Source organism: Brachyhypopomus gauderio, chromosome 5 (genome assembly GCF_052324685.1).
Source record: "Brachyhypopomus gauderio isolate BG-103 chromosome 5, BGAUD_0.2, whole genome shotgun sequence".
Lineage (NCBI taxonomy): Eukaryota > Metazoa > Chordata > Actinopteri > Gymnotiformes > Hypopomidae > Brachyhypopomus > Brachyhypopomus gauderio.
In genome coordinates, this window is record NC_135215.1 from 32193081 (window position 1) to 32337259 (window position 144179).

Genomic DNA, 144179 nt, shown 5'->3' on the forward strand with positions numbered 1-144179 from the left:
CGCAGCCAGGCTTCCAGTCTGTCCCGTCAGACAGGTGTCCAGCCTGTCCCACCACACAGGTTTGTATTCCAGTCTTTTCCAGGGGCTGTGCAGCCAGGTTTCCAGTCTGTCCCGGCAGACAGGATTCCAGTTTGTCCCGCCTGACAGATGTCCAGTCTGTCCTGGGGGGCTGCGCAGCCAGGCTTCCAGTCTGTCCCGTCAGACAGGTGTCCAGCCTGTCCCACCACACAGGTTTGTATTCCAGTCTTTTCCAGGGGCTGTGCAGCCAGGTTTCCAGTCTGTCCCGGATTCCAGTTTGTAACATGTAGAAATACTTAATTTGTGGTGGAGGTTGGGAGCTCGATCAAAGCGCTGCCATTTTCCAGGTCTTCACCACGTGACTCCCAGCTGCTTGAACTTAAGTGCGGACTAAAACGGGAAAAGCTTCGAAACGTTTCGAAACTACGTGACGTAAAGAAACCCATTTTTGGAACAATCACATGACTTTCACCTTTTGATACAGACTTCGAAACAGTGTTTCGGAACACCGTGATTCAAATGAATCGATTCAGTTTGATATTGCGTTTCGAGTTTGACATCACTACCAGTCATCCTCAGCCTCTGCCTCCTACTGCTTCTGTCCCATCGTCACAGTTCTACAGAAAAATAACAAAGTGCGTGTGTTTGTAAGCTGACAAACCTTGAAGTAACTGTGTAGACCAGGGGTCGGCAACCTATGGCACACGTGCACGCGGAGGCATAATCAGTGGCACGTGACACGCTGGACCAGCATCAGCAAAAAAATATTAACAATAAAAAATCTCAGACAGAGAGCACGATCCTCCAATCGAAGTCGCTCCTCAACGCTCTGCTCAGCTGAGGCGTTTATACTTGGCGATCAATCGTGATATAATACTTAATTTGTGTCCATTTACACCCCCCCCCCCCCCGCTCAACAATTTAAACTTAAAGTTGGCACTCCATGTCTCAAAGGGTGCCGACCCCTGGTGTAGACTGTCAGTCAAGGTAGAGCTCAGGTTAACAGAGAGGTGATTGAAGTCCTCCACTCTGGTGCTTTGGGACTTAAAGGTATGACTGCCAAAAGGCAGAGGTTGGGCCATTCCAGTGCAACACACACATATGTGCCCACACATGCACCTACACACATATACATCTACACACCCATCTACACACATATATACACCCACATACAATCTCCCTCAAATACTAAACCATTCCAATAGTACAACAATCAAACAACAACAGACATCTCAGGACAGAAGATAAGCTGGTCTGAGTCCGAAACCAAGCGCCCCAAGCCCACTCCAGATACCCCCCCAACAGCCACCACTCTTATCTCCACCACCAAGGCACTCCTCTCTCAAAGGGAGGCCAGGGTTTTTTCTTCTCCATCTGAGTCAATGGATTCTACATAGTTCATACTATCACCCCCCCCCCCCCCGTCTACCTGGAGATGGCTGCATGTACATAACAATGGATGGCCTAATGGGATGCAAATGTCCCCAGCACTGCCCCCTGCAGGAGGCCAGGTAGAAAAAGTGTGGAATTAAAGTGCTGGTAGTGTTAAATTAGAGCAGCGTTTCTCAAAGTGTGGGGCGCAAAGTGTGGGTATTGCAGATGGGGCGCAAGCAATTGGAAGAAATGAACAGTGTGAACCAGGGCTAGATTCGGCCCTTTAGTGAATTTTTACCGGCCCCCCCCCGGTCAACAAATTACGTTCGGTCAACAAATCACGTTCAACACCCACCCACCCTGAACAAACCTCACGAAAGACCAGATAACCTGCAGAAAAACTCTCTTCCAGAGCAAGGTAGATATCTGCTTTTTTCTCACAGTGAAATATCGAACTTTGTAGTATCGAAATTTGTAGTAAATGAGAGCAGAGAAGGACTGGTAGGGAGAGGACAGGACTTCAGGCCACTGGTGAGGGGAGAGATGGAGAGATCAAAAAGAACAGAGAGGCTGAGTGAGACTGAGGAAGAGAGGTTGAGACAGACAAATAGATATGAGAAAGCCCCGTATCATCGATCTATGATGCATTTTCATGAAAAAAACGCATGTATGTGTTGTTTGCAGGAATGTGTTTCCACACAGCTCAATGCTGTGGTGTCTCATTTGGGTGTCCGCAAGGACAGTGGTGAGTAGTCTGACATTTTTCACACCCATGCAGTAGAAACCATAAAATAACTACTAATCGCTTGCTATCCCTACAGGGCACTACATCAGCCATGTAGCAGAGGATGGAGAAAGCTGGCTGTAATTCAATGATTCAGAAGTTGCAAGAACAAATGAGGCAGCCATCCTTAAGTGTGCGGCAACAACAGCCCACTTGCTCTTCTACATGCAAAGGTAGCAGCTCACCTTCTCTTAATAGACTCTTAATAGAAACACATTCCATAAGCTTATATATGTAGGTAGGAAATTAGCCTTTACCCTGCCCTAGGCCTTATAATCAAAATGTTACTGGGCACAATTAGAATCTTCCTTCCTAAATTACCGCTCACACTTGCGTGCCTGCATAAGATCTTTAACCCAGTAAAATAAATAGTTTTTCTCCACACTCTCATTAATCGTCAGTAGTTGGAACAGCATAGAGAAATAACCGACAGTACTGAGAAATAACCAACATTTACTCTTTATTTGCATATTTCAGGAGTGAACCTGAAGCTCTGATGTGACGTTGCTGACGTGATGATGTAGGACCAGATGCATCAGATGACGCTTCTTGTGTCCATTCACCATTAAGGACTTGTTAAACTTCACCTGTTACTTCAGGATTTTTTATAGAGGAGCTTTCTCCTACATGCATCATGTCACGCTCAGGCAAAATCAAGCGAAATAACTACTAATACCCTTTGTTTTGCATTGAGAGCCATTGTTAGCACACTACTTCTGGGCACTGAAGAGGGATGTTACTGGGACCAAATATAGGCAAAAATACACTGTACACTTTAGCAATACATTTTTACACATTTCAAATGTAATAATATCCTCATTCATGAATGAGTAAATAAAGTTCATGTAAAATGTACACCCTTGAAAACCATATTTAATAGAATAATTCTAATTCAAATTTAGCATAAAATGCATTATAAAATCAGGCTATTTAGGAATGAAAGTTCAAATATACAAGTGTAGTAGCACATAGGACATCTATTTACTAGGACTCATAAAATGTCCAGTGATGCCTAAAATGTAATCATTTTTGGGGGGGTACAAATGCAACTGTTTTTTTTTTTTACTTTTTTTGAGGGGAGTGGTTGGGGTGGCACGTCCCTTACACCTCCCGTGCTTCCTACGCCAATCTAAAATACAATATTAGCCCTTACATTAATTACTTCAAAGTGATTTAAGGCTTAGTGGACGTAATGTTTGGATATTAATTTAGAATCGCGCATTCATATACCTCTTCTTGACACTAGAGGGCAGTGTTCGACCGTGAGTCCTTATGGTCACTGTTCCTTATTTATTCAACACGTGTTTCAGCATGTTTCAATTAGAAAAATGCGCAGAGAAAATATTATTTGTGTTACAACGCTAAAGTCTGTATCATATTGCAGCCAGTGTTAATCTAGTTCTTAGTGGAATAAGTAGAATATATCTCACTACATGGCCCTGGGAACCGAGTGTGTCCCAGCGTGCCCTAGTAGAACTGAATCTCTTTGCTACCATTTCAGTTTGAAACATAATTAACCACGGAGACTGTGAGAAACTGATCACAGACTGGAACTTTCTTATTAAGTTAACCAGTATAAGATTTCATTTGGAAGCATTTAACAGACATCATGCAGCTTAGAAATAAAAAACCCACCAGAGGTGAGTGATTTGTAGTTTGTATGTCCCACATGTGAAGCATCTGTGCATTCACTACTGAATGTTGAATTGAATAAGATCAACTTATTATGTTTTATGTATGAAAGGGGAGATGGAATGAGAGAAAGGGAGTGTAATAGCCTTAACTGTTTCATTATAGATTGTCCTCTGTTTGCTTTGGCCATGCTACTATAAAACTACCATGCCTGTAAAGTGATAGCGCTGTAGTGCTGATGTAGAGCGAAGTGTGGTGCAGAGGTACCAAAGCACAGAAAGTGGTGGACGCAGGTCATATAATGTCCACGACCCCTGTGACACCAGTGCGTGGACCAGTAACCAAAGCAACACCAGGGTAAGATCTGGAATATTTGCTCTCACTGTGTAAAGTGCACCTGTCTTGTGGTTCCTCGACCGACAGTAGAGTTACAACATTCAGATTTTCCTTCCTTTGTTGATTCTAAGAATAGTCATTATGATTGTGACTGAATGAAGGCTTTTAATAAGAGGAGTGTCATAAACTTTCTTGTAGGTCAACCTGTAAAAATGAACAACTCTCAGTGCCGTTTGCCTTACGCTGTTGAATTTCAGCTTATAGGTAATGTGAATGGGAGTGAGCACATCATAAAGAAGAGAGCGGAGAACGTGGTGGTGGTGTTGGGTGGTGTTGGGTGGTGTTGGGTGGTGTTGGGTGGTGTTGGGGGGGGTTGGGTGGTGTTGGGGGGGGTTGGGTGGTGTTGGGTGGTGTTGGGGGGGGTTGGGTGGTGTTGGGGGGGTTGGGTGGTGTTGGGGGGGGGTTGGGTGGTGTTGGGGGGGTTGGGTGGTGTTGGGTGGTGTTGGGTGGTGTTGGGGGGTGTTGGGTGGTGTTGGGTGGTGTTGGGTGGTGTTGGGGGGGGTTGGAGGGAGGCACATGAGACAGCAACAGACTGAAAGCCATGAGAAACGGCTGGAGTGTATAGCCATTATCAGCCTTTCTGTACGACTCTTGCCAACTTCCTCCCCTTGTCATTTTGACAGACAGGGTTAGGCATGGGGAGGGGTGGTGGGGGTGGTAGTCTTTTTATCACTCCATTCTCCCTATCTCTTGATCCTCTCCTCTTTAGTCTTCAGGAAGTGAAGATGCACTATGCTTTTGTGTGGAGCACTGCTATGAACACGGGCAAATGGCTTTGATACAGATGTTTGTACTAGGCCTGGACTTTCATGTGAGACTTGATTAATATTTTTATCTATCTTTTTGTTTAATCAAAAAGACATAAATATGCCATATTTGTTCACAAATGGCTTAAACATTCATATAAACATTCATATAATGCTTAAGTGCACTTCCCGATGCTGTTTAAGAGATTACTATAAAAACATGCATCTGATCATTCAACATTTATAGACAGAAACAGTGAAATTCAAGGTGACTACACATTTAATTATTTACAGTGTATTTGAAACCCTTTTGAGTCCCAAACTTAATGAAATTAATTACAGTTCATTTACAAGCAACATAATGATTTGTGCACAGCTACCTGTAATTTGCATCTACCTGTAATTAATTGTGCAGCTATCTGTAATTGATTAAATAATAATATTCGGTTCTCACATTTGTGTTTTCCTACATAGATAGCATTGTAGAAAAAACGGAAGACATAAAAGCATCTTGATGGAAGTAATTATTGTGCTACACAGCAAAAACATTGCTCATACTTAGCCAGCTATACCAAGCTAAACTTCTAAACTTGACTCAAGCTGTTTAAACATTCAGTGACCCATATACAGCTTTGTAGCTATGTATTAGGCCCACTACAAGCTCTTATGGTCGGCCTCTGGGTCCTGAATGTTTGTCTATTAGCTAAATGCTAACTAGAAGACCCTCCTACTCATATCATCTTAAACTTTGGCCAGTACATTTCAAATGATTAATTTAGGTAGGAAGGCTGAAAGCCTTCTACAAATTGAAGTTTTCCTTTTACATTGATTTTCTGTCTTCCTTCTACACTTCACTGGCCGTAGAAACCATCATGTCACCATAAAAGGATAAGCCATCAGCTTTTAGAAAGCATGCTCTTGGTTTCTTCTGTCCTTTTGTTCAGGTACTGACAAGACATGGCCTTGAGTTAAGCCCTTGGGAATCTGAGTTCAGTTGGAGTTCAGCTGCAACATTTGATTGGTGGATAATCTTTCTCATTAGGTTTAGTGAATCATTAATGAGACTTAACCACCACTAGTGGTGCTTTTTGGGACAGGAGGTAGTGTATGAATATCTACCCTTCATTGAAGTTGCCCTTCACCTTGATCTGAGATCAGCTTTGCCATTTCGTAATGTGAAGATTAAAACCAGGCAAGTAGACTTTAGACCAAGCTGGAAGTTGAGGGGGCCTGCCAGGTCTGTTTGTTTACCAGATTGGTAATCTAGAGTTTCTTGGTACTAATCCACAAATAATCAGGCTCTGATAGTTTTTACTTTTTAATAAAATGAATACAAATCCTCTTATTTAGTTACTTGTTACATAAACAGAACAGGGAGAATAGTTAAGTTGTATGAGATTTGTTGTTTATGGGAAAGCACATTATATCTGTGGAGTTTGATCAAGAAGCTCACTCTTACCTCACTCTAACCTCAGTTCAGCTTCATGGTGAGATTCATTCAGATTTAAAGGAGTAAAGAGAGAAAGGAAAGATCAAGTCATGATGGTTCTAAGCTTCCATTGTCTACGTGTCTGACCTTAACACTGGGATGAGCAATTGTGATTCTTCAGAGCAATTATAATGAAACCTTTGAGGATCTTCTTACTTACTGTAATGGGACTATTTCTGTTTCTTGGGAGCTGATTTACACACCGAGAGGCAGAGGAGCGTGTGCCGAAGAGTACTGCGTTTTCTGCAAGTGTGAAAAAGAGATGTGTCTAATCCACATATCAAACACTACACTCTCAAGAACACACACATACAGCATGAACACATTCAAACAAAAAAAAAATCCTTTGTTGTGTCACTAGACAAGCCATCTCACTTTCATGACTGCATTATATATTTTTCTTGTTTTTTTTGTTCTGTTTCCTTTTAATTATCTTCCCCATTGTTGAGTTTGGTCTGAAAGTGTCACAAGAAGAGTGGCAGCTTATTTCCAGCTAAATAAATAACCCAACAGGCAGAGCATTAGGTGCATTTAGCTTATCTGCAAGCTTTCTGAATGACTTCAAAGCACAATATGAAACTGGTTAAATGACAAGCGTGAGGAGACAGCTATTTCAAAGGTCCAGGCCATCTGGTCTTGAACATTCTCCCGTAAACCAGTGTGGGCTTGTACTGTAAAAGGACAGAGCTATTCAGGTGTTGTACATTGTATACTGTATATACCTTCACATCCATACATCACTGACTTTAAATCATCAATGAAAGGTTCCAGATTTCATTTGTGTTTAAAACACACAAAATAAAATATGTGCTACTTCACTGTATGCATTTCATTAACTTGCAAAAATCTGAGTTTGAATATAGAAATATAACTTAATCTATGCTAAATGTATTGTCATCAACAGAGGCCTCGTATTTGACTTATTACTCCTTTGTTCTCCTGTGGCAATGGAAGAGTAAACTGTAGCCATTAATCTTGATGCTTCATGACATCCTTACATGGCCACGTCGTCCTTTGATGTTATATACAGCTACAAGATAGTCTTAAATTTAAATGTATTTACGCAATTTAGTACTCAGTGATGTTGATACTGACTTTCGCTGTCCAGGGAAACACCAGCCGTTATCACACCTTCCCCCTTTAGAACATCCTCAGACCTCAGTGTCAGCAGTCAGAAGAAATGGCACCATTCCTCAGACTAAATGACCTCGGGTCTGCATGAGAGCAATGCTGTGTCTCAACTCTCGTTCATCTGAAATCGGAGTCGGAAAGCTCTTGAAAAGTTGTCAGGCGACACGTTTCCTTATTGTGTAAATAGTGTCTTAAATTTTAAAATGGGGAGTACAGATATAGGTATTCTCTGCCAACCGTTGAAACCTATCTTCATGTGTTTGTGTCTACATATACGTGTATGCTTTGCACTTCTGATATATTGGCTTAACTTCGCAGGTTGAAGCCAACTATTGAGAGGCTTATTGCCTTCATGCTTTGCCGGCGAATATTTAAATTTACAGTTATCATCAGAGTGCGCTTTTGAACATAGCTGTTTATCTGTGGCATTTGGTGAAATTACATCGTTCCATCGTTCATAATTAGTACAAAAAAATTAGGATAAGAAAACCAATAATGTTATCACTTGAGGCACATTGTGGAATGTAAAGTTAGACAAGCCCAAATTAAATTCAAAAGTCACATTAAAAAAGTCCTCTCATCATGTATTACTCTAAAATGAACACTGAAGCTCTCTTAGAGTAATAATGTGCATTACCTAGACTTACTGCTCTGACTACTTGGGTCCAGATCTCATCCTCTAGATAACTGTATAAGATCAATAACACTTTATGCCCTTTACCTACATAAAAAAACTTAATGTTTTAAACTTAAGGTGATTTAAACAATGTTACCTTGTCATTTGGTTTGGAATACCATAATTCCCTCATGTTTCACGGGTGCATGTATTATACAGATACCTAATTTTAGAACGGGCTAACTGTTTTAATTTAAAATCTGAATTCTATTTTCTTTTCAGCAGTGGGGAAAATGGAGGGAAAAGCAGAAGGCTGAAGGAAGGGCCGAGACCGGGTCACGTGTGCGGGTCGCACTGAACCCTCCAGAGATGCACTCGGCACCATTCATCAACTACCACCGCCGTCTGAGCTGGGTTGGTCGTGGAAGGTTGTCTCCATCCCTCACTTGGAACAGAAGACCATGAAGTAAGGTCTGTTTGCCTCTTCTTCATCTTTAAATGGTTAAAACACTTCTGATTTGGACTGCTTATCTTAAACATATTGCAGTGTACACCGTGTGTAAGGCTTTGTCAAGTATTCCAGTGATGGGTATTCCCAGGCAAGATGTCCTATAGTGGGAATGTTAACTTGTGGTTCTGGTTCTGGTTCTGGCTGAGCCTCGTTTCGATCTTCTCTTCAATCTCCTCTCTATGCTGACGATGGCACTGCTGAAGTGAAAAGCATTATGACTAATAATTTAGGTGAAATATGACACACGTAATGTATAATGTTATATGACACACGTAATGGCATGTGGGAAATTTAAACTGTTAAATGTTTTTTTGAAGCTGAGTCTTGTTGCATTCCTAATGAATGGTACATCCAGACTCATGTACCTCCTGTGCATAATATATATGTTTTTATAATGTGTATAACTCAATTCCTCTCATACATCAAGCTTAATTCAGAAGCTGTATGTAATTTAAATAACATTTAATCAAACGTATAGTTTAATGTGTGCTATTTTGCATGGCAGGGATAGTTTACATGAGCCAAATTAGTACAGCATCATTTCATGAATTTGTTAGAGGTTGTGTGAGAAACATCATAAGAATGTTTGACACATTTTCCAAACATCACCTTGTAGGCAGGTAAAGTTGTTAGACAGCAAACATTGTTACAGCACAGGAAGCACCAGTGCTTGTTGTAGTGGGCTCTCCACGAAAATACCTGAAGGGAAACTTCAACAGAGGAGATATGTGGACAGGCTTTCCCTCACCCATTAAAATGTCTCCCAAAGCCCACACAGACGTGAAGAGGAAGACCAGATATTTTTTTTTATCAATGCACAGATAAAGGCTTATCTCCTACAGATGCCTTCCTATCCCTCTGGCATTAGTGTTCTGGCCCTGTTTCTCACTGGTTCCAGTGGGAATGTTGCGACGGTATCGGTGTGGTGTGGTGGCGGCCGGCTGAGGATCTTAGTTTGCCGTCTGTCGCCTAGCCATCTCTTACCAATAAGACAAACGAGCGGTCAGGATCAGCAGTGCAGATCTCAGAAGCAAACAATGAGGATAGGCCACCTGGGCCCTTATTCATGGCCCGAGTGATACCTGAGAGTGCTTCCATTTGGAAAAGGAAGCATGTAAAACACCTCATAAACTTTTATTAAGCCTTGTCAGTTGTCTGTGAATGCACAAAAGCACTCACCCCTCATTTTACTATTTTAAGAACAATAAAACCTATGTCTAATTTAGGAAGTCACAATGTTAAAAGGTCTAAAAAGGTAATTTTCTTGTGTCTGTGTGTGTGTGTGTATGTGTATGTGTGTGTGTGTGTGTGTGTGTGTGTGTGTGTGTGTGTGTGTGTGTGTGTGTGTGTGTGTGTGCGTGGCCAAGTATGCGTGTGTTTATTTGCTGAAAGGTGTCATTTTCAGTGACGTCTCCTAATCTGTCAAGGGACGACTAGAGATGAAACTACACTTTGTTCTCTGTGTGCTGGCCAGCCAACAACAGATCACACAATCAGGTCTACACACATTCCTTCATCTCAGGCTAACCTACATGTGCATATGAATATTTACATGTTTAGTTTTCATATTGTTGTTGCACATGCAAGACTATTTTGTGAACTCTCTTCAGACAAAGATTTTTATAACCAACCTATGCTTATGTGTATATATCACAATGTCAGATGTATTATTAAAATATTGACATATATTGACATATTTTAATGTGTATTATTTAAATATTTTAACGTACAAACCTGAGCTGAATAGATCTTTTTAATGCGATGCGATGAGTCTTAATGCACATTTATGAGTTCTGCCTCAGAGGTAGAGGTCAGGAGAGGTAAGCTTTGAATCCTGGCACTCTGCTGCTTTGTACCGCCTCTGTACATCCTCTCTTTTTAGTACATTTTTAAAATCATTCAGAAAATCATTTGTGTGGCCTAGATCACTGTTTGACAATAAGACCACACATGGAATTTGACTGTTCCACTGAGTCTAAACCCTCACTCCACTCACCACTGAGTCTTAACTAAACCCTCACTCCACTCACCACTGAGTCTTAACTAAACCCTCACTCAACTCACCACTGAGTCTTAACTAAATCCTCACTCCACTCACCACTGTGTCTTAACTAAACCCTCACTCCACTCACCACTGAGTCTTAACTAAACCCTCATTCCACTCACCACTGAGTCTTAACTAAACCCTCACTCCACTCACCACTGTGTCTTAACTAAACCCTCACTCCACTCACCACTGAGTCTTAACTAAACCCTCACTCCACTCACCACTGAGTCTTAACTAAACCCTCACTCCACTCACCACTGAGTCTTAACTAAACCCTCACTCCACTCACCACTGAGTCTTAACTAAATCCTCACTCCACTCACCACTGTGTCTTAACTAAACCCTCACTCCACTCACCACTGAGTCTTAACTAAATCCTCACTCCACTCACCACTGAGTCTTAACTAAACCCTCACTCCACTCACCACTGAGTCTTAACTAAACCCTCACTCCACTCACCACTGAGTCTTAACTAAACCCTCACTCCACTCACCACTGAGTCTTAACTAAATCCTCACTCCACTCACCACTGTGTCTTAACTAAACCCTCACTCCACTCACCACTGTGTCTTAACTAAACCCTCACTCCACTCACCACTGAGTCTTAACTAAACCCTCACTCCACTCACCACTGTGTCTTAACTAAACCCTCACTCCACTCACCACTGAGTCTTAACTAAATCCTCACTCCACTCACCACTGAGTCTTAACTAAACCCTCACTCCACTCACCACTGAGTCTTAACTAAACCCTCACTCCACTCACCACTGAGTCTTAACTAAACCCTCACTCCACTCACCACTGAGTCTTAACTAAACCCTCACTCCACTCACCACTGAGTCTTAACTAAATCCTCACTCCACTCACCACTGAGTCTTAACTAAACCCTCACTCCACTCACCACTGAGTCTTAACTAAACCCTCACTCCACTCACCACTGAGTCTTAACTAAACCCTCACTCCACTCACCACTGAGTCTTAACTAAACCCTCACTCCACTCTCTAGATCTCTCTAGATCTCAACATTCCTCTCATCAGCAGAACCTCATATGGGTGCTCTTGAAATACTTTTTTTTAAACATATTTTAAGATGGAATAAATTAGGTCCTCTAAACTTACCTAATATGCTCTAGACTGATCGGGGATGCTCATTTATCACTGCATGTTTCTTTTGTCCTATTTTTAGATTTTAACTATTGCAGGGAATTCCTCTTATCTAAATCCAATAATTATATTGTACAGGATGTGAAAACAGCGCCCACCTCTTTCTTGTTCTTTGTAATTCTTCCCCTTTGAATGATAACACGTAACATATGCTTCAGATTGCTTCTGTATATCTGTCATGTCAAAACCCATAACAATAATCATGCAGATCTTGCCAAAAATAGTATAATTCTTCATTCACAGTTCGGCGGATATTCACTTCATGTGTTTTCCTCAACGTGGATACATTTTTTTTACTGCTAAATATTTTTTGTCAACTGTCAACTCCATGAGCTGCATAAACAAACTGTCCAAGCTGGGACCGTTTATTTACAGTTTAAACGAAGCCAACATCAGTCAATTATCTTTTTGGATGGTTCTTTTTAGATTAGCTTGATAAAAGCAACCTTGTCATTCTGAGGTATGTTATTTTTCCCAGTACACTGCTGAGACCAGACCACGGACAAAACTCCTGGCCAACCTAATGTGGACGCTGGCTCCCCTGTCCTTAGCCCAGAGTTAATGAAGCGCTGGTGCAGATAAGTGGCCTAACCCTAAAATGTGGTACTTACACATTCTGGGAAGAGTGAATTCAGTTTGCAGAGCTTAACAAAGGCCCTAAGGCCCTCTGTGAAAGGACTCCCACCACATTTGATGTCCAATTAGTACCTTGCCATAATCCCCCAGTCCTTTCAGTGTAAAAGTGAAGAATGAATGCACCCAGGGAAGGCGGGGGAGGGGGTGGGGGTTGGCTCCACTGCTCTCCTGACCATGTTAGAAAAGACCCATCTCTGGAGAATCTCCGGAAAGTACCTCATACAGCGCCTGTACAAAAAACCTCAACTGCTGTGAATATCCAGTTATTGGCTATTTCCTTTTCTGTTTCAGTTTGATCGAAACCTGACCGAGACTCATAAACCAAACAGGCCTCTTTTCCAAGTGGTAGTGAATTATATATCCTCTTCTACTCTTCCAGAACAAAAAAAATAAATAGTGAGTTGACATGCGCTCTTTAAAGCTTTAACACACACACACACACACACACACACACACACACACACACACACACACACACACACACACACACACACACACACACATACACAAATCCCCTAAGCAAACATGTGCAGTTCCTGCCATCCTCTGTATGACAAACTGGGCATTGACAAGAAGACTAGAATGGATAATTTATTTCTGAATCCCGCTGGTGCTGGTTCTGAGCCTTCCCAGCTATATATAGTGCTCTTACTGGGAGTGCTCTTGAAGAGAGTGAATGGGTCCACTTTTCCCCATGCAAGGTGGACGGGCCCTGGCTGTGTGACCCTCAAATGGCATCCAGACTGTGTACCTTCAGGAAGGTTTACGTTCAGGGTTTCAGTATCGTAAATTAAGCAAATGAAGACATTAGTGGAGATAATTGGTGTAGAGGGGAGACATGCACACCCTAGAGCAGAGAGAAGTCCAGACGTGACCACATGTATGAGACATCTTGGCCATGGGGTGGAGAAGTTAACTTGTGTGTGTGTGTGTGTGTGTGTGTGTGTGTGTGTGTGTGTGTGTGTGTGTGTGTGTGTGTGTGTGTGTGTGTGTTTTGTTTTAAAAGGAATGCAAACACTACCAATGTAAATAAATAAACAAATTTAAAAAAAAAAACCTTTGAAAGAGACACTCCACATTTTTTAAGGAACATCTTTGCTAGCCATTCTGTATCCTGGTGTGTAACAGGCTAAACACTGTTGAGTTCAGGGAGCATTGCATCATTTTGGTTTTCCATGTTCCAGTGCACATACAATTCAATAGAAAATGTATCATGGACTCCTCAAAAGGAAGGTTTGCTGACATACATACATACACTTTATCTGGAATGTGTGTAGTGCAGAGAGTGCACTAACAATGCAATGGCAGATGAAGCTTAATTGAGCACATCAGCTGTTGTCCGAGGTGCTGGGAGACATTATAGGAGAGTTGCTAGCTAGGAACCTCAGCAAAATGTGCATGTTTGACCCACAGTCTCTGATTCCATGAATCATCAGTGTTGGGAACGTTACTTTAAAAAAGTAATTAGTTATAGTTACTCACTACTTGTACAAAAAAGTAACTGAGTTAGTAACTGAATTACTCTATAATAAAAGTAACTCGTTACCAGGGAAAGTAACTATTTGCATTACAGTTACAAAAAAGCTATATGCCAATGAATAAGGATTTTTTGAAAAAGCAGTTTTCACAGTCAGTTGAAATGAGTAGATCAGAAAGGTGTTTAACTTTTGATATTTATTGCATATCCACAGACCAGTGCAGGATAAAATACTTTAAAATCCCAAATCTTGCAAAATGCAAAAGTAAACTGTTACACTATATAAAGTGCATTTACATCTATCAAAATAAATTCTCTCAACCTGAGACAACTGGTTTGTTCACAACAGAAGTAAACTTAACAATAAAACCTCTATTCTTAATTAAATAAACCAAATACCCAGTCTGGTAGACATTCAGGAACTTCATTTTCTTAAATAATGTTTATATAGCCACCTTGAAAAAGCAAATTTTTTTTCGGCTTGCTCCTGACTCGCCATTTCTGTCTCTTCTCCATTTGTGTCACGTGTCACTGGCGTGCATCAGCGCGCGTGTAAAAACACTGGATCTGATTGGCTACCATAACGCTGTCTTAGCCAATCGCTTGCTGACTTGTTAAGTTAAACAGGTATTACACCGAGAACTGTGACCTATCGAGATCTGTTACCCCCCACTAGCCTGGGCAGCGGTCTGCTCGGATTACTGTTAGTATATCGATATATAGTAACGCACCGCTTTTAATGACCAGTAACGTTAATGGCGTTGTAACGACAGGAAAAGTAATTAATTATATTATCCCGTTACTGACAAAATGACGCTGTTACCTAGCGCTGTTATTTTTAACGCCGTTATTCACAACACTGTGAATCATGAATACCGTTCCAAAGAATTCAGTATGGGCAAACCCCGCATTCTGTGTCACATCACGAGCAGATTATGTAACATTCAGCTGACCCACCACCCCTGCTGTAGCCCTGATGGCTCTGTCACTGTGAGCAGCCTTGAAACAACAGCACAGCCAGCACCCCACCAGCCCCAACACCCCCATCATCCAGACCAACCCCCAACACCCCCAACAGTCCCCACCACCCACAACAGCCCCCAACCTTTCAGCCATCTCCAAAAGTGAAGACGTGAAGCACAACAGTAGTCCGTGACAGCCAACTTCCTCCGGCACACACTCCCAGCCGCACACACACAAACTCCCAGCCGCACACACACTCAATCCCAGCCGCACACACACTCTTCCACGGCACCCTCAGCCCCTTCCAGCCTCTCGTGGCCCCTCTCCTCTCTGACATCATCGGGTGGCTGTAGCCATGGGAAGGCGAGCATGTGAGCTTCCCCAAGTCATTAAGGGCAGGCTTGAAAAGACTGTCACCAGGCAGGAGATAAGCCTGCAAGCGTTGGTGTAATAAGGCCCGAATAAAGCCTCCACTGTGGGCAGCCCCCCCTGGACACTGAGCCCCGGATTAGAGACAGAAGAGGAGGAAGTCAATGGACCTCCACAAAAATATTAACTGAGGGGAACGGGGTGGGGGAGGGTGGCAGGGTGAATGGCTAACTTATCAGCATCCTGAGATGGGCCGGTGAACCCTGTGGGCTCAGGTGGTCATACAGATATGGCAGGAGTGAAGGTGCTGCACAGGGACGTGGTTCTGCCGGGGACGAGGGGCTATTGTGGCTTTAAGAGACGTTCTAAGAGACGCACACGGTCCGACCTCTGGCTTTCAGCACCTGAAACCTGAGCCGAATGGATAAGTGAGATCTCCAACCCTGTGAGTGGGGACCCTCAAGTCTGCTTAACTCAAGGGGAAAAATCCCTGATTCTGTCATAAAGTTGGCCGATCTGATACACAAGGGGTGCTTGTCAGTCACAGAATGAGAAAAATGTTATACGCGCGCGCGCGCGCGCGTGTGTGTGTGTGTGTGTGTGTGTGTGTGTCTTAAAGGCAGTTAGACTAGTATTTTTTCCTTCCTGTGGGTTATTATAGATAAGATCATGGCCAACGGTTGCAGCTGGGCTAGGAAGTCAGGGTGGGGGTGGAGTGCAGTCTTCACAAAGTCTTTCCTCAGGGACAGGATATAGTGCTGGACTGCTTCATTAAATCTGTCCAATAAAACAGGATTAGGGGTCATTTGGGAAATTCTGACCCACACTGACTGCTCAACCACAAAGTTCAACACTCATCCTATACTAATTATACAGAAAGGTTACAGTAATTACATCAGACAGCTGATGAAGGACCTCTGTCTTAAATGTCCCGTTTCTCTGGAAACGTTGTGTCCTTCGCTACAGTTATTCATATCTCTGCCTGTAAACGTTTTGAATTCAGCATGAGCAAACTGGAACCTGTGTTGGGTTTCATCTCAGGGTGTCTTTACATGTGTTTGGCGGAAACGCATTTCACAGTATAACAAAAGAAACAGGTACCTCTTCATAATCATTGTGAGATTAGTGTAGCTCCTCTTAGACGTAGCATCTCAGCAGCTCAGCAGTTTATTGGTTTAAACTGGTTTATTTTTGCTAAGACACAAAGAGTGGGCCTTATAGCACAATTTTTGAAACAACTAACCCATGTAGCCTATCTATTGACCTGGTGCGCTAAACCTTAAGCACATTCTCTGCCTTACACTCATTTTGAAATTCTAAAACACACTTTTTGCAAAACATTTAATACAGTTGTTCATATAAGACACAAAATTCAAAACTGAAAACCTTTTAGAAAACACTGCCACGCAACTGCTACACTCACCTACCAAAATTCATACCCAGCTCTCACATGTTACAACACTTCTAGCTAATTTTTACAAATCTTTAGACATCAAAACCTAATTCCTATAGAGAGGCCACAAGTTGCAAATCTTTCCACATCAGTGGAGTCTAATACTGCATAGAGATGATGATGAAGACTACGAGAATGAGGAAGAGGATGAGCAACCATAATGGATGAGATCAGAGAGACTCTGGTTGACCAAGTGGTCAAGCTCATGCTTTGGGTTTTCTGGAGGCAAAGGGTCCAACCTTATCTGTGCTGCTACACTGTAGCATCATCCAGACAATTCAAAATGAGAATAGATAAGTAGACCTATCCTCTATACATACTACATCATGTACTAGACTACCCCTTGCTGGGGGTACGATGGCGGCTAGTCACCTCAGAACAGAAAGAGACCATCGTCAATATGGTCAGAGCAAACAACTACAACAGCACATCATTACTGACAACGTCATCAGCAACATCCATTCAGTGAGTCTATCTGGACTGGGCCAGTGACAGTGTGAAACAACTGCGCTATGAATTCGCTATGAATCAACCCACTCTTGGTCCCTATACAGTAACACTGTGCACATCATCACCTTCTTCAACACAGCACAACATAACTCGTTCTCCATCACCAGGGGGATGAACCAGAACAGTCCAGGTTTGTTTTTGTTTGGGATAACATAATTTTGCACCGGGCTGCTCAAGTACAAACTGGTTCACTACTGTTGTGCTTCACCTCCACCAAACTCTCCATTGCTGTTGAGTTCTTTGGCATGGAGGTGGTCGCCAACCTCACCAGTATAAATACATTCAGCAGGTGATGGAGGAAGCTTGAGGTTATTTAGTCTTTTTGTTTTCTTTTTTTTTTTGTTTTTTTTGTCCATGAGTTTACAGTATATACAGCATATGTTGCTGTAGTGTTCATGCAAAACCAAAACAAAAGAAAACACCCTTCCCCTTGTAATTGTGGTTTACTTTATAATGCAAATGTACTGAATATGCAGAAATAACCTCAATATTTGTGAATATTCATATATATGTGAGACCTCTGACAGACCTTCACAGCAGACTACAAACTAAACACTCAAACACATGGTAAAAGTGTTTTCAGTGTGTAGTAACATAAGAAAGTGTGTAGCATTTAGATGCAAAAATATGCTTTTGGCAAGAGTTGCAAGAGTTTTGGTTGAAGTGTGTGCTTTATCCAAAAGTGTGAGATGTTTTGCCTGTTGTGTGTGTAGCATTGGATGCTGTGTGTTAAGTTTCGACAAAAGAAGCATATTTTCAGAAATTGAGTCTTAGCCTCTGCACTGTAATGTGTGAGTACTACAATTTATAAAGTAATTAGAAAATAAATACAACAAAACAAACCAATTATTTTAGACCGGTAAACACAAAACCAGCACGAGTGATCTGATTCAGCCTTCATTATATTCATATAATGTCTACATTATATTCAGAGATAGCTTTAGGTAGGCTCGCTTGTGAAGCTTACATTATGAAAATTTCACTTTGTGTTTAACACAGAATAGCCTTGATACTGTTGTGGAGCAGTTACTGTGTGTGTGTGTGTGTGTGTGTGTGTGTGTGTGTGTGTGTGTGTGTGTGTGTGTGTGTGTGTGTGTGTGTGTGTGTGTGTGTGAGTGTGTGTGTGTGTGTGTGTCGGTGTGTGAGTGTGTATGCCGGTGTGTGTGTGTGTGTGTGTGTATGTATGTCGGTGTGTGTGTGTGTGAGTATGTATGTCGGTGTGTGAGTGTGTGTGTCGGTGTGTGTGTCGGTGTGTGTGTGTATGTATGTCTGTGTGTGTGCCTATAAGTATACGTAAGTGCTCTGAATCGTAGGAGGATCTATATTTCGGAGCCGCATCACTGAAAGGTCAAGCAGCCCCACAGCACCTGCAGAAGAAAATGTCTGCCGCCATCTCTGATCAACACTGCTGGCTTTTAGTTCAGGAAAGAGCTGCTGGTGGAGGAATACTCCAGTAATTAGGTCACTGCTCCGCTCACACTATCTGAATCAATTTCCCATCGCCTCTTTACTCCAGCATGGCTGCCCATAACAAGAGCCACATTGAGAACTGACATCTGGGGATATAATTTAAAACAGGCACAAAAAAAGCCTTCTCAGGTGGGCCTGAGACACGTGCATGTGCCGCACTGTGAGAGCCAAAGGCACGGTGCTCCAGTCACAAGCCCCCGTTCCTCCACCCTGTATCCTCATCACGCCCCCCCCCCCCCCCCCCCCCCCCCCCACTCCTCTCCTCGCTCAGAAACCATCTGTGCTGATACAGTCAGCCTTTCCTGGGGTGTCAAGCATGGCTACTATTTGTGGTGATATAGTGGTGATGTGTTACTCTGACCAGTCCTGTTGAAGCTCTCCTGTTTAAGGCGACCATCTTTGGATGCCCGTCTGTGTGCGCCTCTCTGTCAAATGTTTTTTCTACAGCTCACTCCCTCCCACACCGAAGCGTGGATAGAAGAATCTTGCCAGAGTGTTTCCTCTCTTATTTCACCTCCTCACTCTCTGCAATGGCTAATATGGAAAAGACACAAATACAAAGTAATGCAGCAAAGCACTCGGTCCCCCGTACACACAAATGTGTCCCCCATACATGTGTCCCCTGTACACACAAATGTGTCCCCCATACATGTGTCCCCCGTACACACAAATGTGTCCCCCATACATGTGTCCCCCGTACACACAAATGTGTCCCCCATACATGTGTCCCCCGTACACACAAATGTGTCCCCCCATACATGTGTCCCCCGTACACACAAATGTGTCCCCCATACATGTGTCCCCCGTACACACAAATGTGTCCCCCCATACATGTGTCCCCCGTACACACAAATGTGTCCCCCATACATGTGTCCCCCGTACACACAAATGTGCATCCATGCTTGGTCCCAACCCCACACTTGCCCACAGTCCCTTTTTGGGAGGGAGGCCAGCAGGTCAGTCAGGAGGCCTCCGAGTGAATGTGCCGTTGGTGGTCTGCTGCGTGTCAGTGTCAGACAGCATGGGCTACGGCTAACTGAAGGCCGAGTCCATGGAGCTGTCAGGGCAAACAATGACCCGCTGAGAGGTGTTGAGAAGGACCCCCCGCGCGCTTGTCCTGCAGACTCTCCACATCTCCTCCGTGTTTTTGCAAGACCCCCCGTGGCTCTTTTCTCCAGCCACGATGCAATAGACAGCACTGTATACACATTAGACTGCACTGCATACGCATTAGACTGCACTGCATACGCATTAGACTGCACTGCATACACATTAGACTGCACTGCATACACATTAGACTGCACTGCATATGCGATAGACCGCATTGCATATGCATTAGAAATAGCCTGCATTTGCATATGCATCTTATCTTGCAGAGGTTATGTAAATGAGATTTTAAGACTGACCAATTGTGTTTATTTATTTATGTGGAAACTGATAGCAGCAGGCGCTACAATTGCATGCTGCTGCCTGCCTCTGATTGGTCAGAGGTGCTACATTCAAACTTTGCAGAAGGAAAATGTTTGAGGGATCTGACAGTTTTCTGAGTCTGTCTCTTTTAAAGGCTGATATTGAGATAGCTTTTTCACTACATCAAAGACATTTGTAACAGATTATACAAATACAGAGACTGCATGTTCTGTACATCAAAGACATGGGTAACATATTATAGAAATACAGACACTAATGAAGAACACACACACACTACTGAATAACACAGACACTACTGAAGAACACACACACTACTGAAGAACACAGACACTAATGAAGAACACACACATACACACACACACACACACTACTGAAAAACAGACACTAATGAAGAACACACACACACACACTACTGAATAACACAGACACTACTGAAGAACACACACACTACTGAAGAACACAGATACTAATGAAGAACACACACACACTACTGAAAAACACAGACACTAATGAAGAACACACACACTACTGAATAACACAGACACTAATGAAGAACACACACACACACTACTGAATAACACAGACACTACTGAAGAACACACACACTACTGAAGAACACAGATACTAATGAAGAACACACACACACAACTGAAAAACACAGACACTAATGAAGAACACACACACTACTGAATAACACAGACACTAATGAAGAACACACACACACACTACTGAATAACACAGACACTACTGAAGAACACACACACTACTGAAGAACACAGATACTAATGAAGAACACACACACACTACTGAAAAACACAGACACTAATGAAGAACACACACACTACTGAATAACACAGACACTAATGAAGAACACACACACTACTGAATAACATAGACACTACTGAAGAACACACACACTACTGAAGAACACAGACACTAATGAAGAACACACACACACTACTGAAAAACACAGACACTAATGAAGAACACACACTACTGAAGAAAACAAACACTACTGAAGACACAGACACTACTAAAGAACACGCACACACCTGTGAAGAACACACACACACACTACTGAAGAACACACACACTACTGAAGAACACACACACTACTGAAGAACACAGACACTAATGAAGAACACACACACTACTGAAGAACACAGATACTAATGAAGAACACACACACTAATGAAGAATACAGACCCTAATGAAGAACACACACACTACTGAATAACACAGACACTAATGAAGAACACACACACTACTGAAGAACACAGATACTAATGAAGAACACACACACTACTGAAGAACACAGATACTAATGAAGAACACACACACTACTGAATAACACAGACACTAATGAAGAACACACACACTACTGAAGAACACAGACCCTAATGAAGAACACACACACTACTGAAGAAAACAAACACTACTGAAGAACACACACACTACTGAAGAACACAGATACTAATGAAGAACACACACTACTGAAGAACACAGATACTAATAAAGAACACACACACTACTGAAGAACACAGATACTAATGAAAAACACCCACACTACTGAAGAACACAGATACTAATGAAGAACACACACACTACTGAAGAACACAGATACTAATGAAGAACACACACACACTACTGAAAAACACAGACACTAATGAAGAACACACACACTACTGAAGAACACAGACACTAATGAAGAACACACACACTACTGAAGAACACAGATACTAATGAAGAACACACACACACTACTGAAAAACACAGATACTAATGAAGAACACACACACTTCTGAAAAACACAGACACTAATGAAGAACACACACACTACTGAAGAACACAGATACTAATGAAGAACACACACACACTACTGAAGAACACAGATACTAATGAAGAACACACACACTACTGAAGAACACAGATACTAATGAAGAACACACACACTACTGAAGAACACAGATACTAATGAAGAACACATACACACTACTGAAGAACACAGATACTAATGAAGAACACACACACTACTGAAGAACACAGATACTAATGAAGAACACACACACTACTGAAGAACACAGATACTAATGAAGAACACACACACTACTGAGGAACACAGATACTAATGAAGAACACAGATACTAATGAAGAACACACACACTACTGAGGAACACAGATACTAATGAAGAACACAGACACTACTGAGGAACACAGACCCTATTGAAGAACACACAGACACAACTGAAGAAGAAACAAACAGTATCAAAGAACACACTCACTACTGAAAAATATTTACTCACTACTGAAGAACAAGCACACACTACTGAAGAATATGCATACAGTACTGAAGAACGCGTCTGAAGTTCTTCCAGAGAAGCAGTAGCCATTGTCTTACTTTTTTTCACCCATTCTTTCATTTTCTCATTGGTCTGCTGCTCAAACAGGCATAAATGGCTTAATTATCTTAACTGGGTTACAATATATGATCTAGGTAATGTAATGGGAGTGATAAAATTATTTAAAAGAATCACTAAGGAATAAGAGCAGCTAAACCGTCTTGCACTTGGACGTGTAACAGAGGTGGGGACTCGAGTCACATGACTTGGACTCGAGTCAGACTCGAGTCATTAATATTAAGACTTTTGACTTGACTTGAAAAAATATTCAGAGACTTAGACTTGACTTGGACTTTTACACCAATAACTTGGGACTTGAATTGGCCTTGAACCTGTTTACTTGCAAAGACTTGATTTTTTTACCCCAAATCTAAATTTTAAAACGCATATTAATATTTATAAAGTGCGCCCCATTAATTTAATTTCCGTCCTTCTGACGCAGACCAGTCCTCTGCTTTTCCACACTCTGTACGTGTGTGTGCATGAGCTGCAGCACAACCAATCAAATGGGGGGGTTGGCGAACGTAAATTTTTACCGGGCGGGGTGTAAAATGGACACAAGTTAAGTATTATATCGCGATCGATCGATCGCCAGTGGTTGGTGCCAGGGCAAACTAGTAACTCATTGAATCATAGATGTGGATCAGAGGTAAATAAACTAGATTTTTTTTCCGGCGTGAGAAATCGGATGTGTGGCGTGAGAGCGTGTGAAGACGGACAAATGCGTGTGTCTCATGCTCAGCACGTGAGGTTTGGCAACCCTGGGTTCTGTATCTGAACTCGGGGAAGAGAGCCTCTCTCTGTCACCATCATAATATCCAGTTCTATCTCAGCATGGATTGTGTATTTGAAGACATCTACGTCGAGAAAAAAATATATTGACAAAAGTGGAGCGAGTTTTCAGCTATTGGGGACATCATTCTACGGCCTCATCGTGCACAAATGACATACAGACTTTTGGCCAGTTTGGTCTTTTGCAAATGCAATGCAGAATAGTTTACTGAAATGTCTAAAGTTGCAGATTCCTGTTAATTGTTCAGTTATTATATTTTTTTGTCTTGTGTCACTCACACATGTTCTCCAAGAAACCAGATAAGAGAAGAGAGGGAAAAATGCTGTTATGGTTCTTTGTATTGTACTGTGAAAATATCAGCACTTTTTATTTGAACATGGAGTTCTACTTATGACTTTTTCACAGAATATTTATTTCTGGAAAATTGTAGTTTAAAGTATGAATATTTTTGCAGCTAAGTTTAACAAATTGAACTGTGCAATAAAGAGGTGTAATTTTAATTTTTTTTTATACTTCGTGTTTTCAGTTGCACATGTTTTATCAAGATTTGAGGAGAATACAGATTTAAATTACAGATTTAAAGATTTTAAAGAACGCATGTCTATTATTTACATTTAAAATATACCTGCAACATTGGTAAAAAAAAAAAAGACTCGAAAGGACTTGAAATTCCAGGTTTCAGACTTGGGACTTGACTTGACTGTTGCCTGTCTTGACTCGAGACTTGACTTGACTTGAGTGTCTTTGCTTGAGACTTGACTCGGGACTTGAGGATAAAGACTTGGACTTACTTGAGACTTGCAAAACACTGACTTGGTCCCACCTCTGACGTGTAAACACAGTTAGAGGAAGAAAGACAAACGCAAACTGAGTCCTCAACTAACTGAGGTAAGAGTTCACAGTCAGTCCAGTCAGCATAGAAAAGAGAGCCACGTTAATTTTAATGACTCTCTCTTTCACACATACTTTCACTACGTTTCTCTGAAGGAAACAGTGAGTCCTAGCTGCAGGGCTATGGTGACGGACTCCTCATCCATCCCAGACTATGGCCGATAACAGGGATTCAACAGGGTTTCACGAGCTGGCAGCTCCAGTGAGCAGGAGAGGTGAGGGTTGATGAGAGAGAGGAAGGGGGAGCATGCTGGACCCAGAAGCACACGCCATGCAATCTAGATGATGCAGATTGAGAAGATGCACCTCCCAACAAACACATGCACTTTAAAAGAAAATGACATTTATTATGAACTGAAGAGGCTTTGGGTGTAAAGACATCCGAAAACATAATGTGTTTTACGTTATTACACCTATGTAGAAGCAACCCAGATACACATTGTGGGTGTAGAGTCTTTGTGGGTGTAGAGGCTTTGTAGGTGTAAAGTCTTTGTGGGTGTAGAGACTTTGTGGGTGTAAAGTCTTTGTGGGTGTAGAGTCTTTGTGGGTGTAGAGACTTTGTGGGTGTAGAGACTTTGAAGTTTTGGAGAGTGAAGCTGGCCATAACAAGGATGATAATATCAAGTTTTCTCTTGGCATTGTTCCCCAGTTGCCTAAATCACATACACGTGTAGTACATAAATACACACACACACACACACACACACACACACACACACACACACACACACACACACACACACACACACACACACACACACACACACACACACACACACACACACAAAATACTCACTGGAGACTTGTTGTCGACATTCATGCCAATGCTGTGAATATTCTAAAAATTGGCACCAGGAAAAACATACCTACTTTAACAAAAGGTTCAAAAGAAGTCCACAGCTGGCAATAAGACACTAGGCAGCTGTGTGAACAGCAGTGAGGGCTCCTGGGATGAAAGATTACAGTCATAACTATTCCTTCATTCAAGGCATGGAGCTAGATGATTGGTCTCTGCTGTACAGAATTTGGAATTCGTTCATGTGTAATGTGCCAATTAACTTATCACACGTATAGCTGCATGTCACACCCCTTATGAAAGAACAGTGTAGGCAAAGGTAAGCCACTTTAACACTCATGTGAGAACTATTTTACTCTAAGATGAACTTTATGAACCCAACATGGATTCATAAATATATCAGGGTTGTGAGGACCCTGTGATACACTCATTTTTTCAGTGCAGACCCTGACATAGATATGAGTCTAGAAGCATTACACTCTGATTTTTGAGTTGGTTAAATGTTGGTGATTTAATTTAATGTGAAATCCAGTTTACAAACACCTTTACTATGGTTAACAACAGTTTGTTTATTCGAAACAGTTAATCTCTGATATGGTATCCATATTACATATATGTACTTGTAATATAAAGTACAATAGTGGTAGAGCATGTGTAATATGGATATTATATATACATAATACGTATATCTACATATGTGTGTGTGTGTGTGTGTGTGTCCGCCCTTGTAAACAACCAATGTTTAATGTAACAAGTACTGATATACAGTGCCTACCCCAAATTCTTGCCTCACTCAGTTAGAATGGTCCTTACTTCACCACACATTTTCCTCACCGATTTGAGTTAAGCTAAGCTGCATAATAATTACGAATGAATTTTCATAATTTCATCAAGTTCGTCTCTCTAAACCCTGCCATGTCCCAGCAAAATAAACAATGTAAATATGGAGATGTGGGCTAAATTAGATTTAGCAGTCTTCATCAGGATGAGTTTGGGGGGGGGAGGGGGGGTGCCAGGTTGTCTCTTCTGCCCACGGTGGGGTGTTTAACCTCGGACTAATGGAAGATGACTGTGTGCATGTGGGGATTTGAACTAGTCGTCTGAATTACAGCTCCTTTATATGTCATCATTCCCTAATCTGCTGCAGACAGAGGGAGGATTATCTGCCCGTTCTTTTACCAGTTAGTCCTCTAAAATCTGTCAGGCATTAATGCTTTATTTTTCTTGTACATTTTTGGCTTTGCTTGTTAAATATTTTGAACAGTGCTGAGTCAAAACAATACTTTATGATCACACCACTGTTATAAATCTGCACTCTGGCTCATATGTGCCCTGGTATATTTCTTGGGTTTGTGCTGCTAAGTTCTGTTTAAACAAATCATTCAGTGTTGTCTTCACTTTATAGCATTAGCCCAAAGCTGAAGGCCTCAACACATGAACTAGTCACATGTCAAAGTCTCTCCCATGCTGGGCTCTCTCTGTGCTCCTGCTATTTTTGTTGTAGTTTAGTGTAGCAGTCTGACCGGTGGACGTCAGGACGTTAAATGGCATTCCTCTGTCTCCCTCTCCTCGCTCTAAAACTCCATAAACAGCAATGGCTTAGAACACAGTGCTGGGACTGTATGTTTGTGCAGTCTGTGCGTGACTGTATCTTTATATTGGGTTGTAAACATTAAAACATTATTGCAACATAGCTAATATCAAACAAAGGCAAGAGGAATTACAAAAAGCTAACTTATTGGCTCCACAGTCATGAATAGGTTTTATTTCTAAAATCTTAGCCAGATGATCACAAGTATTCTTTCACAGCTTTTTGTAGAATATCTACATTAAAACGTAGTTTGGAAGCTGTAATCACATCATTTGAAAGGAGTGGAATGGTTCCTGGGGAGGAGATAGAGCAGAGCAGAATTCATAAGCACTTGAAGCAGAGGGCACCGTAAATGCTGATGTATTAGTTCTATATAAGTCAAGTATAAACAAAAAGAACACAAAGCTAGATCATGCTCAGACATCTACGCATCAACCTGCGGTCACTGACCTACCACACAAGTCAGGAGGGAAAGAAAGGTTGCAGTCCCTCCCCCTAAAATAAAACACCGGGAAACCAGACACAGTAATTATGCCATCATCATGAAAAAGACTCTTAACATAATGGATGGACAATCCAGACTATGATGACTGGGGATTGGGGGGGGGGGGGGGGGGGGGGGGGTGGATGAGATCAAGGCTGTTTGTGGCAATGAGGTCATTCAAACACCGCTGTTTCAGAGATAGACTCCAGGACTGGTGAGGCGGAAGACCCCCGTTGAACTGTCATCAGATCATGTGAGTCAGAACAGCTAAACGCTCACAGCTGCTAATAAAAGACACCCAGAGGACAGTAAGGATGAGAGTTTTAATGGTGTAGGAAAATGCTCAGCAACCAAATGCTGCTCTCATCATCTTTGCCAGACACATAGGCTAACATACCATAAAACCCTTGTGAATACGAATATGAATATATTAGGCATCAATAAACAAGGAGCAACACATTCCAACAAAGGATTCTGACAGCTTATTATTAGCAGGTGATCTTTAGTCTGTTTGCTTTTGCCTATTTGCGGATCAGATTAGCATCCTGGACTGGGGAGTGGCACATCGGGCTATCTCGTATTAGCATTAAACCGTCAGTCACCGTCCAAGGCCAAATGCTCTCACGGTCTGGCGTTTGAAGAGGGCAGACTTGGTGGTGTGAGAAGCAGGCAGCTGGCGCACAGATCCCTGGGCGTCTCGCTGAAACCCGATCAGGCAGACACGTTCACGTGGCCGATGGAGCCGCAGGCATGTCGGGCAGAAACCCAGTCGGTGGGTCCACTCCTCCCGACGCCTGGCTCCTTCCGACATTCGAACGCTCCCCGCCTGCCTGCAGCCATCTCGATGGAAATGCCATGCTTAAATAAAAGCAGCATTGACGGTGATTTTATCATGCATGCCATCTTTTAGAGGTCTGAATGCTCTTGGTAAGAAATGGAACACCATCACAACACTGAAAAGAAGGTGCCCAGTAAAATGCCTCTGGAGAGATTCCATTCATTTTTATTTTTTTTTACAAAGCTTTGTTTTATTCTACAGTGTAGCTCTAACAATCTACCAAAAAATACTTTAATGTTTGTTCTAAGAGTGCCGATGGTTTAGAGAGGAAGCACACACATGCAGATTGGCTGCAGCAAAGATTACGGCCTCAGCACAAGATTACGGCCTCAGCACAAGATTACGGCCTCAGCACTTTGTGGCACATTTATAGACAGAAAGCTCCAGTTACTTCATCTTTTCTTCCAGGTCAATCTTTTTTGTGGCAGACATCTACTCTGGATTAACAGTAAACTTAAGAGAAAGGGAGTATAATTCTGTCCTCTAACCACCAGGATTATTCCATGTTCGTATTCAGACCTTTTTCCATTAAAATAATTAGTTGTCTAGAAGAACAAGGAATTACAGTACAAAGCCTACTGTAAAAGAAAAATGCTGTTCTGACCAATATCCTTTTCAAGACTGCTGAAACATGTATCAGCCATGTTGTTAACCACTGAGGTGTTCACTTTTGAAACTACCATATATTATATCGAGGGTGAGAGATTTTTTTTTTGCTATTTCAGTGTTCGTGAAATCAGTGACAGAGCAGTAGACAGCAGGAAACCTGAGAAACAAAAAGACACCTGTAAAGGTCTTAATGCTGATGGATCTTTTAGTATGTCATTGCCTGTCAATAGACATTCAGACCAAGACAATGGCAAAGCAAGAGGCTATTTTACCCTTCTCTTTTGTCCATTCAACAAACGCCTCAGAATGTAAACACTAGTCAAGTAGCACGCCACTAGAAAAGGCAAGATTTATATCTCTTTAAGCCATGTAGTGTCTGCTTTTTATGACTGACATTCTTTCAGTGGATAAGTTGACTCAACCACTGAACTGCCTGTACATCTCTACAGCTTGTTTGGAAAGTTACAAACCATGTTCTTCTTACATACGCTTTGCTCATACGTTTTCCTTTTCGTCAGTCACATATACACACACGCGCGCACACACGCACAGACACACACACACATAGTGCTTTTAACATTGAGTGAGGCTATACAAGTGGTGTGAGAGTCTGAGAGGGCTGTTTTGACAGTCCTCCTAAAGCTGTCTCCAGGGCTAAGCCTGACAATGCACCACTGAAAGGGCAGGAAGAGAGCTGACAGCACGCTGCCATCTCTCAGGCTCCATGGAATTTGCAGCTTACAGAGAGATAGTGGCATGGAAGAAGAGAGGGCCTCGGTTGAGCAAGCAAGAACCCTCAGGTCTCAGGTGGCCCTGGTGCGTGACCTCTTACTCATGCACCGAAGAGCAGAGCATCTGAAAACGTAGTCGTGAATAGAGGAGAGGAGAGGAGAGGAGAGGAGAAGAGACGTGAAGAGAGGAGAGGAGGCCATCAGGAGGAGCCGCAGCTAGACTCCGCACTGGAGAACGCTGACTTCAACGCCTTCAGCCTGGCTATTACTGGCCTTCTGATGCCGCTTTTGCTCCCTGATACCAATTTATCTGTTTTCTTCTCCATTCATGGGACCCAGATGATTAATAACCAGCCCAGCTGTAATGTGATTCAAGTCAACATCCAATTCCATTAAAGAATGTAATGGATTCGAGGGAAGCAGTCTATCCTTGGGCCTGATGGTGGAGGAGAACAGTGAGTGATTGATTTCAGCACTCCCTTAGCTCAGGGAGATAAACTCTTGATTGAGATTGGCTTGTACTGTACACTCAGCATTTGAGCCTGTCTTGCTTGAACTCAGCTATCAGCTGTTCTGTTTTATACTAATAAATCAAGATTTGACTTTGCAAAATGGCTGTGCAGCAAAATGAATGACCGTTGTCCCATATGTTGCTCGATTTTCTTATTTGGTCATTAAAGCACTTTAATATATGGACTATTTTCATTAGTCATTCTGGTTTCCTCCTCTTACCTTATTGGTCCAACATGAACCACACATACTCTATTTAGGGGAGTGTCTGAAGTTTCCTTTTATAGTTTCTCACATTACAATACCTGTACCTGCATGCAACAATTAACGACGTATTTTTATTGCTATGTTCGGGTCCGACAATGTCCATCATTCGAAGGAACTGTTTCGGTGGCTGACAGGGTGCATGCGTCAGAGCAATCGATGCTGTGCAAGTTGCTGTATCTGCAAAAGCGGGTGGGACGGTGCCACTCTGTGTTATTCCCACAAATCTACGCATACTGATGATGTTTCTCACAAAAGCCCAAGTCTGGTAGCTCCTGCTGGGGAGAAGCGAGAAGCGTCTGAGTGTGGAGGGACCGGTGGTGCGGTCTGCAGGCGGGCGGAGCAGGTCTGAGTAGGGCAGTAAATCCAACGAGCGGCGACCGAAAGGCCACCCTCGTGCTCCTCAGCAGGAACGCCTGACCATCTCATCCTGGAGGGCTCCACGATGGGAGCTGGACACCTGGCTGCTGCCCGTGTTCTGAGGGTGAGCTCAGCTCCTCCAGCTGGAGAGACAGGAACGCTAACGCTAATTCAGTTATGACTTCAGTGACTTCAGGTGGGTATTGTTCCAGCAGCTTCCTCACAAATATCTATCAGTATCATAATTGCTCACCTTGTGTCTCTTATAACCGTGGATATTTAGTATTTAGTAATTACATTTAGCTCTGAGTCAACATTAACAGGAAGCGAGAGAAAGAGAGAAAAGAAAGGTCACTGACCTTCATCCCAAGGAAATGCAGAAGTAAAAAATAATGAGTTGTATAGTAATGCGCAGTGTTTACAGGTGCTGACCCTTTTGAATTAAAGATATACGATAGCTCTGCTTGTGTCAGTGGGCATCTGAGGCCCGGTGGGCTGTGCTCTACAAAACGTACATGAAACACATAGACATGCACAAACACACAAACACACATGGACAGAGATCTAGTAAATAGAAAGGATACACTACTAGACAAGAAAAACACTAAACTACAAATGAATCATTGTGTAACTAATGTGCGTAATGTGTGCAAACGTTAAATCCATGAGGCTAACGTGTACTTTAGGAGGGGGTGTGGTCAGTGTCTGTGGATGCAAGAACATTTGGAGGGAAATATGGATGTGTCCTCTCTTTGATTTCATGAAACACACCCAAAGGTCATATAGACAGAGCAGAGAGGAGCTCCTTTCGCAGAACCCCAGGAACTGATAAGAACGTCCAGCAGCAGAAACTGCCCGTGACTATCATTACCAGAAGAAAATGGAGATGTAAAAAACACACTTCTTACAAAATATTAATGAAGGGCTCCGAAAATGAACAGTAACCCTTTAAAGGAATACTGACCACTGATTGATTTGCACTGTTTCCCATGATCGTGCTGAGGTTCATGTCAAAGTCAAAGGTCAAGAGCAGGGAGATTTTAGGGTGTTCCTACATACAATCCCAAGCAGCATAACATATGGAACTCATAGAGTCTGAACAGCACCAAACAGTGATACATAAAGACTTTTAAACAGGGGCTAAGGCACCTTCTGTTGTGTTAGACAAATGAACATTTCCATTATATATGCGTGTGTGTGTGTGTGTGTGTGTGTGTGTGTGTGTGTGTGTGTGTTTTATTTTATTATAAGACTACATACTCTCTCTCTCTCTATCTCTCTCTCTCTCTCTCTCTCTCTCTATATATATATATATATATATATATATATATATATATATATATATATATATATATATATATATATATATATATATATATATATATATATATATATTACATTGCCCAATCAGAGTTGCTATAAACATTTCCAGACGTACAGTATGTGCCAGCTCAGGAAAAGAAAGCTGTTCTCCTCATTAAGAACATCTGGCCAGGACAAAAAAAAAATATACACAAAGCAGTTCTTCCCTCTTAAACATGCCCTTAATGAAGTCCTCCACATGTGTGGAATTAAAGAGTATTTATTGCCTCTGTAGACACCTTGCTCCTTTATAGAGCCAAGAAGGCTGAGGGTGGCAGTGTGAGTTTTTAAATCTTAGTAACCATAAAGTGGCCCGAAGGAACTGCAGCTGTAGAAAACGTAAATACAGTAAGCTGATGCTACGTCACAGTAGTTGTATGAAAACATGTATTTGCATTCATCTATAAACCATGTTAAGTAGCATAATTAAGTTAGCTGGCAGCCCTATTCAAAACTGGCATATGCTTAAACTCATAGTCAGCATAACGGTTCATCCTATTTTTCACGTAATTTTTTTGTAGCCCATTCCCACCCGTCCCACCATTCTCCCCATGACACAGCAGCAGCCAATCATGGAGCAGGGGAACTTCCTCCGAGTCACATGTAGCCAATCACAGCATCTTCGAGACCTATAGCTCCAACATGCAGTGTGTCATCCACTCCTTTCTGATGTGAGAGCTCACGGACGCTAGTGATTGGCCAGTGCCGCTGTAATTAACAAAGTGTGCCACCTCTCCCTCACTGAGAGCCATTTAGCTGTCAGGTTTCAACAGCACAACTCTGATAACAATTTCCACTCTTTACCACATCTGCTGTTTGTGAGTTCTGGGACACTGTCTTGCTGCATAGTTAAGTATTGTGTATTGAGCCTTAAAGCGTTACTAAACCATTATTTGAAGTATCATACTGCTTTCCATGACAATTGGCAAAATTGGCATTTGCCAATTTTGAATTGCTGTCATGTTTCACCATCCTATCTCATGGGTAAAGGTTTGTCTTCTCGTTCATCTAAAACAGTGTAACCCAGATTATTGCAGACTCATCTCCAAACTTTTAACCCGTAATCTGGCCTTTGAGGTTTTTGCTGGAGATGACAAGTTTGCACCTTGTGGTGTCTTCTGTTACAGTATTAGCATGTGTAAACTGAGCAGTGCTCTTGTAAAGATATTGACTTCTGAAGGTGACTTCAGTAACCATTGCTTTAGGAATCAGATGTGTGTGTGTGTGCGTGTGTGTGTGTGTGCGTGTGTGCGTGTGTGTGTGTGTGTTTAACCTAGTCTTTTATTTTTTTACCATAGTTCAATAGGTGATTTGGTTACCAGTCTTGTCCTGTGGGAATGCTGAATTCTTCTCTTTCATATTTCTCGTGCAGACAGCTGTCAAGACCTCTTGCTGCATTACACCTGAAGAGGGCAGACGCCAAAGACACAGGTTTGGTTATAGGCCTAATTGCTGCATGGAAGAGTTCAATCACCAGTACTAGATTTTAGGGTCGCTCTTAAATTAATATAAAATTGGGGAACCAAACGCATTGCATGGTATGATTCCAAATAGCCTAAGTAAATAAATAAACAAACAAACATAGAACATAGATTAATCATAATTCTTAAACAACCCTTTGGATACATATAAAAAAATAGAACCATTAAATAGCTGGACTTTAATGGGAGTGATTCCTTAGATATTGTTCAGTAGAAGACTATAAAGACATAAGAAGAACTAGAGATATAACGATCGATTAAACATAGCTTCATGTATGTGTAGCATAAATATGTTGAGAAAACTTTGTAGAATGGTGCCGTAACGTGTAGGTACGCACAGGTAGGTGCGCTTGGTCAGTTTTTCTTACGATAACCTTATATGACACGCAATTCAAGAGATCAAGTGGGTGTTTGGAAACTTGGAGCGGACCCTGGTGCACTAGCAGGCTGTTCACTAGTAGTAGTGAGCCCGCTGCACGGTGGTCCAGGCTCGCTATTGGTTCCGCGGCACAGGGGCGTTTCTGAAGCGGCAGAGCGCTTTGAGTTGGAGGGGCGTCTTATGGATGGCCAAAGGGGAAAAGAGTTGGCACCGATCCCTTCGCCTAGCCGTAACTCACATATGCACCAGGTCTGCGAGGATGTATTGTAAATAGACGTTGTTCGCGGGGTAAAGCGGATGTATGTTCTCATATGCGATGAGGCCAGTGCACTGTGCAACATCAGCGCTGCAAAGAGCCTCCGCGGATCCCACGACCTGTTGCTGACACGCCGGGAGAAGGAGGGGGGAGAGCCGCCGGAGACGCCGCTGCCCCGGGGAAGACAGCCGGGCTTCCTTTGCGGAGGAAATCATGCATTTTGCAGTCTGGCTGCTGGGATTACTGTGTCATATCTCCACACTCGTCCGGGACTCACTAACGTATCGACTGCACCCAACGCAAGGTAATAAAAAACCCTCATTTATGCGGACACAACTTGCGCAAATAACTACAAAAACGGTATAAGGACGTTTGCTGGCATGTGATTCGTGTTTTTATAGCATCTATATTTATGGAAAACGATATGATGGATGTCTTAGCTTGTTATTCATTATTAATTAAAGTAGATTACCGAAAAGCCGGCTTTCCCTTATAACTCCCTTATATTTGCGAACTCAGAAGAGTGAAGCCCAGTCTGTTTTCTGATTTGTTTTTCAGAGACCTTCATCAAACAGTTGTCATCTTACGAAATCATAACGCCAGTTCGTTTAAATGATTTTGGCGAGCTGTTCCCTAACCAGTTTCACTACAGACGGAGACGCCGAAGTGCGGATGCTGATTTATTGGCTGTGCAAGCTCACTACAGAATCGAGGCGTTTGGCGAGCGCTTTCACCTCAATTTAACTGCTGATTCGGGATTTATCGGCCCGTCCTACACGGTGACACACTTGGGGGAGGACAGGAGCCATGGACAGGACACCCACCGGGACGTGGATGATATGCGGCATTGCTTCTTTCGAGGACACGTGAATGCCAGAACTGAACACCATGCAGTCTTCAGTCTGTGCACTGGACTTGTGAGTATGACTTGTCTACTTCTCAAAAATAACTTGTTGTCTACTTCTCAAATATAACATGCTATTTCAAGTGAACTAAAAGCCGAATGCGCTCAAGCATCCTTGCAGCCCTATCAGGTCTTGTCCGTGCGTATCACATCACAGAACGGAAAATCCTCCTCGCCTTTCAGACAGATGGTATGTTTGCCAGATTGGGCAGGGCTGTACACTGCATAGATCTCTCTTCGAGCCGGTTTCAGTTGCCTTGTGCGAGTTCTGTGCTCTTTAGCACAAGACCGAAAGGATACAGAGATATGCTTAAACGGATACCCAAATACCTGGAGTTTGTAGTTGAAAGCACGTTACTGTACTTTCTGCGGGTGCCAGCTGGCAACTGCTCGAGCCTTTCCGGATAGACAATATGCCGCACCGCTCACTGAACCACCAGCTGATAACATGAATACTAGATATTTATGCTCTTCCATTTAGCCTAGAAGACCTCGGCACACACTCCACAGCAGGTGAAAGCCAATGTTTAATGGGCTCTTTAAAGCTGTGTGGTGATCTCACAATGTACAGTAAATCCGAACCTTTTCTCTTTCTCAGTTTTTCTGTCCTGTTCCTGGGAAAACTGTACACTACGATTTTCAGTGTTTTCCTACCGTCTAGCACGCTCAAAGCACCCGAAGTGTGCACTGACACACACAGTGCAATGGTATTCCAGGACCAGGATTGCGAAAACACCGTTATTCGTTCCCTATACATGCAGTTAAGACTTTTTTTGCCCACCACAATACATCTTTTACTTTTCACATTCAGAACAGTTATATGCTGCCTGGATTTCAAACAGTGTTTGAGAGGCTCGGTAACTTGCCTCTACCTGGCCTTGAGATGGCTGTGCTGCTCTAGCATGACCTCTTCCAGGACACACCCGTGGCCCACTCGTACGTGCTTGTTCCTTAATGAGTAATTTCGGTGAGGCGATCCCTCCTGCTCGTGGATGGGAGTAGAGTGTGATTTTACATGTCTGCAGGCTGCAGGCTTACAAAAGCTCCTCGGCACTGTGGAGGATAATAATGACAGGCGCAGTTTAATTTCGATTAATTTCTCAGGTGCTGCCGTCCGGCTGTGAGCTTCACTGAGTCTGCTGGGGACAGTGGAAGCTCATTCTGGTTACAGCGAATTGGATATGACCGGTTCTGGCCAACTCAAGTACCACAAAAATAACGTAACGGTGCAGGACCAGATTTAAAACATCTACACACCGTCTCCACAAATGGAAGTGTGGATCATGCGAGAAATAACTGATGTTGAGATCTGGAGGTTATATGTAGTGGTTACGTCTGTTGTGCAACACTGCTGGGACTTCCTAACTGAAGTATGACATTTACACTTTGACTTTAAATAGCTTGAATGAGCAAGTCATGTTCCTTTCTCTGCGTGGTCGGTGTGGCTTTCTCTTTTTTGTTTGTATAAGAGTCTGTGCAGATACTAATGAGAGTGTAGGCTATTGTGGAGAGGCTGCATTCAAACTTCTTGTTTCAGCACTCGTTCCTGAACAGCATCAGGCTTCGCTGATGCCGATGTCTGCTCTATGAATGTGCTTTGAGATGCTCCGCGTTCAAAGGGAACAAACTATGGAACTCGTAGCGAAGCACTGTCAAACTGAGATCATTTAATAGCTGATGACTTCAGTTCAATTTGAGTTTGCTTGTCCAGTGCATGAAACAATATCCAGTGGAGAAGACTGCAGAAACCGCATGCTTTGGTGCCCTAGTAGGGAAGCCAGTGGTGGACTAGCTGAGCCAGTGATGGACTAGCTGAGCCAGTGGTGGACTAGCTGAGCCAGTGGTGGACTAGCTGAGCCAGTGGTGGACTAGCTGAGCCAGTGGTGGATTAGCTGAGCCAGTGATGGACAAGCTGAGCCAGTGGTGGACAAGCTGAGCCAGTGGTGGACTAGCTGAGCCAGTGGTGGACTAGCTGAGCCAGTGGTGGATTAGCTGAGCCAGTGATGGACTAGCTGAGCCAGTGGTGGACTAGCTGAGCCAGTGGTGGACTAGCTGAGCCAGTGATGGACTAGCTGAGCCAGTGGTGGACTAGCTGAGCCAGTGGTGGACTAGCTGAGCCAGTGATGGACTAGCTGAGCCAGTGATGGACTAGCTGAGCCAGTGGTGGACTAGCTGAGCCAGTGATGGACTAGCTGAGCCAGTGGTGGACTAGCTGAGCCAGTGGCGGACTAGCTGAGCCAGTGGTGGACTAGCTGAGCCAGTGATGGACTAGCTGAGCTGTTCCTCAGGTGGATAGCCCATATTGATGTTGTCCTAGACTGAAAATGATCAGCCAGTTTCTAGTTTGAACCTCAAAATGGTGGTGGAATTTTGTCACCTCAGCCCAGTTTATCGTGTGTCGTCCCTGGCTCACGGGCCTTTTCCCCTCCACACTGGTTCTGGTTCTTTGTTCAAGACTTCCAGAAGCAGCGATGGTGCTCCACAAGGCTGACTCTTTAGCCCAAAAGCTCCTACACACCTTGATCTGTTGTTCTGGGACCAGTACACCCGAGTAGAGACTGTCCTATTCTCACAGGGAATAGCTGTGTGTGATAGTAGCATTGCAACCTCATTCAAGCCCCCAGCTGACAGCACCTGTCTGCACCTCGACTTAATAACCCCAAGTACAAGATGTTTTCTGATGGCCTTGTGTACAGATACTCACAGCCATTCCGCCAGTGAATACATTGTAACTAGAGCCTATGATAAAACCCAGCAATAACACTGTGCCATCTCTTCCTCCCCATTCATTCCTGTTCAATGATGGCCTCTCCGAACCTGCTCTAAAGGACGCTTGATGAAGACTGCCACATGCGGTCAGCCATGTTGCTGGGTTAACATGACAGAAGCCACTGCTCTTGTGCTCTGTAGGATTTCACATATTTGTCCACAAACATTGTTCCACTCTCATGGATGTTTCTCTAATGTCTAATAGTAGCATAAACATTGGTCAACTGACTCAATGGTATCTTGAATTCTGGTCTATCTGTACTATTACCTAGGATGAATCCTGTGATCAGATGCAAAACACTTTGTAAGTCGCTCTGGATAAGAGCGTCTGCTAAATGCCGTAAATGTAAATGTAAATGTAAATGTAAACATTGAAAATAAATGGTGTTATTCAGTGAGTTCTGTTAAAGTCTATGATCATTTTTAATATCTATGCCAGATGGAACACCTCTGTTAAATATACACGTGAACAGTAAAACTACTTGTTTTTTTCATATTGTAATGTGTATGACAATGACTGAATGGCAGAACCAGGACTTGAACCTGCAACCTTCTGATTGATGACCCAACGTCCTACCAAGTGGACCTGCATAGAAAGTAGACAGCCAGTGGGCATGTAGACATACATTTCAAGCACTTCTTCTCTTTATTATAACTGAACTGGCTTCACCTTTCACCTTCTTTGTGTGTGCGCTCCAGTGATTATGTTGTAGTATTGTCTGTCAGAGTGGACGTGTTTTTATAGTGCACGCACAGGCCGAGTTATGTCATCTTTCCACCCTGAAGGCTGCGTCCGGACGTGTTCCCCTGTCAGAATTCCCCCTCTCCGCAGTGAATGGAAATATCCTCAAAGAGTTCATGCTCAAACCAGCAATATCCTGTATGGAGCATATGAAATTACCCCACAAACATCGTGGTGCTAATACCAAGTGAACTCCCGTTCTGCTGAAACTGCCTTTTGATGACAGGCATGTTCTGCCATGATTTCACTTTTCCAATACAAGAGAGAAACATCTCCACCCAGCCACTCAACACTCACCTGCCTTTGGAACCAGAAACAGCTGTGAGAATTCATTGATGTAAATTCAACTAACAGTGTAATAAATTGATTTATTGATTAATCAGTCAATTGAGTGTGTCCGCGGCATCATAATATTGCCTTTAGGTATCAAAGTGGACACACAAATAGAAACTGGAGACATTTTTACAAGTACATGGTTGTCTGGCTGCCAGAGAAGTTTGGACAGTGACGTCTAAGTCATATATGATGTGTCTAAGAGAATGCCGTACCTGCAATGCAATCTATGACTGTCAAAGAGATTGTAATCTTCAGATGTCTTTCAGCTTTGAAATGTTTTTCTTTTTCACACCAAAGGCGCCCTTATATTACAATTCCACAAAACATCTGTCAGTTTTACTGAGGATAGTTGGTGTGTGTTGATGTGCAGGGATACCTCATTATATTAAGTACAGTTTCACAACTGGTGGCTGTACGGGAAACATGCATATACTGACGCCTCTCTCTCTCTCTCTCTCTCTCTCTCTCTCTCTCTCTCTCAAACACACACACACACACACACACACACACACACACACACACACACACACACACACACACACAAACACACACAGGCCTGTCCATACATTGTCACCAAAGAAGCATGGTTCAGTCACTGTCTGTCATATCACTCCAAATCAAGGCTGGCTTCCAGTTCCTTACACTAATCTTATTGTCGGTTATTTTACAGAAACATGATCTCAGCAGCTGATTGCAATCCACCATTATGTTTTAGAATCATGTTAATAACATTTTTGAAGCAATCTTTTCTGATAATCCAGTCTGAAGTTCCTACAAATATTCTCACATTAGCTTGTTAAACAACCCCAAAGTAACAATAAGATGAAATATAAGACTGTTAACAATGTTCCTAATAACCCGTGTCTCAAATATAAATTAACAGGTCTGAATAGATATATTTTTTAAATAGAGAACTTTTACACATGTTCTTGTCTGGCATAAACATTTAGCATATAAAGACACATGCATACAGATACACTGTAAATGTGCTTGAAGGCACATGTTTATCATATCATCTTTTTACTGCATAGGTCATAATAAATAGTTTTTAAAGTTGCAGTCTTATAGCAGGAACGCAGTTTGGTATCCTTAAACATTTTGTAATCCCTAAACATTTTATTACTTTTCCTTTGACCTTGCAGATTGGCACATTTATGACCCACAGTGGGGAGTACTTCTTGGAGCCTCTGATGAGAGCTGATGGAGATGAGGGTGAGGAAGAGCACAACAAACCCCATCTGGTCTACAAACATGAGAGGGTGAAGAGACCAGACAGAGACAGGTCTGAGCCCTGTGGCTTCTCAGGTAATGAACCAGCTTATGAAAATGAAAGCTAATGAAAGCTGAGAATGTTTATTAGCTTTATTATACGACTGTGTGTTCATTACAATAAGGATTTCTTTTTTAAAATAGAATGCTGACTGTTTACCAACTCAAATTAAGCTTTGCAAAGTTGTCGTCTAAAATATTTTACATTATGCCTGTTCTCAGTTTCAGCTAACAGTTGAACAAACTGTATAGTACACATACTTGTAAGCTCTGGCACTGGTGTTAGCGAGTGGATTAACGTCTTCTGTGCGGGTCAAAATATTTAAATCCTTCGTTTAATGAAAGCAAATGAGATCCATAAAGCTGTGAACTATGCAGTCTTGTACTAGACGGGAAAAGCAATGATGTACAACAGCCAGGGCAAAACAGCAGCCTACAATAACTAACCCACCCAAAGCCTCTCATTTAATTAGAATTTTTATGGCTCTGGTCTTTTGGTGGCAGAGAGGCCCCCTTGAGAAAATTGACTCTGAAAAGTTGCGATCCTGAAGGACCACTGGCGGCCCTCCTCGTGGGCGGCCTTTATGTCCGCCGTTATAAATCTTGTATGTGTGGGTTGCTTGATTTGCTTGTTGTCTCAACTCGGGTATTGTGTCCAGGCCATGGCCATTGTGTGTGCTGGAATGGAGAGTGGTTTGAATGACCCCGAGGGCTAGGCTGATACCTCCTTAATATGCTCCATGTCATTCGCAGCAGTCGGTGTGTGGCACAGACGGTCTGGATTGTCACCCGCTAACGTTTTCAAAAACGCTGCCCTCGTGTGCTTTGATGGTGTGACTTTTGTGGCAAATGTATGGGGACTTTCCAAATCCTTTGTTTAGTAAAAGTTTCGTGGAAAGGTCACACCTCTCCTGCTCTGACTACATGGAGGGAGTCAGTGGACACACTAGGAACATAGAGTACCTACTGCCAGCATCTGAAAACAGCAGCTACACAATGCCAACAGGATTAAAAGAGGCAGGGGCTTGCAGTTGAAGGTGTCCTGGGTGGTGGACCCAGCCGCTATCAGATAACGGAGATGCTTGGCAGATGCTGAGATAAATCCATGCTTTGAAGAATATTTCAGGTCTCTGCTGCAAAGACCACATCCTCAGAATTTGAGTTATGACTCTGTCTGCTTGAGCTGACGGAGGTGCTTTCTGGAAATTAAGTGATATCTAAAGAAGTCCTATATAAAATGCATCAATACATACATACAATGCATAAATGTACTTGTGAATTTTGCTAGGGTTAGACTGTATTGGTACAGTAGAATCTGCTTCATTACCATAACTAATTAGTGTGATCGAGGGTGATGTTGTTCTGGATTGCCGCGATCACCTGTCCTGCACCTGTCTTCATTAGCCGAGTGGCCGCCATACCGCCGTCCTCCCTGGCAGCCGGTGTGTGCCAGTACTCTGCGCCAGCCCCTGGCCCGCCTGTCTCAGGGCGCGTGCTCGCCACACACTTCCCTGCCAGGCCTGGCCAGCGGTGGCTGAAGTGCTCTTTTGCAATATTTGGCCACCAAGGAGTATAGCTAGCAGAAAAAAAGCCATTTGAGAAAGAAGTATTTTTTGGTTTGTGCCAGAATGCTGCATTCCAGTTAAAAAGGATCTTTGGTTTTGTCTTTAAGGTCTTTTTATGTCAATCTTTAATGTTAATTACTGTCCTTTAGGAAAAGGCACCTAATGTAAACGGGTATTCCAATTAGAGCATCCAGATCATATCACTTAGGTGACTTCATGTTCCCTCTTGTCATGATTCTCTCCAGCCTGTCTACACTGTGAATGGTGAGGGCACCTTTAGGCTGAGGCCTGCAGCTCATTCTGCCTTTAGACCGGCACCGCTCTACAGGTTGCAGAGCTGGATAAAAGCCCTCTTTGTGAGGGTCAATAATCTCATGGCCTATGCCCTCCATTCTTTATGTCCCCCCTTGAAAGAGGAGTCTTGTCTTAAATCAGAGTTGCTCATTGATTTCAGAGAGAGTGTATAACAGAAGGGAAGAGTGGATGGGAGACACGGCGTGAGCGGGAGAGGCTGTGTGAGGATGGCAGTTCTGGGCAGAGCCAGCCAAATGTACTCATTTGTCAGAACTTACAAGAACGCAGAGGATATCCAAGGGTGTGAGAGCTGCCCGACACACTGCGTTGGCCTTCAGTTCTGTGGTTTGTACTTTGATGGACGGCGCCATGTTTTAGTAAGCATAAATTAAATGAAAATGAAGTTTAATTAAAACAACAACAACCGATGTGTGCACCATATGTGGTACATGCCATCATCTTACATAGATGATACGCTGTCCACATTTAACGGTTCCACAGATATATTAGTAAGGCTCTTGTGTAAGATTTCACTTTCACCATAGTGTGGCATCATCAGCCGTCTGTCAGCACGAGCACTGACCTCGTCTGTAGTCTAGTGCTGAGAGACTTGTTCCAATTAAGTCTGTGTCAGTTGTTCTTCACATGCTTGTGAAATGGATTTTTTATGACGTCTGCCATTATACAAGACTTTGTTAAACAATGCTGTTACATCTGGCCCACACACTGCCTGACCATATTCTTGTGGACTACAAGGCAGGCAGACTTATTCCTTTTTTTTTTTTTTTTGTTTTGGCCTGTAAATGTGTCTTCTCTAAATGTGTCCATCAGTCCGTGAGCCTCTCTCTTCACGTTGCGCTAATGAAGCATGTAGGTGGTTATCAGCCTTCTCTGGCTAGCATGCTAATCTCTTTGTTACGCTGAAGGGAAGATAGTGTGAGGCATGAGGGTGGGGAAGGATAGGGGTAAATTCTTTAAGCTGCACTGCATGTCTCTGGGCCTGGAGCAACATGTATATATGAGATTCATGAGGTGTTTAGCTCTCCCTCACACACATAATATTCAGAGTTCAAAAAAATTATGAACTTATTTACTGAGTGAGAGTCAAGATATGTAGTTTAAAACATGATGAATGGATAAAATGCATGTAGGAAGACAATCGCTTGCCTCATTAGATGGCAGTTTATCTTAAAAGTGATGTTAGACTAATAAAACCCACAGACATCCAGTCTCAGACCAGAGTGGAGACTGCTGCAGACATCACAAGACGCTGACCTCAGCTCTCACTCACCCTGGTTCATGTTTAGCTGCCTTTCTGAGGAAAATGCTTGTATAAAAGTGCTTGGGGAGTTGTCTTTAGTAGGGTAGTTTCCATGCCCTTTAAATTTTTTCTCATGACTAAACTGAGTCAGCCTGTTCCTGAACCCTTTCAAGTGAGAGAAAGGGAACACTCATTTGATTATGACCTCATCCTCCCCTTTTGTTTTGGGGTCACCTACTGGCCTGAATGAGAGGCTATGAGGGCCAAGGGCATTTTGCTGAGGGGGCAGGGCCGTTAGTTGACTCAGTGGGTGGGGGAGGTGCTTCAACGCTGGTCTTCCTTTCCTTTGGCCTAAACCCTAAAATTGTGCTAATCTGAAAGAAAATGTATTTTACAATCACACAATTTACAAAAAATATCTCAATCAAAAAAAAAAAATGTTTTACACATTCCCCAAAATGAGATTTAATAACTTTCATTGTGTTAATATTAACACCATGTGATCCAGTTGTACAATGATTTTACAAGGAACGTATTTCAAATTCAGGTGTCAGTGCAGAACATTTTACCGCGGGAACTGTTGAACTGCAGCATGGGCCTGTCTGTTGGTCTGAGCTCCTATCGTGGTGCCTGTGACGTGCTGGGATCTACGTTTGTTTGCTGAACGCTGAGCAATCTCTTGATCCTGTGAAACGATTCGAGAGCACGGTGCCTGACCAAGCATGAGAGTGTTGCGTTTCTCAGAAGGAATGGCCCCACTGCACGCCTGAATGAACACACACTACTCTACAACAGGTGCGCTTCCCTTACGCTCATTCTTAGTGTAACATGCACTAGCCATGACGTGGTGAGACAGTTCTTCTAATATAGACCATGTCAACAAAAAGGCAGACCTAGTAATCTCACCATGACGTAGTGGTTGGAGTTACAAATTGCTAGGATGAATTCCAGGTCTATTTTCTGCTGCCCATCTAGCAGAGTTTACTGGTTGGTCATTTTGGACCGACAGAAATGCCAGTGTTGTCACAGCCGCAGTCTATGAGGTTATACCTGACAGGTGCTGACAGGTGAAGTGTGTGTCTAAAGATATTACAGAACTCCGGTTCCCTGAAGGATTCTGAACATAAACACCTTGGCTGTTGAAAGTGACACTTCAAAAGTTGTGCTGGGTGACATCATAATTTTTGAATGTCACGTTGCAGTAATGAAAGATGATTTAAAAAAGGGCCTTGACATGACATCAGTCTTACTTGTATACATCACTCATGTCCCACAATAAATATATAGAAACAGCTATTTTACCACTTTTTTATTCCAAAGATTGAGTTAGCTGTAACATTATTAACATGTATTTATGATGACCTGTGAAATTTTGTAATTTTGTATTCTCTCTTTCTCTCTCTCTCTCTCTTTATTTACTTTTTACTTGTTTTCTTTTAGTTAGTTTAGTTTCAGCATTTCAATTTTTTATTTGGGCTGTCTTGCCCATTCTAATGCCTTCTAGCTCATGGGGGTATTTTCTAGGCTTTCTAGATTTCAAGACAGGAGACGGTACACATACATTGAGTAGAGTGACGTTAATTAATTAAGGGCAAATCCATAATCATTGTCCATGACCCAGTGTAATGTCGGAAAACAGAGTAAGCTGACAGACACAAAACCTGAATACATAATTAATACGAAGACAGAATAGGAAGACTGAACAAGAAACAACATAGAAAAAGCTAACCAGTTCGATGAGAACATGAAAATCGTGAAACCAGGATGAATAGGAACAACCAGTACACAGAACAAGTAGCCAAAACAGTTTAAGTGGTTTTAAGGATTTAAATGACAACACAACAAGAAACACCTGAAACAATAAAAGGAGGAATCTGAAACAAAAACCGAAACCAAAACAAAACACACATGGAAGCCGTCGCCATATAGAGATGCTGATGCTGGCATTGGCAACTGTGAAAAATGACATAATCAATTAAAGCATCACAGTGAAGAAATTATTTACACACTGCAAACAGGAAAAGATGCCTCTCAAGAGTCCTGCTACTTCCTGCCTCTCCCTGCTGCAAAATACATCTGGATAGCACTGAATTTCATGTCAGTGTGTGTTTGTGTTTATTGCTCTCTGCTGTCTGTGTATTTCTCCCCTTTTTCAGGCCAAAATGAATCACATGTTCCCAACTACAATTCCTCTTCTGTTCCTCAGTCTAGTCCTAGATTGCACTTAATTGCAAGTGGGAATATTTTTTCTTCTCCGTCTTTAGTTCTGTCACTTTAACTACTTGTAAAATTTTATAGTTTCCATGATTACCTGGGACTGATTTGAAGCTCCCTGTCAGAATAATTAGCACCAGAGGGCTTTTCTGGTGTTATCTGTTTACTGTAAAATTAGCTTAGTGGGAAAATCACTGCATCATACTACTGACTGATCCAAGTGCAAACAAGTTTGTGTGAGATATCTGATTCTCATGCCCAGGTCACATGGTAAATCATAACCAAGAATGAGGTGTGTGTGTGTGTGTGTGTGTGTGTGTGTGTGTGTGTGTGTGTGTGTGTGTGTGTGTGTGTGTATGTGTGTGTGCTTTTGTAGGGAGATCACTGAGATTCACATCCTTGTAAATGACTAGTTGCACAGATTATTCTTTAGGTTGGATCCATTACTGAATGATTGGCACAAGGTTTAAAATTTATAATTTTTATGCTTAATTAAATGCTTAATTTATTTAATATTAAATGCTTGTTCTATACTGAATGTTGCACGTGTGTTTCTGAAACAGCAATGTACCAGGATGAGGGATTTTGTTTTTCTGTAAGCTACACTAAAAGCAAGTTCCAGCAGTAATTAGTGCATATTCAAACTTCCATGGTATTACATCTATATCTCCAAGAAATGTTCTGGTTCATCAGCATCATGAGGAAATATTGGTTTGACCCAGTACCACCTATTCAATTACAGTTCTCTGAACAGACATGTGGCTGTGCTTGTCTAGGTACTGGCTGAAAGGGTGAGTGGAGGGCCAGGCCCTGTTTGAGGTTTCATAGTTCCAATTATGACTGGATGGAAGTTAGAGTGCCAGGGCCAAACCTCTGCTCTGGTGACTGTGGGCACCCATCCAAAACTTTCACTCTGACTTTCACGCTCTTTCCTTTCATTCATTTTGGCTGCATTTTCAAAGCGTCCAGTGCTTCCCAGAGATCCAAGCGAAACATTTGGCTAAACATAAAATGTGCAATATGAAAATAGCAAAACAACAACTATTCCAACTTCATGGCTTCAAAGAGTAGCACTCTCTGTGGAGTTGACACGTGTTTCTTTTCGACAAATTTTGTAAATGTATAGTAATTTTTTCCTAAACATATTTTAGGAAAGACGCACCCTGTCAAAAAGCAGGAAGTTATTACAGTGTTTACATTATCCGCAGTCAGGTCTACCAACTACTGATTGCTGGACTGACCATTCAATCATTCCTAAGATCGAATCATTATTCAGTTATGCATTGTGAATGCATTGTCTTACATAAAAAATCTCTTCATGAAATCTTTCTTCACCAAGATGTCTGGATCCCTTTGGGATAGTTTCAACAAACCACAGTATTTAGTATACCTTCATATTTTCCATATAGCTGAACTAACTGCGAGGCTCAGATTCCAACCGTCTGCTCACAGGTGTGGCTCATTGCCAAAGTATTACATTCCCTTTCTGACATAACACCATGTGTGGTCATATATCAGAATGCAATGCAGTGAAAACATGTGTGAGCTGTTTGTTTCATTTTCAACGAGTGGAAAAAGTCCAGATCCATAGATGCATACGCATTATGGTAAAGCCTTTGTCATCTGCTCCCACTCTTTGGCTAGGTTAAACAAACATATCCCCGTATCTCTGTTAGAGCGCACTCTGTGAATTCAACAGCGCAATGTGTAAATGAAGCTTGCTGTCTCACGGGAGGAACTTGGTTCTTCTGAAGCATGATAAGCTACTTCGCAAAATGCAATTTGTTTGCATTTTCTGCAGCACAAAAAATGTAAAAAATCATTTTGAAACCCAACAAATGGCTTGAGTTGCTGTTCCTTTCTCTTTCAGACATCACTTTTCATAATTCATCCGCCACATGCAAAAGCAGCTTATGTATCTTAGGATGGCTTGGTATACTTGTCAGGGTCATTTAACAATTGAATCATGCTAGAATGGACAAAACCTTCATATAACCCTGAAGTGGAAACTTATAAACAAAGGAAGAGGACTCGAGAAGGATGACACTAGATAAACATAGCTAATGTACTTATCGTCCTGTCAGTTTGTCTTCAGGCTCGTTTCCTCTCTCTGTCTCTCTCACTGTCAAGAATCTGGGGGGCTCTTTTTTCTACGTGCAGTTCATTCCTCAGTCAACAAGAGGGCAGAGAGAAAGGTGAGAGAATGTGATTTCAGAGTCACTTATGCTGAAGTTTGAGATACTCCTTAAGAATTCTGTACTTGCATTGTTGTTGTTTTTTCTTAAGAGGAGTCAAAATGTTCAGTGAGGACAACATGAGTAGAATCTTGACAGTGGTTTGTCTGGTGAAATTATATAATGTGAACTTTAAGAACAGTGAGCTGTGATGACCTCAAGTCCCACTCAAGAGCACAGTTCCTTGTTAATACAATAAAAGCTCAAGATTCTATAATCTACTTGGATGGTCACAGTGGTTATTTTGACTACTTGAAATGTTTAGTGTTACTGTCTACTTTCAAGAGAAATTAGCTAAGGCCTGTTTAAAATCAGCTAAGTATAGCCAGATGATGAGTTGCTAAATGTTGCTAAATATGATTAGCATATTTGTGATATCATCACATCAAATTTGCCTTCTTTGTATTTTGTCTGGTGTGAGATGATTTTAGCTCTTTATATCATGTACATGTATTTTAATTTGAGCGAATTCCGAGTAAAGCTGTTCTCGTTTACATATTTGTCCATCGTCAGACAATGGGGCAAACCCATTAACACGATATATTAACTAGCGGTCTCTTCCAAGCCATTTCCACGCTACTGCTGTAGACTACTAAAATTCATCTTTATAACTGCGGTGATCACCTTACACATAATTTAAGCACACTTATTTAAATGTTTGTTTAATATTTTAAGATTTAAACAGTGGAGGGGCAAACAATAAGGATTAGTTATTGGTCCTTGGCAACACTCTTTGCACATATGCAGATCATTCACGTCTGCCATGCAGACTAAACAGAGCAGATGTAGACAGAGGTGTGATTCTTCCTTGTGGGCGAGTACAGGCAACTCTTCAATGGAAAGTAGCAAAGGTTTGTCTATTACGTCATTAGCTTTGTTGCTAGGTGTTTTCTTAGAAAAAATAACTAAAGTAACTAAAGGAGTCTGAAAGTCACTGAATTGCTGAGTTGACAACATTGGATGCGCACGCTTATGTACTGTATTACACAAAATAAACAAGACAACTAGGCGATCCTAGATTTACCAGACCGCCATTTATTGTTCAGCATCTACAAGTGTCATCAGTGCAACATCTGAAACTGATCTGGCTTCAGCGGACAAAGGTGGATAAAATCATGCAACATGGCAAGCTACTTACAGGATGTGGTTGGGGTTGTGATCCCAATACAGTTGGAACTGCGCCTCATTTCAGTGTCAAACACAGAGTGAAACTTTTTCTATATTGTCTAAGGTTTCACAAACCGTCTGGAGTGAAATTGCAGAGCAAACTAACAACTTAACTGTTATCCTGTTAAATATGAACATCACCCATGCCCGCTGACAGTTTGTTTACCTGTGAAGGTTAGGAAGAGTGCAGAGATCCCCTTCACCGCCCAGAACAGGATATAATTATGTACACAGCATGCCATTTTCATTGCTGTTGCACTGTTGTTTTGTTCTCCACAATACTTGGTGAACTGTTCATGTTTCAGCTGTGCAGGTCCATGTTAACACTGCTTGGGTAACGGTGTATCCAATTTTTCTAAGTAAAAATATTAATGAGTCTAGTCTAGGATTTTGGAAATGTTCCCTGTGGTTCTTTGTAAAACTGTAGAATTAAAAAATGTGGAACTTAAATTTGAAGGAGGAATAATGAACTCTAATTATTCAACCATGCCAAGGTCACTTTCTTTAAGCAAATTTCAACATGGGGAGGTTTCTCATATAAAAATACCATAACCTTAACCTTGAGAAAATAAGATTTTGATAATTAAACCCACACACTGTACTTTACTAGAGTATTCGAGTAAACATTATGTTAAAAATGTAATAATCTTTAATATTGTATAGCTAGCTAACTATCAAATATTTGTGACTGTCCAAAAGTGGCTCGTGTTGAGTGCTGAATTGTTTTTACCCTGGGCAATTTGGAAGACCCAGGATTAATGATAATTACAGTAACTAAACCTCATCACTGCCAACGTCATCACAAGCATCCCACATTTTGAGATAGTAAATATAATGTTACTCAAAGTTATTTCCAACAAAGCCACTTTGGCTAGCTAGCTAATTACGTGATTACCACAATCATTCCTCACAGGCAGCATGTTTACTGCTGCCTTCTAGCCCCTCAGTGTGTCTAGACACCTATTGAGCCAGCAAGCTGCCTAGATTCCCAAGTTAGCTACTTTGAAGATGGGGCTAGACGTCTCACGCCATGCAGCTCAACAACAGGATCCACGTCAGCTAGTTTGCCATCAAGTGCAACAGAGGCTTGCACACGTTGACACGTGACCTTGATTAAAACATGACTAGATAGGAGTTGCTAGGTTTCACAGGACATGTGCTGAGCAGCTCACGTCCGACAGTGAGCAAAAATGCTACTTCTAGGCTGGCCACGAAAAATAAAAAAACACATTTCATGCGTTAAGATGGATCAAAATGTCAGGATATTCTTTTGTAACTGATAACTCCTAACCTATTTTTCTATTTTACAATGTTTTCTGAGGTAACATTGTTGGCAAATCGTTGTCAAGGTAACATGCAAAGTGCTGAAACGGCGGGAAAAAAAAGGACTAGTATCATAAAGTATTAGGTCAATAAGGAGGATTACAGGGGTAATTTCTCATAATACCAGACACAAATATGCACTAATCTAATCATAGTTAGTTACTGGTAGATATGGTGGAAGTTATTTTGTTAAAGCTATTAGGCTACATAAAAAAAATATCAAAACGATCAAGTTTCGGCCATTCTAGCATGAATTGACTTCCGTAAATATCTCCTCATGAACCTGTAAGGGCCTTACTAGAATCTGACTAGTATGAACACATCAAAATGAAAAATTTAACATTTAAGATTAATTACAAAAGGCTAAAAAAACACTGATACTCAGGTCCAATACTCAGGTCCCTTTCTTAAACTTAAGATTTTGCCATCTTTTCCCCACAGATCACACGATAAACCATGGCCATTTCCATAGTAACAGAAGCGTTCAGGAAGACTTGGGCTCGCTGTGGGACAGTGCGGATAAGCGGCTCGCGGCGATGCGCAACTCAAAGCCCCCTAGCGGCAGCCGCAGGAAACGCTTCCTGTCCTACCCGCGGTTCGTGGAGCTGATGGTGACGGCCGATGCCAAGATGGTACGGCACCACGGGCGCAACCTGGAGCACTACATTCTAACAATCATGTCAGTAGTAAGTAAGATTTTTTTTTCCAAAACTACTTTTTAAATGAATTCTTTTCTTTCTTTCTTTTTTTTTTTATCTATGTAGGCATACTATGTCAACTCTTTTATGGTATGATCTGAAAAGTGACACACCTGTCAGATTCAGTACTGCTTTCTTCTGTTCTGATGAAACGTGGTTAATAGATGCTTCTTATTCCTTAACATTTGCTGTCCATAGCTTTTTGAGTAAAAGGAATGTTCAGTTTAATTCTGTGGAGCAAAGGAAATTGAATTTGATATATTGATAAGTTAGGTTCAGAATTTTCCACATGAATGTGGAAAAAAATTGTATTTGTACCTGGAGTAAATGCTTGTGGGTGTTATCCACATAGCCTCCGTCCTTATGCAAGACTCAGTTGTATGCGTATTGATGCATTTGTTTTGCACGTGCAGATGCTAAAGATGAAGTTGTCACTCAGCACGGTGGCTTATATAAAAAAAATCCTGAAATGTTCCAGTGACACAGGAAATGTTCCAGTGACACTCCATGAGTCCATGCAGACCAAAAAATCCATCACAGGCAAACAAATGTAGTTGGCTGGAGTATCGGGTTGACCTGAGACTTGTAGAGTGTGTATCTGATGGCTGGGTCTTTTAGAGGTCTGGTGAGGTCATAGTTAGGGTTGGGTGGAATCTACGTTTTCAAATCTTCCTAACAGTTCATGGGGTTATACGATATATGACGGAATTAGTGAGAAAAACATTAACAACAACAATAGAAACATAAAGGCTGAGCTGCTGGTGTTAGAAGATCATAGATTCAGCATACCTCGCATGTTTGCACATACCTATGAGCCACTATGCAATCAAGAGGGATCTGGAGTTTTTTTTTTTTTTGCACATAATTGATACATCACCACTATAAAACTATATCCTACCCCATGTATTTCAAAGACCAGCTAAGTGTAGTTCAAATACACTTAGTGCAGAAAATGGTGGCAAAGCTTCCAGACTCCCTGTTTAGCAGCGTCATCATAAAAACAGACATAAACAACAATCTGCAGCTGCATAACCAAACCAGGTACTACAATAAAACAATCAAAAAGCCAGAATAGACTGTAAAATGAAATGATTCCTACCCATTCCCACACTGCGGAAGCGCCAATGATCTGTAGCTGGCTGCTAGATTCTGTTGTAACGTTAATGCTAGCACTAACATTGACTGTTAGCATACTCTGTGCTTGTGCTGCTCTCAGCCGCAGAAGATGTTAATTTTTTTAATTGGGATTTCTAGGCTACGTATTTGCTTACGCAACATAAAATGAATTCAGCTATCCAGCATTGGCAACAATCATGATTGAGAGTCAGAAATGCTGATCATGCAATGACCTATAGCCATTGACTTGAACGCCAAGCAGCCTTCAAAAGCATTTGTGTCTTAAAGTGTCTTTTGTATCTCCACATAAGTTCCCTGGTGTAATAAATTGATTTAATTCGATTTTACATACATGTTGTGTCACATCTATATATAAGTTTAACTGAACAAGGAGCATCTGTATTTTTTGACAAGCTTTGTAATCTAGGTTCACTTGACACGTCGTGACTGGCGCAAGGTCACGTTGCGAGGTCGTGCACCTCTCGATTTTTGTGCGTGCGAAGTTACAATGTGGAATTCACGCACTTGTACAGCACTTTCAAGGTCCATTTTCAGTATTTTCCAGCACCTTCAGCTTAATTTACATATTTATACAAATACACATATACTCAAAATTATTCCAAATTTTTCACGTTTTATCTCATTAAAAGAGATGGTACCGTGTTTGGTAACAGCAGAAGAGCAGCATAAGTGCTGCATAATAAGCTTGTTGGCATTTTAATGTACATATATTGGCACCTTCCACACCTTCAACATCAAGTGATCGTGGTGGTGAGAGTGAGGAAGGAGACCACCCTGGCCCTACCTAGAGACAGTGTTTGCGTTTGCTGGAGTGAAAGTAAATTCCTATAGGATGAAGTGCCATCTCTGCCTCCCTAAAGAGGGTGAAATATTGGCCTTCAAAAATTCACCTTTGAACTTGATGAAACACATCCATGTAAGTTATAAATATAATGCACAGAAGACACACCAGCTTTAGCTGTCAGTAAGCGCTAGTTAGTTTGGATATCTTAGCGAACTAACCTAATTATGTTCATGACGTGCAGCAGTATTCACTTAGCTGGCAATCATAAAGACAATGTTATGCTGAGTTGTGTTTTTAGCAACAGTAAGCCGTGTCTCTTTTCATGCTGACTAATCATGTGCCCATTTTTATAGTGTAGTGTTTTTATAGGGTACGGGCATTTATTGAGGGTAAACGCAGGGCAGTAAGCTCACCCTTAGAATCCGACGGACAGATTTTACGTCCAAAATTCACCTAGTTTTCTCAGCTAAATTAAGGCGAACTTGTACTTCTGTGTCAAACCTACGACGTAGCGGGACACAGGTTATCTGTTTTTTGTGTACAAAGTGTTAAGCCCAGTTTTTAAAGTTGCTACTTGTTTGTACATACAGAACACTTGTATTTGTGGTCTTTGACATCTTTGATTTGTGATATATAAAAACAATTGATAATCAAACTTTGACGGCTTTCTTTAATTAATTCAAAACACAATACTTGTACTTTTTACTTTTAGTACTTGAGTAATAAATTTGAGAATAAACTACTTGCAATACTTAAGTACAAAAAATGCAGAATACTTCTGTACTTCTACTTAAGTGTAGTTTTTAAAGAACACTTCAACTTCTACTCAAGTCAATTTTTTGATAGAGTACTTGTACTTTTACTCAAGTATGGGTCTCTAATACTTTATACAACACTGATTACGTGTAGCTGGTTCACATAAGTTGTATAAACATACAGTCATATGTCGTCTGAAAAATGTTTTAAATAAAAGGTTTTGTATTTTTACTGCAACTGTCATGCTATATGATTCATTCACTACTTTATTGCTACCATTTGAAAACTGATCATGTGGGCCCATGCAAATCTGTATTACATGTAATACTTAGGTGGAGACATTTTTCTAACAGTGGAATAGGGTACTCTTAACCACTCTACTGCAGTAATTATTTTCGTAATCAATGCGGTTAACACATCATGCATGGGTGGAAAAAACCATCAAATACTGTGAAACCGATAATTTTGAAAAATAACGTGATATAGAATTTTGGTCATACCTCCCAGCACTACATCAGACACAGTTAGTTGGGGAGTTATGCATCATGCTTTAATTAAACATTCATGGGATCTCCGTTGCAAGTTTCACATGGTCCTGAACAGGATCATAAAAACATTTGAACATGAAAAACATAAATCACCAGATTCTGACTGCTAAGTAACGAAGGATCTGTGGCCTTTTTCAAGAGTTCTGACTTCCGGGCTTATCTGTGTGGGTTTTGACTGCTTATCTGCAGTTTGTTGATAAACATGTTTGAGCTTTGGTTTGCCTTTCCCTTCTCTGTGTGCCTCTCATTCCAGGTGGCTGCAGTCTACAAAGACCCAAGTGTGGGGAATTTAATCAATATCATGATTGTCAAACTGATCATCATTCACAATGAACAGGTACATACTACTTGATACGCTTCAGTTACTTCATGTGAAGGACAGGTGTATAAGCCTCATTACCCTAAGGACATGTTAATGAACCGAATCACTCTGACCTTCTCAAATATTCATGGTCTCCTCCGTTGTGAACATTCCCATGTTGAATGAAGAACTCAGTTAAAAGCTCTTTATTCATGGTATCTCAGGAAGGCCCTAATGTGAACTTCTATGCTGCTACGACACTGCACAACTTCTGTGTGTGGCAGCAGAGTCAGAATGTTCTGGATGACGGTCATCCATCCCATCACGACACCGCCCTGCTCATCACCAGGTACCTGTATCTTTCACTGTACACCTCCCATCCTTAACTTTTGAGGTATGTCCTTCTGTTCTTATAGCTGGTCACATGGTCTTTCGTGTCACCAAGTATAATGTAATATTCAGTTTCTAAGTTTATAAGGGAAGTTTCTACCTATTGTGCCCTACTATAATACAGGATGAAATTGCCATTGAATTAAATGGTAATCCTACACTAAGGTGAAGAGTGTTTCTTTGTTTGCCACAGAAATGGTTTCCACTGTGTCTCTTTTATAAGTATTGTGCCAAACGTTGCCTTTGGTCTGTTTGTGTTTTCATACAGGGAGGATATCTGCAGAGCAAAAGACAAGTGTGACACCTTAGGTAAAGACTCCTTCAGATGCACTCACCTTCTGCTCCAGTAGTTATCCATTGTCTGTACTGATCTAGGATCAGGCACTGATTTCCCTCAAACCTGTACATACTAGGGTGTAAATGTATCAGCATTCGTAATGTCAGAAGGGGCAGCTGAGTGACAACAGCACACGCTGGTTTCATTGAGACGTGTGCTGTGGTCTTCAGCAGCCTTCTAGCTTCCCCCCCCCGTTCACGACACGCAGGAGAGCTTTCAGGATCATATTCCGCACACGTCGAAATAACGTGACCTTCTTAAAGTCAGTCCACCTAGAGAATGTTCCTCCATCCTTGTGGGACAGTGATTGGTGTACAGAGGAGGGACATCTAAGGATGACTGGCAAGGTTGTCTCTAGTGCAGCATATTAAACTTGCTAATGAAGGGCAAAGGAGAAAGGTCATGACACTGGAGCATGCTGTTTCCTGGCGCACATGTGCTTGTGTATGTCACTATCAGCGAAAAGACCAAGCTGTGTAGAACAGTCACCATATCTTATTTACACTGTATATTTACACTTGTTTAGGTCACTTTAATCATTAACTGGACGTTTTAGGTTCATAACTGTACTTTTATGAACCTATATGTATTTTTAGTTACTAACACGCAACATATTTTTAGGTACCTAAACGTACCATAAATCTGCCATATTTCTTACACCTTACAGTGTAAATCAAAACCTCATCACAGGTTATCGATGGGTTATCTACATATGTCATTTTTTCCATGATTTGACAAATGATTTGACAGATTTGATAAACTCATTCCTTTGACAAAGGAAACACTCCTACTCTCAGCCTTTACTCAGTAATTGCATTTCAGTCTAAAAGCTTTTGCGTTTGTGACCTTGTCCACCTCCAGTATAAGGGTCAACACAAGCTTCCCACAGCATACGAGACATTATGCTAAGAGCTGAGGTTAGGCAGGTGGCTAGCATCACCTTTATTTAATGGCCTTGTTAGTCATGAGCTTGTAGGACTCCCGTGTGTCGGTGACCCGCACCGTTACACAGTTCCTACTGCGGTAGCTGCGTTCGTGGCCGAACCAATGACACCAAAGAGTCATGCTCAGGTCTTCTTCTTCCCATGGATGTATGGAAATACACAGCATTGCATGTTTCGAATGTGCAAACTTATAACACGATGAAATGAATATAAATGACAGTAATGTGGATTTGTATCTCTGTCCTGAGGCAGTTGCAGGGCTTTCACAATGTATTGTAGTTTTGTTGACCTTAACGCTGCTGCTCTGTGTGTATTCTCGGTCTAGGACTGGCGGAGTTGGGCACAATGTGTGATCCGAACCGGAGCTGCTCTATCAGTGAGGAGAATGGTCTGAGCTCATCCTTCACCATTGCTCATGAGCTGGGTCATGTGTAAGTTTCGGCCCCTGGGGGGGTCCGTCTGGCCGAAAGTGCCCGCACTCAGCACACAAAAGCCCTCTTATACCCTCTTATACCCGCCCCTTCCAGGGGTACACAGGTGCAAAGCATAATAAAGCAACTGCATGTTTAATAGCAGGCCAGGCTTAATCCAGGCTCTGGGCTCGGCTAGGCCCCCTGCCGTACGCAGCAGGATGGAGGCTGTGTGCATGAGCGACTCTCCGTCCTGGGAGTGGGGTGTCGACCGCACATTCTTCAGTCGTCATGCTGAATATGACGTTATTGTTGTTTAGCCGTGCTCTCCACTGTTTGATGTGTGCTTCAATAATTTGATATAAATTCTGTATGAAGGAGCTGTGCAGTGAAGCTGTTATTCAACGGAGTTGCTCTTTGAGGTTCTGGAGCTGACATGTCTCTGTGGCACAAACTATTAAGAATATCAGAGTGTCCCACATTTTGGTATAGCCGTCATTCTATACCACATAATTACCATGTAAGTCTTCTGTTGTGATGACATTGGCCTCCATTTGTGTCTGCTTTCACAACACACCACAGTCACCGTGTGTGAATGTATGGTGGGGAGCTTGTGAATCAAGCTATTGTGGACAGATGACCGACTCATAACATATGACTCAATCACTCAAATGCAGTTATGCATAATTCACTGCAGTACCCCCATTTGCAGTTAGTGAATGAGTCTAGTGTCAGACGCTTGTAAGAATGGCAGAAATTCTACTCCCCCTCAGAGCTGATAGATGGAGCAAATTCCATCAGCTCAAGTGGGCCTGCATCAAATCTAACAGCAGTAGCCCTCACACTGTCTGCTGTGGTCAACTGGACCCGCTCATGTTGGACATGAGTTTCAGAGTTCGCAAAAGCACAAGCCGTAGACTGAAACAGTGTCAGTTATTTTTCATATTCTCCTTTGGAGTAACAAATAATAACGTTTTATCAGTTCGTTAACACAATGTGTCCGTCCTTCTGTCCTTCAACTCTAAATCTAGTCCTGGACAGTGTTTGTCCCCATAAGCAGTACATGTTTGCTTGAAGGCCACGTGATCTGGCAACCATTCAGCACAAACAGAAGATTCTCCAGACGTTCTGTAGTTCTACAGGTATCTGGATGCTCTTGGTGAGAGAGAGTGTTCAGGTCTTAAAGACTCAGAGTCTTTATGCACAAGTGTTAATAACATGTCTCTTAGTTGTCTGCAAAAGCATGAGCTTGTCCCGGTCTTCCCTAACACGTGTGGCCCCTTGGCGGGGGCCAGCAGAGGCTACTGCAGGTCCCTGCGTCTGCAGCTCACCAGCTGGCCTCTGGAGAGGCTTTCCTCCCTCAGTCTACCGCCAGATTGTTTCCTGCCTACACGTGACCTTTGCAGACACACAAGGAGGAAGTGCAGTCATGTGGCGTTGAATGAGTTGATGGGGTGACAGTTACACACTACAACTGTGGAGATTTCCTGCTGGTGCTCTTAAAAAACAGCAATGCTTTAAAATGGAGACTTCATGGATTGCAGTTATGTGAACTGGACATCATCTGTGTTTGTGTGTGTTTGTGTGTGTGTGTGTGTGTGTGTGTGTGTGTGTGTGTGTGTGTGTGTGTGTGTGTGTGTGTGTGTGTGTGTGTGTGTGTGTGTGTGTGTGTGAGTGTGTGTGTGTGTGTACGCCCATATCAGTGAATGTGCATATGTATTTTTGTGAGCGTGTGTATGTATTACCTCACAGCTGGAAAATTTTGTATCACAGTAAACACAACACAGCTGTGCATAATCTGTCCAGCGTCACCCTTGTCACGACATTGTATGAGTGTGTGTGTGTGTGTGTGTGTGTGTGTGTGTGTTTGTTTATGTGTGTGTGGGTGGGTGGGTAATACTACAGTTGGATCTGTGCCCTTGCTAAAGCACTTTCAAGCACAGAGCGTCCAGTGAATCAAAACAGCATAATTACATTTTTTTTCCAAAATAACTCCTTGAGCATGTTGAACAATAATCCATTTAAAACGGCTAAAACATTTGACATTTGACAGTCTGTGTGCGTTATAATGAGATCATGTTGTACTCTCTCCCTGGATTCCCTTCCATGTAATCCCAGGAAAATTTAGTAGAAAGACTTTCGTTTAAATGTCTTGTATATAAAAAAACTGCTTGTCAGACTCATCTATGTTTTCTGACTTCAGGGCACAAAAGAAGGTTGTTTCTGTGATTACTGTGGGTCAGGCTTGACGCTATCTGACCATGACAGCATGGTGGAATATGTCCCTATATGGCACTATGTCCCACAGACAAGTGTGCAGCTTATCAGAGCTGTGCTGCGGTCAAGAAACGAGTGAATTCTGTTTGTTCGAATGTTTAAGGTTCTTCAGCAAGTGCAAGGTGACAACCATTTAAAGTGTAAACCTGAGAAACTACTGACATTTGTCCTTTCTGCCAGTCGCAGTCTGTTTAGTACTCTTTTCCCAATGTGTGTGTGTGTGTGTGTGTTTTAGCTTCAACATGCCTCATGATGACAACCCAAAGTGTCGGGAAGCTGGAATGAAGCATCAGTATCATGTCATGGCCCCGACCCTGAACTATGACACCAGCCCATGGTCCTGGTCGAAGTGCAGTCGAAAGTACATCACCGAGTTCCTGGAGTAAGTGCCTGTCTCTGTGGTCGAGAAAACAGTGTAATGGTCACCTCAAAAGAGAGTGTTCTTGTGTATTTTTGTATAATCCTGTTGCTGAATCCATCTTAGCCTATTCCTGTCTATCTTTCCTGTTTTTCTGTCGGTCTCTCTGTCTGTCTGTCTGTCCTCTCCTTGCTCCTCTCTGCTGGAGTGACTCTCGAAATGCTGGACAAACAGTCATTTAGCCGCCAACGTGCTTTGTCCCACAGCAACGGTATCCCAGGACGACGGCTCATTCAGGGCTCCCAGAGTGGAGCTGTGAGCGGGCGCCCTGGCTGAAGGGCTTCCCTTCAACACGGGGAAATGTCAGTTAAAATGAGATTCCTGCTGGACGCCACCCTTTGATCCGCTCTCCTGTGCCGTCGCCCGTGGGACCTCCACAAAAGGGGCCCTTGTTGACGGGGGCTCGCGGCCGGTGTCGACGGACCCGAGGGATGTCGGGCCGGCCTTCCATCGTGGGATTTGGCTGGAGTGGAAAGAGTGGTAGGCAGGAATGGAGGAAGGGGGAATCCTTTTCCATATGAGGCATCAAAGGGCGCGTGGGTGATTTCGTTGAACTCTCACATCTGAAACCGAAGGGGAAATGTCAGTGGGGGGAGACTGACCGAGTTTTGTTGTATGGGAGAATCAGAAAAAAACTGTTTGCTTAACAATGGCGATATTTCTAAACATGAAGTGTGGAGGCGGCTGTGGAGTCTGTGTTGGGGACCTTCTTCTCTGGTGGGAACCATGGAAAGAGAAGGCTGCTCATTCTGTTCTTGGCCAAGGCAACAATGCACAGCTCTGATCGGCACAACACTGATCGGCACAGCACTGATCAGCACAGCACTGATCGACACAGCTCTGATCGGCACAGCACTTGTGTGGCTAAGTCCATCAGTGTTTTCAGTGGCTATTCATTCTCAGAAGCTCTCCAGTCTTTTAAACTCCCGTAAGAATATTAAGCCACAGGAACACACACAAGCCACACATTGATGTGCACTACAGTATTATAGCATGTCGTATTTCTCTGTGATGTCTCCTCCAGCTCTAACAAACATAGAGTTATGTTCTAATTCATGTGCATGTGTAGTAATGTGCTGGCTTGTGTAAAGCCTATTTAATCTTCCCCTTTTTAAAAGTCCCAGAGGGAGAAATAGTCAATACAGTGCCATGATTACTGAGTGGAACTGCGCCCAAAATATATCACACCGTTCATCACAAAAAGTTTTAATTTGATCTGATGTGGAGTCCAGTGATTAATCACGTTATTAATGTACTGCCTGTTAGTCCAGACAGCGTTTTTGTCACAGTTGACACCCACCAACACCCTCACTTAACTTCTCTTCAAGAAAAGAATAGAGAAGAAAACATACATGTGGACAACATACCAGAACATTGCAGCGAAGCCACTGTGAATGCTGCACATTATGTTGTATACCACAAACGACTTTAAATCAACCACGTCATTTAAGGGAAGACACTCAGGCCCAATCCAGTCATTCGAGTTTGGTAAAGAGAAGCAATGTTTACTAAAACTGAACAGTACCTGCAGCTCATTTTTATTAGATGAACTGACTTTACAGAATTCACCCCAGTGCTAAACAGGTGTGGGCTGTTCATCTGTGCCAGACAGCTTTGGCCTGTCTTGATAGACTTCTCGCATCACACTTTAATATAAGTTCTACAAAAAAAAAGAGACTTTTAAGCCCGCTGCTTTTAATAACAGACCCATATACCCAAGGTGCTGATGGGACAGTGGTGAGAGACGCCTCCATACAGTCTGTCTCTCTCTCTCTCTCCCCCTCCCTCTCTTTCCCCCCCTCCCTCTCTCCTCCTCTCACATGACTTACTTTGAGTTCTACTCTCTCATTGCTGAATGAACACCCTCCCTAAAGTGCACATACAGTACTTGTTCTCCCCCCCCTGCATGAAAACAAAGTTGCCTCTGAGTGTCCCCCCAACACATCTCCCCAACACACCCCCCCAACATCTCTCCCCAACACATCTCCCCAACACACCCCCCCCCAACACATCTCCCCAACACACCCCCCCAACATCTCCCCAACACACCCCCCCAACATCTCTCCCCAGCACATCTCCCCCAACACATCTCCCCAACACACCCCCCAACATCTCTCCCCAACACATCTCCCCAACACATCTCCCCAACACATCTCCCCAACACATCCCCCCCAACATCTCTCCCCAACACATCTCCCCCCAACACATCTCCCCAACACATCTCCCCCAACATCTCTCCCCAACACATCTCCCCCCAACACATCTCCCCAACACATCCCCCCCAACATCTCTCCCCAACACATCTCCCCCCAACACATCTCCCCAACACATCTCCCCCAACATCTCTCCCCAACACATCCCCCCAACACATCCCCCCCAACACATCTCTCCCCAACACATCTCCCCCCAACACATCTCCCCCAACACATCTCCCCCCAACACATCTCCCCCAACACATCTCCCCCAACACATCTCCCCAACACATCCCCCCCAACACATCTCCCCCCAACACATCTCACCCAGCACATCTCCCCCAGCACATCTCCCCAACACATCCCCCCCAACACATCTCCCCCCAACACATCCCCCCCAACACATCTCTCCCCAACACATCTCCCCCCAACACATCTCCCCCAACACATCTCCCCAACACATCCCCCCCAACACATCTCTCCCCAACACATCTCCCCCCAACACATCTCCCCCAACACATCTCCCCCAGCACATCTCCCCAACACATCTCCCCCAACACATCTCCCCAACACATCTCCCCCAACACATCTCCCCAGCACATCTCCCCCAGCACATCTCCCCCCAACACATCCCCCCAACACATCTCCCCCAACACATCTCCCCCAACACATCTCCCCCAGCACATCTCCCCAACACATCTCCCCCAACACATCTCCCCAACACATCTCCCCCAACACATCTCCCCCCAGCACATCTCCCCAACACATCTCCCCAACACATCTCCCCCAGCACATCTCCCCCAACACATCTCCCCCAACACATCTCCCCCAACACATCTCCCCAACATCTCTCCCCAACACATCTTCCCCAACACATCTCTCCCCAACACATCTTCCCCAACATATCTCCCCCAGCACATCTCCCCCAACACATCTCCCCCAGCACATCTCCCCAGCACATCTCCCCAACACATCTCCCCAACACATCTCTCCCCAACACATCTCTCCCCAACACATCTCCCCAGCACATCTCCCCAACACATCTCCCCCAGCACATCTCCCCCAACACATCTCTCCCCAGCACATCTCCCCCAACACATCTCTCCCCAACACATCTCCCCAACACATCTCTCTCCAACACATCTCCCCCTACACATCTTCCCCAACACATCTCCCCCAACACATCTCCCCAACACATCTCTCCCCAACACATCTACCCCCAACACATCTCTCCCCAACACATCTCCCCCAACACATCTCTCCCCAACACATATCCCCCAACACATCTCCCCAACACATCTCTCCCCAACACATCTACCCCCAACACATCTCTCCCCAACACATCTCCCCAACACATCTCCCCAACACATCTTCTCCAGCACATCTTCTCCAGCACATCTCCCCCAACACATCTCTCCCCAACACATCTCCCCAACACATCTCCCCAACACATCTCCCCAACACATCTTCTCCAGCACATCTCCCCCTACACATCTCCCCCCCAGAACTTATTCCCCAGCATGACAGAAGAGGGGAAGTTGAGGCCGTGAGCAGGCTGGGGGGACAACAGGTGTTCAGTCCTCTCACACCGGACCAAACGCTCGGGCAGCGTCCGCACGTCTCAGAATCACACGCCAAGCTGGCATGGCGTTGTCCTTTTTCTCCGCTGATGAATGCAGGCGGAGAGGACGGGAGCAGGACCTCACTGGGGACGCTTCCATCAGGCAGCTGAGTGACTCTCTAATGCCCTGCGCTGAAAGGCCTATTCACGGCCTAAGACCTGCGCTTGAATGCGGGGCATTGGTGGACATGTTTAGAACAGCTGTTCTTTTGTGACCTCTCCTGTATAATTGAAATGATGGGTGTGGTGGACAGGCTGTATACCTCTGGAAAGGAGGAGATTGTAGGAACAGTGTTATGAATCTTTTATTTTTGGCAAGCGTGTATAGACTTTCAAATCCTTCCATTTTGCCCATTGTGAAGAGGAGCGGCAAGGTTCTGGGAAGGTGTGTTGAAGGTGTGTTGAAATGCAGCTCATTGTGTGAAGGATGGAGGGGCTCAGACTGGGCCAAATCATTTAGTGAAATGAACTGATAACAAAACAGACCACCCACTGCTAACCGAAGTATCACCCTGCCGTTTCTGTCAGGTCTCCGAACGACGTCAACACGCATCTCAGGATAGACCAAGAATGCCGGTGTCAAGCTAAAAGAGACACAGTTTTAATGCTCAAGATAAAGCTTCCTCACTTACAGGTGTGAGTGCGGTGTATGGGAAACTTCTGTTGATGCTCTCCTGCGTTTTGTCCTCTAGCACTGGTTATGGGGAGTGCCTGTTGGACGAACCTGTTGGCAGGACCTACGACCTCCCCGCCAAGCTCCCAGGTCAGCTGTACAGCGCCACCCGGCAGTGTGAGCTGATGTTCGGGCCCGGCTCACAAGTCTGCCCATTTATGGTAAGACTGCGCTTCAGATGCCCGACACATAACTGGTGTTTGTCTGTAGAGGAATAGCTGACACATAACCGGTGTTTGTTTGTAGAATAATAGCTGACACATAACCGGTGTTTGTTTGTAGAATAATAGCTGACACATAACCGGTGTTTGTTTGTAGAATAATAGCTGACACATAACCGGTGTTTGTTTGTAGAATAATAGCTGACACATAACCGGTGTTTTTAGAATAGCTGACACATAACCGGTGTTTGTAGAATAGCTGACACATAACCGGTGTTTTTAGAATAGCTGACACATAACCAGTGTTTGTTTGTAGAGTAATAGCAGCAAAAAATCGGTGAGAACGACTTTTTTTTTTCAAAGTCACATGATGCAAAGTGATTTGGACAAATAATTACTGATGCTGTTGTTTATACAGCTGAGGTACTGGTGCAGTGAACCAGTCTTGGAGTGCCGTCATGGTTAGTACGAGCAAAGTGACTCAAGGGGAGGGCAGTTTTCTGGTTTTCAAGGAAGTAATCTCAGCAGGAATGAAGAGTTGTGAGATTTTTACACAAACCCACAGAATATGTTAGTTTCATCTAAACATTCAAAGAGCAGTGTTGCATTTACCTGTGATTTCCAGTACAGTGTGATGGACAAGGGCTTTGGTCTCTCATAGAGTGTTACATGACATTTCCTCATGGCCACTCAAATGAGGTTGTTTGATTTGTCAATGTCTTTTGTGATGTTTCGATGAATTCTTGCATTTTCTGTAGTTTTGGATGATTGCGAACATTCCATTGTCCAATCAAAACTGAACTAGACCGTATGACATGAAAATCTATTCTTCAACTGTTTACTTAGGTTACTGCACATTCATGTGGTTTTCTGAAATCACCCAAAATATCATTTTGGCCATGTATTAATATCGCTTTTGTGCACTCATAACACCTTAAAGCTACAGTCACTATATATTTGTAACATTTTGCATATATTAAGTAGTTCGGGCTTACATATTGTAGGTTATATTCTAATTTCTGCTCATTTTTCTTCCATGAATGAACTCTCATCACAGAAACAGTGTAAGCGACTGTGGTGCAGCAGCTCTGAAGGAGACCACAAAGGTTGCCGCACACAGCACATGCCCCTAGCCGACGGCTCCGAGTGTGGCCACGGCATGGTGAGACTACTCCTCTGTTTGTACACTTCCTCTGTTTTTTCCTCTCAATCAGTGGTGCATGGCCATAAAGTCCTGGACTGCTGACAAGGGTAATACAAGTTTCTCTTGGTATTCATTCAGAATGCTAAGTGGATAAAGAACAGTGGTGTGTAAATTTAGGTTAAAAAATAAAAGTCCCACCATGGCATTGTTATTACCTGTTTGGTTCCATTAACCATTAATGAATTAATTAATTATCTGGTGGTTTGAGGTAATTAGGTTAACCAGAATTCTGGAGAAGACTTTCACCTTCACAACCTGAACTTGCCACACCTAATAAACACCCTTTTGAGCAGTTTGCCACAATTGGTTATATGCATTATGTTGCTGGAATACTGTCTTATTGGTTTTGAAGAAGTTGAATGAGCATTATAAGCTGGAATAAGATCAAAACTTCCACAATGGTTCATGAAGGAAAAAAAAAAGACTTTGTCTCGGAATGGAGCCGTACAAGTAACTGCTGCATTGTGTAGTCAGTCTGTACCACATGTAACAAGAAGACTCTCCAAGTACTTACATAGGCCCACCTGGCTTGTACAACTTGTAATGTTAGCAGTCTGTACTCACACTAAGTGCTTCCTTTGTGGTCTCCCACCTTTGGGATACTATGCTAATTAGCCTTATTTAGTGCGATGTGAGTGGCACTGCCGGGGGGAGGGGGGGTGTCTCAAAGGGATGATGTTGTTGGGGTTGGGGGGGGGGAGAGACTGGGCCTTTGAAATGGGATGCTGTGCAGCACTCTCATTCAAGTCACCTTGTTCCGAACCCACGACCCCCGAGCCCCTTAAAGGTTCTAAGATGCGGGCGAGTGGGGGGACTGGTCAGGGAGCTGTGGGCTTGGACTCCTTCTCACACAAAAGGCCCACATCTCCGATTCAGGCTCCGGAGAGAAAGGGAGCCGGGTGAGGAAGGCATAGACGCCTGATTCAGGAGAGAGAAGAAAGCTCTGGCTATACCTTGCTGCTTGTCCGTTTCCCTGCGGGAGATGTGCGGGGCAACTTCAAACACAAGCCAGCTGGCTCCATGCTTCCCCGGATCACACCGTGTCGCCCCACGCCGAGTGCAGAAATGTTCAACGGGACGACTGGTGCGTTAATTCAACCTCGGCAACCTCGGCAGCTGTGGCGTCCCAGGTGAGGACTTTCTGTGTGCCTGGAGACGTTCCTCGGGTTCCCCTGACTGCTGCACTGTCATGCTGGTCTAATTAAAATCACAGAAGCATGAAGGAGCTCTCAGTGCTAAGCGCAACATCATTATTCATTAGTGATGTGATCCTCCAATTTCACGCGATATGATAAATCTTTAACATTCCGATTATCACGCAGACTGTAAATGGCACAGAGCCACAGGTCCACATGAATAGATCTGATGGGAATGCCACTTTCCTGATTCCTGGAGCGCATGGTCTTTTCGGCTGAGTGAAGGCAATTATTGTGTTGCTGGTTGGATCTCCACCTCGCTGAGAGAAGAGGGGGAACACAAAGGATGTTTTTTCTGTTGTTACCCTTCACGGCACCTGCACCTTTGTTTGTGGAGCTGTGGGCTTGGTGTCATCTTCTTGCAGGAGCACTTTGAAGTGGAGGGAGTTGAAAGAGAAGCGTGTGTCTGTCTCAGCCCAGCTGTCTGTTTACACTGCTTTAATGTGGCTAAGAAGTGAGGGAGGCTTCTTAAAAGAAATCTCTCTTTTTTTCCTCTCTAGACAGCTCCTAAATGTTATGACAAAGTGACTGAAATGAAATGGCTGTCAATTTTAAGTATAGCTTAAACATTAAGCAATTATATGTAACACAGTGTGGATTAAAGACCTGGGTTCGACATGTGAATAGATGTTGCACTGCTTAAATAATAATACCACTTAAAACTAGGACTCCCAAAAATCATAAAAGCCAATCAAGTAGTGGTATAAACTCAAGCCGCAATTTGTTATTTGTCAGTTCTTACATCTCATGAAGTAGCTTCGAAGTGAACTTAGCTGACAGTTTTATTGTAACCGCTTTTCTGTCTTGCTGAACTACTGTACTTCCAGTGGAGAGTCACTCTATTGGTGGAGAGACTACCCCACTGCTAGGAGTAATTGCTCTGCTCTCCGCAGTTCAATCTCCCCTCCGTTCCCTCCCTCTCTCTCACTAGCAGGGCGCTGAAGTGAATAATATGGTCACATGACCCTAGCAGACTGTCTGTCATCTGGTTCAGTGAGCCCTGGGCATCCTGTTGCGAGTTGTCTATAAATACCACCACCACCCTCCTCTCACAGCCCGGGAGTGGGCGATCTCAGCACACGCGGCTTCTCAGCACAGGCACACACAGCCTCTCAGCACAGGCACACGCATCTTCGCAGCACAGGCACACACAGCCTCTCAGCACAGGCACACACAGCATCTCAGAACAGGCAGCTTCTCAGCACAGGCGCACGCGGCTTCGCAGCACAGGCACACACAGCCTCTCAGCACAGGCAGCTGTGGACTGCTAGCCACACACTACCTTAGAGAGCCCTGCCTGGATTCAGCAACACAGGACAGTGAACAGTGCACCATTCACTTTTAAAATGGCTGTGGCAATGGAAACACCGTACACCATAAAGGTTTCCATCAGTATGATAAAATGTAGCTCCTGGAACAGAATATTCACTTACAAGGCATGTTGTATATCACTCACACAGTGATTCACACAAAACATGAAATAATTAAATGATTAAATGATTACATTTCAGTTGCATTTTGAGATCCATTACCACAGGAAGGTTTTTGTAAAAGCATTTATTTAAAATACAGTTCTAAAATGAAATACCACTGAAGAAAAAAATGTTAAATATTATAATAAAGAATGCATTAAATATGCAAAGATAAGTCAACTATAAGCCTGTGATTAAACATCAGTGCATTTGTTGCACATCTAACGTCATCTGGGAGTTGGTTCACGCTCATAATCACATGCTTGCCAGCATGGACGTAGTTTTGATTTCATAAGTGGGGGGGACACAACCTGGGGTGGCGAACTGTTGAGCGGGGGGGGGGGGGAGCTCGGAGCTGCATGATCCTAGTGCTAGATTTGTCGCTATTTGGATATTGTTTTTTTAACCGTTAAAAAGTGGGGGGGACATGACTTCGTCGCTACTTAAATATTTGGTTTTAACTGTAAAAACTGGGGGGGACCAAAACCGGCTTTTGAAAAAGTGGGGGGGACATGTCCCCCCCGTCCCCCCCCAAAACTACGTCCGTGCTTGCCAGAGGGCTTTTGTTTGTTCATACTTTGCACGTAGGCCTATTTTATTTTGGTGTTTCATCAACACACTCGTATACAGGGTTGCTGTATCTTAATTATGTTCCTTTGTTGAAAGCCAGCTTCATTATTTTCTATTGTAATCAGGGGAATCAGTGCTTGTTTTCAGTACTCAACGCGTATAAAGGCTTTCAAGGTTTTTAAAGGAATCTTTTAACAATGTGTGAAAAACAATATTAATTATGGGAGATATTATTATGACTTTTATTAAGTAAAGGTGGCTGTAAAAATAAAGGGCTTGTCAGCTTGTACACCTTTTTAATTCCACTTGCTTGTCTTCATAATCTTCCCAAGTCATTTTCCAAGGCATTTTATATCGAGACGACATAAAAGAAGGCATTGTGTCCGCTTCACGATTAAACTCAGGGGACCTCTCCCACTCTCTGCAACCTGCCTTCGTCTCACACAATTACTGCGGGATACTGAAGTCTTGCGGAGCTCCAGGTGGAGGAGAATGAGCTGGCGCGGGCCGCGCGAGCTGGCCGTGGCCGCCGTGGTTGGCAGCCCTCGCGCAGCGCCGCTCGGCCGCGTGCGTCTTGGCCCCGGGTCTGCGGCGCGGATCCATGTCACGGGCACGAGACGGCCAACGGCGGGGCGCGCGGGTCCAGGCCGAACAAACGAACGTTTGTTTCGGTTCGCCGTGATCCTGAGCACACGAGGCGATCTAACGTGGACGGTTCCGACCTCTCGCCCAGGTCGGAGGGCTGGAGTGTGTGGGCACACAAGTTGAAAAGGTGTTTGTGACAAAGAAAAGTCCGTATTTACGTACATCTACGTTTGGTATAGTGGTTGGAGTTATAGTGGAGTCAGTTACTCTGTCACAGTGCGTATTCATAGACGAACTGCAGTTAATGTTGAAAAACGTTTCAATTCTCTGACGGATCTTTGTGCTGTGTAACTGGGCTGCGAGGTGACATCTGTGTGTGTGTATGTTTGTAGCAGTTCGTCCTGTCAGGGTGATGCAACCACCCTGCTGACCTGTGATCAGCTGGTTCGTACTGAGGGCTACACACTGTCATTAGGAGCTTCTTTGAACTCAGCTGTTTCATTCATCCACAATACACTACACTGCAAACCCACACATTACTCTGGCTTTCTTTGACCAGTGTTTTACATGGTTACACAAAGAAACATTAAAAGTTTCTTCTTTGGATATCATATTTTAAAATGTTAACTAATATTATAGTTTAATTATAACATTTAAAAATAGAAAAACATTTTAAAATAAAAAGCCACTATATAAGTTTGCTGAAAACAGATTTTAATTAGAGCCACTTCATCTGATTTGGGGAATTCAGAAATCATGCAGTGCTGTCCCCTTTAAAATCAAATTTAATTTAAACTCTTAGCATAACGAATGTGTAGGTACATTCATACGGGCAGTAACGTTCTGCACGTGCAGAGAGACAGGTGACAAATTATGATGTTTAGCCTCTTTCCCCCTGGCTGTGTGTGTGTGTGTGTGTGTGTGTGTGTGTGTGTGTGTGTGTGTGTGTGTGTTTGTGTGTGAGAGAGGCAGGACTGTGCAAATTGAACCCTGCTGTGCCTATGGTGAACTCCAACCCTAGGCTGTGAGAAAGCCAACATGAAAGCTCATGTCTTATGGAAATAGCCGTGTTAAAATGAAAGAGCGGCAGGTTTTTAGATCAGTTGGCCTGTCCTCTCATTCCTGCACTGATGTATGGGGCTTTTTGGGCCAAATGACGTGCTGGGAAGAGGCTTCCTCACAATTACAGGACCACTCTAACCAAAGAGCAGCTCAGAGGAGCAGATGCTGGCAGCAAGCCTTTCTCTGAATGTCTTAGATTTTCTTGTTGGCTGTTCACCATAGGCTTAAGGTACACACACACACACACACACACACACACACACACACACACACACACACACACACACACACACACACACACACACTTACATGCACACACACCTGCAAACACATGGCACAGTGACATTTTGTATCAATGTGTTTTCAGGACAAGTAAGCACCTATGTGGCCTGTGTGTTGTGGTAGTGGTGATGTGTGTGTGTGTGTGTGTGTGTGTGTGTGTGTGTGTGTGTGTGTGTGTGTGTGTGTGTGTGTGTGTGTGTGCGTGCGCATCTGGGTAAAAATCTAATTTGGAACATGTGCTGGCAACAGCTGGGCTGATTTGTCTCATAAGGCCTTCAAATATCTCACAGCACTGTCAATTAAGGCCCAATCCGGACTATTTTGCCAGTACATAGTGACCAAGCGAGAGTCATTGTGCTCCTTCCTTCTCTCTGTTTGCAGGCCCTGCTCTCTTTCTCTCTCTCTGTCCTGAACCTCTGCGTGAGCCCCCTCAGGAGGACACTAATTGGATATTTAGCGATGGTCCCAGATGTCTCTATGGCCAGCCAAGGCACCCCATACTCTGTATTTATTTCTTTGTCACCTCTTTCTCTCTCTATGTCTCTCAGTTCTTTTTTGTCAAGCCCCCCTCCCCCTCCCCCACTACCTTTCAAGCTAAATAAAGGGAGTGTAAACATGAGCTACCAGCAGGGCAGGGAATGCCTATAGGCTTAAGGAGGCTTGGGCATGAGGGCCACTCTGACAGCCTGCGTCCCTTTCAGACTGACAGCTCTTAGGCTCCTCATAAGGGGCTCCTTGGTGGTCCTGGGGTATCCTCCTACCCACCATACCCTCCAGCACACAATGGCGCAGAAACACACACACACACACACACACACACATGCACGCACACACGCAGGGCTTAGACTGCATGCATTTAAGAGCCTGCGAATAAAGAAAGGGATTGTTTATACAGGAAAGAGCTAGGGAGTGTCCAAGAGGAAGAACGTTTCATTTTTTACTTTATATAAATGATGGTTTATATAAGTGAAGGGTCAAGTTCCTAATAGTGCTCTTTGCAAGAATTAGCGCTGATAGAAGCATACGAAACAATGGAACATGTGATGAAGGGCACTTGTGTCACCTACACTCCTCTCTCAGATGGCCATCCACACACTGCTGGGCTTCATACACAACAACATCTCTGCGGTTTTCTGTAACTCCTTCCATCTCAGATGCCCTTTGAAGTTAGCTTTTTTTATATAACTGAGGGATGTTGTGTGTTATGTATTACACAGCTAAGCAAAAAATGAGTTAATCTCTGTTTGTCCTGGACAAACTCTGGGTGTGTATGTGTGTTTGGAGGCATTTTTGTGTTTTACAATGTGTGTTAAGCCCAAAGTGACTAACACCTGTCTGCTATTCACTGTTTCATGTGAATTGTCTTACTCAAAACCCATTTTATAAATGCTGCTCCCTGGGAGATGGGAATACCCATGATCTTCATGTGGGTTTGCTGTTTTAAAGTTTTTAATTATCCAATTAAACCAGTATAATGGGTGAGCGTACTCCCAAAAGTTCTAGTTTCTATAAACAGCTTGTACCCTATAAATGGAGTTTTTATTAATGCCAGACTGAATTTGTCATAAAGCTCTAAACATCATAAGCAAACATGGCTAGATTATTAACTGTTTGGTTTCTTGTGTTGTAAACATGTTTGCTGGGGATTGTTAGGTTATGCACAGGTCTTCTCTTATGTGTGTATGTGTGCCAATGTAGATACAAACAAGGAGTGTGTTTAGAGGAACATTGAACTGGAGTGCTTTGTGTACACTGGTGTGCACTAGTGTTGAACATTGGCCTTCCTTTCCATTGGCCTGATATTGCAGGTGTTCACCCAAAGTGAAGGTTGCACACTTGTACAAAGTTCCTTTGCTAGCCAAGCCCCACGTTGCTGATGGAGCGCTCCTGAACTACCAGGCTCCTTCTGCAGACGCACAGGAGGAGAAGATACTGTCAATCGCACTTGGCCTTAGAGCCCAACACGGTGGAGAGAGGGTAGTGGATCACACTTAGAGCCCAACACGGTGGAGAGAGGGTAGTGGAACACACTTAGAGCCCAACACGGTGGAGAGAGGGTAGTGGATCACACTTAGAGCCCAACACGGTGGAGAGAGGGTAGTGGATCACACTTAGAGCCCAACACGGTGGAGAGAGGGTAGTGGATCACACTTAGAGCCCAACATGGTGGAGAGAGGGTAGTGGATCACACTTATAGCTCAGCACGGTGGAGAGAGGGTAGTGGATCACACTTAGAGCCCAACATGGTGGAGAGAGGGTAGTGGATCACACTTTTTAGTTTTTAGTTTTATTATTAGGATCCCCATTAGCTGCTATCTCAGAGCTGCTATTCTTCCTGGGGTCCACTACACATACACGGTGGAGAGAGGGTAGTGGATCAAACTTAGAGCCCAACACGGTGGAGAGAGGGTAGTGGATCACACTTAGAGCTCAGCACGGCACGGAGAGGATAGTGGATCACACTTAGGGCTCAGCACGGTGGAGAGAGGGTAGTGGATCACACCTAGAGCCCAACACAGTGGAGAGAGGGTAGTGGATCACACTTAGAGCCCAACACGGTGGAGAGAGGGTAGTGGACCACACTTAGGGCTTAGCACAGCGCGGAGAGGGTAGTGGACCACAGTAAGAGCCCAGCACAGTGAAGAGAAGGTAGTTGATCACACTTAGTGGAGAGATGGTACTGGATCACACTTGAATGCAATGTCCAGTTCATTTTATACCACTGCTTTGCAAGTACGTGTTGTCATGGAGAAGCAGAAACCCTATAGACAAGATGTTTATCAAAAAATTTGTGTGCATGCTCTGTGCCAAATGGCATTAAATCCCGCCAAGGTATGAATGAGCTAGTGATGAGGAGCCCGTGCCACAGTGTACCAATAGGGCCACTGCATCTCACACAGGCCAGTGCCAAGACTCATTTTGTTCTCCAGTGTAATTATGTGATTCATGTGGAGTGAAAGATCCAGGACGCATGAAGGGAAGGTGTAAGGGAGGAGAGAGAGGGAGAGAAAGACTGACAGATGAGGAGGAAAGGGCAGAGAGAGAGAAGCTTCATGTTGGAGACTGTAATGAGCTCTGTCGCTGGGTTATCTGCTCTCTCAGGTTTCCTTATCAGCGTGGGTGTGCCACTGCCGAGGCTGGAGCCTGCTCACGCTGTGTGTGTGTGTGTGTGTGTGTGTGTGTGCCAGCGGTGGGCATGTGCCCGGGCCGACCCAGCGAGACAGACGCAGGCCCGTCCTGCATTCTTGCTCTGAAATCGGCGCTGCTCCCTGGACGGATTGGGTTACGGCTGTGGGATGAGGCCGATCTGTGCTCACTCACCCCCAGCAGTGCCAGAGCAGCCCTGCCTCTCCGGGTCCAGAGCGCAGCACGACCCGAGCGGAGCCGGGGGAGTGCTGGGAGTTTGTGAGTTCATATCAGGCGGATAAGGGAGAGCATGCTGAGTTTAGTATTAACCTAACAACAAACGTGAGTGTTTAATAAACCGCTGTGAAGTTAGTGTGAGAAGCTTGTAGCTTGTAGCGGAGTGGTGGGTGACACGGTTTCATTTCATACGTCTGTAGTTTTAGTTTATATTCTTATTTATATTATATAATTTTACACTGTTTATAATGCTGAGGTGATACAAAAATTTCATATTTGAAATTTTGTTATTGAGCCCTGATACTTTAATTATTATATCTGCTTGACAGTAAGAAGCAGAGGGGATGTGTGTCCAGATCAAGTGACTCCATTAGCGTAGGAATGTAAGAGTGAGTTTGGTTAAGCCCAGTGCTGCCCATCTGAAGATGTCAAACCATCTGCTTCAATAAGACACACACACACACACACACACACACACACACACACACACACACACACACACACACACACACACACACACACACACACACCTGTGTGAGTGAACAGTGGAGGATCCTCTCAACTAGAAGCCTCTGCCCCTCCTGCCCAGAGAACAGTTAACCAATAGTTGTTCCAGCTGAGAGAGCAGACCTAACACTGGTCTGGTACCAGTCCAGCTGAGAGAGCAGACCTAATACTGGTCTGGTACCAGTCCAGCTGAGAGAGCAGACCTAACACTAGTCTGGTACCAGTCCAGCTGAGAGAGCTGACCTAACACTGCTCTGGTACCAGTCCAGCTGAGAAAGCAGACCTAATACTGGTCTGGTACCAGTCCAGTTGAGAGAGCAGACCTAATACTGGTCTGGTACCAGTCCAGCTGAGAGAGCAGACCTACCACTGGTCTGGTACCAGTCCAACTGAGAGAGCAGACCTAACACTGGTCTGGTACCAGTCCAGCTGGGAGAGCAGACCTAACACTGGTCTGGTACCAGTCCAGCTGGGAGAGCAGACCTAACACTGGTCTGGTACCAGTCCAGCTGAGAGAGCAGACCTAACACTGGTCTGGTACCAGTCCAGCTGAGAGAGCAGACCTAACACTGCTCTGGTACCAGTCCAGCTGAGAAAGCAGACCTAATACTGGTCTGGTACCAGTCCAGTTGAGAGAGCAGACCTAATACTGGTCTGGTACCAGTCCAGCTGAGAGAGCAGACCTAACACTGGTCTGGTACCAGTCCAGCTGAGAGAGCAGACCTAACACTGGTCTGGTACCAGTCCAGTTGAGAAAGCAGACCTAATACTGGTCTGGTACCAGTCCAGCTGGAAGAGCAGACCGAACACTGATCTGGTACCAATCCAGCTGAGAAAGCAGACCTAATACTGGCCTGGTACCAGTCCAGCTGAGAGAGCAGACCTAATACTGGTCTGGTACCAGTCCAGCTGAGAGAGCAGACCTAATACTGGTCTGGTACCAGTCCAGCTGAGAGAGCAGACCTAACACTGGTCTGGTACCAGTCCAGCTGAGAGAGCAGACCTAATACTGGTCTGGTACCAGTCCAGCTGAGAGAGCAGACCTAACACTGGTCTGGTACCAGTCCAGCTGAGAGAGCAGACCTAACATTGGTCTGGTACCAGTCCAGCTGGGAGAGCAGACCTACCACTGGTCTGGTACCAGTCCAGCTGAGAGAGCAGACCTAACACTGGTCTGGTACCAGTCCAGCTGGGAGAGCAGACCTAACACTGGTCTGGTACCAGTCCAGCTGGGAGAGCAGACCTAACACTGGTCTGGTACCAGTCCAGCTGAGAGAGCAGACCTAACACTGGTCTGGTACCAGTCCAGCTGAGAGAGCAGACCTAACACTGCTCTGGTACCAGTCCAGCTGAGAAAGCAGACCTAATACTGGTCTGGTACCAGTCCAGTTGAGAGAGCAGACCTAATACTGGTCTGGTACCAGTCCAGCTGAGAGAGCAGACCTAACACTGGTCTGGTACCAGTCCAGCTGAGAGAGCAGACCTAACACTGGTCTGGTACCAGTCCAGTTGAGAAAGCAGACCTAATACTGGTCTGGTACCAGTCCAGCTGGGAGAGCAGACCTAATACTGGTCTGGTACCAGTCCAGCTGAGAGAGCAGACCTAATACTGGTCTGGTACCAGTCCAGCTGAGAGAGCAGACCTAACACTGGTCTGGTACCAGTCCAGCTGAGAGAGCAGACCTAACATTGGTCTGGTACCAGTCCAGCTGGGAGAGCAGACCTAACACTGGTCTGGTACCAGTCCAGCTGAGAAAGCAGACCTAATACTGGTCTGGTACCAGTCCAGCTGGAAGAGCAGACCTAACACTGATCTGGTACCAGTCCAGCTGGGAGAGCAGACCTAACACTGGTCTGGTACCAGTCCAGCTGAGAAAGCAGACCTAATACTGGTCTGGTACCAGTCCAGCTGGAAGAGCAGACCTAACACTGATCTGGTACCAGTCCAGCTGGGAGAGCAGACCTAACACTGATCTGGTACCAGTCCAGCTGAGAAAGCAGACCTAATACTGGTCTGGTACCAGTCCAGCTGAGAGAGCAGACCTAATACTGGTCTGGTACCAGTCCAGCTGAGAGAGCAGACCTAACACTGGTCTGGTACCAGTCCAGCTGAGAGAGCAGACCTAACATTGGTCTGGTACCAGTCCAGCTGGGAGAGCAGACCTAACACTGATCTGGTACCAGTCCAGCTGAGAAAGCAGACCTAATACTGGTCTGGTACCAGTCCAGCTGGAAGAGCAGACCTAACACTGATCTGGTACCAGTCCAGCTGGGAGAGCAGACCTAACACTGGTCTGGTACCAGTCCAGCTGGGAGAGCAGACCTAATACTGGTCTGGTACCAGTCCAGCTGGGAGAGCAGACCTAATACTGGTCTGGTACCAGTCCAGCAGACCAGCACTGGTGCGATATTGTCGTAGCTTTATTCCCACAGCTTGTCCAGTGCTGCAGACTTTCCACCTGTATAAATAATAGCAGGATTAGCTTGTGCTGGATTTTCTCTTCACAAGTATAAACAGCAGCTTAGAGCAGCAACAATGAAAGACAGACTCCACTCGAGCTGCTCTAAAGCAGTCAGGGCCACTGATGCTTTTAGTTTGGCACATTACGTACATGACTGATAGGTATTGTTTTCAGCCAAGCCTTGTTTTAAGACTTTTGTGTCTGTGTATGTATGTGTGTGTGTGTGTGTGTGTGTGTGTGTGTGTGTGTGTGTCTGTTTGTGTGTGTGTGTGTGTGTGTGTGTGTGTGTGTGTGTGTGTGTGTCTCTGTGTGTGTGTGTGTGTGTGTGTGTGTGTGTGTGTGTGTGTCTGTTTGTGTGTGTGTGTGTGTGTCTGTTTGTGTGTGTGTGTGTGTCTGTTTGTGTGTGTTTGTGTGTGTGTGTGTGTGTGTCTGTTTGTGTGTGTGTGTGTGTGTCTGTGTGTGTGTGTGTGTGTGTGTGTGTGTGTGTGTGTGTCTCTCTCTCTCTCTGTGCAGCACTGTAGACATGGCATGTGTGTGAATAAAGAGATGGAGTCGCGGGCGGTGCACGGAGAGTGGGGCGCGTGGGGGCCCTACAGCACATGTTCACGCAGCTGTGGAGGAGGAACACGCAGCACCTCGAGGGACTGCAACAAACCCGAGTGAGTCCACTCACACAGGAGGGAGGGGGAGAGAGAGGGAGAGAGAGGGGGAGGGAGGGGCAGAGAGGGAGAGAGAGAGGGAGCAGTTGAGGGGTATTAGAGGCTCAGGGAGGGGAGGGGAGAGGCCTGCCAGCAGTGCGTCTCCGTAGTCCAGTCTGGAGATGACAAGGGGCTGAGGAAGCAGTGGCTTCAGTGGAGAGACATGCTCGGATTTTCCTGAATTCCAGGAGCAACCTTCCTGCTCAGCTGAGACGTAGTATCAGTGACTAGGTCACGGGAAACGGTGGCAACACCAGCCCTCAGAGCTTCCATGAAAAACGTTCAGACCCTTACGAGTCTGGGTATGGACTTGCCACATCAGATGGAACGAATCAATTAAAATTCAGTTTAATGTGTTGGATAACATTTCAAAGAAAGAATAGCATTGTAAGACTTCACAAAAAAATATTCAAAAACAACCATTTGTCTTAAAATAAGCAGAGATGAGAAGGACACCTCCCATCTTATACGGCTTTTTATGTTTTTCTTCTTGTTGTAACAGAAATTTATGGCTCTGTGTGTGTGTGTGTGTGTGTGTGTGTGTGTGTGTGTGTGTCTAATAGGCCAAGGAACGGTGGGCGGTTTTGTGTGGGACGCCGCATGAAGTTCCGCTCTTGTAACACAGAGCCGTGTCCGCGGGGCCGGAGGGACTTCAGGGAGGAGCAGTGCTCCCAGTTCGACGGCAAACACTTCAACATTAACGCCCTTCCTCCCACCCTCCGCTGGGTGCCCAAATACAGTGGACGTGAGTGCGCATGGCGTAGTATCTGCTGCTTTCACTCATATTCTACTACAGTGTCCTGAAAACCCCTTGTAAGTGAATAGTGCCCTCTTACTGTTCAGCTATGGCTAAACGTAAGCTGAATTGGTTCATATTAACTATGTGACATACACGGAAAGACATGGAAGCAAGCACTGTTGTTTTTTTTTTTTTTTAGTTTGTTTAGTTTGGTTCTTGGAACTGTGAGTGTTTATTTCTCAGATGTGCTGCTCTGGTTGTGTAAAGGGCAGTGAGTGTGGGCCAGGGGCCCCGGGCCCCTCCCGGCGTGACCAGAGAGGGCAGCCCTGTCTGCCCTCTTCTCTCTATTCCACTGCTGCTATACATTGTAATGTTTATTTAAGAGGACTCAAAACTCACTTCCTCACACACACACACACACACACACACACACACACACACACTTTCTTTTTTTTCTACTCTTTTCTATGGAACAGAAGTCATACAAGACCAGTGCTTGTTTGACCGCGACTCTGTTAGTTGGTCTCAGTGGTGATGCTTTCAGGTGACTCTCCACCCCTGCTCTGTGCTCTCCTGATCACCGGCTAAATCAACAATGGAGTCCACATAATCACACACACACACTCACATATGTGACTCTATATACCGCCTCCGGCCCAGCACGGCCTGCCCGGCCCCCTCCAGGGACCCGTGAGTGTAATTAAGCAGGCGGGCCGCTGGCGAGGACCATATGCCCCCATCAGGCTGAGAAACCCCAGCAGTCACTATAAACACACGCAAACCCAGAGGCCCCTCAGCCATAACGCTGTCGACCCTGATACAGGCTCGTCTGATGGCCACGTTTTACTGATAAAATACTGTTGATCCTGTTAGAAGTTGAATACATTGACTCTTGTCTAGAAAACACAGCAACTCAGCAATCTCCTCCAATCTGTGGACTGCTATGGGATATGTAACATAATCCAGTAAGTTATGCAGCCTGCACAATGCAGGATTATAAATCCACGTCTGCTTTGGTTTCCCCAGTCATCAGGAGAGAGTGTGCAGCTTTTCAGAAATCTTCATTATGAAGCCTCATGAACTGTGATAGGTCAATAAATTTTTATTATACAGTATATTTTATTAGACTTCATTAGACTGACGAAAAGTGAAATGTGAGCAAAATGCTGGTTTCAGTGTAGCATATTTCATTGTGTATGTTCACAATGTTGCTTGTAATGGACTACAACAATGGCTCCTGTTTGTAGTCCTCATGAAGGACCGATGTAAGCTGTTCTGTCGTGTTGCCGGGACGATGGCCTATTACCAGTTACGAGATCGCGTGGTTGACGGGACACCGTGTGGACCAGACACTTACGACATCTGTGTGCAAGGCCTGTGCAGGGTACTCTCCTCCATCATCTCCATCTCCTCCACCTCCTCCATCTCCTAAATCTCCTCCATCATCTCCATCTCCTCCACCTCCTCCATCTCCTAAATCTCCTCCATCATCTCAATCTCCTTCACCTCCTCCATCTCATAAATCTCCTCCATCTCCTCCATCTCCTTCATCTCCTAAATCTCCTCATCTCCTCCATCATCTCCACCTCCTCCATCTCTTCCATCTCCTTCATCTCCTAAATATCCTCATCTCCTCCATCTCCTCCATCATCTCCACCTCCTCCATCTCCTCCATCTCCTAAATCTCCTCCATCTCCTTCATCTCCTAAATCTCCTCATCTCCTCCATCATCTCCTCCACCTCCTCCATCTCCTCAATCTCCTCCATCTCCTTCATCTCCTAAATCTCCTCATCTCCTCCATCATCTCCACCTCCTCCATCTCCTAAATCTCCTCCATCTCCTAAATCTCCTCCATCTCCTCCACCTCCTAAATCCCCTCCATCTCCTCCATCATTTGCCTGCAGTACACTCCGCTGCCTCTACTGACCTGCCTCACTCTTGAGCTCTCCAGTTCTGACTGCCGTTTCCATCTGTGTATATGTTTCTCCAGCAAGCAGGTTGCGATCATGTTCTGAACTCCAAGGCAAGGAACGATAAGTGTGGAGTATGTGGAGGCGACAACTCTTCATGCAAGACTGTCGCTGGCACCTTCAACAATGCACAATATGGTAAGTCAGCACTCCTGTCCTAGCTGTGTAGCATTCATGAAGGTGGTTATATGGTCAAGTCAGCACTCCTGCCCTAGCTGTGTAGCATTCATGAAGGTGGTTATATGGTCAAGTCAGCACTCCTGCCCTAGCTGTGTAGCATTCATGAAGGTGGTTATATGGTCAAGTCAGCACTCCTGTCCTAGCTGTGTAGCATTCATGAAGGTGGTTATATGGTCAAGTCAGCACTCCTGCCCTAGCTGTGTAGCATTCATGAAGGTGGTTATATGGTCAAGTCAGCATTCCTGCCCTAGCTGCCTGTAGCATTCATGAAGGTGGTTATATGGTCAAGTCAGCACTCCTGTCCTAGCTGCCTGTAGCATTCATGAAGGTGGTTATATGGTCAAGTCAGCACTCCTGCCCTAGCTGTGTAGCATTCATGAAGGTGGTTATATGGTCAAGTCAGCACTCCTGCCCTAGCTGTGTAGCATTCATGAAGGTGGTTATATGGTCAAGTCAGCACTCCTGTCCTAGCTGTGTAGCATTCATGAAGGTGGTTATATGGTCAAGTCAGCACTCCTGCCCTAGCTGTGTAGCATTCATGAAGGTGGTTATATGGTCAAGTCAGCACTCCTGCCCTAGCTGCCTGTAGCATTCATGAAGGTGGTTATATGGTCAAGTCAGCACTCCTGCCCTAGCTGTGTAGCATTCATGAAGGTGGTTATATGGTCAAGTCAGCACTCCTACCCTAGCTGTGTAGCATTCATGAAGGTGGTTATATGGTCAAGTCAGCACTCCTGCCCTAGCTGCCTGTAGCATTCGTGAAGGTGGTTATATGGTCAAGTCAGCACTCCTGCCCTAGCTGCCTGTAGCATTCATGAAGGTGGTTATATGGTCAAGTCAGCACTCCTGCCCAAGCTGCCTGTAGCATTCGTGAAGGTGGTTATATGGTCAAGTCAGCACTCCTGTCCTAGCTGTGTAGCATTCATGAAGGTGGTTATATGGTCAAGTCAGCACTCCTGTCCTAGCTGCCTGTAGCATTCGTGAAGGTGGTTATATGGTCAAGTCAGCACTCCTACCCTAGCTGTGTAGCATTCATGAAGGTGGTTATATGGTCAAGTCAGCACTCCTGTCCTAGCTGCCTGTAGCATTCATGAAGGTGGTTATATGGTCAAGTCAGCACTCCTGTCCTAGCTGTGTAGCATTCATGAAGGTGGTTATATGGTCAAGTCAGCACTCCTGTCCTAGCTGCCTGTAGCATTCATGAAGGTGGTTATATGGTCAAGTCAGCACTCCTGCCCTAGCTGCCTGTAGCATTCATGAAGGTGGTTATATGGTCAAGTCAGCACTCCTGTCCTAGCTGCCTGTAGCATTCGTGAAGGTGGTTATATGGTCAAGTCAGCACTCCTGCCCTAGCTGCCTGTAGCATTCGTGAAGGTGGTTATATGGTCTGTATCTGACCTCTGTATCTGTCTGTAAACCAGCTTGTTGATTGGTGCAAACTTTCTATAATAATCAGAATGCTATATTACTGTAATAAATACTCCAGCAGTAATTCTCCCTATGCTAATGCTGAAGTATGACATGTCTCCCGTTACTCAGAGCTTAACCTTAAGGTTGTACGTGGCACTTGATGTCTCAAAGTCAGAGATATACTTATTTTTAGAGAGGGGCTCAAACACCAGCTCAGGGTGGGGTAAGAGGGGGTCAAACACCAGCTCAGGGTGGGGTAAGAGGGGGTCAAACATCAGCTCAGGGTGGGGTAACAGGGGGTCAAACACCAGCTCAGGGTGGGGTAAGAGGGGGTCAAACATCAGCTCAGGGTGGGGTAACAGGGGGTCAAACATCAGCTCAGGGTGGGGTAAGAGGGGGTCAAACATCAGCTCAGGGTGGGGTGAGAGGGGGTCAAACACCAGCTCAGGGTGGGGTAACAGTGTCAAACACCAGCTCAGGGTGGGGTAACAGGGGTTCAAACACCAGCTCAGGGTGGGGTAACAGGGGTTCAAACACCAGCTCAAGGTGGGGTAAGAGGGGGTCAAACACCAGCTCAGGGTGGGGTAACAGGGGGTCAAACCCACCCTGTGCAGCAGGGTTTCATTTTCTTCTCTACAGTCCTAAAGGACACAACACTATAGTTTCTGTTCTGTGCAAATGTTCGAATAATTTGCAAATGAACCTTCTGCAGCTTACAGGCTGGTACGGAAAGCTAAACTTCAACGCTACTATTCTGTGATGCTCTAATTACACTTTGATTTACACTCACACTCTTTGAATTCCTGATAATATTTGCAACTCCCATTTAGAAATGACAGCTAACCAAGTAAATACAGATCTATACGCAACTATATGTAGGTGCTGTTTACAATGGAGAAAATGGAAAATTGAAGGGAATGCAGGTCTACCCACCGGACGGTCTGGTGTTGTTTGGCAGTGTGGATCCCTGTGGTCAAGTCCTCCCATACACTCTCATAGTTCTGATGTGATCTCAGGCTCTATGGCTTTAGGCTGAGGTAGACCACAGGATTCCTCTGGCTTTGACCAGGAGTGTGTTCCCTTTCTGTTTTAGTACCATGTTTACATTTTGGGGTCAGGTTTTGGGCTGGCCCTACTGTGTGGGTAGCCTGAGGCTTGGTCCATTCTCTCTGATCTCAGGTCAGTGTGTGGGTTTTTGTATGGGTAGCTTGCTGTTTACACTGCTGTATCTAACTGATCTGTACGTGTGCCTGTGAGGATGTGGTATTTTGTGCACAGTTTGAGATCCAGCCAGCTGTCTCTGATCTCAGATCGGTGTGTGTGTGTGGCTTTGCTCTGTGGGGGAAGAAACTGTTGTGGTTTGTATGTGTCAGACCCAACATGCACTTATAGGTTCACATTGTCCATACCAGTTGGACAGGAACATTCATCACTGTGCTTCTGTGGCCCTCTGGAGATGGACTATTTAGAGAAAGACTGTTTGTAAATGGATTTTCTGTGCAGTGTTTGTCATAAGTGAGTGATGACAGCTGTGTCGGAATCGTAAAGTTTTCAAGAATACATTGATCACGTGGCGTGGACAGATGTGATCACGTGGCGTGTGAAAACTGTAAACCTATAACAGGAAAAAACTCTCTTTAAGTCCACACAGGTCTAGCAGTTTAACTGAGGTTGTAAATGAAGGAGTTTCATTGCTGGCCAGAATGGTCAAGGTAAAGAGCCATAATCTTTATCAGTGCTGCCCTCTATGGAGCCAACTCTCCCCACCTCTCCTCTCTTCTGCTCTGGGAGAAGGTGAGCGCTATTGGGGAATGCTTGGGTGACCTTGCGCTGAGGCGTAATTACTCCTACCTGTCAGCTTGTTTGTGAGGGCAGGGTCTCTCCTTGGTTTTCATTCTTTAGTTTTTTCATGGCTTTGATTGTTCACATGTACCAGCTGCAGTCTGCAGTACTCTCAGTCCCCCCACAGCACAGTGAAGCTATTATCTCTCAAGGTGTGAAAGAAAAGAATAAAACACCCCACAGCTCTGCTCCAGACATGTTAAAGACATTTCTTAACGTGCGTTTGATTCTTTTTTTGTTGTTTTTTTGTTCTCTTTCCCAGGTTATAACATCGTGGTGCGAATCCCAGCTGGTGCAACCAACATTGACGTAAAGCAGGTCAGCAACTCGGGCATGGCTGAGGACGATAACTACTTGGGTAGGTCTGTCTCAGGGTGGCGGGCAGCGCCGACCAACACGGTTCCTCCCGGAGGAATTTGCATTTATCATGTCACATATCTATCACTGTAGTGCAAGTTAAAGTGGGAAATGGGCTGTGGGTGTGGTGCTCATGTGGGCCTGTGCTCCGAAAACAGAGAGAGGAAACCCAGACAGTGTGAGAACTGTGGGGAAAGAGGGGTGAAGGCAAAGCAAACGGAGTGTCAGAGAGAGAGAGATGAATGAGGGGTAGAGGGGGTAATTAGAGACAGATGGAGGGAAGGGGTTGATGAAAGACTGGAATAAGGAGGGAAAGTGAACGAGTGTGTTAAGGAGAGCATGGCTGGTTCACACCGTGGCGGCGCAAAATGTCTGACACTGAAGGGTGATGGAGAAAACAAACATGGCCATGTGGTTGTTCTCACACACACACACACACACACACACACACACATGCACACGCGCACGCACGCACACGCACACACATACACACACACACACACACATACACACACATCACATTCACACACTCACACATACACACACACACACACACGCACATACACACACACACACACAAATCACATTCACGCACACACACACACATCACATTCATGCAAGCACGCACACACGCACACACACCACATTCATGCACACACACACACACACACACACGCACACACACACACACACACACACACACATTCACGCACACACACACACATACACACACGCACACACACACACACACACACACACACACACACACACACACATTCACGCACACAAACACACATCACATTCACACACACACACACACACACACACATACACACACGCACACACACACACACACACACACACACACACACACACACACACACACACACACATTCACGCACACACACACACACTTATTATTTCAGTGGAACATGCATTCCCATGCATGTATTCAACTACCTTTTACTGTAACTCTCAGGTATAGGGAATGCAAGGCTCCATTTACTGTAATGATAAACCCTATTTAGACTGTATTTACTGTATTTCCACAAAAAATGAGGATTCCTGTGCTGTAATGATGTAATGATGTGCTTCCATTTGAAAATACTAACATTACACAATCACTGACATTGAAACAATCATACTAAGATGAAATCCTAACAGGCATTCCTGATCATTCCTGATCATTCCTGATCATTCCTGGTTATTCCTGGTTATTCCTGATCATTCCTGGTTATTCCTGGTTATTCTTGATCATTCCTGGTTATTCCTGGTTATTCCTGGTTATTCCTCCTATCCTATACGTGTTTAGCGTGTGTTTTTCTCCTGCCCTCCTGTGTCAGCTCTTTCGGATGGCCAGTCCAATTTCCTGCTGAACGGCAACTTCGTGGTGTCCATGTTTAAGAGGGAGGTGTCCTTCAAGGGGACGGAGATCGAGTACAGCGGCTCCAACACTACAGTGGAGCGCATCAACTGCACCGAACGCATCGAGGACGAGCTGCTTCTCCAGGCAGGTGTAGCACCACGGGGCTCCGCCCGCCACCAACAGCTCGCTGAACTACACCCTCTTCCAGCTGGGTTGTCTGCTGTTGTGTGTTAGTTATGACTGACCCCAATGCTGGTCTGATGCAGGTGCTGTGCGTGGGGAACCTCTATAATCCAGACGTGCGTTACTCCTTCAGCGTCCCTATAGAGGAGCAGCAGGAGCGTTTCGTGTGGGACTCCTCTGGTTCCTGGCAGGAGTGCAGTCGCTTGTGTCAAGGTGAGATCCTCCCTTCCCTTTCAGACAGCAGACAGAGCAGATCAGACCCAGATCAGACCAGACCAGACCCAGATCAGACCAGACCCAAATCAGATCAGATCCAGACCAGACCCAGATCAGACCAGACCCAGATCAGATCAGACCCAGATCAGACCAGACCCAGATCAGATCAGACCCAGATCAGATCAGACCAGACCCAGATCAGACCAGACCAGACCCAGATCAGACCAGACCCAGATCAGACCAGACCCAGCTCAGATCAGACCCAGATCAGATCAGACCAGACCCAGATCAGATCAGACCCAGATCAGACCAGACCCAGATCAGACCAGACCCAGATCAGATCAGACCAGAGTTCGAAAACACCTTGCCCAGCCTGCAGTGGACACTGAAGGACCATATATTCATGTGTTCATATGTTCATGTGTTCATGTGTTCACATGTTCATATCTTCACGTGTTCATGTGTTCATGTGCGCTTGTGCAGGAGAGCGGCGGCGAAAAGTGGCGTGTGTACGTAAGAGTGACCATCTGGTGGTGTCTGACCAACGATGTGAACACCTACCTCGTCCCAGACCAGCTACGGAGCCCTGCAACACAGACTGTGAAGTCAGGTAGATGCACGCAGACCTACACACGTGAAAAACCACACCGTGGAAACTTCATAGGCAGCTGCAAACGAACCGAACGCCACCTGTGGATGTTGATCGCGGTGTCCCTGACTGACACCCCCCCCAGGTGGCAGGTGGTGGGGAGGAGTGAGTGTTCCTCTGGCTGTGGGCCCGGACATCGGACCCTGGAGGTGCTGTGCATGCGGTACAGTCAGCTGAAGAGAGGCAGCGAGAGGCTGGACGGCAGGGCCTGCGCAGACCTGGCCAAGCCCCAGGGCCGCGAGACGTGCCACGGAGACTGTCTGCGCAAGAGCTGGCAATACAGCGCCTGGTCTCAGGTCAGTCGCCCACACCGCCCACCCGGTAGTCAAGAGTTTCATTGTTGTTTAGTCGTAGGTGTGTTGGGGTTTATTTTTTTATTGTCTGATCTAAGAGCTGATGTACACGTGTGTTGTGTTGTGTTGTAAGAGCTGATGTACAGGTGTGTTGTGTTATAAGAGCTGATGTACAGGTGTGTTGTGTTGTAAGAGCTGATGTACAGGTGTGTTGTGTTGTGTTGTAAGAGCTGATGTACAGGTGTGTTGTGTTATAAGAGCTGATGTACAGGTGTGTTGTGTTGTAAGAGCTGATGTACAGGTGTGTTGTGTTGTGTTGTAAGAGCTGATGTACAGGTGTGTTGTGTTGTAAGAGCTGATGTACAGGTGTGTTGTGTTATAAGAGCTGATGTACAGGTGTGTTGTGTTGTAAGAGCTGATGTACAGGTGTGTTGTGTTGTGTTATAAGAGCTGATGTACAGGTGTGTTGTGTTGTAAGAGCTGATGTACAGGTGTGTTGTGTTGTGTTGTAAGAGCTGATGTACAGGTGTGTTGTGTTGTGTTGTAAGAGCTGATGTACAGGTGTGTTGTGTTGTAAGAGCTGATGTACACGTGTGTTGTGTTGTATGAGCTTATGTACAGGTGTGTTGTGTTGTAAGTGCTGATGTACACGTGTGTTGTGTTGTGTTGTAAGAGCTGATGTACAGGTGTGTTGTGTTGTAAGAGCTGATGTACAGGTGTGTTGTGTTGTGTTGTGTTGTATGAGCTGATGTACAGGTGTGTTGTGTTGTAAGAGCTGATGTACAGGTGTGTTGTGTTGTGTTGTGTTGTATGAGCTGATGTACAGGTGTGTTGTGTTGTAAGAGCTGATGTACAGGTGTGTTGTGTTGTATGAGCTGATGTACAGGTGTGCTGTGTTGTAAGAGCTGATGTACAGGTGTGTTGTGTTGTAAGAGCTGATGTACAAGTGTGTTGTGTTGTGTTGTATGAGCTGATGTACAGGTGTGTTGTGTTGTAAGAGCTGATGTACAGGTGTGTTGTGTTGTGTTGTATGAGCTGATGTACAGGTGTGTTGTGTTGTAAGAGCTGATGTACAGGTGTGTTGTGTTGTAAGAGCTGATGTACAGGTGTGTTGTGTTGTGTTGTAAGAGCTGATGTACAGGTGTGTTGTGTTGTAAGAGCTGATGTACAGGTGTGTTGTGTTGTATGAGCTGATGTACAGGTGTGTTGTGTTGTAAGAGCTGATGTACAGGTGTGTTGTGTTATAAGAGCTGATGTACAGGTGTGTTGTGTTATAAGAGCTGATGTACAGGTGTGTTGTGTTGTAAGAGCTGATATACAGGTGTGTTGTGTTGTGTTGTAAGAGCTGATGTACAGGTGTGTTGTGTTGTATGAGCTGATGTACAGGTGTGTTGTGTTGTATGAGCTGATGTACAGGTGTGTTGTGTTGTATGAGCTGATGTACAGGTGTGTTGTGTTGTGTTGTATGAGCTGATGTACAGGTGTGTTGTGTTGTAAGAGCTGATGTACAGGTGTGTTGTGTTATAAGAGCTGATGTACAGGTGTGTTGTGTTATAAGAGCTGATGTACAGGTGTGTTGTGTTATAAGAGCTGATGTACAGGTGTGTTGTGTTGTGTTGTAAGCTGATGTACAGGTGTGTTGTGCTGTAAGCTGATGTACAGGTGTGTTGTGTTGTAAGCTGATGTACAGGTGTGTTGTAAGCTGATGTACAGGTGTGTTGTGCTGTAAGCTGATGTACAGGTGTGTTGTAAGCTGATGTACAGGTGTGTTGTGCTGCAGTGCTCTAAGAGCTGTGGGCGGGGCATACGCACGCGAGACTCCTACTGCATGAACAACCTGGGCCGCAGGCTGGTGGAGCGTGAGTGTAGTGAGACCCAGAGGACGGTGACCGAATCCTGCAACGACACGCCCTGCCCAGAGTGGTCAGTCAGCGAGTGGGCCGAGGTAGGTGGACGTATCCATAAACACGCACACACACTCACACACGTAAGCAGACACACACACTCAGTCTGGCTGTGTGTCTCCTGTGCTGGGTGGGTAGTGCATGGTGACGTGTGGGAGAGGTGTGAGACACAGGCAGGTGTCCTGTGTCCAGCTGGAGGACAGAGTTGGTGACGAGCGCTGTGACCCCAATCAAAAACCCCCGACCACCAGCAGCTGTGTGCTGCCAGAGTGTGCGTCCTGGCAGGTCGGAGTCTGGAGCACGGTGAGTGTGTGTGTGTGTGTGTGTGTGTGTGTGTTTAGGGGGTGGGGGGGCTAGCTTACATATTGCTCTTTTAAGGATTTGAAGTCGTTGAAAGCGAGCCTGTTCAGGGGAGATGGAGGTCAGCTCCATCAGAGTGCTCCATAACTCAACACACTATCAGATTCCCAGCACACACACACACACACACACACACACTGTTTGTAAATCTGTCACAGACCTCCGCAGTTCTAAAATACTCACACCCACACGTGCGCACACACACACACACACACACACACACACACACACACACACACACACACACACACACACACACACACACCCACACACACACACATACACACACCTTAGCTTTACTGCAGTAATGTATTGCTACTGCTTTCTGGTCTTGTGTTGACTGATGGATACTACCATCGGTTTCTGGGGGGTTTCTCTGTTTCAGTGTTGGTTGACCATAATGAACATTCTGTGCTTGCAGTTGTTATTAGTGCTCAACCTAGACGTCATAGTCATACACACTGAACACCTCAGAAATAGCCTTTGGAGTGCGGAGGTAGACTTGAGTCCTTCATGCAGGGTAGATGTGTATGATTGTAATGCCCTCTGTAAGGGTAGATGTGTATGAGGTGCTGGGTAATGCCCCCCGTAAGGGTAGATGTGTATGAGGTGCTGGGTAATGCCCCCCGTAAGGGTAGATGTGTGTGAGGTGCTGGGTAATGCCCCCCGTAAGGGTAGATGTGTATGATTGTAATGCCCTCCGTAAGGGTAGATGTGTGTGAGGTGCTGGGTAATGCCCTCTGTAAGGGTAGATGTGTATGAGTGTGCTGGGTAATGCCCCCCGTAAGGGTAGATGTGTATGAGGTGATGGGTAATGCCCCCCCGTAAGGGTAGATGTGTATGAGGTGCTGGGTAATGCCCTCCGTAAGGGTAGATGTGTATGAGTGTGCTGGGTAATGCCCCCCCGTAAGGGTAGATGTGTGTGAGGTGCTGGGTAATGCCCCCCGTAAGGGTAGATGTGTGTGAGGTGCTGGGTAATGCCCCCCGTAAGGGTAGATGTGTATGAGGTGCTGGGTAATGCCCTCCGTAAGGGTAGATGTGTGTGAGGTGCTGGGTAATGCCCCCCCCCGTAAGGGTAGATGTGTATGAGTGTGCTGGGTAATGCCCCCCGTAAGGGTAGATGTGTACGAGTGTGCTGGGTAATGCCCCCCGTAAGGGTAGATGTGTGTGAGGTGCTGGGTAATGCCCCCCGTAAGGGTAGATGTGTGTGAGGTGCTGGGTAATGCCCCCCGTCAGGGTAGATGTGTGTGAGGTGCTGGGTAATGCCCCCCGTAAGGGTAGATGTGTGTGAGGTGCTGGGTAATGCCCTCCGTAAGGGTAGATGTGTGTGAGGTGCTGGGTAATGCCCCCCGTAAGGGTAGATGTGTGTGAGGTGCTGGGTAATGCCCCCCGTAAGGGTAGATGTGTGTGAGGTGCTGGGTAATGCCCCCCGTAAGGGTAGATGTGTGTGAGGTGCTGGGTAATGCCCCCCGTAAGGGTAGATGTGTGTGAGGTGCTGGGTAATGCCCTCCGTAAGGATAGATGTGTGTGAGGTGCTGGGTAATGCCCTCCATAAGGATAGATGTGTGTGAGGTGCTGGGTAATGCCCTCCGTAAGGGTAGATGTGTGTATGAGGTGCTGGGTAATGCCCCCAGTAAGGGTAGATGTGTGTGAGGTGCTGGGTAATGCCCCCCTGTAAGGGTAGATGTGTGTGAGGTGCTGGGTAATGCCCTCCGTAAGGGAAGATGTGTGTGAGGTGCTGGGTAATGCCCTCCGTAAGGGTAGATGTGTGTGAGGTGCTGGGTAATGCCCCCCCGTAAGGGTAGATGTGTGTGAGGTGCTGGGTAATGCCCCCCGTAAGGGTAGATGTGTGTGAGGTGCTGGGTAATGCCCCCCGTAAGGGTAGATGTGTGTGAGGTGCTGGGTAATGCCCTCCGTAAGGGTAGATGTGTGTGAGGTGCTGGGTAATGCCCCCCGTAAGGGTAGATGTGTATGAGGTGCTGGGTAATGCCCTCCGTAAGGGTAGATGTGTGTGAGGTGCTGGGTAATGCCCCCCGTAAGGGTAGATGTGTGTGTGGTGCTGGGTAATGCCCTCCGTAAGGGTAGATGTGTGTGAGGTGCTGGGTAATGCCCCCCGTAAGGGTAGATGTGTGTGAGGTGCTGGGTAATGCCCCCCCGTAAGGGTAGATGTGTGTGAGGTGCTGGGTAATGCCCCCCGTAAGGGTAGATGTGTGTGAGGTGCTGGGTAATGCCCCCCGTAAGGGTAGATGTGTGTGAGGTGCTGGGTAATGCCCTCCGTAAGGGTAGATGTGTGTGAGGTGCTGGGTAATGCCCCCCGTAAGGGTAGATGTGTATGAGGTGCTGGGTAATGCCCTCCGTAAGGGTAGATGTGTGTGAGGTGCTGGGTAATGCCCCCCGTAAGGGTAGATGTGTGTGTGGTGCTGGGTAATGCCCTCCGTAAGGGTAGATGTGTGTGAGGTGCTGGGTAATGCCCCCCGTAAGGGTAGATGTGTGTGTGGTGTTGGGTAATGCCCCCCGTAAGGGTAGATGTGTGTGAGGTGCTGGGTAATGCCCCCCGTAAGGGTAGATGTGTGTGAGGTGCTGGGTAATGCCCTCCGTAAGGGTAGATGTGTGTGAGGTGCTGGGTAATGCCCTCCGTAAGGGTAGATGTGTGTGAGGTGCTGGGTAATGCCTGTGGAAGCATCATTTCCTGCCCAAATAAACACACCCTGGAGCAACTTCCTCTGTACCTTATAAACACTGAGCATGTGCTGAATCAAGGCAGAATGCAAATCCTGTGTGTGTGTGTGTGTTTTTGTGTGTGTGTGTGTGTGTGTGTGTGTGTGTGTGTGTGTGAGAGAGAGAGAGAGAGAGAGAGAGAGAGAGAGAGAGAGAGAGAGAGAGAGAGAGAGAGAGGTCTGTGTGTGTGTGTTGGGATGGGGTGGTCTATATACCAATGGAGTCAAATTTGATTTTGCTGTGAAACTGGAGCTAGAATTAACTGTTGGAAAAATTCAAAGTTTATAACCTGTTTGAACACCAGCTCCTGGTCTGAATTACAAAGAAATAAATTGTGTGTATGTCTGTGTTTGCAGTGTGCGGTGACATGTGGCCATGGATATCAAACGCGCGCAGTGAGGTGTGTATCTGGCACTTATGGTAAGACCGTGGATGACAGGGAGTGTAATGCAGCCTCAAGACCACAGGATAGCCAGGTATACACACACACACACACACACACACAAATCCCAAATGCACATAGGCAGTCAAACTGTATCCCATGGATATTAAGTGATTTTGTATATATGTGTGTGTGGGTAGGACTGTGCGTTGACAGCGTGTCCACGCGCGTCACAAACACTCAACACAGCTCGACCTGCAGCACACGGACAGCTACTGACCCAGTGGAGATATGGGTCCTGGACCACTGTGAGTTCACACACACACACACACACACACACACACACACACACACATATACACACATATACACACAATATATACACACACACACACACACACACACACACACACACTCACACACACACACAAACATATACACACACACACACACTCACAACACACACACACATATACACACACACACACACTCACAACACACACACACACACACTCACACTCACACACACACACACACATACACACACACACACACACTCACACACACACACACACACACACACACACACACACACACACTCACACACACACACACACATATACACACATACACACTCACAACACACACACACACACACACACACACACACACACACACACACACACACACACACACACACACACACACACACACACACACACACACACACACCAGCTCTTCTGTGATGGCTGTTCTCATCATTACACTCCTCTTTCATAACACACTTTTTCCATTGCTAATGAGTAATGTATTTCTTTCCAAATACGAGCGTGCATGCACACACACAGTTTCCAAGCAGAGGCATCAAATTTCTGCATCCGTGTTAATCCAGCCCTTGTGTTGGCTTTTGTCTGTGTCTAGAGACCACGGCTGAGTTTGGTCCCTCAGGGCAAAATAGCTAGAAAGACAATCACTCTTAAAAATCGGGTTATGGTCACAGCGGCAGTCACTGATATGGCTGTGGTTGAGACGCCAGTCTGTGCCTGCTGACTCGGCCCTGGCTGCATTAGTTACTGCCGTCTCACAGAAGCCGCCCGTCTGCTTGGGCACAACAGTGGCATCCCCACCCATCGCAAACTCCTCATCACACACACTTCACTGAGTTGTGTTGAAACTTGTCAGCAGGCTTTTTTTTGAGGGGGAGGGGGGATTTATGAAGTGTTATGTTCAGTGTAGGAAAAAATAACCATATCCTGCTTCTTTTTTTAAACGTTGATTTACAAGTTCCGTCTTAAAATAGTTACATACCTGTACTTTTCATTCAAATTGGAAAACTGTGTGTGTGTGTGTGTGTGTGTGTGTGTGTGTGTGTGTGTGTGTGTGTGTGTGTGTGTGTGTGTGTGTGTGTGACAGTGCTCGGTGTCCTGTGGGAAGGGTGAGAGGGCTCGATATGTCAGCTGCAGAGACGCTCAGGGCGGCGTGGCTAACGAGTCTCAGTGTTCACACGTCCCTCGCCCCCCAGAGACCTCGACGTGCTTCAGCCCCTGTGGCCAGTGGAGAGAGGGAGAGTGGTCACCTGTGCGTGTGTCTTCCTTTCATTCATTCATTCATTCATTCATTCATTCGTTCATTCATTCAATGCCCTGTCTTTCCCAATGCCATCTCCTGAGTAACAGACACTGAACCAGCATTAGCTGACACCTCACCTGTTGGTTCTCTGCAGTGCTCCGTGTCATGTGGTGTGGGTCGCTCCACACGGCAGGTGGTGTGCATGAACTACAACCAGCAGGTGGACGAGTCTTCCTGCCACCCGGAGGAGAAGCCCGGTTCTGAGCAGGAGTGTGTTGCAGCCCCCTGCCCCTCCGTCTACCATCTGTGGCCCAACAACCAGCCATCCTTCCCCCACAAGACAGCCAGCCATCCCGGGCACAGCAGCTGGAACGTCCCCTCTGCTGATCACCAGTGGCGGACCGGGCCCTGGGGTTCGGTATGTCCTCCTGTTTTACCACACCAGTCACAAACACACACTCATGCAGACAAAGATCTATTGAAGGAATGGGGAGCCTTGGGAGGAATATTTTCAGCAATAATCCGATTTTATAAAACAGAGTGTTAATTATAATGTAGTCCACAGGGTTTCCAGGGTGGTTTGGCGTCCACGCCCTCCATCAGCTGTGCAGAGTGTTTCTCTTCTCTTCTAGAAGCTCTTGCTTGCACAGCTGATGAATGGCTGCTGTCTGAACCGAGACTGTTTCTCTGGAAACTCTGTGGGCCAGCGTGTGGACCACTGCCTCTACCTCTGTTCAGTACGGTCTAGTTCTGGGTTCCTGGCTTTCAGCTCGTTCAGTGCAGGTAGGAAACAGTGTAGTACCAAGGTCACGGGTTCCACTACCACATGTAGGAACGTGTAATTCTCTCCAGATACGGCATCTGCTAAATGCTGCAAATCTTTAAAACTGGTTTTAGTATCATGAGATCTGAATATCAGTTTTATATAACAGTCTTAATATAACAGTCTTAATATGTGGTTTTTTTTAGCCAGTGTCATTTCCTCATAAAGGACGTAATGCCATGTGCAGTTCTCAGTAGTCTTTATTATAGTCCTTTAACATATAGTGAGTGTTGCCCAATTTGTGTGTTAGTCTCATTACTAACACAGAATATTAGATGTTTCTTCAATTTTACTGATACAAAAAATTCACTCATGCTCCTAATCACTTATGCGTTTTCAGACCTTTTGATTGGACAGCTCCTGTGTTAAAGCCGTCCAATCATCACGTGCTTTCGTCAGGGCGAGCCGAACTGCTTTCGCGTGTTGCGTGTATATTCTGTAATCAGACCGTGCCCTTCCACAGTGCTCCAGCACCTGTGAGGGGGGTTTTCAGAGGAGAGTGGTGGTGTGTCAAGACTCGGAGGGACGCAGCACTAGTTACTGTGACAACAGGGTCAAACCCAACGAGTCAAAGAGCTGTGACTCAGGACCCTGTCCTCTCTGGAACTTCGGCATCTGGGGAGAGGTGAGGGGTCAGGATGAACACATTGTGTTCCCTTTTCCTTAAAATTAACAACAGCACATGCCACAATAAGCAGTAAACATAATGACAAGAACATGCTTGGAAGAAAATGACTGGAAAAAATGACCAGAATTTGAAGTTTGGAGCTCGCTAACCTTCAGACCTGCTCTGAAGCTGAGCGCTAAACGTACTAGGTAAATGCTGCTAGAAACCCACACTCATGTCCTTACCTGCATTCAAGTTGAACTTAATGAACTCAATGAAAACTCTGTATTTAATCAAACACAAACTTTGTATTTGATCAAATTTCAATCTTGGCCTCATCACGGTCTTAAATGCTTTGCTGAAATGTTAATCCCTTATTTCCATTAGCACTACTTTCACTTCATTTTGCCCTTTAATGAGAGGAAAAGGCACATAAAAATGATTATATTGCTGGTTTAAAGCAGTGGCTTTGTCATAGAAAGTCGTGTGAAACAGAATGGACAGTTTTGGAGACTAAGTGGTGGTGCTTCTCCGTTTCTCCTCCCTCTGGTCCTCACGCCGTCCTCCTCCGTGTCTCTGTCCCTCAGTGTTCGGCGTCGTGTGAGGGGGGCCAGCGGAGCCGGCTGGTGGTGTGTCAGCGCCCCACCGGCCAGAGGCTGAGCGAACACAGCTGTGACGTGCTGGACAAGCCCGCGGACGTGGAGCGGTGCAACCCGCAGCCCTGTCCTGGTAGCGCCTACTGGCACAGGCGCCCGTGGAAGCCGGTACGATAGCACCTCCTTTTCCCATCTCCTCCTCTCTCAGTCCTCCTCACATTCTGTCTGTAAGACGGGCCACCTGACGTGTTGCTACTCAGTGCAAAGTATTCGGCTTCTAAGGAAGCTTAAATCCCTGCAGTAGCGTAGTGTCGGCGGAGACTCTGAGAGCACAGAGGCTCAAACGAGTACGGCTGTGATTAGCCATTTTGTACAGACAAAAGGGGCAGATTGCAGGTTTGTGAAACAAGCGGGATGGAAACAGCCAGTTGGGGAAACAGCTGGCTTAAAAAAAAATGTATTCAAGCGTTCCAGAAAAGCCAACCAGAAGGACTGCGGCAATTCACGCTCTGGCTGAGTGGCGTTCCACTTTTGCATGATGCCAGTTAAGTCCAGTGTGCTGTGTCTGCCGTGGCCAAGCCAATCAAGCTTGAGTGGGAGTGGCTGACACAAGCTCCACCTCCTTCTCTGCCAAGCTCACACTGGCCTGGTGGTGATCACTGACACCAAGGTGCTTCTCCCCCTCTGGGGAACCATAACAGACTCGGGCAGCCAAACGGTAGCAATGGCTTTAAATGAAAGCTTTCAGTCATGGGATTGTGTTGTCTGACAACACCAATTATTTTCTTGGGGGAACAAATTATTCAAGCGATATTTATTTTCAACGATAGAGTTAAGCAGTTATTGTTAGTGATGCTGCTCCCTGTAATCAAAGAACACAAGTGTATATTTGTGTATAAGAGTTATATTGTGTTTTTATCAAACAGCAACAAATGAATATGACTGTATATTCTATGTGTATTTTTGTACAGTATGACATTTTAGTTTGAGCAGTTTTTACACAGTAATATTTAATATTTTCTCACTGGTGCTCTTGACAGTCTGACAGTCTGTATAGGATATACTAATGATGCAGTTTCTGAGCATGTTTCTCTGTGATACTAGTGTTTAAAAGATTCATGGGATTCATGGAAAATGGAAGTCTTCCATTTGAAACATAGTGTTTAAGATTCATTGGTGACTATAGCAAAAAGACATTCTTCTGGAAATGAACATTTCTTAAATGTAACTGTGGAAATGACCGTAACATAATCAGCAGCAAAATATGTTTTAAAATGCACTTAGTCAAACATGATGAACCAGCTTTGCGGGGTCTAGTTAAATTCTCACAACTCAGTGATTTTCTGAAATGTAAAAAAGGCAGTAGAAATGCAATAAAAGTGACGCTTGGGCACTTCACTGAGTTTACAGGAGGAGAACACTACACACTACACAGTAGTGCATACACACTACACAGGAGAGCACTACACACTACACAGTAGTGCATACACACTACACAGGAGAGCACTACACACTACACAGTAGTGCATACACACTACACAGGAGAGCACTACACACTACACAGTAGTGCATACACACTACACAGGAGAGCACTACACAGTAGTGCATACACACTACACAGGAGAGCACTACACAGGGGAGCAATACGCAATATACAGGAGAGCATTACACACTACACAGGAGAGCACTACACACTACGCACTACACAGGAGTGCATACACACTACACAGGAGAGCAATACGCACTATACAGGAGAGCATTACACACAATACAGGAGAGCACTACAACACTACGCACTACACAGAAGAGCACTACACACTACATAGGAGTGTCCTACACACCACACAGGAGAGCACTACACAGGAGTGCACTACACACTATACAGGAGAGCATACACACTACACACTACGCACTACACAGGAGAGCACTACACACTACACAGGAGTGCACTACACACTACACAGGAGTGTCCTACACACTACACAGGAGTGCACTACACACTACACAGGAGAGCACTACACACTACACAGGAGTGCACTACACACTACACAGGAGTGTCCTACACACTACAAAGGAGAGCACTACACACTACACAGGAGTGCACTACACACTACACACTATACAGGAGAGCACTACACACTACACACTACACAGGAGAGCACTACACACTACACACTACACAGGAGAGTACTACACACTACACACTACACACTACACAGGAGAGTACTACACACTACACACTACACAGGAGAGCACTACACACTACACACTACACACTACACAGGAGAGTACTACACACTACTTGTTCCTCACATTGCAGTCCTGCAGTTGGTTAAGAAATGTGAGCAGCATTCTCCTTGTTCCTGCTTCCAGGCAAAGCCAATCCCAATATTATTAGATGTGTAGTAAATTATCAACAAAAAAGTGCTTATACTGCCAGGATCAGATTAATAAACTCGTATTACAAACAATTTAATTATTTTTTTCCCCATGAGTAAAAAGCAGCAGTGGGACACATGTAGTGCAAAAATACATTTCATTCCAATGATTTAGCTATTCGTTGGGGTTATACTTTTATGACCAGTGATTGGCTGTATAGCTTAGAATCCTGTGTGCATGATGCAATATCCAGACCAGTGTTACAAGCATTCAGGCCTTACACAACCTCTACCAGATATCTTGAGAAGAGGCTCCATAGACTACTTGCTGATAAGATAACCAACACAAGACTAGGTGTGAGAGAGCCATTAAACGGTCCGGCCCCACTGTGGCGGGCTCTTTGTGAGAGCTTTCTACTGCTCCACCAGACCCTGTCCGTTAAAACAAAAATACCTCTGTCCAGTCACGGCCTGGTTATTTGTTGCTGTTACATGTTTGGGTCTAGAAAATGACCTTTTCCAAGGAATTGAATTCAAGAAAGTTATTTATTGGTTTGCAGGAGAACATTGAGTGCTTATATGTTTTGTTCTTATGTTTTGTTAACTGTAAACAGCTGTTTACATGTCTGCTGTGTTCGTGTGGACCCTTCTTTAGCCCTCGTGTTTCTATCCTATTTTTCTATTCTGTTAACTGTTAACAAACTGGAAAAAGTCCAAGATTCTCCCATGTCACATACTACCCATCATTCAAGCCCTTTGTAGGACGTGTTTATGTTTAACCCACTCTGTTCATCCATAGCAGGCTAAAACTCCATTACCTCAGAAGGTCTGGTTTTGTCAGATCTATTCAGGGGTCTGACCTGACTGATTCACAAGTATGTTTACATTTGCTCATTAAAAATATTAAAAGTTCTTAAGGTTATGCAATTTGTGTTGTTTTCAGTTTGTAGCATTGTTGCTTGGTAACGTGTACATCAAGTCCTGTGCATGAAATTGATGATCAACTTTCAAGATCTTGAAAGGTCTCTTTAAAGAGGTGAGGTACTTGTGTCTGAATCTGAATAAATTTGAGTTTTAGGAGCAACACTGTGGGATATGATCCAAAACATTGTTTCTTATATTAATAGTTGCAATCATTAGAGTACATAATGCATAATAAATGGCGTAGGGCGAATGCTTTATGGCAGCGTTAGGGCTTAATGTGCCTGATGGAGATCTTTATCAAGGAGTGATAAACAGGAAATGGAGAACAGAACGTGCAGGACAAAGAAAGGAATTTAGTCTCATGTTGGGCCATGAAAAAGTCTTGTATTGATTATAGTACATTTTGCCCATTTACTCTGTGGATACCCAAGAGAAAACAATGAATGAAAATCACACTTCAGCATTAGTTGATGCATGTGGTCATGATTTATGTAACTGGGCTTTCTGTGTTGCATTTTGCTAGAGACTTAACACATACATCCTTCACTACCATCATTCAACTGTTGTTGAAAAGACCAGTTCATTGAAGGATCATATAATACTTTTTAATGTTTAAAGTATAAAAAAAATAGAAATAAAAATAGAAGTGTAAAGTAGATTAGATTAGATTTAAAATTTAGGTTTTTTTTTTGCCAAAATACTTATTTACAAGTTACTTAAAAACATGAAAAGCCCTCTTTTGAAAATAATGGTTTAAATCTACCTCAAACAATGTGATTTAGACATATCAGAAATAAACCAGTTAAGAGTAATATTTCATGTTTTAAATAGATTTGTGTAACTAGCAACATACTCTTGCTGTTCCGGTTTAAACATACTGTTTAATTAATCAACTAATTAAACAAAGCCAAATGTTAGTTGGCCACTTTAACCTGAACTAACACTGGCCATGTGTAAAACTTACTTCCAATTAACTAAGAAAGTAAAGTAATGCTTTTCAAATAAATAGTGCTTTCCAAATAGAAAGGTAAAGGTCTTAAATTTAACCTGAATTTAACCTGAACTTTGGGATGAACACCAACAGTTTTGCCAGGTCTTAGCACTCAGCAGTGAATCTATAAAGCCTTGAAGTAAAACAAAAATGTATTAAAAAAAGATTGTATTGCTTTTTTGCCAGTGAGATTTATTTATTTATTTTCTACTTCGTGTGTACTAGATGCAAATAGTGTAAACAGCTCAGGATCTTGTATGTTCTGTGCTGGAACTCTACAGGCAGCAGAAATGGTTGAAGCGTTTGTAGCAGAGAAGGTAACAGCAGTAAAAGAGCAGGTCAAATGTGTCTTGTGTGTGTAAAGTAATAAAAAACAGGAATGCTAGTATTTATGAGTAGTGTAAGACAGGTTCTCAGTCGCATATAGACAGGTTTTCAGTAGTGTAAGACAGGTTCTCAGTCGCATATAGACAGGTTTTCAGTAGTGTAAGACAGGTTCTCAGTCACATATAGACAGGTTTTCAGTAGTGTAAGACAAGTTCTCAGTCGCATATAGACAGGTTCTCAGTAGTGTAAGACAGGTTCTCAGTCGCATATAGACAGGTTTTCAGTAGTGTAAGACAAGTTCTCAGTCGCATATAGACAGGTTCTCAGTAGTGTAAGACAGGTTCTCAGTCGCATATAGACAGGTTTTCAGTAGTGTAAGACAAGTTCTCAGTCGCATATAGACAGGTTCTCAGTAGTGTAAGACAGGTTCTCAGTCGCATATAGACAGGTTTTCAGTAGTGTAAGACAGGTTCTCAGTCGCATATAGACAGGTTCTCAGTAGTGTAAGACAGGTTCTCAGTCGCATATAGACATGTTTTCAGTAGTGTAAGACAAGTTCTCAGTCGCATATAGACAGGTTTTCAGTAGTGTAAGACAGGTTCTCAGTCGCATATAGACAGGTTTTCAGTAGTGTAAGACAGGTTCTCAGTCGCATATAGACAGGTTTTCAGTAGTGTAAGACAGGTTCTCAGTCGCATATAGACAGGTTTTCAGTAGTGTAAGACAAGTTTTCAGTCACATATAGACAGGTTTTCAGTAGTGTAAGGTTCTCGTGTGGCTATGCCAGTGTGGAGGTGCAGGTTTGCCATGTCTGATGACACTTTCAGTACCTTCAGTTAAGGGTGTGGTGGGTTTATTAGCAGTCACCATGTAGACATCTCTACCTCGGCCGGAGGTCGACATGCTCTTGCAGTTCAGCTGCATTCCAGTCAATTATAGAAATGGTCTTTATCAAAAATAATTATGAATAGCTTTATTATATTTACATTTACAGCATTTGGCAGACGCCCTTATCCAGAGCGATTTACATTTTGACCTGATTTTTTTATACAAGTGAGCAATCGAGGGTTAAGGGCCTTGCTCAGGGGCACCTCAGTCATGGCCTCAAGTCTGGGAATCGAACCAACGACCTTCCAGTCACAAGAGCAATTCCCTAACCAGCAGGCCGTGACTGATTATAGAGCTAAACTATATGTGGTCACTATAAAACTATTTGTAAAATAGTAAATAATTATAATTTCAATCTAACATCTAAAATGATCACATTTAGGCATTGTGCACTTTTAGTAATCCAATCCTGTATAACAGTAGTTCTAAGAAATAGACTCTTGTGCTTTTGAGTTAGGATTCTGTCCACCAGTGACTGTCCTACTAAAAGTGGGATGTTTATCATTTAAGACTTACCTTGAGGAAAAGGTCAGGCTGAGGTTCCATTGGTGACTGTGGCTGGTTTGTAACAACATAGCATAACTTACTTTAATCTTTAGTATCTTTCTGGCATTGGATTAAAGGCAAACTAAGTCGGATAAACTGGCTCATGCCTTTTTGCTCAAGTCGTTTTGCAGAACCAGTTAATGCTGCAGTAAAAATATGTTGTCGTCTCTCTCTATATAATACCAATGTTTCATTTTGCAACACTTAAACTTACCATAAGGCTAGTAATAGTTCATTATGATCATGTGTCATGGATTCTTATTTTAAGTTAGAAGACTATGAGGACAGAATTGCGCCCCCACAAACTGTTGAACAAGTATAAATGAAAACAGGCAGCAATCCATTACAGCAAATCATTTTTAGTGAGGTATAAAATACTGCATGCACTATAGTATGGGCCCTGTTTTGTATCCCCTCCCGTTATTAAAAATAATTACAGATGAGCTTAAACTTCAGGTTGCATTAGTAAAAGACACAAAATACATGTAACTACATGAATTGAGCTGTTGCACTCTGTATACATGCAGTGGAATGCAAAACGTCCTCAAATGTTTAGCATCTCCTCTTTTGGATGTTCTCTGTAGTCTTGCAAGTGTAATTTTGAAGAGTTTAAAGATCTTTAAATCTTTACCATGAAAGATGTACCCGTCAATCAGGCTTAGAGGGGTCAAAATTGTCTTGCTGTGTGATAAAACATTTGGCCAACTTTCTATGGCAGTTCTATGCTTGAGTAGAATAGGACTATATTGAACGAGATTAGGATTTAAGATGGTCATCCGGTGTGTTCAATCAAATAAACCTGGACTTTGGTATTTCTTTGTGCTCTTGAAACGGTGAACTTCCAATTCATGGTTTGTCTATGCACTGTTGAAACCCACTCACGCTTGTTTGAAACACCGAGATCCTCTCCTCCTGTGTGAAGGACATTGCTCCTGTGTACCTCAGTGGACTAGCACACAACATCTCAGTCAGCACCACATTTAATGCATTTCACACTGGCTAATTAGCATTCTGAGGTAAAATAAAACAAGAGGGATTTATTCCAAAACTGTAAGCATTGTATCAAATTTAAAATAATAGTGCATTTTTAAAAGCTTGCATTGAATTAATAAGTTTCTTCTTTGGATCTCCTGGAAATATTTAAAGTTGACAACTTACTGTAGGCAAGGTTGTGTTTACAACTCTTCCTTGCATAGGTGTTTGTGTATTTTATATGTAGACCCTTTAGGTGTTTATGTGTTGTTTATATGTGGACCCTTTAGCCTCTGTGTGCATGTGCTGCCCAGCTCTCACGCGTCTGGTCGGGTTCTGCTCGGGCCGTGTGGAGTGATCGCTGCTGGCGCACACATGGGGAGGAAATACCTACGTGTCTGTCGACGTGCTTGTCGGACTTGTGCATCCAAACCTGTTTCTGTGTATAATTAGGCAATATCAGCGATGCAGTCTTCCACTCACATCATCAACCCACATGTTAAAGCAATTAATAACACTTCTGTCATACATGTGAGGTCAACAGGCCTCTTGTGTTGAAACCTGGAGCACCACTAGCTGTGCTAGCACTGTGGCTAACAGTTATCTTAGAGGTTTAACAGTTGACAGCAATTAATAGCATTTTTTTTCAGTTCGTTTCATTTGTAATTGTTAGGCATTACCGTCAGGCAGGCAATATTATTGAAAATATATGCACTTAAACTCAGTATGCAGTACATATGTTTTAATTTAATTCCAACAAAATGAACAGCTACCCGTGTCTCAGGTCATTAAAGTCACAGACCACGTTGGGACCTCTAAAGGCTCCACCTTCATGTTCTCTGAAGAAGTCAGAGGTGAGAGAACGTGCCTCGGCCCACGCAGCACTGTGCTACAGCAGAGCTGGAACGTGTCAGTAAAACGAGGCGGCGTAAACAGCGGACGCTCAGCTTGGAGGAATGTTTTAATGACATACACATGGAGCAGGTGGTGATCTCCAGCAAACCCGTCCAACACAACCCTAAGATTCTCAGATAGACGCTTTGGGGGGAAAAGCTGACCTGTTGCTCTGATGGATGAGAAAAACCAGGACCCTAGAAAACTTTACCTAACACAAATGCTATCAGTAGAGAAACCACAGGGTTGTATATACATCTTGTTCCCATCTTGACTTCTAGGAACAAACATACCTCAGGACCTCAGGGTAGGTAAACTGAGGGCAGCTGGGAGTTGTCTGTATGTCATATCCTTCATATATGCAGGAGACATGGATTACATTGTCACACTTCATTTACAGTTCTGTAAATCTTTGTGAAAACTGAGTTTACTTGTCTCTGAGGACAAAGAATTGTCAAATTTTACACTTATTAATCATTTAGATTGTCTATTCAACACAAAGTCTCTTTCTCAATCATTATAAGCTCAGTTTAACATAAAGGCCCCTCTAAAGTTAGGTTTAAAGTTGGAAATGTGTTCCAACTCGGCTTTTGAAGGTACCTGTTGTTATGTTACCTGTTAAAATGTTACTTGTTTGTGGTGATGACATAACTGCCAAGTTTATCTTGGGAGGGTGGTGTTGTTGTAGACAACAATGTGGAGAATGTCCAGCGCCCGGGATTTACCAGCCTTTATTTGAGTAAATAGATTTTTTTCTGAGGAAAAGCTGTGTAAAAAATAGCTATTTTTGCCACTTTCATAAACATTTTCAGGCTGTCCGTGCAGGGCATACTTCATTCAGTCAGTCTATCAAAATCTCACATTTGTCTCAACCACCAGTCTCTAATATGTTCATGAAATAATATGGCAGCAATCCTTCACACATACATTGTGAATTATGGTCTAGCTTTCATGCATTTTTTCATAACACTTCTCTCTTCCTTTCAAATGGAATGTAACACATACAGTTTCTAAGACATAACTTCTGTTCCCAGCGATGCTTTATTCAAGTGTGATCTATGAAGCTGTCACTAACACCCTGACACCAATGACACGATTCGTCCCAGCTGTTGCCATGTTGATTGCTTCTAATTTGGCGTGTGGTTTTGATTTTCCTGCAAAAGAAGACTTTGATATAGAAACACAGCATGTGACAGATTTGTCTGTATAGGTCCACAGTCTCTTCTGCACATATCCTCTCACATAATACACATTCTTGTATACAGTCTACAGTTTTAGTGTATAGTCATATATATTTTTGTATTTGCTCTCCAGTATTGTCTTATACATGCAGTATATGTTGAACTTGTTCAGCATCTGAGGAATATAATAGAGAATTCATTCTACATAGCTTAGAACCAGGATGGCGGCCTGATTCAGGCACTGATAACTTCACCAGCTTGCAGAGAGCCAGATGGGGTGATTTAAGAACATCTGCCCCCCCCCCATGTACCTCAGTGATTATTTGTTATATCTGTCCATCGGCGCAGATGGAAATTCTGAAGTGAGGGGGACCAAGCTGTACAATATATACGTTTATGCTTGTAGATGCTAGATTTCGGATGGGGTCAATATAAATCTGGAGGGGACATGTCCCCCCCGTCCCCAGTGCCATCTGCGCCCCTGTATCTGTCCAATACTGAACCTCAGTGTCAACTCCTTCTTACGTATGACCTTGGCTAAGATTAATATATCTTCAATAAGCTTTCTGTCTTTCCTTTTAGAAAACGGATGCTCTGTGTTCTCGCATCGATTTGAATGCGAGAATTTTAATATGAGGAAGTAAAAAATATTTTGCTCTGCTCTAATGAAACAAACTGCCATTCCCTTGATTTCCCTTGGTGCTTGCCGTGGCACCAGTGATGATCAACAGCACAAATGTATCATCATCATCATCATCATCATCATCATTATCATAGTGTATGCAAGTGCCCTTCCACGAAGAGAACCACAAACACCTTCTCATTGTTAGAGGACTCACTCCTAGCAGTTCACATTCAGATAATCAGATGTTCCTTCTTCCTTCTTTTGTTTAGTCCCATCAGCTTACACTAAGCTTAACTCATTTAGAATGGGCGGCATATGGATTTCCTAAAGTACCTAAATAAACAGACTGGTTTGATTACAATATTGGCCTCAGTCATGGATTTTCTATTTTGAATCTGTAAGAATATGTAAGGCTCTACAATATCTTTTAGAAAATACATTTTTCCTTAAATGATTCATGAAATGATAAAAGAGAGGACCAGGAGACTTTCTTGACCAAGTTGTCTTACTTCAATATACAGCAACATATATTTACATCTGGAATCTCTACCATAAAAAACCCAGAAAAGCTTCATACCTTTCATCAAAGACCTTTTCAAGTTTAGCAGCCCTCTTAATCTTTTGTTCAAAATGCCAGTCTACTATAATCTTGTCTCTCGTAGTACTTCAGTAGGTGTATTAGTAGCTATGTGTGGCTATCAGTGGCTGTCCTGGAGGACTCTAAACACTTCTGCTTCTCTATATCTGACTCTCACCTACCTTACGGGCAGCTAAGGCGGGTCCCAGGCTGTCTGGCCACGGTCCGTGCCAGTTCTCTGTGCCAGTTCTCTGTGCCAGTTCTCTGTGCCGCTTCCTGTCATTAGTGTGTGAGGTTCTGATCTGGATGAACAGCAGAGCAGCTCGCTCGCCACACAGCCGTCCGTGCGGGTACCGCTCGCACGCTCGCACACTACCACTACTACGGCTGGGATTTCTGCCTTTTCTCCTCTCTGTTGAGCCCTTCTCCTCTTTCACTGTGCTACAGCAGTGAGGAGGGGCCTACACTCCTAGCCCCGCCCCCCCTCTGGCCCCATGCCCTCATGGGAGTGCTGGCTTCAGTGCTGGTGTGTGCCTATGTTGAGAAGAGCAGGAGGCTCCGTCTACCTTCATGTCCAGAGATCACGTTAAGTGCTACACTTTGATGTCCCTTTGTCAGTAAAGTCAAGCACTGTGTTTAACATGCTTCTGTAATTGCCATGTTTTGCGTACGGTGATGTGTTAGGTGTGTGTGTACGTGTGAGAGATACTTTAGGAGGTTTAATGGGTACCGTTGTGGTTGAAGGTGAGTGTTCAACCAGCCTGCTCACAAACATTAGTTTAGTGTCCTCTCTCCATAATCCTCTGAAACACCAACATTTTCAATTGAAAATCCACATCTTTACTAGATTATGTCGATTTTCACTTCTAATTGTACTGTAAATATTTAATATTTTGCCCATTTCCTATTAATCTCATGCTACAGTTTGCTACTAGAGAACTACTAGAGAGATGAAAATACTTGAAATTGGTATTATGTATCCTAGACAAAAACATTATTATAAGAAATTTGAAAGCATTATATAATAATTATATAAATTTGGGTTCCTCTGGATCCATGTTAATGAGTATGAAACAGATAACCGGGTCTAACTGGGCTTTATGGGCGTCTTCATTTACAGGGTCAGGGAGAAGGCCCCAGGCTTTTCCTGGCACGGCATGGCCTCTTTAGGTTTTTCTGAGAAGATTTCCTCCTGTGTTTGAGCTGTGTTTATTAAAACCAGATGACTGTCTGCACTGAGGTTTTTAAGACCTCCCTCCGCCTTACCTCCCCCGTACGTCCTCGTGTGCACGCCTGGCGTTCCCGCTCCGTGCTGGCTGGAACGCTCGTGCTGCTGAAGATGAGGAAGATGAGGAAGAGGAGGCTACCTGGGGAAGGGAATGATGCCATGCCTGCATCTCCCTGCTGCATGATAGCGCTGGACAGGGCGACCGGCAGCACAGCCGAAACAAAATGTAGCCGGTCTGTGTTTGTGAGAGTCTGGAGGAATGTTATTGTGCATACGAACTAGAGTGAGGTGTGACTTCCTGTTATTTCCTAGCTCAAATCAAATATATTTGTATAGCTCTTTTCACAACACATGTTGTCACAAAGCGCTTTACAGGATTTACAAGGTTAACAATACTATGGGTCCAAATCCCTAATGAGCAAGCCAAAGGCGACAGTGGCAAGGAAAAACTCCCTAGATGGTGGGGATTAGGAAGAAACCTTGGGAGGACCAAGACTCAAGGAACCCATCCTCCATTGGGCGGCCCGTTAACACACAAATTACACAGAAACAAATTATACAGATGAACACACAAGTCACAAACAAATCACACAATCAGTCTAAGTATAAGGTAACTAGAAAGAAAGTTCTGGGTGTTGATATTGTCAGTGTAAATGTCTTGTGATGAACGCCACGTTTTCATTCTAAGTGTTCTGAAGTGTTTGTTATTTCCAAATGTGTTTTCTTTTGGGCTATTTAGGACCAGTGTGCTGAAAGTGAAGGTCTAACCTTCCCATTGTGGGTGTTTCTTGTTCTCCCTGAGACTCACACCTGTGTTCTCCTCCTCAGTGCTCCGTGACCTGTGGAAAGGGGAGCAAGCAGAGGGAGCTCACGTGTGTCTACCACAACCAGACGGAGGTGACGGAGGAACACTGTGCTCACCTGCCCCGGCCCAAGAGCCTGAAGTCCTGCCGGGCGGGACCCTGTCCCAGCTGGAGGACCGGGAGGTGGAGAGCGGTAGGTACCACATCACACCTAAAACGGCCGAGCGCACTACAGCACAATGACAAAGTCTTTGGCCTTTCATGCATGTGCGTGATATGATACCAGATCTACAATTACAACATACCAAAGCATTAGATGCCTATAGATACGATCCTTTAAATCTCTGAATAGATGGGACCCTGCATGGATGCTGTTGTTTGAAAAAGAGCTCAGTTGCAAAGAATGGGGAATAATCAAACTTGAAAATACAAACCCACACACATGGACCCACTTTAAGGTCACTTTTGATTGAAGGAATCTCAGCAGGGAATCTGTACATGCACTTGAATTTAGTTAAGAGGTAACTCTGTGTGTGTGTGTGTGTGTGTGTGTGTGTGTGTGTGTGTGTGTGTGTGTGTGTGTGTGTGTGTGTGAGAGAGAGAGAGAGAGAGAGAGAGAGAGAGAGAGAGAGACAGAAAGAGGGAGAGAGAGAGAGAGAGAGGGAAAAGAGAAGGTTACAGTCTTGGTGGAGCCAACCACACTCTTGATGTGTCTACTAGAATCCTGAAATCCGTACTGGGTTACACACGTTTAGAACATACTGTCACTTCAAGGCTGGACACACACATGCATCCACACAGCTGGAGAGGTACAAACAAAGACAATCCCCAATTTATCACCAACCACCAGGAATAATCTACTCTTAACATGTCTCTTGCAATCCGTCATGCTATGTTCTACAGAAAGAAATGAAGTGTGTATGTGTATGTGGGTAAATCAAATGGTGTCCCAAGGGGTAATTTCTCTTGGTCTGTGAGTTCAACCTGAGGCCAGATATAAACAGAGAGAGAGTCTCGTCTGGAACTGGTTACATGAACAGGTTAGAGTATGCAGCAGCACTGGCATCCTATTTAAGATGAAGATAATCCCCGCCCTTTCAGAAGAACCATGAAATCTCATTGGTTCAGTGGAGGCAAGTTGTCACTCCCCCAGGCCCACTGGGGCCAAGCCTTTCTCCTCTGAGTAAGGAAGCCACTCCTCCATCTTTCCCACCGGGGTCTGGAAGCAATCATCCTCTTTCACATACCACCATAAACCATGAAATCCACAACTAGAGCATAGAGACATGTTTTATATCTTAACATTCATGCCTGTGACAACTGTAGAAACCTCAGCGGTCACCTTCCAGGTCTTCAGCAACTTCTCGACTGGCCGTGGTCCCCCGGGGGAGCTTGGTTTAGAGGGGGTAATAGAGTGTGGTTAGCGCACGTCCACTAGGGTGCCCTTGGGAATATCATTGTATGTGTGTGTGTGTGCGCCTGCCAAGGGGGTTTGTGGGAATGTACTTCAGGAAACCCTCTACTTGAAGCCAGTAATGCACCATGACATTTGAGGATTGGCATAATTGTCCGTATGTCATCCACTGATGCTAGGCACAGACATCTAAAGCTTAAAAAAACAAATTTCCTGAGCAACTAGAACACAAAGTTATCATATTAATGTAGAGTGAACGCAGATGAACACACAGAGGGAAAGATGAAAATTCAAGAACCACTGCATTAGCACTCGCATGACAGAATCGTCCGTGTGCCTGCTATACCTGCTATACCTGCTATACCTGCTATACCTGCTTGCAGGCTTTTTTCTGGTCCTCATACCTGTGATCAGACGCAGAATCAAGATTCAACTTTCAGCCGACGTCCTTTGTTTCGCTTCTAAACGAAGTCTTTTACCACAAAGTGCATGTGTGCTTGTTCTTGGGCCACGATGTGGCGGTGAAACCAAAAAAGCCCAAGTGCGGTTTTGCTCCTCTTTGATCTTTCGCACGTGTGCTGAAGGGGCGGCGAACAAAGGGAGCAGGTAGACGGAGCTGCTGGTGCAGGTTCACGTGCGACAGTGGGACCTTCAAAGAGATCTGCTCCCTCGATAGGATTATGGCATATGGCATCGCGCAGACGGTACAAACAAAGTTTGACAGCAACAGTTCTGTGTTTGCCTCGGAAGTGCCGAGACACAACTGTGTGTGACGCTTTTGCTGAAGGCTAATCAGAACAGAATGTTCTGGATTGACGTTTTAGTGCTTCTGTGATTTAAAAGCAGAAATTATGTTGAATACGGACGGGGACACAGGGTCCATATTTCAGCCCCCTGGGGCTGACAAGCAAAGAGATGTAAAATATTTATATTTATATACAGATGAAAAAAATATGGTGCACATTTATAATATGTGATTTCCCTCAAAATTGTGATGTGTGTGTGTATGTGTGTGTGTGTGTGTGTGTGTGTGTGTGTGTGTGTGTGTGTGTGTGTGTGTGTGTGTGTGTGTGTGTGTGTGTGTGTGTTCTCACGTGCACTACCAGTGCTCGGCCACCTGTGGCGTGGGGGTGCAGACTCGAGAGGTGTACTGCAGGTGTAGGGGTCAGGGCCGTGTGCGGGCGGACATGTGTGAGGGCGCCATGCGGCCCCGGGACCTACAGGCCTGTTCTCTCCCAGACTGCCCTCACTACACCTGGTCGGGTGGCGAGTGGCAGGAGGTAGGTCTTCACCTGCGCTGTTACCACTGGAACAGGCTGCCTAACACCAACCCTAACCCCAACACCAACCCCAACCCAAACACCAACACCAACCCAAACCCTAACACCAACCCCAACACCAACCCTAACCCTATGTCTAACCTAACTACCAAATTATTATTTTTTTTTGCACTGTGGGCTGTTTCTGAATTACATTTTACATTTACATTATTGAATTATTAGGTCTTTCCTATTAACTCGCATTTGTGGGATTTGTCTTGACACTCATTAGCGCTCCGTCTCTGAGCATCATTGGACCGGTACCCTCGGGTTTGCCATTTGGCTGGAGTCATATGGGTGGAGCACATAGGGAAGGGGGGGGGGGGGCACCTAGATGGAGCACTAGGGTGGGGGGGGGGGGGGGGGGGGGGCCACATAGATGGAGCACTAGGGTGGGGGGGGCACATAGATGGAGCACTAGGGTGGGGCACATCTCTTGCTCTGTGGCTCTTTTTGATGCTTCACTGAACTTCAAATGTAGCTTCAAAGTAGCTGAACAAGCCCACACACTTCCCAGTGTTTAGTGGACATCAGCCATCATCTTCAATAAACATACATACTGCACGTCAGGCCTTCATGCATGGGCTGCAGGGATTGTAGACAGCAATTAGATTTTATTGTTATGAATGAACTGCTGTTTCTTCATTAATAGGCAGACTACAATCCTGTGCATAGTCATGTTATTAACGAGGGACATGCCATCGCTGTGTGGAAGAGATCTGATGAGCCTCGAAGGAATTGTGGGATATTTACTCAAACGCTCCTGCTGTGAGCAAAGGGGAGAGCATGAGGTTAAAATGGTAGAAAATGTAATAAACAAGAAAGGGAAGAGAAAATGAGAGGGAGGGAGGCAAGGATGGAAGGAAGGAAGGAAAGAAGGAAGGATGGAAGGAAAGAAAGGGGTGGGGAGGTATATGAGGATCAGAAAGATGAGCAGGTGTTAGGGGGGAGGGGAGGAGCGGAGGAAGTGAGGAGAGGAGGGGAAAGGAGGGCAGAGGAGAGGAGTAGAGGAAGAGAGAAGAGAGGAGGAGAGGGGAGAGGAGATACAGCCTCCTCCTGCAGAGACAGGCCAGTGCTCTCTTAAACCACGCTGAGGGTTTGAATGATAACATCACCATCTGATGATACATCACAGGACTTGGTACCCTGATCCCAATCTCTCTCTCTCTCTCCCTTACTCAGTGATATCATTCCACCCATCCCCCTTTCTTCTCATCCTCTTGCTTTCATCTAAGAGCCACTTTGGAGAGGACAGACCTCGAACCCTTATGTGCCCTTCACATAAAGATGCAGCCCCAGCCAGTCTGTTACTGCAGGACTCCTTTAGTATTTCCCACATTACGTATTGTTTTTGCCTTTTTAGTGATGTGACGTTGCCCAGGTCTCCTCTGTTAATTAACATACATTAGAGCTGGAGGCATTTTCATAGCAGCACAACACTGCCCCCTCTGGAAGTGAAAGGACATGACACGTCTGATCAGTGTTCGTATTTCAGCCCCCTGGGACTGACATGCAATGAAATGTAAAATGTGTGTACGTGTGTGTGTGTGTGTGTGTGTGTGTGTGTGTGTGTGTGTGTGTGTGTGTGTGTGTGTGTGTGTGTGTGTGTGTGCACTAACATCCTTTAATGACAACACTCAGCAATTCTTAAACCCAATGACCTTACAGACAAATATGAGCTATTACAGTCAACACACTCACACACACACACACACACACACACACACACACACACACATCCCCATGAATAATTCTTCAGCATTATGCTGCAGCTCTCTGAACTCGACATATTTTCTGTATGTGTGTGTCTGCAGTGTAATGCTACATGTGGAGAGGGCATAAAACATAGGGAGGTCCTTTGTGTGGATGAGAGGATGAACCCTGTCTCACAGACCCTGTGCAGCCCTTTATCCAGACCTGTCCTTTATCAGCCCTGCTCCAGCGCCCCCTGTCGGTTCGTCTGGGTAACTGCAGCGTGGACACAGGTTACATATCTTCATTAATAGTGTTAATTTAATGTTACTATTACATTTTTTTATTACACTTATGATTCCTTCAGTATGATTTTATGTTATGTTACACTCTGGCAATGTGTTCCTGCACTGAACTAAATTAGTTAGAATTTACCATACAAAAACATGTTTTGTTACATAAAATGTAGAGAGATCACCAGGTATTGAGAAAGACCCACTGTGTGTTCAGTGTTCTGTGAGCTGTGGTTTAGGCTCCCAGCAGAGGGCAGTGTTGTGCTCTGCCCGAGACCAGAAGACGTTTGCAGCCGAGTCTTACAGACAGGCCTTGGCCTCTGAGTGCCCACACCCTCCCCCAGACAACACCAGGCCATGCCAGCTCCCCGAGTGCCCGCTGCCCGGATACTGGAAAGTGGGACCATGGAGCAAGGTGTGTGTGTGTGTGTGTGTCCTTGTGTGTGTGTCTTTGTGTGTGTGTCTTTGTGTGTGTGTGTGTGTGTGTGTGTGTGTGTGTGTGTTTGTCCATTTGCTCCTTCATCAGTCATCTCATCTCTTGCTGTTTTGTATTTTAATGAAGAGTGTAAGTGCCAGTGTTAGTGTACTGTGTCTGTGCATTGAGGAAATCATTATAAATTTTTCACGCTTGTGTTTGTGTGTGTGGTCCTCAGTGTTCTCAGACGTGTGGTGCGGGGGTGATGGAGAGAAGGGTAGAATGTCTCACCACTGATCACCTTCCCTCCAAAAACTGCCCTCTGTCCAGCCGGCCTGAGTCCCGCGCAACCTGCAGACAGAGACAGTGTAAGTCCCAGTAACTGCCGAGGGTCTCAGCAAAAGTAAACAGAGGTGAAGTCACTGTCTAATCTTCAGCTCTGGTGACTTCAGACCAATGTCTGAAATCCGAGCGTTCACCTTAGTATCAGAATGGGGCAGATTCCATTTTTCTAAGCTTTTTAAATGTGACATTTGAAACTTCTGACCTTAGTATTTTTTAACTAAATGAACTAATAAGCACCAGAGAGCAGGTTCTTCACATGGTTCTTCTTCGGTTGTCTTGCCCGTGGCAGCTACACATACAAACATACTCTATAGTGATGTTAAATGGTCAGTGCTTGGAAGCCAAGCCATGACCTGATTCTGTTTTGAATGATTTTTTTCCTTAAGAATTTGGAGTGGAGACCTTGACTTTCAACCCCACTTAAATCCATTTATCTTTGAAGTGATAAATACCCAGACCACTGCTGTCAAGGGAACCTTTTAAAACCTGTTGATGCAAGGTTTGTGATTGGTGGGGCTCAGGCTGTCCAATGGGGCCCAGTGTTGACCTCACCACAGGCCGTCTGCCAAGGTTTGCACTTTGTGAGCTTGAGGGTTGTGCTGTCACATTTTCTTGCCAAGTCAGGCTTATGTGAAATTGCAGTGCTGTGCTCAGGTATTAGAGTTCAACAGTCAACAGCCAACCAGAAAACCCACAAACATTTGTCTCAATCCATATGGAAATAAACATTTGGGGGGCATAAAAAAATCAATAGGATTATTATTTTTTTTGTGCTAAATTGGCTTGCGTGACCTTCAGTGAGAGTATCTTCATTACCAAAACCTCCAAGTCCTCTTATAGTTGACTTTTAGGTGATTTGTTTGTTTCAGGCGAATTGTTCCCCACATGCAGGGAGCTGCAGTTGAGAGAAGGCATTAGAAAAGATGGCGAACATTACCTCAGGGTTCAGTCAAAGGTTCTTCAGATTTACTGTGCAGAAATGCAGACCAACTTTCCCAAGGAGTATGTGACTCTACATAGTGGCCCAACTGACAACTACTCAGAGGTGTATGGATACAGGTGAGCCTCAATTCATTATTCTCTCATTTTAGCCACTCGGCTAATCATCTCTATAGTGTTAAATGTCAAGGCTAATGCTTCTACATTAATCAGTTAGCTACCAACATTGAAATTAAACATTAAAAATGGCTAACTGACTGGTGGAGTCAATGTAAACGAACTCAAATCTCGAAGATGAACTATATGGGGTTATTTTGGGTTTTCTAATGCCAGGCTGAACAATCCCTTCGAGTGTCCGTATAACGGCAGCAGGCGTCAGGACTGTGCCTGCAGGAACGACTACCCTGCCGTGGGCTACACCCTGTACCACAGAGTGAGGCTGGACCTCAGCACCATGCGCATCATCAGTGAGTGACCCTGGCATGACCCTTCACCCAGCGTGACGTTGGCGTGACCCTGCGTGAGACCGAACGAAGCCGCCTCTCTACACTGCATCCCTCGCACTCTAAACACAGATGTGCCTCTCGATCGCGCCACGGGTTTGACGACGCTGTTTGGCATATCCACCAAGATAGAGGAGTGTGTTGGGACGTCAGTGGTGTTTGTGGGGGCAGGTCCAGAACTGCTGCCCTCTCCAGACAGAGAGAGAGAGAGGAAAGAGAGAGAGAGGAGAGGAAAGAGAGAGAGAGGAGTCCGAGTTTCTGAGAGGGACTCCGTTTCCTGAAAACGATTTGCCGTGTTGTCCACAGTGCGCTCTGCGGGTCTAATCCAGCGTGTTTACGTGTGGTGTCGTCTGTTGTTTCCTGCAGCCACAGACGTGAAGTTCTCTCACACGCTTCTCGGCCAGCCGGTTCCTTTTGCCACCGCTGGAGACTGTTACAGTGCTGCCAGATGCCCACAGGTAGGAACTCTTAAGGCCAGCCACTGATCTGGGAACTGCTTCTCCTGTTTGGTGCCGTTATAGCGAGAGATTTGAAGCACTTGTTCGGTTTGTTAGGGTCAGTTCAGCATCAATCTCATCGGAACAGGACTGACAGTCGCTGAGTCAACTAAATGGGTCTCCCATGGCAACTATGTCTCCATCAAAGTGCATCGATCAGAGGTAAGGAGAATGAATCCTGATATTGATACCACCTAATGTTGTGTTTCACTCATTTTGTAGGCAGCACACACACTTGTTCATTTGGTGGACAGAAATAAATGTGTCTGCGTGGAAAAAAACTATTGTATTATATTAAATGGGAATCAGACAATTCTAAATAATCAGTTATTTCAGTCACATACGTATTTTATTCACATCACAATAACAGTGATGTTTCAACTGCCGTATATTTTGTCACGGTAACCCTGCTCTTCCTTAGCAACTACGTCTTTGTCCTTTTCCGTGAATTTTTGTTTGCACTGCAATTTCTGCATTTTTGCTACCATGACGAAATTGTCACTGCACTACATCACTCATTAAGGGAATGAGAGGAGTAATGTGATTGGATATTGCTACTGTGCCTAGCAACACTGCCCTGGTCATGAAAATAGCATAGCCTTGTGGCCACGTGCACACACACGCCTGCACTGTGATGCTTTATGTCTGCACATGCATGTGGCCAGTAGAGCCCAGTGTTTTACTGTTAACTTCACAAAATGAATGAACTAAAATACCATATCAAAAGGTTTGCTTGGATTTATTTGAGCTCTCCCTGGGATTGTATTAGATCACATTGTTCTGTAACTGCATGTAAATGCATTAAATCAGTAAATATGATTAAATCTGGAGCTGAAATTGATTCACATTCACTGTTCACATTTCACTTCATATGTATGTGTACTTTACTCAGTCAATCATTTTATTTTTACTGACTGTAATGGCACTGTGTGGCTCTCTGTTTGCGCCCTCGTTTCACCCCCGCGACCTGTGACCCCTCAGGATAGGGCGCGGATCTACGGCCGCTGCGGGGGGTTCTGCGGGAAGTGTGTGCCGCACCCTCAAGCCGGACTCCTCGTCCAAGTCCAGTGAAAGAGGCCCGTCGAATCGGGTCAAGCGGAGAGCGCGAACGTCCGCCCGTCGCGCCGCTGACCCCCCCCCCCCCCCCCCCCCCCCGTCTAAAGGAGAAAGCATCCTGGCACTCACGCTTCAGTTTAGGGTTCGATCCACTCTCCACCGCCGTCTGTCTTTGGCAACTGCAGTAAACCACGGCTCAGGTTTCCCTCCAAAAACACTTAGGTTGCTGGAGCCTGGAGAACTCACACTGCCTTCACTGAGCACCCAGATGCCTGGAGGTCAGTAATCACTATCAAACGCGATTGGGCCCCACCCAGACACGGGGTCACGTCACACCTGGAGACGCAGACACCGGCTTCCCTGACGAGCGTCTGGTTAAAGTGTTGGGAGTGGCAGACTCTCCTGTCCTAATATGTGGGAGGTGCATCACATACCACAAAAGTATTTGCATAACGCAGCTCGTCAGCTTCAGAGTCAACAGTCTGAACCTTTCAAAACAAGAGAAAAGCGTCGGTAAAGGCAACAGGGTTTTCCCGTCATCCTGTCATTACCTTTGCTAGCTGCAGAAGTAATGTGATAAGGGCTGAGTGCTTTTGTAGACTAACATTCTGTGTGAAGCCAGTGATCATTTGGGCAGTCCAGACTTCAACAGTGAGTGTTGGATGATCGTGGGAATGTTTAGATGACAGAAGAAACACTAAAATGCCACTGAAATGCTCCCCGGGCTCTACAGGGTGCTAATGTGATAACACTGACTAGGGGGTGAGAAGTTACGTTTCATAAAATTCTGTTGCAATTTTTTAAATTAGTAGTATTTAAAAAGAAGACAAAAACCTGACGACAGCAAATAGCTTGATGGGGAAAATGTACATCTGTCTGTATTCTTGGTGAATGTTACTGTCTTGCGTATCATATCTCTCAGTGACTTGCGCTCATTTTCTAAAATGAACCATAATGCTGAGATCATCCTAATTATCATTGTGTCATAAAGTAATAACTGCAATATGTCCGAATGAGTTGGTGCTACATTGCTTTTGGGATATCAGATTACAGCCTTGTTTCAAAGGCCACATATGAACACTATCAATTACTGAGAAGTGAATCTCAGGAGGAACAGAAGTCACCATAAATCTGCCTCTATAATGTATGTAGCCTGAAATGTAAATGACTAACTATAGCAAAAATAAGAATCATTTCAGTGAAGAAAACATGACTATGATTGTCGTCATATTGTTTGGATATATACTGTATGTGTGTGTGTGTGTGTGTGTGTGTGTGTGTGTGTGTGTGTGTGTGTGTGTGTGTGTGTGTGTGTGTGTGTGTGTGTGTTACATTTGTGTGTGCCTGGCTCAACTTGCTGTACCTGATGGCAATAGCCATCGTACACATTTATACAATCAGTTGTTAAACAGGTCATATCAGTTCACTCAGTCCAAAATGACGTTAGTTAGCTAGGTCATGTGTACCCTAGAGCCAGACTGGCTGCTTCGCTTGTAATATAATAACAATTTGACCCTACCTCTTACAACAATGGCTATTCATAACATGTATTTTATTATTATTTATGTTTGACAATATTTATTCTGAAATGATATAGATATGTGCATTGCTTTATCACAATGACTACTACCAATGGCAAAACATTATGTGTCACTATATATTGCAGAAAAGGTATTAAATGTAAAAGTGTTAGTAACCACTAACTTTTTTTTATTGGTTAAGGACATAACGGTGCTGTTTCCTGTTTCCTCTACACTGGAATGTCATTGGAAATATGTTTCTCAAGGCCTCAGCACACACTACATGCAGATCTCCACATTATCACTAGGAGAATAGACTCGTGCTACACCTGATTACCAGTGTGGGGTTGCCATGTTAACCAAGTGCACCAGTTGACTCTGCCCATTCAGCTCTAGTTTATCAGTGGTGCAAAGCAGGAGTCTGAAATGTGTTGGCAACGACCTGACCTCCCATTAGACCCTCACCAGTCTTGTCTTTTAGGTCCATGTACTACAATCCAGACATTCGAATGTTTTAGCTTTGTTTCAGACTGAAAGAACGGTTCATCCAGTCTAATGAATCCCTGTGAGTAGCAAACAAATCTTTGGTTATCGTTGTTTTTTATAGGCAACTGAGCTATGAGGTCTGTATCAGAAATGTAAGGATTACTTGATGCACTGTGTGCCATGACATGTGTAGAAATGTAAACATCTGTCATTTTTATACACATATACTATTCAATTTAGGTTTTATAATTGTGAACTATAATTATTTTTAATATGTATGCTTGAAGTTCGAACCATGCCTGTTGCCAGGGAGTAGTACTATGGTGACTAACCGGCCATGTTTTATCCAAAGACGTTTCACTGAGGCTTGTTTACCTGTCTGTGTTCACTATGTAGAGATTTGGAATGAACTTGTTGATTTTTGGTGCTATGTTCAATGGAATGGAAGTGATGTATCGGTCCTGTAGATCACGCCACTGTACTAACTCTGATTTTAAAAGAACAATAAAATTGATGACTTTTAATTTCATGTATAATCTGTTGTCAATATTCAACCAGCATGCAAATGCAAAATATTACTCACCCAGGACCATATATGTATAGGTTATCACGTAATTATTTTAAATGCATGGAAAAATATACAAGAGATCTCTTTCGTTACCACATTTAAGTCTCTTATTATTAGTTATTTAATAGTCCACATCCCTTATGATGACAAAACCGGTCTATAATCCAGATTGGATTATTGTAGCCACGCAGCTCTGAACTAAGTCACCGGATATCCTGCGATAGTCACACTACTTGAACGAATGCCCCGGCATACTCAACAGTGTTTCTGAGGGACATTAAATCTGCAGAGTACACAATAAAAGCTCATTTTAATAGTACAATTTACACATTTTTATGATGTCTGAAAGTCCACCATTCATATGTGGCTGAGCATCTAGCCAGGAGTTTTAGATGATAATCACTGCCCTGCTGAGAGTTAATACCAGTGAGGAATCTCCGAACTTCACTGCTCCATGGGGGAGTTTCACATTAGTGTGGCCAAATAGCTCTATACAAATATTTAGGGACCAGTTTTATTGAGTATTTTAACTCAGTATATCAAACTCAGTTATCAGCAATAAATCCACACAGGCCAGCTGAGGTGTGTTTCCACATACTGAAAGCGTATTCACTTCATCATGTAAGCCTGAAGTTCTCCACCTTTGCTAGATAAATACATGGGGATTGGAGCTTGACTTCAGAACTGATCTGAGAACAGTTGAAACAAGACAAGTTACCATGTGTCCCCCAAGCCCCTCATTTGTTGCATCTCCTTATTTCAGGATGTATCTGTTCACACTCACTATTGGCTCTTTATAAGACTTTATAATCTTTATAATAAATCAAATGGTCCCACTGTGTTGCTCTGAGATCACACAGCGTATGTATGACTTTTTTAATAAGTTATACATCACAATGTGATGGATCTTGTATCAGATGACCATGGTCAGAACGGAAGGGCTGATTGGTGAATGGCCAATGCTGCTCTCTACTGCACATGTTGGTTCATTCACATTCAGTCATTTGTATTTCTTCAACTGCATGTAGGGAACATGCTGACCAGTAGAGGGCGATAGTGTATAAGACATTCTCATATTGTCAGTCTTTTTTACGCAAATCAAATGGCACAGATCGACAGGCAGATATAATGCCATAATGTTAATTCATATCGCAATACCTGCAAATCTCCACTTAAGAAGCAGTATTTTTAATGACACATTTGCGTCACGTTTGTGTACGGGGAACTTTCGGTGGCGTTCACTGGGAGTTGTGCCGCCACACGTGCAGGACGGGTCCATTCACCACGCGCAGCCTCGTGCAGGACGGGTCCATTCACCACGCGCAGCCTCGTGCAGGACGGGTCCATTCACCACGCGCATATTCTACATCCGGACAGAACCGCAGGTCACACATCAACACCCCAGCTTGGAGAACCGACACCACTCCGTGGCCAACGTGGGGTGATGTCGGTGCTGACAGTCGCACTGGAGCCCTGACGCTCAGAGTCTGGAAAAGTGCAGACGTGTAAGTACAAATACCTCTAAGATTAAATATATGATTTACTGCTTTAGAATGTGTGTTTTAAACTCAATGTCCGGGACCAAAGGGAGCCATCACACAGGATGCGAGAACATCAAGTGGACCAGTGGATCCAGTGAGCAGCTTCATTCAAACACACATGATTAATTGGTCGTGCGGGAGGCACAGCCTGGTTTAGATGTTTAAAACATGCATCCAGCTTCCAGTTTCCTAAGTTTCCAATAACGAGTTCAGCACATTGCTACGGGACATTGGGTTGAATGCTTTTGGAACATACGCAGTTTGAATGGAATATTAAAGGAAGATCACTTCAGAGATGGGTAGTGTTTATAGAGTGTCTAAAATTATTTGCATAAGAAAATATTTTTATTTTTAATAAGTCTTTCAATTAATTATTTTTTTTGTTAATATTGCAAGACTGATTTATTCATTGAACGAGCTGTTTTAGTAAATTTTCCATTTCCATTGTAATTCTACATCCTGTCAGCAGTGTCTGAGAGGCCTGTGGGCGGGGCCTGACTGAAGCATAAATGTGGGTCTAAAAAAAAAACAAAAAAACAAAAACCCCATAAAAACAACTCATTATTTTTAATGGCTTAACGCTTCAGTGGATGCCCGTATAAGGCGAGCAGCTCGGCGATTTGGACCGCGTCACTAGCACATGAAAAAGCTAGCATATAACAGAATGATTTCTTTGTGTTACCAAAGTTACCACTCAAGTGATGACAGCTTTGCATGTGTGTGTGTGTGTGTGTGTGTGTGTGCATTCAAGTTGACTGAGCATCTAAGATAACATAACCATTTATAAATCATTTATAATTATAATCCTTTATTTAATGTTTTTTTAATCCCGCAGCAAAAACATTTGCAGTGTTATAGAAACAAAAGGGTTAATACAATACCCTTAAAGGCATTGAAGATGTATACAAGAATCTTTTGAGGATTCTTCATCTGGTTTGGAGATGTTTGCCCTCAGTCTTCTGCCAAGCATGTGAAAGTGGAAATGATCACTGAAGAAGAACTTCAGAGGCCTTTCTTTATCATCTGGGAAACGTTTGGATAAAAGTTCATTCCGTTTATCGCCTGAACCTTACATGACCAGCAGAGGGCACCACTAATACAACCACATGAATAGGGGGGAAAGTTTCTTGTTAAAATAACATTTCAACCAAAACCCAAACGCAGACAACCAACAGGAAACATATACGAGCATCATAGTGAGGAATGCATACATACTTGTGTATTTATAAATATACAAATAGTAGCAAATGTTTTCTCCTGTCATCTGATTTCGTATTACGGATGGAAGTAGATTTTTTAGCTACTTTAATGGTTTTCGTCATTTTTGTGCACTATAAAGATCAGCAGATTTGAGGGCTATATAAGTCACCTCAAATATAACTGGTTACAGTTTTCCTTGTTTAACCGAGCTTCATATAACGTTACAGGGATCAGGGGTCTCTGTATTCTCCCCTTTCTTATAGGCCAGCTCTTGTTATGGTCATACGCCATCACGTGTGTTGTGACAGGAGGCAGTGGGGGTCTCCGCCAATCGTGTGACACCATTACTTACTGCAGAGTTTATTTATACAAATCCTTCTTTTCCCTCTCTGCTTTACTCTGGCCTCCTCTCAAAAAAAAATCACCCTGTAAAAGCTCGATCCTTGCAGATGTGTGGCTGTCGTTTCCTGCGTCTCACGTGCTTTGGAGTACCAACGTGTTCGTAGTCTCACTCGGTCTCGGTCTCCCTGCCAGGCCAACACACACAGGATGTGGAAATACTACACGACTCCAGCTGGGGTTGGCACGGGGAATCCCAACACTGGCCGTGCTGACTGAGATGCCAGCCATGGCTGGTGGAGAAAGGCCTGTGATGATAAAGGATCGTGAAGGCACTTCAGTTACAAACGTGTGAAAAGGAGAGAGAGCGATTCACCAGACTATTCACATATTACAATGACTCACTGGTAATATTGGTAATACATTCTACATTCATATTTTCTAAGTCAGGCTTGTAAACAAAGACCATACTACCACACACACACACACACACACACACACACACAAATCCTGCTGTTGTGTTTAGGAGTTCACACTGTTCCAAGGAAATTACATGAAAGTGCTTTTTGATCCTTTCTCTGTTTTAGTACACGAGTATGACGTGTACTAAAACACGTCATACTCGTGATGATGTGTTTTAGTACACGTGATGACTACATAATGTCATGGATTCATTTAGTGAACCCCTGGTAATATTTACAGAATATAGAAATTGGTAAGAGAAAAATATGAAGGGTCAAGATGTAGTACATAATAATTTGTTATATCTGATAGAGGATTAGAAAATGTTTCTAAATGAGCTGAGGAAATTTGCTGTGAAAGCTAAATTCTGCCTAAAATAAGACTGTTGTCTGTGTGTGTGAACTAGAATCCCTAATAAGGGAATTAATCCAAGCATACATACATGTGTATGAAGAGATCATTGATTAGGAATAATATGAACAAATTGCTACAGTTTAAAGGTAGTACAAGGCCTACAAATAACTCGACCCAGCCTACGGATCTTCAGGACACACCAATAACCCGACCCAGCCTACGGGTCTTCAGGACAGACCAATAACCCGACCCAGCCTACGGGTCTTCAGGACAGACCAATAACACGACACAGCCTACGGGTCTTCAGGACAGACCAATAACACGACCCAGCCTACGGGTCTTCAGGACAGACCAATAACACGACCCAGCCTACGGGTCTTCAGGACAGACCAATAACACGACCCAGCCTACGGGTCTTCAGGACAGACCAATAACCCGACCCAGCCTACGGGTCTTCAGGACAGACCAATAACCCGACCCAGCCTACGGGTCTTCAGGACAGACCAATAACCCGACCCAGCCTACGGGTCTTCAGGGCAGACCAATAACCCGACCCAGCCTACGGATCTTCAGGGCAGACCAATAACCCGACCCAGCCTACGGGTCTTCAGGACAGACCAATAACCCGACCCAGCCTACGGATCTTCAGGGCAGACCAATAACCCGACCCAGCCTACGGGTCTTCAGGACAGACCAATAACCCGACCCAGCCTACGGGTCTTCAGGACAGACCAATAACCCGACTCAGCCTACGGGTCTTCAGGACAGACCAATAACGCGACCCAGCCTACGGGTCTTCAGGACAGACCAATAACCCGACCCAGCCTACGGGTCTTCAGGACAGACCAATAACCCACCCAGCCTACGGGTCTTCAGGACAGCCCAATAACCCGAACCAGCCTACGGGTCTTCAGGACAGATGAAGCTTCTCCTGGACTCTCTAGTCTTTTTCAGATGGCTGTTTCCCTTCTGCATTTTCTTGGGCTCCGTGGTGATTTTTCAACCCTGTTCATGTGTATTATCTGTAAAAGACAGAAAAGAGACTGTGGCCACACACAGAGAGAGAGACACGACCACCATATTGATGCTCCAGCAGATACGTGTCTCATAGCCATAGCAATGCCACGCGCCACCATGCGTGACAAACCCCTTACACCTCTCTCATCTTTCCCTATTGTACACAATCCACCACAGATATGCAGCTGGGGCTTTCTGAATGGCCCTGCACAATGAACCTGTGACTGGCTCTTTTAACTAAGACATGAGCTTTTAGAGTATAACAAAAGAGCCCAAACTATCAAAATTATCTTTCATGGGTGTTCTTCAAAAGCCATTACACCTATCGGAAGAATAATCGTAAACAGACTATGCACAAGAAAGTAAGCTCATGAAAAGGAGAGCTATAAAGCTGTACAGAGCAGTGAACTTGGATGCATATATGCTCATTTTGAGTTGGCACGCATGGTCCCATCAGCAGAAAATGTTAGGGTCATGTTTGATCTTGAAGAGAAGGCTGGAGAAGGCTTATTACCATGGTGGGTGGAATTAATCCTGATTGATTTACATCAGGTGCAAAGCTACAAGTAGACCACTTTAATGGAGGTGTTTCTATTCAAAAGTAGAGAGGCTGTAGAAAGTCACAGCTGTGTACATTTGTTTATCAGGTCTTGGTCATGAGCTCTGCTGGGGTGGGGGTAGGGATGGGGTTTTGGGGATTCAAGTGTTTTTTTCCCATAATGGGAATTTTACCTGGAATTTTGGTGCATATACAACATTATTACAACATATAGGCCTACAGTTTTGCACATGGGATGCAAGGTTGGTTGGAGCAGAAAAAAAAGTTAATCATGTCTTATTCTGTCTGTCTTGGCAGACCCCAGAACTCTGAGTACTGCTTTGTGGGTGGATTGCATGGCTTTGTGGGTACATTTAGGGAGGCTTGCCTGTTGCTTTTTGACAGCATTTGCACAGTTGTACTATGTTTTAGGGCTTTGTTCCACTATAAGCTGTGTAATCTACAAGCAATCAGCTTACGATCAACAAACGAACTAATCTTGTTGTCAGAAATGAGTCTCTGCTCTGATGACATCACTGGTCCAGTTGGCCTCCCCTATCAGAGCCACATTTCACTGGTATGCATGACGAGGGAGTGAGAGAGGAGAACAGCACACAGAGGAGTGAGAGAACAGCACACAGAGGAGTGAGAGAACAGCACACAGAGGAGTGAGGGGACAGCACACAGAGGAGTGAGGGGACAGCACACAGAGGAGTGAGAGGAGAACAGCACACAGAGGAGTGAGAGGAGAACAGCACACAGAGGAGTGAGAGAACAGCACACAGAGGAGAGAGGGGACAGCACACAGAGGAGTGAGGGGACAGCACACAGAGGAGTGAGAGAACAACACACAGAGGAGTGAGAGAACAACACACAGAGGAGTGAGAGAACAGCACACAGGAGTGAGAGAACAGCACACAGAGGAGTGAGGGGACAGCACACAGAGGAGTGAGAGAACAACACACAGAGGAGTGAGGGGACAGCACACAGAGGAGTGAGAGAACAACACACAGAGGAGTGAGAGAACAACACACAGAGGAGTGAGAGAACAGCACACAGAGGAGTGAGAGGACAGCACACAGAGGAGTGAGAGAACAGCACACAGAGGAGTGAGAGAACAGCGCACAGAGGAGTGAGAGAACAGCGCACAGAGGAGTGAGAGAGGAGAACAGCGCACAGAGGAGTGAGAGAGGAGAACAGCGCACAGAGGAGTGAGAGAGGAGAACAGCGCACAGAGGAGTGAGAGAGGAGAACAGCGCACAGAGGAGTGAGAGAGAACAGCACACAGAGGAGTGAGAGAGGAGAACACCAAACAGAGGAGTGAGAGAGAACAGCACAGAGGAGTGAGAGAGAACAGCACATGTAGGAGTGAGAGAGGAGAACAGCACATGGAGGAGTGAGAGTGGAGAGCAGCACAAAAAGGAGTGAGAGAAGAGAACAGCACATAGCTCATCTCTGAACAGTTCCCATGTTGAGGAAAGAGCCTCAGGGGGAATATAGCATTTTTCCTGGCTGCAGGCGAGATATTGTTGTGGTGAGGCAAATTACCTATTAAGAATGCTTAAGTCATGTTTTTGGGCCAAGATCCACACTGTTATGCAGAACACAGTGGAAGATCACCTTACTGAGAAATGGAGCCCCTCAACAGCACATGGGGCGCCTCAGCCTGTAACAACAGGTCACAAAAGAACAAGAACGATATGGTTTGTTCTGAATGTGAAATTCATGCCAGTTGTAATTTAACTATAAATATTTGTTTCATTGTAAATAAAAGGTATTTAAGAATTCTGCAATTTGGCCTGTTTTGTAATCATTTCAAGGTGGCTAGTTGTCTGTGCCAGAAGTGAAGTCTCACTCTGCGTCTCTCAAAGGCACTACAGCTTATAGCTCTCATGTTCCCATATGTGGCCACCGCGTCATGTATGCATTTCTTCTTCCACATATCACAACACTGACTCCTTGATCTGGCTTTGACAAAGCATCCCTTTGTTTTCTCAACCTCTGTCTTTTTGGAGGGGCCAGACTCCAGCTCAGAGCAGGGATTAAAATTAAATTATGGGAATATTTGTTCGGTGTGCTGTCAATCGAGTTGGCACATTGATTCTTTCCATGCTTTTTTCCCCACTGCAATCTCTGACATTAATTTCCTGGACACATGATACAGCATCACAGTGCTTCATGCATGCATTCCTCCCAGAGAGACTCCGCCAGATTCTGAGCCCGACGGCCCCTGGAAGTATGGTGCCCCGTGGCCGGGGGGCCGCTGTAATGGCACAGTCACAGAGATGACATGATCCAGGCCCGTAGCCAGTCGTCTCTCACTTTGAGCTATGATCATCCCAGCCTCCTTCCCCAGACAGAGTGGATGTGTTACTGGTGAAGCAGTAGATCATCTCTGTGAAAACATTTCTGACCTATGTAATCTTACAGAATAGGACGTCTGTCACTCACCCCTACGCTCCTTCCAAAATTTTTGCCAGAAGGTTTGGGGACGTTTAATGTCCTTGTTATTATATCAGAATTTTAAGTATTTTTATAATAATAGCATTCATATGTTTGCCTAAAAGACGCAAGACTTTCTAATGACAGCAGTGATGGTCGAATAAATCACACTGAGACAATGGCCGTAATTGACAAGACTTTCTAATGACAGCAGTGATGGTCGAATAAATCACACTGAGACAATGGCCGTAATTGACAACAGCAACATACTTTTGGACCTGAAGTGCGGTTCTTTGATCCTCCCACCCTCCAGCTGTGGCTAAGGCCTAATCATTCCTCAACTAGTACTCAACCAGCACTTAAAGACAGGAAACAGAACCAGGCGATCGCGTTCAGCCATGCCTGGAATGCATGTTTCCACGGGCCGGTCTTTCCCAGGACTCTCCCAGGTCCTTGCGCAGGCACTACCCAAAACACGAATGATCTCTTAATGCAAAAGGAAAGCACACGCACCCATATCAGAGGAGAGGCCGGGCCACGGATGTGAGAGCGTCGTGCCGAGTTGCCCTGCCGTGTTCTGTCTGCCTCGTCTCCGTGAATGAATGAGACACGGTTGTTGGAGTGACAGAAGTCTCTGCGCAGGGGGACAAGTCGAATCTAGTGTTATCCTTTAAAACCCAGTGAAGCACACACCACATACATAATAAATGGCAGGAACATTGCATTGCCTCTTTTTTATACCACAGTATTGTGACAAGCTTGGCACCATTTCTTATTCGTCACAGAAGAGTGTCACTGTTCATGATGTAAGTGTGTATGACTTTCAGTAGGGATATGTATGACTTTGAATAGGGATGTGCATGCATCAGTCTTATCCAAGCATGGAATTACTAGTGGAACACAAGGAACCTATATGACACATCATATGTCATAGAACAGACAAATAAATCGTGGTCTCCACAGGTATTAGTCACGCAGCTCATTGTAATGGATGTGTGATGCAGTTCGTGTAACATTATATAAATATTTATGTAACCAAGGTAATTTATGCATTACAGACAACAGCAGACAAAGGCACAGCTGAAGGACCTCTCATGCTACACAGTCCAACAGCGGAGTTAAAAAGACAAACAGAGCTAATAGTGAACGATTATGCTAGACTGAACGTTGGCGTTGCGGGAGAAAGCTTATGGAAGGATGGCTCTCCACTGTGACCACTGGCTCAGAAACTCAAGGGTCTGCTGTTCTCTTTAAAATACCCCTGGCATTCACCGTGCATTCTACGAGCTATTATTTCCTGAATTTTGGTCATTCAGTACTTTTGGAACAATCCGATGCTAAGTGCTGATCCAATATCCTATATCGGCCATTAATGGGAGAGATCAAAGACGCGAACAAATCAGAATAAACATCGTGCACAATTTGCTTGGGGATGAAAACATGTGCCCAGTGCTTTTAACACATGTAAGCCTGCTAGACCTGTGCCTGCTAGACCTGTGTCCGCTAGACCTGTGCCCGCTAGGCCTGTGTCCGCTAGGCCTGTGCCCGCTAGGCCTGTGTCCGCTAGGCCTGTGTCCGCTAAGCCTTTGCTTGCTAGACCTGTGACTGCTAGGTCTTTGCCTGCTAGGCCTTTGCCTGCTAGGCCTGTGCCTGCTAGGCCTGTGCCTGCTAGACATGTGCCTGCTAGGCCTGTGTCTGCTAGACCTGTGTCTGCTAGGTCCTTGCCTGCTAGGCCTGTGTCTGCTAGGCCTGTGTCTGCTAGGCCTTTGCCTGCTAGGCCTGTGCCTGCTAGGCCTGTGCCTGCTAGGCCTTTGCCTGCTAGGCCTTTGCCTGCTAGACCTGTGTCTGCTAGACCTGTGTCTGCTGGGCCTGTGCCTGCTGGACCTGTGCCTGCTATGCCTGTGCCTGCTGGACCTGTGCCTGCTGGACCTGTGCCTGCTGGACCTGTGCCTGCTAGACCTGTGCCTGCTAGACCTGTGTCTGCTAGACCTGTGTCTGCTAGGCTTGTGCCTGCTAGGCCTTTGTCTGCTAGGCCTTTGCCTGCTGGACCTGTGCCTGCTAGACCTGTGCCTGCTGGCCTGTGCCTGCTCGGTCTGTGCCTGCTCGGTCTGTGTCTGCTCGGCCTGTGTCTGCTCGGCCTGTGTCTGCTAGGCCTTTGCCTGCTAGGCCTGTGTCTGCTAGGCCTGTGTCTGCTAGGCCTGTGTCTGCTAGGCCTGTGTCTGCTCGGCCTGTGTCTGCTAGGCCTGTGTCTGCTAGGTCTTTGCCTGCTAGACATGTGCCTGCTAGACATGTGCCTGCTAGGCCTGTGCCTGCTAGGCCTGTGCCTGCTAGGCCTGTGTCTGCTAGACATGTGCCTGCTAGGCCTGTGTCTGCTAGACCTGTGTCTGCTAGGTCCTTGCCTGCTAGGCCTGTGTCTGCTAGGCCTGTGTCTGCTAGGCCTTTGCCTGCTAGGCCTGTGCCTGCTAGGCCTTTGCCTGCTAGACCTGTGCCTGTTAGGCCTTTGCCTGCTAGGCCTGTGTCTGCTAGGCCTGTGTCTACTAGACCTTTGGCTCCTCGTATGCAAATCAAGGCCAGGACAGTGGAAAAATAAAGTCCACATGCCAATGCAATTGCAAAGATAACATAGTTTAGAAAAACGCTTGTATGGGATAAGTGACTGATAAATATTTTGATATTGTGTTCTGCTATTTAAGATTTGCCTTAGATTTGGCACCAGCTGCAGATTGTCATGATGTATATTTATAAATGTTAAATATAAGTTGAACTGATGGGTTAACAAATATTTTTCCCAGAATGAGTAAAGGTACTATACAAATTGCCAACCCAATATGTTCAAATGTTTTTCACGAATACTGACCTTCATGTTTTTTTTATATATATATATAAATTTTGTCCTTAAATGTACACTTGAGCGCCCTTTTAAAAAAACTCTGCTGTCACCAGAATAAACTTCAGAAAACACCTCTCAAAATCAGCCACGTTGTTTGCACATTCCCTCCAGGGCCTGGTGCCTTCTGGCTGGTGTCTGGAGGCTTGCTAAGTGATGTGGCATGTTGCCAAGAAAATCATTGGCCTTAAAAGTCAAACGGATGTATGGGTTTGTTCCAGAAGCGGAGCGAGGAGCTTTATTCATAAATCCCTTCGTCCTGGGAATGAGAATTCAGCTCGGATACAGACAAACAGAGCAGAGCAGGACCCAAAAAAAGATGACACTGGCTTATTAAGTTTCAGCACGCTGATGGTCGGGGTGTTCCATTGTGCGGCTGTCACAGAGAGTTAGATGAAAGACTAGGCACTTTCATGTCTGGCGTAATGTTTGTAAGGGGCAGATAACGGTTTGTTGCCAACCCTAATCCTTTCTCCCTCGTGATTTTTCACTTTGCTAAGTTCTTACACGTAAGCTAAATTTCACAAGAGTAGAAATGCTGACATCCAAGGAAGCTGACCAAAACGCCTTGTCGTACCAGGATAATCTGAGTTATTCTTCTCATTCAACACTTGAGTTTCAAGATTCATCGTTGTCATTCATCAGCACACAAGTGTAGAGAAGAACAAAAGTGAGTCTTCTCAGTAGTACTGTGTTAGCATGCAATGCGACTTCTGTATAAAATGTACAGATGTAAATAGGAATAAAAATTACTATAATATAAAAAAGGTATAAAAAATGTAGTATTTATAAAATTACTATTTTTTAGTAAACAGAAAACAAAAGATTAAAGTTAGAAGGTAATTGGATATTGAGAATGGTTACATGAGAGAAGTGATATGTGCATTGTGATGAACGTGTTGATAAACATTTTGACAATTGCAGATGTAAGCATTCTACTGTATGATGAGGTGAGAAAGCCCGTTTGTTTTAGATCAGCGCTTAGCGCTAACAGGAACGTGTATAACTGTACGCGACACTTAACAAAGACAACGACAAACAAGGAACGTGGACAACACTCACACTTAAATACACTAATACTAACAAGACACAAGTGTGACGTATTTGCCCCTGGGGCCCTATAGCCCTCCTAGTCGGGTAGGGACTCCTCTTACTCCTCTGTCTCTTGTCTTGTTCACAGGTGCGACATCCTCACCTCACCTCCTCCGTCTCCATCTCCTCAATGGCTGCCTCCTCTGAGGCACTGGCAAGCTTCTCCTCCATGAGAGCGGGGACTCCTCCAAGAACTCCACCCACTCAGAGAAGAAGGGAGCCTCGGTGGAGGGCTCAGGACAGGTGAGAGACAAACGGACCCTACACAGACGGACGTAGACCCGGAGGGCGGGGTCAGGAGCTGTACCATGGGGCTGTGGCTATGTGCAGCGTGGTAGCACTGAATCAGGCAGTGAGACAACAGGCCTGTGAATCAGGACAGGTCCTGAATCTGCTGGTGTGTTTCAGTGTCGTGTAATCTCCTCTCTGAGAGGGCGCACATTCAGTTTAAGTGGTGTGTAATCTCCTCTCTGACAGATTTGCCTGTGTATTCATTCTCATGTTGATGCAGACTGGAAACACCCCAGTTTTTGATGTGCTAATTTGACATAATCTCTTATAATCTTTACATCTACATTTATATGTCTTTTGAATAGGAGCACTAGATTTAATCTTTAAATTACACAAGCTGAAGTGCAAGTGAGGGCACCTGTCACGCTAGCAGAAAACCACTAAAGAATATGCGTATAAAGTACACTGACGTAGTTGTAGGAAACGATACTACACAAAAATGACTCGTTCATCTTCCATGCAGATCACAGTGTCCCACATCTCCATATAAGGTCACAGGAGAAATTTATTTGATGTATAATGCTTTAAAAATGTTTAGTGTACTGATCTCCCTCTCAGACCCAAGTAGGCATTTAAAAGGTTAAGAACATTATACAGTGAAATGTAAGACCATGCATCCCTTTAGCAACATACTTCTGGTGTCACTGGTGTACACTTTCATATGACCAGCACTCTGCTGCACTGACGTTTAGACGTCTAGGGAACGCCTGTTTCTGTGCATTCACTCCCTTAATTTGTTTCAGACCTGAGAAGTTTTGGGTATTTACAATGTTGACTACTTTAATAGCAGTATGTGACGTCTGTGCACAATGAACTGCCCATCAAAAAGTCCAGTAGAGATTATATGTTGAGAACGCACCCAACAGAAGGAGGTCTGTGTTTATCTGTGTACGAGATGTGTGTGGGGATTCTTCACTCAGAGTTCTGCCTGCTACTAATGCCCCTGTTATGTCTTCAGAATGAGATGCCACCATAACCTTCTCTACAACTGGAGACATAAAGCCCATTTAAAGCCAGTCAGTGTAAATAATGACTCACTGAATCTATATCAAATTAAAGGAGCCACACCCTGAATTCCTGTAAACTTGCCAGTCAGTCCTGTAAAGCTTGTAACGATGTCTATTGTAAAAACTCATACATGGCACTGAACTGAAACTAGCCTTTTTGCAATTGTAAACACATACGACCTCACTTAGCCACGAACAGCGTTTATATAATAAGAAACACTGCATACTGTAAGACATTCTGTACATGGCAATTACCCTAAGTGACATTTGTCACCCAGATCCTCCAAAAGTGGGCAGTGTGGCAACATATTCTGGTGGAGCAGCTCAGAGGGAGAGGAGGGAGAGAGGAGAGGGAGAGGAGAGAGGGAGAGGGAGAGGAGAGGCTTTCAACCGTCTCTGGAGGACTTGAACAGCAGATCCCAGTCACTAGAGTGCAGACGGCCTGTCCTCGTTTGCCCTGTAGTGATGTCACTGTTACAGCTTGGCCGTGTCTCATATATGAGAGCAGTGAGTGAGATATGGCATCCTGCTCAGCTGCTAGCGCAGAAGAGCCCAGTTTCACCCTCTCTAGCTCCCAGTTCCCCAGCCGATATCTCCCCGAGGATGGAACCACTCAGGACGTGAAGCTACCTTAAAATAATCTGATCAATGCTTTAAACATGGTACATTTTGGTTGTGCAGTTATCAAAATATATTAGAGAAAAATGCACATCCTCAATTTCCTGTGTTTATTTATTTATTACCGAAACATAATTTTCTTTATTGAACCATAATTATGCACAGTCATGTTTATACATCACAAATGCCCTGTAATTTTGCATGTGAAAGATTCACCAGCGTTAAATGAACGGCGGTGTTGACGCCAAAGTGTTCCTTTTTGCCCACTTTTCATAGTAATAGCCAGTTGTGAGGGAATCATTTATGCTAACCCAGATGAGAGGAACACATGGCCTGATATTTAACAGCATATCCGATTCTCTGGTCTCTGTGGAAAGCTAATGCTGGATGTCCTACTTCTCTGTCCACTAGTGGGACATGAATGGTGTTAGTTCTGGAGGTTTTGTGTGAGAGACATGGAGCTCTTTCCTCTCCACAGCATCTCTGGGCTACTGACTAAATCCATGTGCATGAGTGTGTGTCTGTGTGCTAGTAGGTGAGGATTAGCTTCATATCTCCCAACACATGTTGTGAGACTTTGTATGGGATCTGTCACCCATATCACCCTCCAGCAGTCTCCTATGGCCTGTGTCCAAAATACACAGAACCCACAGGAAAGAACAGTCCACTTTTCCATTTGTTTTTCATCCTGCTGTCCTCATATTTGTTTCCTGAGTGGAACTGACGGTAGTGTGTTTTCTGCCTCTGCAAATGTGTATATATCTTTGCCTTCCTGGATTACAGGAGAAATACAGGTGTTTGACTCCACGCCAACCTAAACAGAAAACATGCCCTATTGAGGATCTGAAAAAGTTATTAAAAAGTTGTGTGAAACCCTTTTGGGGGTGAGGTGGGAATGTTCAGCTTGACCTGTGCTGTGGCGTGAGACTGAACGAATGCTTCACCTGCACGTGTTCCTTTTCACCCATTCAGAACTGTTTTGGACTGTGGCTGGACAGCGTCTTAACTGTGGCTCCTGTGGGTCTCAGTGGGTTCCTCATAATGCTCTCATGCTTCTATCCTCAAGAGATGTTCCCTTTCCTGCACTTTTTCATCTCAAGGCATGCCAACTATCTGCTGCCTCTACTTGCTTCAAAGTGATCCTGCCTTTAGGGGGATCCCTCTGCAATTAGAGACTCAAAATCTTATCTTCGATCAGACAAAATTAAAATCTTGAACATTTGGAAGAATCCTTCCACTTTGTCCGGCTGCCAGGAAACCAGCTCTGGTTTTTTCTATTCTGTAGTGACTCACCACTCAAACTCAACCAGCTTGACGGCCTGTTGACATGCTGCGACCAGAGCAGCCATATCGTTGCAGCTGGTGATAGTTGCTGTTTGAACCAATGGGATTAGTTGGCCAATTTACATTACTACAGCTGTTTGAGGATTTAAAATGTTGTCTCGACATATATAGCCCCTGTTTTGATTTTCCTGTTGAGGTGAGTTCAACTGACATTACTGTGAAACCAGACTGCTGTCCTGGAGGAAGGGAACGCATATTCCTTAAGAAGACCTTGCTAAGTTCTCACCAGGAGGTTCTTAGAAAACATGCAACTAACTAGCAAATGAAACGTGCAAATGAAATTATGTGAATAGACAATGTGGTGTGTAGTGGCGTTATTGTGTATACAGAACAAATTACTGTAGACAGGTCAGTGCAGAATATGCACCAGCCAATGGGCCCCATGGATTTTAAGGGCCCTGTTTAAATTGTTGGTTGGTAAAGTTAAAAATGTATTAAGAGATATTTGCAAGTGGACCCCCCAAGATTTTGACTGCATAGGGGCCTCCACAGGGCTTAATGGGTCACTGAGGCACTGAGGCAGGTACATCAAAATAAAATAAAAATAAAGTTATATATTTTTTATTATCAGAATATACTCCTATAATAAACCAATGTTCAATGTTCAACTGCTTGTATAGACTCAAGGCTAGTAAAAAAACAGAAACATTTATTCTCTTTTACTTGGGTTTATTCCAAAACAACAAAACAAGCTGGTTATTTAAAATGCATGCTCCACCCCATAAGCCAGTGATGGATAAACTGTTCCTGTTCTTGGTGAACCTGTTATTGGGTTTGAAGGAGAAAGATGTGCATGATCAGTTCAGCAGTCTTCAGTCTAGCAGGATAAGCAAAACGTGAGTAATTGATTTCATTGATTGGTGTTGTTGGAATATGGACCTCTCTCTCTCTCTCTCTCTCTCTCTCTCTCCCTCTCTCTCCCTCTCCCTCTCTCTCTCTCTCTCCCTCTCCCTCTCTCTCTCTCTCTCTCTCTCCCTCTCTCTCCCTCTCCTTCTTCTCTCTCTCTCCCTCTCTCTCCCTTTCCTCTCTCTCTCTCTCCCTCTCCCTCCTCCCTCTCTCTCTCTCTCTCTCTCTCTCTCTCTCTCTCTCTCTCTCTCTCTCTCTCTCTCTCTCTCTCTCTCTCTCTCTCTCTCTCTCTGTATATATCTCACAAATTAGCAGACAGTGCCAATGCTAATCTGCCACCATTGAATGATGGCATCCAGTGCTCCAATAGTTCTGGTACTGGGATATTTCACCAGTGGTGTGTCAACCAGGAATTTTATTAATACTGGAAAATTTATTTTGGTCGCCTACTGCATAGAGAATGCTGTTTTAGGAAACAGTCAGTATACGAGTAGTATGTAGAAGTATGTATTTTGAATGCACACAGGTGGAAGACATATTAGCTATGAGTTTAATGGAACAGGATGTATTTTTTAGCTTGTTGAAAAGGTGGCATCCCTAGACACATATGAAGCAAACACATATCGCTTATATGCGGCCAAGAATCGATGGCTAATCATCTGGACCGTAAAGTGCTCTACCAGGACTACAGTCATACTATCTGCTTTGGGACACGGGGCTTCATCTGTTATAGATTGTTGAACTGATGTCATGGAAGGTTCTGGAACTATGTAGCTAGTGTCAGATGCTACTGCATGCCTGATGAACACACAACTTCAGTTTTTCTTCTCTTAAAGACTTAGGAATACTTTTGCCTGTTGCAAAAGGACCTGAACAATGTTGTCATGCATGTCGCTTATGAGAACTTGCGAAATGGAAACAATATAGATGTTTGTTAGTGAAGTTAGGAGGGAAAACTGGGAGGTGAAATGTGTTGTGTCGATAGCCGATACTGCTCTACAATCAGATGAATGTGGTACATGTGAATCAGGCGTGTTTTGACTCTCAGACTTAAGGCCTGAGTAGATGTGCTGAGATGGGATCAGATTTCACCCTGTCCACACTGTTCTAAATCACTCAGTGAAGTTGCTGAGCTGATCCAAAGTCAGTTCTCTCAGGCATTAAACCCACCCAGAGAGAGACGAAGAACTCTTTCCCAGAAAGTGGTCATCGAAGCAGAATCTTGCCATGTTGCTCCTGTGCCTGCTTGTGAGAGCAGTTACAGGTTTGGTTTCCATCTTTAATTCTGCTAAATGATAGATAGATGTTAGTTAGTTAGTTAGTTAGTTAGTTTGTTTGTTTGTTTGTTTTATTCATCATTGTACAAGTACAAGATGAAATGTGTTAGTTCCCTGGGCCCCATGTTAAAGCACCGAAAAACCCAGAGCAGTGGTGGCGTAAACGTAGACGCGCTACCTCTACATACCTGGAGGAGAAACATAGAGAGACCATAATGAGGACCACAAAGTGCCTGAGAAATCTAAAGAGAATGCAAGAATGATCCTTGCTAATTTTGGTATCGCAACGCAACACGAAATAATAGACTAAATGCTGAATGGAAGAAATATTTTAAAATCACAGATCAGAATCACTCTTCCAAGTATATTACCCATGAAAGGAATTTTCCTTGTTGAATGCTGACTGACGGGAAGAAGAAAAAAAACGATAAATGCTGATCAGATACTGTTATGACAATGAAGCCAAAGAAACAATGTAAACTGGATTACCAGCGACTAGAATGGGAACTTAATGTTCTTAAATTGTATGTCTGTTTATGGTTATTTGTTCTTCTTGGCAAATGTCTAACTTGCAAAACACTAGGTAATGATACTGACTTCTGTAGTTTAGTAGTAGTCTGACTCAATGATGTCTTGAATTCTGGCCTATCTGTACTATTTCCTAGGATGTATTCTGTGATCAGAAGCAAAGCACTTTGTAAGTCGCTCTGGATAAGAGCATCTGCTAAATGCCGTAAATGTATTTATTCTTTGTTGTTTGTCTACTTGCTCCCTCATTAAGTTTTAATGTTACTAATGTTTATTTACTTGCCATCATGTGAATTAACATTAGCTCATCTTACTTAACATTTATAAATATGATACATAATATACAGGATAATACAACATACTGTATGATCAAGATATTTCTGCAGTAAAGACTATATGGATTTAATGTAAATTCAGGCTTGATTCTCTCCGAATTGACAGTGTATACAACTGAACATAAGGTTGCAGTAATATTACAGAATCAGTCATGCTTGAGAACTTAAACAAAACTTTTTATAATTGTTGAAAAATGTCAAACTAATTTAAGTGTTTGGGAGTGTAGAGAGAGTTTAATGACATGTTTAAATATAATTCCCAGCTCTAGAGTTTTTTTTTTTTTTTTTGTCTTGAAGCAGAATCCATCCTTTCTCTGTTCATATACTGTAATGGGTGGTCGACTATTTGTTAATGAACTGTGTCTTTAAAGAATGCTTTGACATTTTTCACCTAAAACGGCTCCTTTTTGTTTAAGATAGATCACGTAAATATTTAATGTTGCCATTTTTTATTATAGACACTTAAAGTCATGCCTTTTACAGCCTAAACCCTTCACATCAAATCTATGTGAAACGGGTTAAGGATTTATATTGACACAGGAGCTTTAGAATGGTTTGGCTTTATGTGTTTTAGAAGCCATTAACACTTTAAAAGCAAGGTGAAAGCTAGTTCATATTCAAAACCACTCATGGTATAATATAAGTTCTGGTTCCACTGATTAGCCACAATGACAGTAGAAACATGTAAACAAATCTTTAAAGAAGATTAGTATGGGATTTATTTTTGTTTATACTCAACAACTTACTTGTTCTTGTATCAAGAGTGCTGTCTATCTCAGAGGAGTGACGCTAATTACAACCTGCTCTTTCAACCCATTAAAAGAGGTGACTAAGTTTCCAGTGCACTGCTGTAGTTCTTTTTTGTATAAATCTTGAGACTTAATACAGGGCTAAATACCAGTCTTAATATAGGGCTTAATACCAGTCTCAATAGATCACAGATCACAATTTCTGTAGTCTTGCTCTTTTTGTTGTGTAAAAGCAGCAAACAAATCATCTAAAGTTCATCTGAAAGTTGTTTGAGTTAAAATAATTTCACTGTCTCCTTCTAAATTGTATGCTGTGGTTTGTTAGCATTCAAATCCACATGCAACATATTACTGGTTTCCAACCATGATACTAATAACTGGCCTCATAAGCAAAGGATAACCTGAGCCAAGATTTCCACTTCTTATTGAAAACAACTTAAAGGAGCAGTAATTAATTATTATATTACCACCAAATAGTACCAAATAATATAAACAATTTTATTTATCTATAAATTGCTTAAAAAGTGCAGATAAAGAATCAAATTGCTTAGCTGTCCTCAAATGAAATAGTTTATGCTTGATAGAATGGTCTCCCATATGGAGGTTGCCATGTTTAAAATTGATTTACTACAGAATCTCTGAAACATCCAAGCCACTAGGTGTCAGTACAACGACTGTTTCAAAACGTGAAGAATGATTAGAAAAAATACTTATTACTCCTTTAATTGTGATCTAGATTTTTCCTGAATATTGCCTGTTTTAAAGAGGATGTTGATACTAGTGACCCCATGTTATGAGGTCAATGATGGTTTTGCATCTATGAATAGTGTAAGTGCTGTTGTAAGCACTTCCAGATCTCTCTGTGAGAGTAGTGAACGGTGGGATAATTCTAACCAGCAAGAAAGTTTTTCATTACTGTTAAAATTGCTCCAGAACTTTGAACAAAAACAGATACGCACAATCTGCAGAATAAACAATTTGTGCACATTTCTTCCAAACCACAGAGGAAATATATGCTAAGTGTTCTCACTCTCTGAGAATGACTCTGCATCCTAAAGTCATCACACACACCGATATGGCGATGGGGACCTTGTGACACAAATCAAGCTGCACCCAAAGGCACATTCAGAATCCCTCGCTGCATATGAATCTCTCGCAGACATTTAATGTTCTTAATGCATATGTAATGGCTAAAACAACTAGGAAAATTCAGATGAATATACAGTTTTTTGAAACAGATTCAGCAATTGACACATCTGCTACTAAAATCAGTACATTAAGATTAAATCTTGAGTTTGTCATCATTCACTTCAGCAAATAAGAAATCATTCAAACATTATATTCATTTAGTGCCTTAGACCCTGCAGAAAACTGGTGTTTTAGCATCACAGAAAAAGTTGTTTCACTTTCAATGTCTTATAAGACACTGCAACAGTGTGCAGTAAAGCTCTGTGATTATGTGGTGTATATTGACGTTGAGCCAACGGAGAGTTGACAAGATCGCTCGTCTCCTCTGACCCAACCAGAGAACACACAGAAAAACACCCCACAAACCTCAGCAGAGTTCCACATGAGTCTGGTGCTCAGTGCTTTGAGCACAGTGCAGGCACAGTATGGAGCTTTTCCTCATGTTGTCACTCTTGGGAAATAAGACCTTATGCAAACACTGCATGATTCAGCTTGAAGAAAAGCACTGTGCACTGTCAAGGTCACCACTACATATATTAGAAAAACAGAGAATTGTTACTCTCTGTGATCTTACAATGCAGTGTCGTGCTCTGTAAGAGGGTGAGCGTTCAGAAGGCTCAGTGTGGAGGTTAGGGTGGGGTAAAGGTGTAGTCCAGGTGGTGGGGATAGGAGTCAGGGACCACGCCCCTCTAATAAGATTATTTCCATTACTGTTATTTTGTGCAGGAGAGCTTACCAAAATAAGGTCTGTTGAGTTTAAATGACTGCAGTGGCATTACATCCTGGCATTTCCCTGCTCCGCATGTGCACCAATCAAAGACCAGCTTCATATCCTCGTACAGTGGAGCAGTGCTAACTCTCTAATTCCACGTTCTTTGCTAAGTACATGTGTAAGTATATACACATCCTCTCATGTAATTCAACAAGGAATTGTACACATCGTTTAGAAATAACTCCAACCCCAATCCCTGTACAACCGTGTACCATGAGACGTTACCCTGCCTCGTTCACCTAACCATATTCACTACATATGACCCCATGGCTTCAGATAAACTAGAGGTCAGGGATTATTATGGTCACTGCTCTGTTCCACCCTGAGTTTAACAAAACTGGAACACAAACCATTGCTAAATACTAATTTTGGTCTTGAACATTATGTTAATGAAGACATGTGCTATAGTGGACACTTGCAATGCTCCAAAGACGATGTTTTTGGACTCAAGTTTTATGAGATTTTTAGTTTTTCATGTTCATTACAAAAATATGAGTTCTTCATAATAAGAAGTTGTTTACCAAGTAGCAGTTTATGTTAACAGCAGAAGTCTGTGGGTTGTAAACAATGTACCCAAATTTGTTGTAGCCTGGTTGTTTAGTTCCCTTTAAATCCTTTTTTTTTTACACTTAAATCATTATATCATTATATTTACATTACAAATATATTCCTGTTGGGAGAAGCACAATTATGAGTGTCTACTCTTGAGCCTGCATAATGGAGACCTTGTGACCTCATCTAACCCTCACCCCTGTAAACATTACCTCAGTATCTATAAAGTCCTTATCTATGGTCATTCATACATTCCTATTTTCAGGCACTGTGAGCTTATGCTAATCCTGGCAGGCCTGCCTGTAATTGAAGCCAGGACTGAGTGAATGAACCGGACTCCTTCAAAGAACACGAAAGGGCAAAGGTTAATCTCTTGATTTCACACACTAATTTTGAGTGTCATTGGCTGATTAGACAAGGATACACCGAGACAGAAACACTGACTAATAGCCTAGCAGACAAAAGTTCTGTATAGATTGAAACTGCACCTATAAGAAAACTAAATCATAGTCACAAAATTTAAAAAATGCCGTTTGCAATCAGTAACATTTTATCTACCTTAGTAAAAGATAACATGCCTCTGCTCCACTGAAAGCCTTAATGAGATGCTATTCAAGTTCCAGAGGCTCTGAATCACCAGAGTGCTGCAGTCCAACCCTGGCGTTCTCCTGGTGCAGCGGAATGTGCTCCGGAGAGGTCAGAAAATAGCCTGACAAGAATGCACCAAGTCTGGGAGATACAATCTGGATCATGGAGCCAATCTGGTCTTTGCTCTCGTGAGTGCCACCCAGGGCTCCAAGCCCTCTCGCTCCGGCACACCCTCGCCACATCCTGTAAGCCCAAGGCCCCTCCATGGGGACCAGGAAGCAAGGCTGAGCCCAGTTGCAGCGAAGGTACCGTGGGAGGGGTGTGAGCCCAAAGAGCCTTCTTCAAAGTCATTTTGACCTTGCTGTAATCCCCTCAGCGATAAACGGTCCTCAAAGGCAGAAGGTCAGCGTGCTGGCTTCCCTTCCAGCTCACCCAGACCCCACGATGCCTCAGTACAGCGTCCGGGACAAAGCCCAGCTGGGCGTCTCTGCCCAGATGTGTCACAGTCGTCTCTGCCAAGACTTGAACTCAACACAGCTGGTTTTAGATATTTGCATGCGTGAGATGCAGGATTATTTAACTTATATGTATAACTTATGTTTTACGTCTTTGAGATGCTTACAAAGACAGACCCGTAATTTCTCTTGATCTAGAACTGCTTTATTAGGAAGCAGCGTGTCCACAGATTCTACAACAAAAACCTAGTTAACAATGCTGCATTTGAGCATCACTTAGCAAAAATTCATTCATTCTAAAGTCTAATCACCATGTACATAGTTTATACATAATCTCCTTCAATACAGCAGGATTTCAAATGTATCCGTCTGGATGGTGGTTTCAGAAGGGCCAAACTGAAATGCTCTTCCCATCTGAACATGTAATAGAATACATATGATACGATTCCCACGAGTGAAGCGTCCTGTACAAACTCAGCATAAGCATGTACAGAACGACATGTTTTTCTCTCTCTCTCTCTCTCTCTCTCTCTCTCTCTCTCTCTATGCTCAAGAAGACACCTGTTTCCACTTACAGGGCATACCAGAATCCACTTACCTAAGCCAATATACTCCCTAATCCTGTAGAACTACAGTAGAAATGCATCTAATCAACTTTATTAGCAAAGAGAGGTCATGTTCACAGCACTCCTACTTCACCTAAAGAGCATGTGCAGTATAAAGTTAAAAATGTGGAGAAACGACCTTAATAGAAACAAAAACATTACCTTGTAGATACATTACTAGTGCTGCGGTATTTTTTTACAGTGACGAGATTTGGGACATCACTGTCATACCCAACAAGAGGGATATGTAGTGTATTATATGAGGGATATGTAGTGTATTATATGAGGGATATGTAGTGTATTATATGAGGGATATGTAGTGTATTATATGAGGGATACTTAGTGTATTATATGAGGGATATGTAGTGTATTATATGAGGGATACGTAGTGTATTATATGAGGGATATGTAGTGTATTATATGAGGGATATGTAGTGTATTATATGAGGGTTACTTAGTGTATTATATGAGGGATATGTAGTGTATTATATGAGGGATACATAGTGTATTGTATCAGCAGAGATATGAACTCATGACACACCAGAACAAGGACCTTTCACACACCTTCACATGAAGACTCAGGGTTTAAGATGGAATCTGAGCAAAATGTTTTATATATCACTGTCTCTTGGTTGGACATATTGACATGCTAAGAACTGATTAAATTAAACATCCGTTTGGGCCCTGCCTAACTACCAATGGCTATCATTACATAACTCTCCTAGAGAGAGCAGTGCACTGATAACTGTCAGTATGTTTGGTTTGACTATTTTTTACGATCCAGTTGAGACGTGTGTTCATAGCTGACATGGCTGTTAGCAGGCATGGCCAACGGGCAACTAAATATTTATATAGTCCTCTGTAGATACAAACAAAGCCTGTTTAGGGGTCAGAAGGCCTGCCGTGAACATGTTCTGAGAAAATGAATAGTTGCCCTCAGGACAAAATAGCACCTCTCCTAAAGATCTGACTCTGTCTAAAATGGGGTCCCTTATGGTGTGTAAACAGAGATCAGGCCCATGCGCAGTAGCAAAAAGACTTCCCCACTTTCGTCTGTCATATTGTGGGTGAACAGGTAAAAGTAATCCCATTACCACCGAGTTCAGAGAGATTAAAAGTTTAAACTGGGTTGGTCCAAGGGGAGGGGAGACAGCAGAGGAGGAGACACCCTGAGGGAGGGGAGAGTGGGCACCAGGCACTCACTGCTGGGTCCCCCCCTGTACTGTGTGTGTGTGTGTGTGTGTGTGTGTGTGTGTGTGTGTGTGTGTGTGTGTGTGTGTGTGTGTGTGTTCGGCTAAAGGCCAGCTGTCATGGTCCCTTGCTCGCACGCGGGATGGCAGGGTGATTTGGGACACACGTCTGCTCAGTCTGTTTGTGGAAGGTGCCCTCACTGTGGAAGTAGCAGGAGTTCAGAGCTGCAGGAGGAGCAGAGGAGGGCCTGTGTGTCCCAGGACGTGCAATATAACATCCACCATGTGTCTGCATGCGCTTCTTGTGTGTTACATTTAGTTTTTAGACATTTTATTTCACTTCCTTTTGCCTTTCTTTTACTTTCATCCACTGGTTTCTAAATACAATGAAAGTGGACTTACAAAGTGAACTTTGTGCTGACGTAGGTGTGGTTGTTCTCAATTCCAATGTAACAGTCTCAAAGAACTGCAGACTTGTGTTCATCAGTTCAGATCTGTATTCACATATATAGCAGCACAGCTGAGCCGCTGAACAGCCCATAAATGTTCCTGACTGTAACATGCAGACAGTCTGCTAAAACGGATCTGCTGTGGCTGATAATCTGACATAAACTCGTGAGAGGGCAGATGAGCCCTAAACGGTTTGACCGGACAGCACACTCCTCCTGTGAGCTACACCTACCAAAACAGACGTTCATTAATCATGTGCTTTTTGGCAGGCCGCTAGGCAGTGAAAAGGCCTGGATCAGGACCAGCTCTCTCAGGAGCAAAGGTGTACACCTGCACGGATATGAGAGGATTGAGTGAAGCCTTCGTGGTCAGGCCTTCATGGTCTCTGGGTGGTCCTCACACCTGATTCTGCTCACCACGCAGAGCATAAGCAGCTGCTGTTTGAAAAACAACATCCATATCCCCCAGTTAATGACATATTTTCGCACCAGTCAAGAGGGTCGCGAAGGGCTTTTGTGCAGGTTTAGGCCGTGTCTTTCGAAGACCTTGAGGCTGGTGATGGAATGGTGAGTGCCGGAGAGGTATGGCCTCCGGGACTGTATCAACAATCAAATATGCAGAGTGTTACCGCCAGCCTGATCCATGAACTGGTGAACAGCCTTTCGCTTTATCATGCAAGTGTCACAAATGCAGTGGAATGCTTTTATACTGCAGATGTGCACACAGATTGTGATGATTCGGCACAGCTGTTGTTCGTTTAGAGCTGGAGTGATGCTATTGGAGGACTGGGGGGGTCTACCATTTCGCTGCAGTTTGCAAAACATGCCTACACAAGGACATAAATTATAGTTCATTGCATTTGGCTCATGGAGTCAGAGA

The 144179-nt window shown here is 44.1% G+C and overlaps 2 protein-coding genes and 3 long non-coding RNA genes across 7 annotated transcripts in view; 4 read left to right on the forward strand and 1 right to left on the reverse strand.

Moving 5' to 3' along the window:
• Positions 1-3145, forward strand: part of LOC143513909 (uncharacterized) — a 4450-nt gene extending 1305 nt beyond the window's left edge. Inside the window, exons 1-3 of the long non-coding RNA XR_013130725.1 lie at positions 1-2137; positions 2214-2349; positions 2654-3145. The exon at positions 1-2137 is cut by the window's left edge and continues 1305 nt beyond it. This is a non-coding gene — a long non-coding RNA (uncharacterized LOC143513909). The remainder of the gene's footprint in view (positions 2138-2213; positions 2350-2653) is intronic.
• Positions 3146-3251: 106 nt separating this feature from the next.
• LOC143513910 (uncharacterized) lies at positions 3252-10327 on the forward strand. The gene is made up of 3 exons (XR_013130726.1): positions 3252-3816; positions 8469-8657; positions 10065-10327. It is a non-coding gene; the product is annotated as an uncharacterized LOC143513910 (long non-coding RNA).
• A 22250-nt stretch (positions 10328-32577) lies between these two features.
• LOC143515158 (A disintegrin and metalloproteinase with thrombospondin motifs 20) lies at positions 32578-118570 on the forward strand. Of its 3 annotated transcripts, XM_077007167.1 has the most exons (40): positions 32578-32693; positions 33218-33276; positions 34027-34265; positions 34520-34878; positions 39855-40017; positions 50481-50725; positions 54216-54299; positions 54488-54612; positions 54922-54962; positions 56260-56365; positions 58857-59003; positions 63545-63686; positions 64744-64848; positions 76903-77048; positions 77651-77832; positions 79074-79210; positions 79818-79935; positions 83492-83587; positions 84930-85096; positions 85219-85348; positions 85835-85961; positions 86086-86296; positions 88074-88238; positions 88336-88500; positions 91632-91751; positions 91858-91965; positions 93071-93235; positions 93381-93644; positions 94513-94674; positions 95244-95420; positions 107612-107779; positions 110107-110280; positions 112134-112304; positions 112522-112719; positions 112958-113087; positions 113934-114123; positions 114337-114470; positions 114873-114964; positions 115061-115165; positions 115985-118570. In XM_077007167.1, the coding sequence occupies exons 3-40, from the start codon at positions 34175-34177 to the stop codon at positions 116072-116074; spliced, it is 5700 nt and encodes a 1899-aa protein (XP_076863282.1). In that variant the 5' UTR covers positions 32578-32693; positions 33218-33276; positions 34027-34174; the 3' UTR covers positions 116075-118570. The 3 variants fall into 3 exon arrangements, with proteins under 3 accessions (XP_076863282.1, XP_076863283.1, XP_076863284.1); XM_077007168.1 differs by lacking the exons at positions 32578-32693; positions 33218-33276; positions 110107-110280 and having other exon boundaries at positions 33291-34265; XM_077007169.1 differs by lacking the exons at positions 32578-32693; positions 33218-33276; positions 34027-34265; positions 34520-34878; positions 39855-40017 and adding an exon at positions 50049-50146.
• Positions 103006-105969, reverse strand: LOC143515159 (uncharacterized). Its single transcript, XR_013131045.1, has 2 exons — positions 105738-105969; positions 103006-104326 (listed from the first exon to the last, which is right to left on the reverse strand). It is a non-coding gene; the product is annotated as an uncharacterized LOC143515159 (long non-coding RNA).
• Positions 118571-119843: 1273 nt separating the features above from the next.
• Positions 119844-144179, forward strand: part of prickle1a (prickle homolog 1a) — a 67746-nt gene continuing 43410 nt past the window's right edge. Inside the window, exons 1-2 of the mRNA XM_077007172.1 lie at positions 119844-120138; positions 130594-130748. The gene's annotated coding sequence lies outside the window, so the exon portion shown is untranslated. The remainder of the gene's footprint in view (positions 120139-130593; positions 130749-144179) is intronic.

Bases quoted from the DNA above. Each gene is read 5' to 3' on its own strand.
- LOC143515158 (XM_077007167.1), top strand. From the start codon at position 34,175: ATGCATTTTGCAGTCTGGCTGCTGGGATTACTGTGTCATATCTCCACA. The intron at 34,266-34,519 runs GTAATAAAAAAC...TTTGTTTTTCAG, and splicing joins TCGACTGCACCCAACGCAAG to AGACCTTCATCAAACAGTTG. The intron at 113,088-113,933 runs GTAAGTCCCAGT...TGTTTGTTTCAG, and splicing joins AACCTGCAGACAGAGACAGT to GCGAATTGTTCCCCACATGC.